This window comes from Equus asinus, chromosome 3 (assembly GCF_041296235.1).
Source record: "Equus asinus isolate D_3611 breed Donkey chromosome 3, EquAss-T2T_v2, whole genome shotgun sequence".
In the NCBI taxonomy this organism is placed as follows: domain Eukaryota; kingdom Metazoa; phylum Chordata; class Mammalia; order Perissodactyla; family Equidae; genus Equus; species Equus asinus.
In genome coordinates, this window is record NC_091792.1 from 70,440,091 (window position 1) to 70,584,269 (window position 144,179).

Genomic DNA, 144,179 nt, shown 5'->3' on the forward strand with positions numbered 1-144,179 from the left:
TGGGAGAAAGGGATATTATTAGCTGATTCTCTTCAACCCCAATATTTGATTGTTATTATTAAGAGCCATCCCAGAGTTCTTTGATTTGTGAATCGCTGGGAGTGAAATTCACTAGTTCCCAATGCTGAGCAATAGGACTTGAATTAAGGCCTCTAGAAACTGAAGACTGAGTGCAGACAGCCGCTTGGTGCAGGGGGAAAGGGGCTGGACTGGCCCAGCTCTCTGTTCTCCCTTCCTCCGTGTCCAGTTCATCCCTTCATCCCCTTCCATCACCTGTGTATACCTGTGTCCCATCTGGAAGTTTAACCACTGTCTCCTCTCTCATTCTAATGCTGCCCCTCCTTCCTCCTGCCCCCTCCAGCCCAGACCTTCAGCAGTCTAAGGCTCCTTTAAATCTCCCCCGAGGAACTTTCCCTTTCTCTTGGCAACTGGTGATTGACTCTCTCGGTAAAGCGAGCAGTGCTGATGTGTATGAAGGGCGCGCGGGGGAAATAAATTGTGCAGAGGATGAGCGAAGGCTTGGAGAAGAAATGCTGGCTCTGGCAAAAGACACAGGAACCCTGGGGGCTGCGCCACCCCTCCATGAGTGATGGACCTGTTCAGTCTGAGTTACTGCCACACGCCAGATTATTGTTTTGAGTAGTTCAATATGGCTGCAGGAGGAGCAGGCAGAGCTTGCGGCAGCCATTTTATTAATCACCGAGGTTCAATTTTGACATGGGGTGCTTGCTGCCATATTGATACCAGGAGGCAATTTTTTGACCTGGGTGCCGGAAGTCCACAAAGATTAGTGAAATTAGTCATCTGTTGAGCATGTTTGAGATCTTGTCAATTGAGAAGCCAGGGAGTGGACCAGGAAGCTGGTCCCCAGAAGTCCCTCTTAGGTCCTCAGACTTGGTAACCATTGTTTGTAGAAAGCTATTGGATGCTAGATTTACAGGATGTGTGCTACATTTACTTTGCTACCGAAAAGACACATTCAGAGGCAGGATGATGTGGTAGTTAGATCACTCAACTAAGGGTCAGAAGACTGATTTGAAATCCTGAATTAGCCCCTGACTAACTGGTTGACTCAAAGTAAGTTACCAGACCTCACTGAGCCTAGGTTCCCTCACCTATTAAATTAAGAAAAATTATACTTGTTCTCTCTAACCCATAGTAGGGGCATGGGGATCAAAAGAGAGAATGCGTTTCAGATGATTTTATAAGCTGTAAAACCATTTTACAAAAAGGAGACGCTGTCAGCTCTGTGGCAGTTTCTTACCTCCCTTTCCTTGTTCCCCTTTGTCCTTTTGGCCTCCACTTCTTAGAGCCTTCGTCCTAAGTTGCTCCCAGGGCGCCTTATGGAAGAGTTCTCTTACTTGCTTGTATCTTCTGCACCTAAACTCAAATAGTTGTATTCTGATTATTTCCCTAGGGGCTGAGAGGTCCTTGGCCATTTTAGGTAAAGACTGTTTCAGGGTTTGGCAGTCATGACATAATCGTCACCCTTAGGGTATGTGCTACTTTGTAGTATGTAATACTATGAGGGAAAGGATCTATAGGGTGGGCATTTTGGGCAAGGGGCCTAAGGTCATTTCTCCTCCAGCTCTCCAAGGCTGCAGGTCAGGTTAGATGGGAAGGAGCAGCAAGGTGAAGAATCCACGAAGCTCATCCGTGCTGGAGCCTGTCTCCCAGCACCTGCCCGCTGTGGAGTGCCAAGCGAGCTGCCATGTGCATGAAGCACTTTGGCCCAGGAGCATGGTCTTAGAACGGCCCTCTATGCACTGCATTCAGGTTTTATCTGCCTTTGAACTTGCTAGTGTTTCCTCATACCTGGGATGTCAAACTGAAGGCTCAGAGCACAGTGCCAAAGCCCGACCTGCAGCTGCTCTTACATGCCCTGAGCGGAACAGCCTGCAACAAAAACTAGTGAAATCCTGGATTTAACTGGTGCATCATTCATACTTGAGTAGGTGTTGTGGATCGATTGGAACAGACAGGCTCTGGGGAGGTTCAGCTTGGACAAGAAGAAATGGCTTGGAATGCAAGAGAACACCTCAAAGAAGGCAAGAATTTCATCTTTTATTAATCTCTATTCATTGATTGATTGAATCATTCACTTGCTCACCCCAATGTCTTGTGTTTTTTGTGTTCTAGGAGCATTCTAGCCAGGGGCCCAGCATTGTTTCAAGGAGGAGGATGCGATGTTTGAACTGAGCCTGAAAGGAAAAGCAATCTCTCGGTAGGGAGAGAGATGGAAGAGTGCAGGCACACACTTTGTAGCTGCAGGAACACCACTAGAAAAGGCTGAAGAAGTAGTTGAAGCAGTAAGTTAGTTGTTAGGGCGAATGCAGGGAAGGAATGAGAGATGAGGCCAAGGCTGCAGACAGAGTCAGGATTCAGAGGACCTGAAGCAGCATCCCGAGGAAGCTAGACATTTTGCTGCAGGCAGTGGGGATCCACGTGGGCTTTTTAAGCAAGGACATTACATGGTAACACGCCGCATTAGAAAGCCGACCCTAACCACAGTGTCAAAAAAGTGGTAAAGGCAGTAGAGGATGAATGCAGGGAGAACAGTTAAAAGACAGCTGTCATAGCGGTAACGAGGGACTGAAATGGGCAATGACAAGGGGAGTGAAAAAGATGGGGTGGAATCAAGAGACACTCTGGATGTGGAATTACCATAATGAAGCTGGCAGCCACCTGGACTTGGGACTTTAGGGAGAGAAAGGTGGCCAACTTGGATAACTAGAAGGATGGTGGTGAGAAAATGTACACAAGAGTAGGAACAGATGATGCAGAAGAAGTTGGGTCCTTTTCGGCCATCATTAAACTTGATGTTTAATCCTGTGAGACATTCAAGGGAAGCTACTAAAGTAAACAGTTGGGTAGACAAGCCTGGAGCCCAGGAGAACAAGCAGGCTTCAGCACAGATGGGTGCATCTCCATAAGCCCTGTTTGACGATGCTGGAGGCTCCCGTCAACAACTGGAAGCTCTGAGGTATGGGGATAAGGTTGAGGAAAAGAGAATGGCTGATTTCTTCCCTCTTCTTTCTTCTCTTCTTTCTATTTGGCTTTTTTCTTCTGCTCTTCAGTGTCTCTTTGCTCTGATCAGCCGTGCTCATGCTGCCCACCCCACTCTGTCTCTCCCTCTATCTTGGTGGAGTAAAAGATGGGAGGGGAGAGGCTGATACAGCAGCTGTGAGATGGGTAGAGGCCCTAAGGCAGAAGGAGAAGGAAAACAAGGTGATCCTCTATAGAAAACTGCCTGTGGCTGAGCGTGGATGGAAGCTTCTCAATTAGTACATACTTCTGAATACCTACATCCTGGTGCTACGTAGGATTGTGTGCACTAGATCTCAATTTTTTTCGTGCTCTACCCAGTTCAACAACTTTTATGTTCCCCCTGCCAATCATGTGGTTCTCATCCCTGGGTCCAGAGCATGACATGCCCATGTGTACCTCCCACTTTGCTAATGGCATTTCCCTCATGGAAACGCCGTGTCTCCTTTACCCTCACATTTAAGTAAATTTGCCTTCTTTTGGGGTCCAGTGCAGGCCCCAACTTCCCCAGGCCGCCTTACCCAATTATTCCAGCCCACTGCATTGATCACCCTTTTCACTGAATGAATAGCATATGCATTTGAGGCTTGATTATATATCTCCTGTATTGTTTATTAATGATTTCGATAAACTGCAGTCTCCCTGGGGAGAGCGTGGTTCTAACTAAACTTAAAGCTCGAAGCGCCCTTGGAGATGGCTGGCCCTAGTTTCCGAGTGTTAACAGTTCCCTCCTTCCCTCTGCCCGCAGGAGCCCTTCTGTGGTGCTGACCTAGGGAACTAGTGAAAGAAGAATGACAAATCCTAGGAAGTTCCAGACGTTTTCATCAGAACAGGCGAAGTGCTACTCAGGAGAGAGGAAATCAACAGCTCCAGAAAAGGTGGAGAAACCAGAACAACCTGGGTGAACTTTGGTCAGAGGTTTCGAGAATTCGGGGAGCATGTTTGTGGGGGGCGCGGGGCAGCTGCAGTCCTGTGGTGAGAAGGACTGGAGTGAAAAATGGGGGAGGAAGACCTAAAAATTTTACTTTGTCAGAAAATGCAAAGTTTTGGGGGCATCTCAAACTCCTTAAACTGGTTTTTTTCTTTTGTTATTACAAAGGAATTCAGTTGTATTTCTACTTCAATTAATAAAATACAAAATAAATTACAAGCAACTTTGTGTCAGGAATATTCTAAAGTCTTATTGTCATCGAGAACAGTGAATATTCTCTGGGAAATTTTAGAAAAAATATATCACTAAAATTTTTAATGAATATGGATTATGTGCCTTGCTTATGCTAGGGCAATGTGAACAATTTCAAAAAACAAATCAATAAGAATATCATTTAAAGTATTGGTTACAAATTAGGGACATTTAAAAATATAGAAAGTTACAAGGCAGAACGTGACAATCATCCATACATCACCACCTAAAAGTAATGCTTTATCTGTTTGCCTTGTCTTCTTTTGTTAAGAAAAATTACTCTTTTTTGTAAAAAAAAAAAAAAAGAATGATTTAAGTGGGTTTTTTTGTTTTTGTTTTGCTGAGGAAGATTGTCCTTCAGCTAACATCTGTGCCCGTCTTCCTCTATTTTGTATGTTGGACACCGCCACAGCACGGCTTGGTGAGCAGTGTGTAGGTCCACACCTGGGGTCTGACCCACAAACCCAGGGCTGCAGAAGTGGGGCATGCAAACCTAAGCACTACACCACTGGGCTGGCCCCAATTTAAGTTTTTAAGCAAATATTGGAAAATACAAAGCTGACAGTAAAAATCCCTACCAAATCATACTAGACAGAAATAATAATCATTATATCTAGATGAACATCATTCCGGACATCTTTCTCTGCAAATATACAGATAGAAGGGGGATTAGGAGGGAGACTTTTGGGAAAACAGAGTTACCTAATAGATCCTATTTTAAAATAAATTTAATTAATATCATTTTATGAACTTAACAGGGGAAAAATCACTTGATCTTAAATTGTAAGAATCTCTGAACTTCAAATGGTCGTGTCGTCTCCACAGGGGAGAACTTTCCCTAAAAGATTCCTTTAAGTTTAAAAAGGGAGATTTAAAAACATTAGGAGGTGAAAGTTATGATTTTCGTGACATTTGCCCCTTCAATCTCTGTCTCTCCTTTAAAGTTTAACATAAGTCTTCGGTCCTTTGTGTTCACAATGATCACCTAGGCCCCTTCCCTGTGGCAATAATTTGGTTTCCAGAGGTGTCCGCCATGCGGCTTACTTTCAAATGTGTTTATTGCTAAAAATGGTCTTTCGTCCCCAGTCTGTGTCTTTTCCTTAGGGCTTCAATTTCACTTTCTTTGTCATTTTATTGCTATCTTATCCATGAGCTCTTGTTTTGCTGACAATTTCTCATTGGGTCAATCTATATCAGACGGCCAGATAGTAAATGTTCTAGGCTTTGTGGGTCGAGCTTTAAGTGCTCAGCTCTGCCACCATAGCATGAAAGCAGCCTCAGGGAATCCATCAACAAATGGGCGTGGCTGTGTTCCAATAACACTTCATTTACAAAAAAGGGGGGCAGGCAAGTTTTGTGTCTTTCCCTTGTTTGGTATCTCCCGGGTATTTTGTGTGTGGAAGGAGGGAGGATATTTTTCTTCCAAAAAATCATTTTGTTGGATTGCAGGAGAGAGAAATTCTTAGATGCATTTTTTAGTGATCATTTGAACTCAGAAATACTTAAGCATTTTTCAGTTCTTTTGGGATGTCAATCTCACGGTTGTTCTAGATACGACACCATGCTGAGACTGGTTACAAGGCAGATCGCTTTACCTGGGTTGTGTGTAGATGGAAAGACTTAGGCCCAGAGAAGTGAAGAAACTTGCTCAAAGACACATGGAAGGCTAGTCTTGGAGATGAGACTTGAACACAAGTCTCTTTAAAAAAATGTGTTTGGGGCCGGCCCCGTGGCCAAGTGGTTAAGTTCGCACGCTCCACTGCAGGCGGCCCAGTGTTTCGCTGGTTCGAATCCTGGGCGCGGACATGGCACTGCTCATCAAAACATGCTGAGGCGGCATCCCACGTGCCACAACCAGAAGGACCCACAACGAAGAACATACAACTATGTACCAGGGGACTTTGGGGAGAAAAAGGAAAAAGTTAAATCTTAAAAAAAAAGGTGTTTATTGAAGTGCAGTTCACAAAACACAAAATTAGGCATTTTAAAGTGAACAACTCAGTGGCATTTGGCACATTCACAAGGTTGTGCAACCACCAACTCTCTCTACCTCTAAAACGTCTTCATGGCCCCAAAAGGAGGCTACGTGTCTGTCGAGCAGCCGGTCCTCATTCTCCCCTCACCCCAGCCTCTGGCAACCTGCAATCGGCTTTCTGTTTCTAAGGATATATCTGTTGTAGATATTTCATATAAATGGAATCATACAATACATGACCTTTCATGTCTGGCTTCTTTCACTTCGCATAATGTTTTTAACATTCATCCACATTGTGGTATGTGTCAATACTTCATCCTTTTTTATGGATGAAAAATATTTCACTGGACATATATAAAACAGTTTATCCATTCATGTGTTGATGGACATTTGGTCTCTTTCCCCTTTTTAGCTACTGTGGATAGTGCTCTGATGAACATACATGTAGATGTATTTATTTGGGTCCCCATTTTCAATTTGTTTGGGTGTATCCTAGGTATGGAATTGTTGAATCATATAATTCTCTGTTTAACTTCTTGAAGAACCACCCAACTTTTCCCAAGCAGCTGCCGTTTTACATTCCTACCTACATATAAGGGTTCCAGTTTTTCCATGTCCTTGCCAACACTTGTCATTCTCCATATTTTTGTGAGCACAGATTTTTGACCTTCAGTGTTCTCATCTTAGGAGGTTACAGAATTTGTCTTATGTTTTTCACTTGTTTGATTTTCGTAATTACAGTACCTAGCATAATTCAAGGTACATAATCTGAGTATTTTGTCCTAAAAGTCTAAATTCCCACGGTGCGTTCACTGATCTTGATGACAGTAGAATTTCAAAATATTGTGTAAACCAAGTTCCTTGTAATGTATTTTAAAGTTTAAGGACCTCAGTAGAGACAACAACTGAATTCTTTTGTTCTCTTGCTGGAGGACAAGGAAGGCCTGAGAGCCCACCTGCTAGGGCTGCTATGGAGGTGTTTCCTTCCTTGGGTAGGATATTGGACAAGAATGGTTGCTAGCATACTTTCCAACTACTTTTTTTAAATTATAATTTGAATATTTATGAAGGCCTTTCTGAGAATGTACAGAACCATGAGAATATTGTAATGCATAATTTTAAAAAACAGATTTTGCCATCTTGCCACATTAGAGGAGAATGGGAGCTGGTATCCCAAAATACAACCAAGATGAAACATTCAAGCCAAAATGCCAAGGATCCCTGCTCCGTGGAGAGCTGGAGGAGTGGGGAGCACAATGACTCTCCCCGTAGACTCCCCCCATCTATGGCAGCCTTCCAGAGCTCCCCTGGGCTCTGGCTATGGGTAGCTGGCTCGTCTCCTTGGCATCTGCAGCCTCATAAATCTGCTGGCCAAACTGGCAGGAGCATGTTGCTTAAGACCAACATTCTCCTCAGCAAGGAGAGGCATAAATCCCTTTGCATCTGGGCCTCCAGCTCTGCTAAACTTAGACCCATCCTGAAAGTCACCCTCCGCTCCGTGAAAGGAAATACCCTTTCTCCGTGGTCTTCTGACTCTCTGACAGACAGACACCCCATGCACCTAGTGAGGACATTTCTTCTTTGAGGGTGACATCATCCCAGGAAAGGACGGCTCTGCTTTGAGGGGGTGACCACTGAAAAGCCCCCATGTAAAACGGAACTGGCACCTACCTCTCCAGATGAACAATGCTGCAAATCAAGTAGGCCTTTGCAGTATATACATACAGAATGAGGTTTATTTACGAGTGGGAAGAATCCTATAAAGAAGAGTTATTAAGTCTAGGAGGAACTGATTTATGCCATAGTAAAATTCAGACTATAGTTCAGCCAGAGGAATGACAGTCTCCGACAGGTGTCCATGAATAAATTCCCCTTCTTCTAAAGCATTTTCTTCTCTTTGCTAGCCACTGGCCAAATTCTTCAGCTGGCTTGAGAAATCTTCCTTCCTGCTCTTCTCCTCATTTCCCTCTCCTTCGTTATCGTTACCGTTGCAGGAGATGAGAGGGAGAAGGGCCACACCACCAGCCAACTTTGAGAAAGCCTTGGGTTTTCATTACCTCCTGCAGACTTTTGGAGCCTGGAAGCCGAGCTGTTTCCCTTCAGGCTGGTGCAGACCGGCTAGGAGATCTGAGAAGCCAGGGTAGGCGTCAGCACGGATATCTGGCTTCTGCCAATAAACACGTGGCATCACAGCACCCCCCGGGGCTGGAGGCCACACAGTCCTGCCTTTTAAGACTCTGTGGGTAGGAACTGTTTAATGAGCTCCTGGCCTTCAGCAGCCGTTACCTCTCAGAAGCTCAGTATACTCAGATCCTTGGCCAAGAGCTCTGCCCCCAAGGGTGCAACAGTGGCTGGCGGTCGTCTGTGGACGCAGGCGACTGGGGCTCCTTTGGACTCCAGATCTCATCTGCATTCAAGTGGGACACTGTAGCAGTTTGTGTCTGCATGTATAATTGCTCAGAAAGCACAGGCTGGCTTCTGTTCAACGGAATCGGGATACTGAATACATGAATATGGCTAGGAATCATCTATATTCTATCTATCTATCTATCTATCTATCTATCTATCTATCTATCTAATCTATCTCTCTCTCTCTCTATCATCTATATACCAATATCTATTTGTCTAACTTCATATTTATCTATTAACTTGTGTAGAAATACACAGTCGGTGACCAAAATCTCACTACAAAACCTGATCGAATGGAAACTTTATGATGAGCTACATTCTTTGCTTTCTTAAAGCAACTTGATGTAGAAGTGTTCATGGATAAAAGCAGGGATGAATATCACACAGACACTCTGTGAGGGGTTCCAGCTCAGTGTGATACTGCCATTTAGAGCGTTCCATCACAACCTCCCATGGCTCACTTGTGCCTCCAAGGCTTTTGTGGGCAAGCGTGAGAGGGGCCTCCAGGCACTGTTTCTGATCTCAGTGCTCTTAATCATCACCCGACAAGGCCCATCCTTTCCTACTTGCTTTGTGATGTGTAGGGAGAGGAGAGCTGACCCCAGGACCTTGGCCTGGCTATAGTAGGTCACTCTGAGATTCAGCCATTCTGCAGTCTCTTCTTCTCAATTCCAGGAAGCTAGCAAATCACTGCAAATTCGGTGACTGGTATCACCCAGAACTGGAGAAGGAGGCGTCTTGTTCTATGCTCAGTGATAAGCTTAGTACTGGAGCAGAAAATGCTCGTGGCTTCAGTGGGAGAGGATCGTCCTTCCGGAGCAAGTGAGAGAAGACCAGATCCCCACAGAAAACACGACGCACGAAGCCTCAGAGTGCCAGGTCACAGACACCACGTCAAGTGTATCTAGCTACTCGCTTGCCTCTTTCCCATATATGAAGTGGAGTAATATCAGCAAAATACACCTGATCTAATAAGAACATCCTAGATACCTCTTTGCCTCTCTAAATTCTACCCATATTTAATGGATCGGCTCTAGTTATCAGGCTCCCGTGAATCCCTCACTGATCCCCCAGGCAAAACGAAACTCTTTTTAAGCATCTGTATCACTCATCATCTGTTTTAGAATGTATCAAATATATTTTGTGTTTTTCTCTTAAAGTTTCGTATGTTTAAGTCATAACACCCCGGCAAAGTTGAGAGCAAACCCCTGGTCATATATGCGTATCTCAGAGTCCCCGAGGATCCTGAGTCAGCTCTGGGTGTGAAATGAATGAGACCTCTAGAAACACATGTCGACAGGCGTTGATCCTGTTACTATTCCCGGATTGTTAGATGTCTGAAATTTATCACCCAGGACTCGTCATTCTCATGAGAGCCCTAGTGCTTTGTGGTGTGAATTCTTCTGGACCAGAAGCCGTCTTGGAAGGTGGGATTAACGCTGACGTGTTTGCCCTGAGACAGACTCAGTCCAGCAAGGTCTATTTCTTGCTGGCATCAGAGTGCTATGCAGGTGTACTGCCCTTCTTGGCAGATCTCCTGCAAGCAGTGACTCGAGGGTCTAACTCCTTCACTTGTGACCTGTTGCCTCTGAGCATGCTGTGGAACAGAGAGAGAGGGCAGGGGATCATGTGGGATTTTTTAAGGGTTAGGACTATTATGTTATCTTTTAAGTTCTGTGGAACACAGTTCGCAGCCCTCTGTGGAATGCACACAAGGTTGGAAAAGGTCATCTTCCTGTGTACTCAAGAAAAGGAAGCCATGTGGAAAGCCTGCAGCATTGTCTCTGCCATAGCCTCTGAAAGAGACTCTTTGTCTAGGACCATCAGAAGCCAATGGGGCTGGAGTGCAGTGGAGGGAGGAGGTACCAGGAGCAAGGCCGTGGAGGGCTTGCGATTGCACTCCAGGTGGTTGAAAGCCGTTGGAAGATTTTGAGTAGAGGAGTGACATGATCAGACTTAGATTTTGAAGAGGACTCAGGTCCTGTTCCTTTTCTCCCCTTCCCAGCCCTCTCTGGGTGGCTCTTGCAGGGTGGCCGCCCTTTCACCCCACAGCCTCAGCCCTCTTACTCTTCTGACAGTGCGGTGGTTCCCCAGGTGCAAAAGTGATGCTCGGTGGATAAGGTCAGTCCCAGCAAAACTGGGATGCTAACTCAGTGTGTTTTCTATCTCATATTTTATTTGTTTGTTTGCATTTTTTTGTCAGCATTTACCTATCCCCTTCAAATATACAGTGTCCTTGAACAGTTTTGGATGACTTCCTTTAAAGAGGGAAGGTTTTGATAAATTTATCCACCTACATTACCAGAGACAACACATACAACCTATTAAGTAGGTGGCAGGTAGGCTGAGGTATTTAGATTGTAACAGGGGATGCCTAGGGAGGGCAGAGAGGAAGACAGAGAAGTTTCTTTTAGAAGAAGAAACTCCCCAAGCACCAGCGGTGGTGCAGCACTTTCACCTTCTGCTCCAGTCACGCCATGAGGGTGACTGAGAGCTCTGCACCCGAGCTCTTCCGGCTCCGGGAAGGTGGACCAGGAACAGACCCCCCACCAGCCCCCAGAAGTGCTTCTGCCCCCAGCGCTGCTGCCCTCTGCTCACATCACTCGACAACCTGGTGGCCTGGCAGTCTCTCCCCTTTGGCTCTGGCAGGAACAACATTCTTTAGAGGTGAAAGGACAGTTAATTTCTAGGCTTACCCAGGCTTGGGCTGGGTAGCAGAGCAGGCCGACAATGAAGTGTTGGTGGTGCATATTTGAGAAGGTGCCGAGCGGGCCTGGCACGCAGCTCAGGCCAAATGAGCGCATTCCTGTGGAGGTCTGCACCCTTGTCTGCCCGGGGCAGGGGGTGGGGGCTCAGAAAAGCCAGGGCTTTTGTGCTCTGCAGATCCTCTCAACATCCCTTTCTAGGCGAGAGATCCGCACTCAGTCCCTAGCCCCCGCCCCAGACAAATGCTGAGCAAGGGGAAGGAGAAGAGAGAAGAGAAAAGCAGCACTGCTTCTCCCCCAGCTTGCTCTGCTCTGAACTGAGGCCCTGCAGAGAACGGCATTTCTCTCACTGCGGTTTCCCAGTGACAATGAGGTCAAAGAAAGCATTTTTCAAAAAGACCTTCTTTTCTCAATTTATGGCAGCGCATCCAGTAGCAAGCAGCAAAATGAAATAGGTCTCTGTTATCTCTCCCCCAGAAAGAGACAGCCCGTACAAGGGAAGGAGATAGTTCCCCTCTGGCTTTTATATGCCTCGTAAAACGCGCTGCGCAGGCACGTGAAATATATGGGGCTGGCAGCACGCGAGGCAGGGGTGCGGCCCGGCTCCTCGAGCTCCGGGCTGGAGGACAGCAAAGCACAGAGCTTTCTTTTTCCTCTTTTTTTTCCCTCTGAGAATGAGAACAACGGCTGAGAAGCCCTCCACATGTGGCCTCTGTATCGACCTTCCATGGCGACGATGGCCTGAATGTGCAGAGTCACAATAGTGATAACGTAGTAATAATGATTAAGTGAGAAATGAGAAATTAAATGAGAAATCATGACATTATGAAGCCTGCTTTTTCCCTTTGCCCATCTGTGACTCCACTTTTGACTCGCTGGGGTACAGCTTACACCTTGTTGAGCTCTTGGGAGATGGGTAACCTCTTCCTTAGAACCTTACCATGCTTGTCAGTCCTGCCATATGTCTGCTCACAATATTTACCTCAAGTCACATATGCCCATTTGTGCGCACACGCACGTGGACAATGTCCTTCCTGTCCTAGTCCTCCAGGCACTTACAGGGGTGCTCGTGCTGGAAGGCATCCTCGTGAACATTGGCGTCAGGTCCATGTCCCAGGAGGGAGAATTTGGTGGCATGCTACAGATGTCTGGCCCCCATGTTAGACGCCCCTTCTTCAGAATGTCTCCTACCATGTCTGACTTCAACTGTTTTTGGTCAAAGGACATTAAAGAAACTTAAACGGTGACACATACCAAATTGTTCCTTGAATTAACGAAGAAACAGCTAATGGAGTGAGTTGGAGGAGGGAGAGCATGTGTTCTCAGAAGACAGGACAAATCGGCTTTGAGACTGGAATATAGTCCATTTCCGAAGTTAAAGCCCAGGCATGAGGACACATGGGTTCCTGGGTCGACGGAACAGTGGAGATGGCTGAGATGCAGGGCCGACATTCCTGCCTCCTTCTCTCTCTCCCCCTTTCTTTCCTTTCTGCTTCCTTCTAGCCCTTCCACAAATAACGAAGAAGTTTATATGCACAGAACACTCTGCTATGGTTTCAAGGCAGCATAGTCAGGGCCTCCTAGAAACCAGTGTTCATTATTTCTCCAGACCAGTGGTTCCCAAAAGTAGGAGGTTTTTAACAATACAGATTTATAGTCCCTGCCCCGGGCCAACAGAATCAGAATGTTGACGGGGCAGAGTGGGGCACTCTGTGTTTTCAAAGTTGCACAGGGACTCTCCTGGGCAGCCAGATAGGAACGACGCTCTGTTCCACTCTGCTCCCAGGAGGGAGTCGGCTGGCCCAATCCACTATAATGAAAGGGCTCAGGATGGTGTCAGGTGGAGGCTGCTTCCGCTCTGGCAGCATAATTTTCTGGTTGTGGACCGTGCCAAACCTCAGGTTCTTCACCTCTAAGACAGGAATTATGACAGCAGCCAGTTGGCAGGCTTTTCGTGGGAGCATGTGCAGCGACGTCTGCAAACACGCTCTCTAAAATACAGAGGGCTGTGCCGTGCGACCTCCCCTCTCCTTCCCCTCGCCTTTCTTCATCCTCCATCCCTGAGGCTGGGGGAGGAGCCGGCCCTCCTCTTCTGCTCCGTCTGCTATACCCCTACACTGTGCAGCACCTCCCCTCCCCTTGACTCAGTGGCTCCATGAGCCCCTTTCCCTATCCACACACGCGCTTAGACCACTTCATCCTTCAAATCGCTGTCCTCAGAACCGCGTTTCTCTTAAGCCATCATTTTACCTCCCTCCTTTCATTCTCCAACAGACTTTTGAAAGTATAGGATACCCTCTCTGCTACTGTTTTCTTTATGTCCTCCCACCCTACTCCTTAAAGATTGCAACAGAACGTGTACCCCCGTGCTACTCCATGAAAGCTGCTCCCCAAAAGGTACCCAATGGCCACCAACCGATGGCCAACCAGCAACGCCTCTGCCCCTCTCTGCACATTAAGCAGCATTATTCTGTCCTCTGAGTGGCGTTCAAGGCAGCATGTTGGCTGCCTCACCTTTCTCACCACCTGTGGCTTCAAATATCACCTCTAAACAGACGTTCTCATATCTGCTCTATCTTGAGCTCCAACTCTTCATTAATAACTGCTCACTGTGTATCCGTCCGTCAACCACGAAGCACCTCAAACTCAGGATGCCTCGCTGAACCTATTGCTCCCTTTTCCTCCTTTTGTATATCAGTTAGGATGGTTTTGGTTGCAAATAATGGAAGGTCGAGCTAAAAATAGCTGAAACAAAATGAAATTGTATTATCCTACATACCTATAAGTGTGGGGGCAAGGAAGTTCTGGGTTTGTTTGATTCAGTGGCTTCACGGGATCGTTGGTTCATTTTTCTTCATTTTTCCAACCTCGGGGTATTGACTTGGTCTTTTGGACCGGTTTCCCTTTGAGTCCCAAGATAATCACAGCAGCTCTGGGTGATGTGGATATGCAATGTCAAAGGCAGAAGAAGGGACTGCTCCTCACAGATCATCTCTTTTAAAGAGCCATAAACAATCCATTCCAGGGGCCAGCCCCGTGGCCGAGTGGTTAAGTTCTCATGCTCCACTTTAGCGGCCTGGGGTTTGTGGGTTTGGATCCTGGGCATGGACTTAGGCACTGCTTATCGAGCCATGCTGCAGCGGTGTCCCACAAACAAAACAGAGGAAGACTGGCACAGATGTTAGCTCAGCAGCAATCTTCCTTACGAAAAAAAATCCATTCCTGTAGGCCTCCAGGATAACTCATGTCTTATTGTATAGGATCACATTATATGCCCTGTCTAAACTAGTCACTGGCAAAGGGAATGGGAAAGCCAGGATTGCCTCAGCCTTGCCTAAAATGGCAGCTCTATAAGGCTAGCAAAAAAGAAATGGAGGATTGGCATGACTGTTGGATAGTCAACCAACAGGGCTGCCCATTACCGCCATACCCTTAAACAACAACTCCCAGTTTTTCCATTCCCACCATTGGTACTCCATCCAACTCTGCTCCAACCCATGTCTCCCTGCCGTCTTTCTCCCTCTCTATTCTAACCAAACTGAGCTACTTCCATTCCCTGATGGCAACACATAGTCCTTTGCCTTTGTGCCTCTTTTCTTACGCTATTATCTACACTCACTTCCTTTTGTTGTCTGCTGGCATTTTATCAGAGAGCTAACCTGGGTGGTGGAGGGCAAGCATCCTGGCTTGTTTGACCTCCTTTGTATCTCCATGCTGGAAGTCCTTCTGGAATAGCTCGCCTGCGTTCTTTACAGTTCCTACCGTGCATGGTGCTTTCTCTGAGGACAGGGAGCCTCTAGCTAACTTCTATGTGCCCAGTGCTTAGCGCAGTGTTAGCACAGAATAGGTTGAGACAGGAGTACGTTGGATCAAAGAATGAGTACCGGGTTCAGCGTAGGGAGCTCTGCCTGATTGGCAATGCTTCCGCTGACGCAGGGCCAGTTTTCTCCCCATGCCCAGCACGCATGAACAAATTCTCCAATGCTGCTTCACATGCCATTCAGAGTACTGTGCCCAGGGGACACGCCCAGCTTCTCTAAAGCCTGTCCAGGAACAACACAGGACCAGACCATATTTGGAAGGAAGCTTATAAACGAAAGATAGGCCAGAGATAGCCTAGCAAGGCCATTTTTCCCCACAAAGGTCACAGGTCACACTCACCAATCTTCTCTGAGGTCAGAATCCTTGGGAAAACCTTACCAACTGCTGCAGTCAATTGATGTAAGCCATGGAATATTCTAACAATAAGGGAACTTAGGAGAATAAATGTTTTTTTTTTCCTAAGCAACACTAACGATACAATTTTGGTACTTAAGATGAGGTGCTGCCTTGATGTGGGGCTGGATCCTGCCCACGTTTCCAGGAAAGGTGCCCTGCCGTGCGCACGCGTCTGTGGCTCATGACTGCTGGGAGGCTGGGCCGCCACCTGGAAGGAGTCCTGTGCTCCTGGCAGGGATTCCCGAGAATGTGAAGGGCAATGGAAGTACTGAGTAGCCCAGCAGGCACCCTGGGGAGTGGCCCACCTTTATTTATTCACCCAGATTGGTCAGAGTCCCTGCAGGTCAGGCTCAAGGCTCCTGGGAAGCCCCTGTCTGCCCGTGTGGCTATGTTCAGTTTCCACACCGTCCCCAGCCAGCCAGCCATGGCCACTGTGGCAGGGCTGTTTGCACTAATAAAGCGCACTGCAAAAGCCATTACAGCTCATATAGACAGGAGCTGTGGGGCCCACTTAGCCTTTGAAATCACTGTGCCTGTGGTGGGCGCTTGAGGGTTTACAGCACACGCTCCCTCTGCCAGCTTCTCCGGGCCCCTGTGCTTGGCTAATGTGGTTGAAAATCTGAGAACCAGTCAGGCGGGAACCAAACAAGTCTCCAGGCAGGGAAGTTGGCCTGCAGATGCCCTTCCCACGCCTGTCCTCTCCCCTGGAACTCTGTCTCTCCCACCCCTCCCTAGGCACGCAGTGCCCTCACCCAGCACGGTGCTTTCAGAAAAGGATCTCATCTTCGTCACTTACACCTGAGCATGAATTTAAGCCCTTTATTACATCTCCCAGGAATACTTGCCAATTAAATCTGCTACTACACTTGGAAGGAGAGCCGCTGTTCCCTGTTAAAGTCTCAAGCATCAGTGAGTAGGCATGCTGTACAAGCACACGCAGATGCACACGTCTGCGACCTTCAGACTCTGATGTCTCACAGCCTTTGATGCGCACATGAGATGGAAAAGATGTTCTTAGCATCTTCATTTTACAGAAAAAGAAATTTTAGTTTTGTAACTTGAGTGGGAATGATCCCATTGGGAAGAGAGTCCCATGCCATTGGATGGCAAGTGTCCCCAGAGCTGTGTCCTGAAGCCAGGACCCCCTGACACAGCCTTCTGTGATCTAACCCCCTCTGTGCCATGCCCTGGCGTCCAGGACACCAGGCTCTCATACCTGGTGGACCAGAGTACCCAGATATCCAGACTGCCACGAAGGGTGCTAGGAATACTGCTGGTTGCAGTCGTCAGCTATTTCTAAGGGATTTTCTCCCCAAAACCAGCCAATCTGCTACCAACATTTTAGGGCACAGGCATTTTTTTACCCCTCTATATCCGTTAGTTTCTTAACATCAGAATTTGATATTCTCACTTGCTCTCAGTTTATAAAACCCTCTTCCTATCTTTGCTCTCTTTCTGTGGCCTCCCCAGTGATCAGGTGAGAGGGCCGTGAACCAGGGCATCTCTCATCATCACTGGGCATGAGTAATTTGTGTTTGTAAATTGCTGGAGACCAACTGGGGAAGGTAAAGAAAAAGTCCTTTTGGAGACAGAGCGGACCAGAGAAATATTGTGCACCGTGAAATAGATAAGCAGAAGAGCTGTTTATTCCCTCGGTGGCGTGAGGCCCGGCTTTGAGGCATATAAATCTTTGCTGGTAATACAGTACTTAAACCAGAACTGACACCTTTTTATATCAACTGCAGAGAATTGCTTTTGTGAGGCTCTGATACAAAGGCTGCTGCAGCTCTTTCTTGCATATCAATTCCTCCGCAGCCTGTTGCTTATCTCCCACCCGCCCTGTAGGCAGCTGCGGCTGGTCTGAATGTGGCTTCAAGGTCTGAGAAGGGCAGGGAAGGAGGGATGGCCCCAAAACATAAGGGACAACTAGCAGAAGCAGGCAGGCATTGGATGGACCTGGGTTGTTTACCTGTTCCAGGGGCCCTCCTCTCTGCCCCTCCCCGGCCTGATTCCGATGCAGGAGGGCTGGAACCAGGGGGCAGACAGAGCAGATGGGTGAAATGCACCCACTGTGCACGCAGCCTTGCCAGGCCCTGTGTGGGCCCTGAGGTCAATGGGTTCATGTTATCTTTACCCTTGTTCTTTAATAGACAAGTGAAATAGACTTGCTGTAGGTCAATTGGACAATATTGCTAAGCAAAGAGAAGACTTATTTATAATATTTCATATGTATTTTATTGTGTATCCTTCCCTTGGTAAATATATATAGTGTATATATACATATGCATTTTTAAATAAAAATAAAACTGGGCTGTTATGGACTGAATGGTCCCCCCTCAAAATCCTACGTGATTTGGGGGTGGGCCTTTATGGAGGTGATTAAGGTTAGAGGAGGTCACAAGGGTGGGGCTGTAATCTGATAGGGTTGATGTTCTTACAGAAAAGGACAGGAGGGCGCTCCCTCCCTCTCTGCCAAACGAAGACACGAAGACACGGCAAGAAGGTGGACAGCTGTTTGCCAGCAGGAAACAGGCCACACCAGGAACCGGAAAGGCAGCGCTGTGATCTGGGGCTCCCCGTCTCCAGAACTGTGAGAAATGCATTTCTGTGTGTAAGCCACCCAGTGTGCGGTATTTTGTCATGGCAGCCCAAGCTGACTCATTCACGTACTCTACTAGAATTTCGCCCCCTTGGCCCCCACTTTCGGCCTCAATGTAGCATGCACATCTCCAGCACGCACTCCCGCAGCCTCCTGGGAGGAGCTGACTTTTCCCGCTGTTTCTGCGCTCAGGAATCTCTGTGGCTCTTGCTTACTTTTCTATTTCTCTGCTTGGCTACAGGCCTTTCTTCATCTTGCCCTTTCCACCTAAGTGCCCTCTTCCGGCTGGAGGGAACGTGCAGTCTGCAGACACGATTTTGGCCCAGCCAATCATTAGTTATGTGTGTTTGCCAAGTTAATGCCCCAAGACACAATTTCTCTGCCTATAAAACAGGCTAATAATTTTGACATTGTATGAGTAATATGGAAAATATTGCTCAGTTCAAATGGAATGCAAGGTCTTTGTCCTCCAGAATACCCCTCCATACCAGAGTCTCTAGTCTTCTGTGGCGCACCACTCAGCAGCCCCTGGGGTCCTGCTGGCTAAGCCTCTAGTCTGGTCTCTTTCTCTTTCCTGGATTGCTGCTGGGTTTGCGTGCACCTTTCTTTGTCCTTCCACCCTTGGTTCCCCAGAGCTGCCACCGTCCTTGCTGCCCTCAGGACTTCTTCAACTCCAAGGCTGTCTCACACAGAGGGGCTGCATCCCCGTGGACTTCTCACAGTTGCCTAGACAAACTCACAGGCCTCTTTCGACTGTGAGGGCTGCACTGCCCCTTGCTTTAGAGTAGCTGAAGTGGGTAACAATAGCGTCACGTGGTAGGGAAGTCACTTTGCTCTCAGAGTCATGGTGTGAGCTCGACTAACGGAGATCCTTCCTAAATCTATTTTCTGATGGTCCTTAGGAAAGATCTTTTTGGCTCTTGTCCTGGGAATTGATGTTACTCTTCCCCAGCCCAGCTCATGGCGCCCCTGTCATACCCCTTCCAAAGCACTAGCCCCCTCTTGGGCCAACGCATCACTTGTGGCACAGAACCTGTAGCTGTGAAACCCATGTCCTCTGCCAATCTTTAGCTTCCTTCCCAAGCAGCTGCCACCAAACAATGGAATTAGCATAAAACGCAACTCGGCAGAGGCACCCTTAATTTACGGTGATTATGCTATCTATTACACAACACAGTTTGAAGTACCACAAGCTCCCTGGAGAAAGGCAGAAAAAAAAACATGTAAAAAGGACCCAACTCTCTCCAAAATCACAAAATAACAGAAGAATCTCAGTAACAAAATATAATTCGTGGCATAATAAAGAGTGTATTTTAAAGTACTTAACATTTCTCAATTCTTTATTTCATTCCCATCAGGAACTCAGTTTATTTCTAGTGGAGGAAAAAGAGGTGTATCAACAATGTAAAATCCTGAGAGACGATTAGAACTGAATGTGGCTTCTTACAGGAGAATGTTCCAGGGCGAATGTTGGGCAGGTTTCCGACTGGCCGGAACAGCAGTGCTCTGCTGGGTTGCTGCGGTCAGCACTGGGTTCCGGCACCACACGCTGCCCCGAGAGAGCTCTGAGCCTTCCGTGCGGAGGCTGCACAGGGACGGCACCAAGAATAGGACTGTGATGTTCTCCAGTCCTGATCCACCACTCTAGCCATGTGGCCACTCTGAACCTCAGTTATCTCATCTGTAGCATGGGCTCCTATCTGTTATGAGAATTTGATGAGATTTCATAAAGTCATGAACAGGAGTGCCCGCATCTAACAGGAACTCAGTAATGGTTTATTCCCTTCTTGCTACCTTTTTGCCTTCCACTCCCTTCCCTTCTGGTGTAAATGGAGAGGTAACGCTTTTCCTAAAGGAATGGGTCATGAAAAGTCGAACGTCAGGTAGCCTGGCGAGATCTTGGAGATAAGAGGATCTCTTAAGCAAATCTGAAATGGCCTCCGAGCCTTGAAGGTGTCCATCAGCCTGGAGTGTGTGCAGGTATGGACCCTGTCTTCGAGCAGAGGACTGACTGGTGGCCTCTGGGATGAGAGTCCCATCCCGCCCCTGGAGCCACCACAGCCTAAGCAGCATTATGCATGTAAGCAGTGCAGTGTGATGGCCCTAAACTGGGAGGGAGAACAGGCCGCCGCGGCAAGGGCGCTGAGGAAGGAGAAACCAGCCGTCTGGGGGCCCGGAGGTGCTAACACGGGCACGGCGGGAGTTGCAGAAGGCCGCACCTGGCCTCAAGGCCCACCCAGTCTGCTCTGACCCACAAGCACTCCAGCTCTCAGGGGAATGGGGAGGCGGGCGACCTCTCTTCATGGCTGGCTTAGCAAACTACGGCCAAGTTGACTTCTATGTCACTCGCCACAACGCTTATGAACTGGGTCCCTGAGCTGCGCCAGACACAGGGCCAGACATGGGGTCCATCCAGAGGCGAACAAGCTCAGTCGTCTTGCTTCGCAGAGCGCAGGCTTCAGACTGCACGAGAGACCAACCCTGCGGAGCGAGGTGCGCCCGAAGAGCTGAAGCCAGCGGAGCAGGGTGTCCATGCTGCCGGCGGCACGCTCCCTGGAGGGGGACGGAGGACATTTCAGCTACACGAGGCAGGCCACTGTGGAGACTGCGACCCAGAGGTGTGCTCAGCCACAGGCCTCAAAGGTACCTCACACTGGCTTCCGTGGGGCCACACTTCTGGGGGATGTGATGTGGCCTTCAGATGACTAGAAACAGTTACTTAATGCATAATGGTTCTTTTCCATATTAAGTCAGAGAAGAGAGGCCAGTCAGTCCACACACATTTACTCTGCACACATGTGCCCAGCACCTGGAGTGCAGAGCTCTGTGGGGGGTTTCAAATTACAACCGATGTGAATCATGTTTAACAGTTTACAAAACACTTTATCATATATTTTGTGATCCTCACAACAAACCTGTACCATCTGGCAAAATATAGCTATAAATGTGAATATAGTTTTTTATGTTATTTTACTTCATTATTGCAATCTTCATCTTTCAGAGAGAATCCCGAGGCACAGAGAGGTTAAGCGTCTTGCTCAAGGTCACACAGTGAATATGTGGAAAATGTCATGAAGCCAGGTCTCTGGATTCTAAACCCTGTGCTCTTTTCACAGTTCCATTCTGCCTCTTACAAATACATGCTAGCAGAAAGATGGTGTTTGAAGATTATTGCTGAAATATCTAGGACTGCATGGAATATGAATTCCAAAAATCTTACTGACCCTTGGGTTGCATATGTAAATGAAAGGGGAAATAAATCATTCTTTCTGCTAGGAAAGCTCCACCTCCAAACGTTTACTCGTCTTAATGAAGTGCCCTCAGTGTCTCGTAGATCAACCCTGTAGTGACCGAACTTCACCCCTTTGTTGTCTTTTCCTTCTGTCTCTGTTGCTTTCCAGACTTAATACCCTTTACATAAAAGTGAAAACTAGCCCCTTCTCTCTGACTTTTTAAATTTCCATTTGACCCCTTTCTGCACCACCAATTGCTGCCCTCACACTCCTAATGAAATTCTCCTCCGGTCCTCAGGATGTGTCCGGGCACAGGTCCAAAGATGGCCCCCGTTTGTAATCCACATTGTCTCTGTTGTTGCTGTCGACTGGAATAGTCTGCATGTAAGATTATACCATTTGGCTTTGCAGAATTACAACCACATTTTTCTGAATTTTTCTTCATCGTAAGGGGAAAAAGCCCCAACTCTATCATTTAGATCACCTGCACTGGGCACAAAGAAATCTCACCCTATTAGAGTCTAGAACTCAGCCGTTGGCTTTGGCCATCAGGGCAATGCTGGGATTGGGCTCCTGGTCTCCAGGAAACTGTTGATGGAATAGAGATAGGCTTGGATGCTGGGAGTGAGGCTGGAGACGGTGTGAATACCAGGAGAATTTCAAATGGGAAAAAATATTGTAGCTGAGCTTGTTGACATTTTCCATCTAGGAAATAAGAAAGAAGAAAAAAAGGTCTCAACATGCAAAGCCCACTTGGTATGTCAGAACCATTTACCGAATGGTCTAGTTGGAAAAAGGAGCCAATTTAGCAAAGAGGTAGTAAGTCAGAGGTGAAGTCGGCCTGCTTTTGCTTCTTGACTTTCTATTTTCATACTTATATGTGCCTAGTAGATTTTAGGGATTTAGTTGAAAGGAAAATAGGAGGAAAGGAAGGAAGAAGGAAGGAGGGAGGGAGGGAAGGCAGGAAGGCAGGAAGAAAGGATCATCTCATGAAGACTTGGAGATGTCATAGAGTAAAAGCAGTAAGGCGTCTGCTAAGATGATGCCAAGAAGAAAGCAAACCCCACAGACAGGCACCATCACCCCATTCTCCTTCTGCATAAGTGCAAAAGGGAGGTGGGAGTGAAGGACCAGATGTCTGTGGCTTTCCTGAAGTGTCATCTTTACTTAAGAATTGCAAAAGAGAAGGAGGAGAAAGAAACTAAAAGAAAGAGAAGATGCAGAGGGGGAAGGATAAGAAGGGGCAGGGGGAAGGAGAAAAGAAAAAAATAGAGAAATCAAGAACAATAAAGAGAGGAATTAAAAAAGGAACGTTATTTGGAGAAGAAGGAAAAAAAGGACAGAGAGAAAATGTGGGAGAAAACCTGGTTCCGTTCCAAGAATGCTGTTGCTGTGGGAGCGGGCACATTGTTGCAGAAGAGGAGGAGGTCCAGGCCATTGTGCACCTATTGCTATGAAACTAAGTCTGATAATATTTATTCACTGGTTGAGGTCACTGCCTGCACTGTAGCTGGAATCTGCTTTGATAAGACACTTCTTGTATTCACGCTGTCTGATGGGGGCCGGGGTGGTGGGGGAGCCCAATCAGGAGAAATGAAAGGAATAGAAGGTGAGTTGACTTGTTACCCCTCTATCTTCCCTGAATAGAGGCTGCTCCAGACTCAGTCACACTCGATTATCCCCATTTATAATTCTCCCAGTCGTGGCCTTGTCTCTCCATTAATTATGGCGATTAGCTTGAACTATAGTTGATGCTAATTAAACTTTGAGAACTGTGTTTGGGCTGTCTATTGGCTGTCATTCAGAAGGGGGAGAGGCTGGAGAAGTGCGAGGGCTTAATCTGTGCAGACTCAGGCAGGCACAGCCTCGAGTGTGGCAGGAGCTCAGCCTCGGAAGGAAGAAAGGTCACGGGCACGACGGCCTTCCCCAGGCTACTCCTCTGCATCTCACCTCCGCCTACTGTCTACTCTCATTCCCTCATCTGCCCCTACAGACACTGTGCACTTTCCTGTCTCTGTCCATTTGCCCATGCTTTCTCCACCCCCTGAAATTATCTCATATCTTCCACCAAATCAAAATCAAAAGATCTTCGAGATCCAGCTGATGACCTCACCTTCTCTGAAAGCCTTCCCTGACTGTTCTAATTCCAACTCCTATCTGTCTGCTTTGACTTCCGTTGTTACTACAGTAGAGTAACTCCATTAAGAGCATAGGGTTTAGATTAAGTGAAGGCTGCCTTGAATCCTAATTCTGCTGTTGTTAACCATGTGACCCTGGACAAGTTACTTAACTTTGCAAGCCTGTTTTCTCATCTTTATGACATTGAAATAATAATAATACTTCCAAGTGAAGTTGTGAGCAGGACTTATGTCCAAGTTCTTTTCTATTCAATGTAGGTCGATGCTGAGGAGATAGATTATGCTTAATGAATCCTTGGAGATTGATGGAAGAACGGAGATTTCAGTATCTAAATGTGAGAAACTTTGGGAGAAAATAACTTTGGAGGTGTGAGGAGTTGGAAGTAGAAAAAAAAAGTAGGCAGTGAAAGATAGGAATTGCTATTTAGAAATCCTGGAATCGTGCCTCCTCCATTAATGTTATTGTCAACATCCGCCCAAGAGAAAAGAATGGTCCAGCAGTTAGAATAAGTTGTGCCAGGACCAGACAGTGTTACCCAGGGTTGGCCTCTGGCAGCCACGAAGCTGCTGGATTCTTGCTGCTTTTTGGACTTTGAGTTCATTGTTGGAAAGAGAGGAAGGGATTACGAAAGAAAGAGAAGCTTTCCCACAGGTGGTGGGGAGGAAAATGATCACTAAAAGGATGATATTTAGGAACTGTAATTCGTGGAACATCCATGTGTCTAGCGCTGTGACAGGCTTTGTGGAGGAAGAGAGAGAAGGACAGGGTGGCCTGCCCTGTGTCTTGGATTTGTTTTTGTTGTTTTCATTGAACTTATTTGACAAACAGTGGGTGTTGACTATGTGTCATTTGCTGGGCTTGAAAGGTGCAAGTCACATAAGAACTCCTCCCGGCCCTCATGGATTCAAAGCCTAGTGAAAGCTTGGGGCCCCCACTGGGGTCTGTACAGGCAGGAGGCAGGCTCTCCACCTGCTTGCTTCACTGCTCAGGCCCATGGTCAGGTGACTGCCCCTGATGCCATCAGAGGCTGACCCCAGTTCTTCAAAGGAGCTGCTGTGGGGCTAGCTGTGGGCCCATGAGGTCACCTGGTCTGCTGTGAGCCTGCCCCAGCACCTGAGCTTGACCTTCCTGCCACATTCCTGGTTTGGGTCTCAGGACACGCCTGCAGGCTTTGATTTCTTGTAATTGTCCAGTTCGGATGAATGCTCCTGATGCTAGCCCATAGTTTTGCTTCTCCTTCATAGGTTTTGGCATCCATCTCACTCTTTCCCAAGCATCTAATCTCATTAATTCATCCAGTAAGTACTCATTAAGTGCCTATTATACTCTAGTCATTGGCAGTGAAATGTAGTGGTAAAACTCACAGGCTTTGGAGTCAGACCAAATGGGTCTAAAGCCTGCCTCTGCTATTTACTGCTTGTGTGACTTTGAGCCAAGTTATGTCAACACTTTTTACCTTGGTTTCCTCATCTTTAAAATCAGGCTAATATAGTACCTACCTCATAGGCTTGTTGTGAGGATTAATTGAGTTAATGTGTGTAAAGATTAGTGTAATGTAAAAAACGGTATCTGGGACATGGTGTTTGATAAATATTTACTATTATTATCTCTATTTGTAGGGATACAAAGAAAATTAAGATGAGAGTCTTTTTTTTTTTTCCTGGTGTGGAAGATTGGCCCTGAGCTAACATCTGTTGCCAATCTTCCTCTCTCTCTTTTTTTTTCTCCTCAAAGCCCCAACACATAGTTGTAAGTCCTTCTAGTTCTCCTATGTAGGATGCTGCCACAGCATAGCTTAAGGAGTGGTGTGTAGCTCGGTGCCCACCATCTGAACTGGCGAACCCCGGGCCGCTGAAGTGGAATGCACGAACTTAACCACTACGCCACCAGGCTGGCCCCCTGTTATGAGATTCTGCAAACAAAAAATACATCATAAAATGTTTCAAGCACTATAATAGAAGTCCTCATAGCTGAGCTTTTGAAGGAGAAATGCATTCTTCATCCGGGGAGAGAGGAAATTGTTATAGTCAGGAAAGGATTCAATGGAGAGGTAACCATCAGCTGATTCTTGAAGGCGAGGAGGCGTTCCTCAGGTGGACCAGGAAGCAGTGATGGCTGGTGGGAGGATATGGCCAGCAGACAAAGAAGCAAAATAAAGGCTCAAGAGTAGAAAATAGCAAGGCATAGTTGGGGAATTGCAAACCGTTTGGCGCGACTGGAGTTTAAGATATGATATTGAGAGAGAAGGAGGGGCACCTGTGGAAATCGTGCAGCAGCCTGGAGCTGTAGTAGGGGTTTGAGTTTCTCTTAAAAGTATCAGGAAGCCACTAAAGGGTTCTAATGATTGCAACACCAGGATCATATCTATGTTCTGGCCCAATCAGTGCCGGGGGCCAGTTAGGAAGCAGGAACACAAGGTACAAATCTCTTACAACAATGAAGGCAAGATAAAGCTGAGGCCTGACGTGGGGCAAGGGTGGTGGAATGTGACAGATGGGAGGGAAGCGAAGGCTGAGAATGGGGACAAGGGGCGGGATAGTACCTTGGTTGCACTGACTCGGCTCCCTGAGTGCTGCCAATCACTCAGAGGAGAGGGAGGAGTAAAGTTTTGGGAAGAAAATTGAGATATTTTAGACATGTTGGATTTGAAATGCTTCTGGAATCTCAAGATGGTAATGTCGAGTATGGAGCCTGGACACTCAAGAAGTGGTCAGAGTTACAGATAATGATTTTGGAGTCAATGGCCTATGGGGTAGTTGAAACCATAGAAAGGATGAAATTGCCTAGCAGGAGCATGTGCCTTGATGAAAAAGACAAGAATGGAACCTGGAAGAGCCCAGTCATTAGGGGATGGGGACAGAGGAGAAGGTAGGAGAAAATAGGACGAAGAAAAATTGGTTAGAGGAGTGAAAGAAGGTCCAACAGAGAGTTTGTTTCAGAAGCCACCAGGAAGACTGAGAAAGTTGCCCATTGGCCCGACCTGGTCCCAGCCAGTGAGAGATTTGCAGACAATTCTGAAGGATTTCACTCAACTTTAGAGTCAGGTCATCACGGGACAATAGCAGAGTCAGCCCTGCTGCTTGACAACAAATTTGGGAGCACAGAAGTCATAATGCTCCTTGGTTCTTGCCCTTCTTACTCAAGGAGCACTGACTGCTCTCAACTTCTGAGATTTTCCTCTACTTCCTCTGGAAAGTGCTAGAGGAAAAGTGGTAAAATCTTGCCTTGGGTTGGGCAGAATACTGGAATAATTAGTGCACTAAGATAACAGAGTATGAGACAAGCATGAATATCAAGCTTTAGCTATTGGTGCTAGACAAAAACTGGAGTTTGGGAGAGGAAATCCTCACATTCAGTGTATAGGAAAAAGAGCTTCGTAAATGGAAAAGCATTCAGGTAGCGTTATTGCTTTTGTTGATGCTGACTGAGCCAAGACAGCCTGTCCTGCAACCGGAATCCAGGGCACCAAAGCAAGCCTAGATGTCTTTGTTTCTCAAGACTTCTTCCAATAATCAGACTTCTTCCCATCCGAAGTCTGGCTGGACCAAACCAAGGTGTGAAATGATATGCCAGTGCCGGAGGCCACACTCCCGGAGGGGTGAATAGTGCACAGGGACTGGAGGACAGAACAGACAGAGTGAAATGCAAGCAGAGTGTCTTACCTGTCTGCAATGAGCCTACCTGCTGAGCAAATCCAATATGCAAGTCTGTCTGCGTACGGCATCTTTCTTATTACTAATGTAAGCATGATGGAGGCTGCTATTGATCTTCGATACCTAAATCTTCCTTCTCTATGAATAAAAAATGTAATCAGATCTCAGAAATAAGCTAAAGACCACTGCCTGGGTCTAAATGACAGGGATACATTACAGTACACTGAAAAAGACTGAAAAATGTTAATAGATGGCAGTTCCAGTTTGCTTACTAGCTGGCTTAGAGCAGCTCAAAACGGGAGCTGCTGGTGAGCCAGTAGAAGAGATCCTGACCCCAGCCCCTCCTGGCCTGCAGGATGGCACCAGATCGGTCACTGTCAAAGGCCCTGCAGTGATAGTCACGCTCCTTCGGTTTGATAGACTTTCATGCTTACGCTTTCATTGATGTGAGTGTGTGTGTATTGAGGGGTATAGCTTCTCTGCTTTCAGTGGGATTTAAGATGTTATATAAAATTAAGTATGATATAAAATTGGAAAATTAAACAGTAAAATATCAAAGGACTGGTGAAATAGACATTGCCAAGAACCTAAGATTATTTATCTACTGTAGCTGGTAGTGAGTTTAGCTGTGTTTCATTGCATCTACAAAAACAAAAGCCAAAAATATATATTTATTATATATCTATATTCTACTGAAGGCTGTTTCCCTGTATTTTTGCCCTATTGTCACTCTGATTACTTTGGTAGAACTCCCTTTCCTCCACATGTCCCACTGTGGTCCAGTCCACAGAGCTGAGGTGCATTGCCTGGCTTGGATGCCGGGAGAGGGGTTTTCAGGATATACGCCACATGCAACGGAAGGATGCAATGAATATAATAAAGACACTGTGTCAGCTTAGCTCTGGTTGGAAACTTTCAGTGGCACCTCTGCTTCCATAGATAAGGGCACAGATTTAAAGTATTAAGTGGACTTTTTCAGACACAGCCTGTTTTCATCTTCCTTTCCTGCCTTCAAGTCCTAGCAAAGCAATTGTGTTAGCCTCCTTTTGACCCTGGACGACTGAGGTCCTTTGGAGTTGTCTTTTTTTTTTTTTTTTGCCTCTGATCTAAAGTCTACAAGACATGTTCAGCTTCCCAGACATTCCTCTCTCTCACTGCAGCCTCACCTGCCTCCTTCAGAGAGTGCCGTCTGTTGGAGTCACGTTTTCCACTGCTCCGCCACTGCATCCTCCTCTGCCTCTTCTCCGTCGGCTTCATTCCTTCACTTCAGGTCTTGTCATAGACAAAAAGGGCACTGAAGCAGGAGTCAGGACCCTGGTGTCTGTCAATAATCTTGGACAAGTCCCTTCCCTGACCTCCTAGATATTAACATGAAGACTTGAGACCAGACGATCTCTAAGTCTCTTCCCCGGGCCCAGAAACAGGCTTCCCCCTCCGTCATTTTCCTGAAATTACTCTTCAAAGGTTACAACTACTTTCTAATCGCAAATCCAATAACTGTTCTCAGTGATCCACTCGCTTGACCTTTGGGGCAACATTTGACTATTGACTTAGCTCCTTCTGGAGGCTCCTAGCTTCCTTTCCTCTCAGGGCACTCAGTTCTCTTGTTTACTTAAGAATTCTCATCTGACACTCTTCCCATGTCCTTAGCATTTTCTTCCATATCACCAAATATAAAAATCAAAGAACACCTACAGAATATTAGAACCTAGAACAAAATGAAAGAGAAAATAGAGACCTAAGAAGTGCATATCCCCAAGAGTTAGCATTCATACGTGAGAGTCAGAAAAAGCTATTTTTAGACACTATTCAGAAATTTAGCCACCAATTTATCTCATGTGAATAAAAATTACTCAGAGAATTGAGAAAATAATGAATAATAATGATGAAAATGAAATTATTAAAAATAATGATAGCTGTTTAAAATAGAGTTACCAATGATCAATAAAACTAAGTAAATATAGAATTATCTAATTAATTATAGTTGTAAAGAGTAACACAATTGTCACAAAGTACATTCTTACAAGAGAAGAAACATAACATCAATAATAATTTTGTAAGGAAAAAATTAAGAACACTCTAAATTTATATAGAACAAAGTTATCTGATTTAGTTTCATTACTAGTAGTGATAATTAGAAAAATTCAGTGAATTATTTTAAATATTGAAATAATAGCCTAAGTGTAATATGTGTATCAGCAAAATCATAGGAGAAAAAAGAAAAGAAAAAAAATCGAAAGAAATCTTAAGGAAGTCAACACAGTAAAGCATAAAGCAAGATGACAGAAGGCAGGGAAAACATGTCAGTCTTCAAAATAAATATCAGCAATCACAAATTCACATGTAAGACAGAAAACCATAGAACTATTAGAATAAAACAGAGGAGAGAATCTTCAAGACCTAAGACCAGGTGAAGAATTCTTAAATATTACACCAAAAAAGTAAACCATAAAAAAAATTGACATATTAGACTTCTTCACATTAAAACTTGCTGCATGAAATGCCCTGTTAAGAGGATAAAAATACAAACTACAGACTGGGAGAAAATATTACCAAACAATTCATCTGACGATGGGCTTATATCTAGAATATATACTGAACACTCAAAATTCAACAGTGAAGAAATAACAGTTAAAAAAAAAAACCACTAAAGAAGATATATGGATGGCAAAGAAACACATGAAAAGATGTTCGGCATCATTGGCCACTAGAGAAATACAAATAAAAACCACAATAATATATCACTATATACCCATTAGAATGACCAAAAAATTTGCTTTTTTCAAAGATAAGATCAAATGTTGAAAAGGGTGTGGAAAAGGTAGATCTGGTGGGAATTGCTGATGGAAATGTAAAATAATGCAATCACTTTGGAATGTAGTTTGGTACTTGCTTATGAAACCAAACATGCATTTACAGTATGACTCAGCAATTGCCCCATTGGGCATTTATCCTAGAGAAATGAAAATGCATGAGCACAAAAGCCTGTTCGTGAATGTGCACAGCAGCTTTGTTTGTAATAGCCCCAAACTGGAAAGAACCCGATGTCCTCTAGTGGGTGAATGGTAAAACAAACCCTGGTTCACCTGTGCCATGGAATACGACTCAGCAATAAACAGAAACAAACTAATGAGATACACAACTTAGATCTTCAAAGTATTATGCTTAGTGAACAAAGCCAATCTCAAAAGGTTATATAGTATGATTCTAAATATAACATCCCCAAATGACAAAACCATAGAAATGAACAGATCAGTGGTTGCCAGGGGACCAGGTTGGGGTTGGGGGTGTGGGTGTGACTATAATGGGGCTATACGTGGGCATTCCTCTGGGTGATGGAGCAGGTCTGCATGCTGATTGTGGTGGTGGTCCCACAAATCTACATATGGTATCAAATTGCATAGAATTGTATACAAGCACACACATGCAAATGAGCACATGTAAAACACCAGAAAAATCTGAAGGTGGTTTGTGGTCTAGTTAATAGTATTTTTAATAGTAATGTCAATTTCCCTGGTTTGTTTGTACCACAGTTATAGAAGTTGACAGCTACAAGAGTTGAAGCAAGCTGGGTAAAGAATTAAAGGGACCCTATCTACTATTTTTGCAACCTGCTGTGAATCTATAACCATTTCAGAATTTTAAGGAAGTTAAAATAAATAAGTCACATTTATTTCCTTGCCTGTCAGCTCAGAGGGTCTAGAAGCCATGACGTACCAGCATCAATAGCAGACCCAGTGCCCACATCTTGGATTCCAAAGCCATTCTCCAGTGAAAGGAGCTGGGTTCCTTGAGAAATGGTTGATTTTAGGACTGGGGCGGAAATATACAAGATGAGGCTGGGGCATCTTTTTTTAAGCAAGACTTAGAAATTTAATTTTTCTTAAAAGATTAAACGTTGACTACAAAACTAATTAAATCCATCTTAAGAATTTAAATGATGATTGTATATAAATATATGACTGACACGTAAACACTTCACACATATAAGATAATAAAAGATAGACAGAGTAAACATATATTAAGATACTTTCACTACAGTTTTGAACAGTATGGTACAATTGGCTTATTTTATTTCTTTATTTGCTCTAAACTTATTTTATATTTTCTTAAAGCTACGATAATTCTTATTTTTGACCAACCAGTAATCGTATCAGACTGAAAATAAAATAGAATATTATCATGATAAAATAGATGAAAAGGTCTGGGTTTTTGGCCAATGACTTTTGATTAGAGCATTTTAATTAGCTGCATCTTATGAAATGATTCAAACTTGAGCTGGAGATGACCAGGCTAATTCCATTTTTGTTGACGCAGGCGGTTGTTAGACCAACGGATTTTTAAGTTCACACTTTTTATATAGGAACCAAGTGAGTGAGGGGAAGAATTTCAGAAGAAGTCAGGGAGGCAAAACACTATGAGGGATTTCTAGAAAGTAAACGATGGCATCTGATTTCTGTTTTAGGACCATCTGAGAGTGCCAGAAAGTAAGCAAATACTAAACCAAGAAACAAAGAAAGCAATGATGGAAGTTTGTCAAAGAGACACCTGAGCCAACTGGAAGAGCTCTAACAGACAAAGCTGCAGAATTACAGCCACAAAATAAATACAGTGATATTGGATTTAACCTGAATTATAAAAGAAACAAGCCATGGGTCTGTACTGATACAAAGAAATGATTGAAGAAATAAATGAATGAGTAAGAACAGGTAATCACCCGTGCAGAATTCCAGATAATTGGTGTACCACACCCCCCAGCGGATGAAGCATACCTCTTCAGCCCTCAAGTGGGGGCTGCATACAGTGACTCCTCCCCGAGAGCAGAGTCTGGAAAGGAGGTAAAAGAGGAACTTTACAGTGGACAAGGCTGACGGATGCAACCTCAGCCCGGTGATCAGTCGACCTCAACACTGAGGACTCTGTGGATAGTATGAACCCTTGATACGATGTGATGAGATGGGCATTTTACTTCTGTGGTCTTCTTCCCCAAAATCCATAATCTAAGTTTAAGAAAAACAAAAAGCAAATCCCAATTGAGGGATACTCTACAGTATACTTGACCGGGACGGCTCAAAACTGCCAATGCCACTAAAAACAAGAAAAATCTGAAACGCTGTCACATCCAAGAAGAGACTACAGAGGCATGACAAGTTAATGTAATGTGGTGTCCTGGATGAGACCTGGAACAGAAAGAGAGTGATTGGATAAAACTAAGGAAATCTCAGAAAAATACGGCCTTTAGTAACAATCACGTGCCAATATTGACACGATAGTTATGAGAACCGTGCCATACTGATGCAAGATGGTAATACGGGGCACTGAGCACAGGGAAAAGGGTGTCTGTATTGTCGTCATGACGTTTCCGTATGCCTAACACTATTTTAAAATCAAAAGGTTATTTCTAAAGAAATGTGACAAGGTTAAATGTCCACCTTAAAATACGAAGATTCTTAAATTGTGTTAAAGCATCACAAAGTACAAAACCATAGAGTCCAACTATATAGTATTAATTAGATGTAACTACAACAAAATTCACATAAAATTTAAAAATAAAAGGATGTGTAATGATACACCAAGTAAATACAGATGAGGGGAAAAGATATTATTAATATAGACAAAGAGAATTCAAGGCAAAAAGCAGCTAAGAGTTAACGAGGTCATTCTTCATAATGAAGAGATAATAGTCATTAATGTTTATTTTGTAAATATCATAGCACTGAAAATTTTAAAAAGGACTTTGGAATACGTGAACATTTACATTACACAATCAGGGAGACTTTACAGCGCGCTCTCAGTCCTGGACACACCAAACTGACTAGAATAAACAAGGTAGAGATGACTGAGTAATATGACAAGTAAGGCTAATTCTATGGAGGTATATCAAAATGTGTAACGTAAGACGGGACATTTTCTTCGAGTAAGCATGATGCATTTATAAAAAATGATCATAACTTAGGTCACAGAAAAACTACAATGAGTTCCTAAAAGTAGACATTTCATGAGCATATTTTCCAACTGCCAAGTAAAAAAGGTAAGTGTAAATCTCATTGCTTTTATTAAATAAGGAGGAGTAAAAATTTTTAAAAAACTAAGAATTAAGAAATTAGAAGAAAATAACAAAAATAAAAAACAAGAGGAAATTGGAAACAACGACAGACTAGGAATTAATGAATTAGAAAATGAAAAAGCAGTCGTAATTGGAAATAAAAATGCAAGAGCCGTTTTAAAACATGCGATAAATATCTGGCAATTATACTACGCAACTAGAAAAAGTGAGACTAAACACAAACACACTCAAGATAGAGCATGAAATCCTAAGATATTTCTTGAAACTCAAAAAGCTACAGTTTTGAAATCTGTTATTTAGTTGGAAAATCTTATGGAAATGCATGACTTTCTAGTAAAGTGCACTGGACAAAATGAACTCAGAAAGAAAAGTCAACTTCATAGTCTGATTACAACAAATGAATAAGACTTAAATTACTTATAATCTTGTTATATATGGACCAAATTCTCTTTGATTCTGTTTCTTATTATTTATCTCATTCCTGGCCATCAGGAACGCGGTCAGGATGGGCCCATTCTCCAGCAGCTGAAGCCCAGGCAGCCTTCTGGAACTAAGATAGCTCTTTCAGCATTTCCAAAACTGTATTATTACAAAAGAGAGACTTGAATGTGCCCCAATGGCCCCAAAGTTTAGAGTCATTATAACATAAAATTAAATTCCGGAGCATTTAAATACACAAGTGGAAAGTGATCTTGAACACTATCAGAGGCCAAAACCATGTTTTTATCCAATGGGTAAGTCTGATTCCCAAACTGGAAGTTCGTCTGCCTAAGCTTCTAAGACTCTATCCCTGATGCATGGAGCTGGGTGCATTGTGCAAGGGTAGAGACCAGAAGAAACAGGCAGAAGAAATAAATATGGAAAGCTAGAAAACCATATGAGCAGAAGATGAAGTCAATATTGGGTAATCAGAAAAGCTAAATGAAATGAAATAATCCACAGCATCTTCATATAGCTTATCCCAAACACATAATTGCACTCTATAATTTAATATCCAAGCCTTGAGCAATTAAGGACACAGGCTAAAAGATATCTGAATTTAGCAAAAAGGAACTGATAAAAATAATTAACACAGAGGCTCAGACCACGGTAAGTCAGCAACAGGTAGATCCCAGAAATAACAGGAGGGATGGCAAGAATAAAAAGTTTTACAGGGTAGAAATTTCCTCTCAGGTACATATTGATAAAAAAATTTGTATAATTTCATAGGGATAAAAAATTAAAAGTATGTATCAGAACCTCTCCAACATCAGAATATACAGAAATCTTCTGTAGAACATATGTAGTTTGCTTTATGTAATTTTATTAAATAAATGGGGGTAATATACACATAGTTCTTATTGCAGAGTATGGATTTAATCATTTTCTTATCATCACTTTATCAACTTTTTAAGATCCAGGGCATAAAACGAAGCCATCCAGATAGCGTTAGGATTATGATCCTGGCCAGGGTTCTCCCCTCTGAGAAGTGCAGCTGTAACGTAGACTCATTCTAGGACGGGACCTAAATCAAGGATAAGCTGTCTGGCAGTGCCACAAACTCAAATGCAGTCTGACTTGGTCTCTTCTGTGTCAGAGACAATACTATGTCCTTTTATTTTCCTTTTCCTGAGCACACAGAACGACTGTTTCTCAGCATCCCTTGCAGTTAGGTTGGGACACAGGACTGTTCTCGCCAATGAGCTTCAGCAGAAGTGACGTGAGGCACTTCAGGGCCAAAGAATACAACAGCAGGGGGAGTTTCCCATGTGCTCTCTCTTCCCTGCTCTGCTCATCGTGGAAGCTCCATATCAAGATGGCAGAGCCATGCAGGGAAATGGCCTGGATCCCTGAGCCTTTATTTGAAGAGGCATATCCTGGAGAGATGGAAGCATCTCCTTTGCATGAAGAAGAAACTGTATTTTTGCATTAAGCTAATGAGCTTTCAGGGTTGTTTGTTATTGCAGCCTTCCCTAGCCTATTCTGACCGAGACAGTTTCCTTCCAAGCTGGATATCAAAACAATCTTATTCTTCATTGAAAATATACACTTCCACATTTTAAACGACTCATTGTTATTACTGAGAATGTGGGAATTTGTATTACTCCACATTTATCTTTGTGTGCCTTGCAGCTCTGTCTAAACTGTTATTCCTAACACTAATTCCAATAAATTACAATTATTTGGGGGTTAGGTCCTCTTCAGTGAATATATTTCCTGTCTTAGAGCCTCAGTTCTTTACTCTGCCTAAAATGTTCTCTCCCCAGGTACCTGCTTGGCTCACTTCCTTATTCTCTTTAACTCTTTGTTTGTCTCGTCTTCTCAATGGGGTCCAGCCCGACAATTAATACTACCAACTGCACCTACACACACACACACACACACACACACACACACACTCCAAATCCCTCTTGCTCTACTCTATTATTCATTTTTTTCTATGGCAAATTCTATCTTTTTACATATTATACAATTTGCTTATTTATTGCAGTTCTTGTCCGCATCGTGTCAATCTCTGCCCTCATCATAAATTCCACTGAGAGTGAGGAATTTTGTCTGTTTTGTTCATTACTAAAAAAAGTGCCTAGCACTTAGTAGGAAAGCAACAAACATCTGTTGAATGAAAAAATATTTATTTGGAGCAAGACATGGTGCCAGATGCTGTCAGAGATACAAAGATATGCAAGATGCCATTTTGTACTTGGCCTTGATGAACTTAAAATCCAGCAAGAGAAATCAGTGAAGTGCAGACATCACTACAGTGTGAAATATGAAATGCAGTGTGTGCGGGAGCTGACCGCATTATCTCCAGCTTGGTCTAAGACTGCGCGTGTGTATGTGAGATGAGTGTTTATACCCCGTACGTTCTAAGAGTAGTTCCCTGCTTAAATATGTCCCTCTCCCTTTTCCTTGCTAAGTTTACAGATCCAGAATGTATGCGCCGTCCCATGACCTCCAAGTTTAACACTATAGGAATGCTCCCAGACGGCTGAAAAGATGTGTGGCATTAGCAGTGCTGTGCAACCCACGCTGAGTCGACATTAGGGAGCTCCTGAGACACTGTTCATTGCAGGCTAGCATGTCTGCTCCCTGCGAATCTAGGGAGAAACGCACGCAAGGCTTAAGCAGCTGGGTTAGTTTAGTATCTGCTGAACAACTGGTGTGTTTTTGTCGTAAGGACAGTGTGAATTGCATAATTAATCAGGTTTTCCTTTTTAAATAGTCTGAAAACTTGGAACCAAATCTGTGGTTCTGTTGCAGAGTCAGTCCTTTATGGCTTGTCTTTTAAGAGTATTTTCCTCACTCCTTGGTCCACATCATGTCTCTCCCTTTGTTTTGTTTTCTCTTTGTTGCCTTCTTTTCATGCTTGTTTATTTATTTATTTTATATCCCTACAAGCCACCTTAAATCCTTTTTGAAAGAAGTGAAGGAAAATACAAAGAAAGCAGCTGTTGCATATCTATTGTGGCACATCCCTGTGCTGGGTCTACGGAAGGGAAGATAAAGAAAGGAGACAGGCAAGCAGACAAGCAAGGAAAAAAGAAAGAGAAACAGAAAGAAAATAAAAAGATGATATAGCCCCTGCCCTCCAGAACCTGAGGAGTGATGGCCCCAAGCTCTACACAGCTTCTGTGCACATTGATTTCTCCCCTCTCTGACTCTGCCGGCACTTACACTCAATAACACCAATTTAGCACTTGATGATATACTGCCTGGTATTATCTGCTTATTGTTTTATGTGGCTAAGTGTTGCCTTTTGGGCAGGGACCTTGTGTTAACTTCTCCTGTCTTCCCATAGTGAGTAGTGCAGTTGCTGCATAGAATGAATGATCGAGAAGCCATCCTTACCAGGAGGATGGTCCAGGCCCTTCTAATATGTAGGCTGGTGCAGCTGCCCTGCTCAGGCCTGTTAATCACACAGCAGCGTTGACTAGCTGATCTACCCTCGCTGCATGCCAGGATCTTCAAGGAAATGGACTCTTCCACAGTGTTCTATGTGCCAGGTTTGCGTCTAAGTGTGTTACTGTGAGGGGAACTGAGATTGGTTAATAGGAAGTAATTCCTGCATTCAGCAGAGATTTTCTGAGAGCTTACTCTGAGCCAGGCACTGCTCTATGTTTTTGTGATATATCAGTAAACAAAACAAAGGCCCCGCCTGATGGTGTCTGCACGCAAGCCGGTGAGGAGGGCAGGGAGGAACGCCCACATCAAACGCTAGATACAAGAACAGGTAAATCACACAGCGTGTTAGAAATAGGTGAGTGCTGTACAAAATAGAAAGCTGGAGATGAGTGAGGGGGATTGGAAGTGCTGCACGGAAGTAGGGCGTTGCAGTGGTACACAGGGCGCTGGGGAGGGTCTCACTGAGAAGGAACATTTGAGCAAAGGCTGAAAGGAACCGAGGGAGTCAGATATGCCCACTTCTGTTCTCGGCAGAGTCAGTGCTAACGTCCCGAAGCAGAAATGTACCGGGAGGACTGGAGGGGCAGCAAGAAGGCCATGTGATGGGCACAGAGAGAGGAGGGGGAGAATGGTAAGAAATGAGAGGGGCATGCTGACAGGGACCCAGGTCACTTATGCCTCTGTGCAACGTTGCGGGACTTCAGGTTTACTCCTAGGAGCATGGGAAGCCACTGGAGGAAACTGAGCAGAAAAGTGACATGGCCTCATTTGCTTTTGAGAGATTTACGCCACTGCTTTGCTGGGATTAGACAGAAGGGGCCATGGGGGAAGCTGGACCAGCCGGGAGCGTGTGGCAGTCTCCAGGTGAGAGGTAATGGTGGCTCAGACCAGGGGCAAGAGCTACAAAAATGGTGACCAGATTCTAGAAATATTTTTAAAGGTAGACCGTACAGTATTTTCTGATGGTTTGGGTATAGGATGTGCAAGAGTGAAGTCAACAATGACCCCAAGGTTTTGGCCTGAGTAATTAAAGGGCGTGCTGCCAGTTATTGAGCTGCAGAAGACTTCGGGAGGCACAGACCAGGGAGGGAAGATAAGGGGCCTAGTTTTGGACGTGACGCTTTTTACATTTCTATTAGATATCCGAGTGGAACTCAGATATGCTTGTCTGTGAGTGGAACGCTCGTTTACCGGAGAGATCTGGAATGGAAATGAAACTTGAGAGCCACTGGGGTACAGAGGCTGCGGAAGTCAGGCTCGGAGCATGCTTTCCTGGTTAGACCATTCAGCATAAGTAGCTTCCAGAGGGGCAGAGAACATTTCTTTCTATAAACTTATAACCTCGTGAGGTGGCTGCAAGAGCAGATGCAGGCAACAGCCACGGGGCTGTGCTTTACAGAGCACCAGGCACGGGTGCTTCCTGTCCTGATGAAGCAGAGACAGGCCGGATTCGGTGTAGGCTCTGACACTTCCTCTGTGCTCTGTAACTTGGACCCCTAGGTTTCCTTCCTGCACAGAGGTCTGCTCTGCCATGATTCTCCTAGCAAAGCATGTCTGGTAGGGAGCGGGCCAAACAGTCCCCCAACCCCATCCCTCTCCCCACGTCCCCCTGACTTATCTTGAGCAGTCCTTGCTTGTAACAACCCATCCTCGAGGGAGCCCTGACTTTATCACCTATCAAAGCGAGCACATAGCTTGACAGAGAAGATGTCAAGTCGGAAATGCCATCTTTCACACAGAAAGAAGGAAATCTGTGAGATGCCAGGGGCAATGGCAGTGAACGGTGCAGATGTGACTTGTGCTATTCCTGCCTTGTCGCAGAGTGGAGAAGGGAAAGCCATTCTATAAAGCTCCCCAGATGTGGGTACCACCCTGAGCCCAAGTGTCCCTGGGAGAACACTTTGTGCACCGAGGTGAAAAAGGACCACATTTTCTCTCCCTTTTTTTCTGTAATTTCTAAACTGCCTCTAACCACTATATTTTTTCCTTCTAGGGACAGCTCTCTGAATAAGCCATGAATTAACAGGACATTCTGTTCAAGGCCCGTTCAGTGTGGGCATGGAGCCCTGCCCCCAAGGGACACAGGGTATGGAATGAAATTCAAGAGTCCTGCCCAGCTACCTGCCCTCCTGCCTGCTCCCCCAGCCCCATGCCAGACTCTGCAGCAGAGAAGCAAGCACAACGGGGGGAGGACCTGAGAAGTGAGAGGTAGCTTGGCTGCCAGTGGCTAAAGGATGGTCAATCTCCTTCTAGAAAGTAGAGGAATAGGTCAGATGGGTGGACATGGGGAAGGGCCAAGGGCATTTTCTTTAGGGCCCACTCTGTGCTATAATCAATTAAAACATTTCTAGGCTGGTGAAACCTTCCGTCGTTCTGAAAAGATTTAGGTACTTATTTGTCACCCTTCACCCTCCCACACAGGGGCATGAGATAGTCACCTATGGTGTATGGAGCTATTTCCTTGGTGCTCTCTGCTGAGTGACCAGTCACAAGGAAGAAAACAAAAGATGTAATAAATACCAACCATAGCCCAGATGTCACTTTCACATGTGCTAACCTGCACACTTAACCCCCCACTCTGTCGGAAGCAAGATGCCATCAAATCTTTCAGATATGGAAACTGAGGCTCAGAAATGTTGTATACCTTAGTACAGGACTGAGCTCTGGTTGATTTGAGGCTTATTACACAACATCCTAGATTAAACCATGAAACGTTGTCCCCATGTACATCAATCCCACTATGATCGTTCTAGAGAACTATCTTGATTCTCCTTTGGATTTTGAGTGAAACGTACATTGTTTGAAATAAGAGGGCCTTGAATTGTTTTCTGGTTAGTAGGGACCTGGTACCTATCATTGGTTTTAGGAGTTATAGAACGTTTTCCTGCAGTCAGTGCCAACTTCTGGAGAGTATGTGGAGAAGGTGCCAATAAACGCTGGCTTGAGAGAAAAAGTAGACCCAAACTTTGCTTACAATTCAATGGAATGGGGATGTGTTAGGCACAGGTCGTGGTTAGTTCTCTGTTGGGCTTTATGGGAGACCAATGAGAAGATATGTTCTCTTTCCTTAGGAAGTTTATCAATTGCTTGAAAAGATGCAGGATACGATTGCACATGGTTAGTGAGCAGGTGAGTGGTAACAAAGGCTCAAAGGAGCAGTGAGGACAATAAGAGCTCCAGGAGGTCAGAGGCCAGAGGAGGGAGGGATGGAGCAGCTGCAGCTACAGGTAACATTGAGGGCAGGAGGGAAGCTCGTTCTGGGCTTGAAAGAACTAGTGTTTGCCTGGGAAGAAAGGGATGGAGAAGAACGTCCAAATGGGAGGAGGAGGAAGTACTTCGTGTGGAGGTGAGAATGCTAACAGTGTTGGGGGGTGTTGCGGTGTCGTGTTGATTGGAAGAATATAGGAAGATTTGATAAGAAGGGTAATGGTGTCTCGAATGCCAATCTGGAGCATAGAGATCCAGGGTAGGTTCTTGAGCAAAGAAAGGCTCTAAGAAAAGAGTTTTCAGAAACTGACTCTAAGAGTGCTATGCAGGGGAAGTGGTGGAGCAGATCCTAGAGGAGTGGAGACCACATGGGAAGCCACGGCCAAGGAGTGAGGTCATGAGCACTCAACCAAGGCGGAGGCGGGACAGCAGAGGGAGGGCTGAGCGGGCCCAATGGAGGAGAAGGTTTGGAGTGTACGTGGAGGGCAGGGGGTGAAGGGAGGAATCAAGGAGGACTCCACGGTTTACACCTGGGTAGAATCAAGGTCTCATCCTCATTGTGGAACAGGCTCCAGGCTTTCCTATTTGGGAAGAGGCAGTGATCCAGGGATCCAGAAATCTTGGGCTGTTTGTTTCTATATTAGTTTTAGCCAAATTGCCCCTGCCCCACTCCCAGGCTTGAGGGCTGATAGATGTGCTTTGAGGTCCCTTCTAGCACCTTCATGCAGAACTCTATATAATGAAGGGCTGGGAAATGTTCATCTCTCTGCTCCCCTCCTTGCCCCCATGCCTAGCATGGATTTCTCTCCAAAAGGTCAGAGCCTCCAATGGCCCCACTTTCGTATGCAAGAGCCACTGTACATCATTCCACACCATCACGGGCCTGCTGAGCTTGTAAACGTTGGAGGTAACTAATATTCAGAGGGTAGACTGAGCTGGGTGTGCCAGGCCTCATTAGCTGTGTGGTCGGGCCACAGTGCCCACCCATGAAGATGTTACATGGCAGCATTGTCAGGATGAGACAATGCAACTGTCCCACTGCATCAAGAGCCCATCAATCCCCACAGCCACATGCACAGCCCCTCTCAGCTGCAGGCTCCTCGCGAGATGGAGTGTGGAGGCCGCAGCTGACTGTGCAGGAGGGACTGCGCATGTGCTGTCCCAGGCTTCCGCTGGTCAAAGGAATGGCGCAGTCTGAAGCATGCTGAGGCCTTGGGCTTCACCCCACGACAGGATCTGGCACTGTTCATGTCCTGAGCATAAATAAACAAACAACAAAAGCGACTCCAGGTGGAACCTAATTTCCGCAACCCTAAGCAACCCCTTTTGTCCTCTTAAGAGATGGAGTCACTGCAGGGAGGCAACAGGCAAGGCAGATGGAGATGACTGGCTGAAATCTCCTTGCTAAGATTTCAAGGCAACAATAAGCATCCGGCCTGCCAAAACATAAATCCTCTATGTTTTGAAGTGGAGCCTAAAATCCCCACTATCGCACATAAATTGCATTTTTGGTCACCAGATGACCACTTTTCAAGTTCCTCCTGGTGGGATAACACATTAAATCACTTAAAGTATCCTGTATATATATTTTTTTCTTGTCTGTTATTAGTTAATAATGTCATTTAATACACTACCGTTTGTGTATATATATGATAATTTTTTAATATTAAAACATCCCAAGAGACATCAATAAGTCTCAATTTGTAAGACAGAAAAGATCAAACTTGTTAAATACCATATTTCACTCCCTCAAATCAAAAACTGTTCTGTGGGCATATAGATTCATAAAGCACATTAAAGACTCATAAATCAGATGTGTCCTACAAGTTGTGTATGTTACATATAATATAGTTTCTCTCCTGTCTTAAAGAAAAATGGTTATTAAATAGATAACCACGTAATACCATATTAGTAGGTTAGTCCACTGGCAACGCCTTGAGAGTATGCACTTTGACCAGGTAAGCATTGATGGAATGGAAAAAAAGAAAGGTTCAGAGTGCGGCATGCTATGGAGAGGAGGTATCCTCAGACCAGGGACCAGAGCGGGTGACCCAGGCTAACAGTCCGAGGATTCTCGGCCCCTTGAGAGTGGGGATAGAGAATGCAAAAGGAATCTGAGTTTGCCAACAGTAAAATCCTACATGGTTTTGAGGTTGGACCCTTTCTGTATATTACATGAGTATTTTGTGAAGCATTTTATCCATGCTTCTATGACGCCACACCCTCTGTCATCTATGCAGTCATCTCTTTTACTGATTCCATGACACAATAGCTTATATCAACATTTCTCAAACATGTTTGACCATCGTGCCCTTATAAAAATGTACTTTGATGCAACATCAACAGGAGCTCAAGATATAATTTGTACATTTTCTCTAAATTTGCCTTCCGTGACAGACCTCTCGTGAGGCGCTCTGGCACGGAGTGCAAGCTCTGGAGTCAGACTGCCAGGGTCAGTCAGGCCTGATTCTACCAATCACAGTCCGTGTGATTCTGGCTAAGTTATGTTAACTAACATCCATGGTTCAGTTCTCTTGCCCTAACCAAAATTTGGCTGACTTTTTTCAAATTGAGGTCTTTTTTTTCTCAGACTCCTTGTATCTCAGAGCTGGGGGTTTTCGTAACTGTTCTCTTTGCCTCTCATTGCCACTTCCAGACCATTTCTCCCTCCCTTTTGTGAAAGCCCTTACCATTAAGGCTCAGACCAAATGACCATATCACTTTCTCCCCCTCCCCTAATAATAATTTGAGGAGCTCCTTAACATGCACCTTTATTCATTAAAACTTAACCCCTGATTCACCATCTTCCACGTTTCAACTCCTGTCCTCGTGCTCAGCAAAGTCAGCCTTCACACGGACCGCACATGAGATGCCTGGTCTCTTGATTCCTAGAATATCTCATGTCCAATGGCCTTCTCCACTTCAGTGAGCCACTTGCTCTATGATCAAATGCTGGACCACAGCATCACTAGAATGACCGCCTCCAAACTCACGAACTTGAACTTTCACTCTCGTACTAGAACTTGCTATCCTTCCACCTCAGTTCCCAAATACTTCCACTACATGAGTATTCTGACCTCAAAACTTTCAAGCCATTGAGCCTCAATTTCTATCCATTAGCCCCCTCCTGTCCTTACTTCCCACGTTATCCAGTTTAGTTTTCTTATTACATCAATTTAATCGATCTATTTTCAAATAACTTTAAATAAATTGTTCCTTACTTTTCCCATTTCACTTACCTTGAGAAACCTTCATCTAGAAAGAAACAACCCATCTTCTCTGTGCCCACCCCTTAGCAGCTGAGCACAGTGGGAGAAAACCACAGAAGTGGGCAGGTTGATCTTACCATGAAATCATGGGCACTCTCTGAGGTCAAGTTCCCTGGAAACTGATTCTGAGACGGAGATTTGTTTTCTCCAAGACTGGCAGTTCTTGTTTCCTCAGGAAACTTACTGTCTCCCTACTTTATATCTATTTTAGATTTCCCTCACCCTGAGCTAGCACCTCTGCTGGTCCATGTGACGCACTAAGCGAAGTGACCCATGCACTTATCTTCTGGTCACCAAACTCTTCTTGGACTGTGGCCGGTGCAATGTCCATTTACAGTCAAATGGGTAGGAAAGTACCAAGAAAAAGTCCCGTGGATCACTGGAGTGACAAATGAACTTCTCCCTGCCCACATCGTGTAGAGTGGCCCCATCTCCTCTTGATCACTAAGGTTAATTAATCTGCCAAGATGGTGGTCACTTTCTTTGCCTGCTGCTTTCATGGTACAATGAGCCCAAAGTGGGCACAAGGCAGTGACAGAATAAGTTTTCATGAAATCTTGCTCTGTCCCTAGTGGAAACCTTCAAACTGGGAAGCACAAATGTTCCCTGGGAGTTATGGTAAGTGAGGCCCCTCCAACCACTGGTTTCAACCAGAAACCAATCAGTTTCTGGACTCGTTTCTACAGGAATATACAGAAATCATACACATATATATGATGGTCATTGATTTAGGCAGCATAGAAGTGTATTGTGCCATGGAAAATGGGTCCCCATTCTTTCAGAGTATTATATCAAAGCTGGCACCTCACCTGTGTCCTCAGAAGGCCATACTGTTGCTCTATCAGGTTGGCAGTTTCTGGAGTATAATAAGTAATAGAATGAGTAAATCTCATGGTCTTGTGTCCTTGCATCCCCTCCTTTGCTGTAAAGTGAATCTCCTGGTCTGCTGAGCTGTTATGCAGGATCCCATGTCAGTGGATTAGACACTCAGTCAGACTTTAGATAGTGTGCTGGCTGAGGTGAGGAAAGGCAAGCCATACCTGGAATATACGTTAAGGCCATCAAGATAAATCTCTGCTCCTTGCAGGGTGGAAGGAGCTCAATGGAACCTATTTGCCCCCAAGGTCAGGCTTGTCTCCTCTAGGGATGATGCCATATTGGAGACTCAGTGATCGCCTCTGCTGTGAGCAGGTTGGATATTTGGCAGCTTCAAGAATTCAATCAGCCATGGTAGGTGGGAACCCATGCTGTCGAGCCTATGCATAGCATCCATTCCTTCCACTGTGATTACTCCATTTATGAACCCACTGTGCAGGTTGGGGTGCTGTTAACAAGGTCTGGCTGACATCAGCTGACTTAGCTATCCTGGTGCTCTCCGGAGGACAGTAACGCATGATTTAAAGGTCTTCACACTTTGAGCCAATCCCATAGGTCAGGTCACAAGCCTCTTTTCCATGCTTTTTTGTCCCAAACTTCCAATCTGTATGTTTTTTTGACAAACCCTTGACCAGTTGGTCAAGCCATTCATCCCTGTCCCTGAGGCCACAGACAGTCTTACTTCAGACCACTTCTATTTCCACTCAGCGCAGATAACCAGTTGTATTGCTGGAAACTCTTCCCCACTGGTAGGAGTTGTCCTCATTGCTATCTTTCAGGACTTGAGTGGGGCTACAGTGCAGCAACATTTCATTTTCAGTTTCCAGCCACTCACCAAACTCACCTATCCATGACCAAGCTCAGTCTTTCTTCTCCACACATTGTGCAGGTGTGAGTTGAAAGAGAGGTACCATGAGTATGAGCTGAGAGATGCTAGTGTAACAGTGGTAGAAAACAGGGATGTGGTCCACCTGCTCCTGCAGCTTAATTGTACCCTCTGGCCCTGGTTGTTCCTGATCCTGGAGTTACTTTAACCACACAGGTGGTTGTTGCTGGGCCTGCCTGAACTTGTTACTTGGTGGATCTGATAGAACTCAGCTTAGGAAGGGCAGCTTCAGCTGTATGGCCACTTGATGTCCCACAGTCAGAAGTTCTTTTTCTACTAGTGTCTTTAAACATGCTAGTAGCTGTCCTTTGATTGGTGTATTTGTCTCTGCTATAGACGGCATGGCTTTGCTACAGAATCCTAAAGGTTTACATTTTGATTTTCCTATGAGGACTTGCTATGAACTCTCCCTGGTGTCTTTTCTCTCCACAGACACCTCTAGCACCGTAGGGTCTGCCAGGTCTATGGCACAAGCTGCAAGGCTGCTTGTACACCAGCCTGGCCTGCTGCAGAGCCTTCTCTTGCTCTGGGCCCCATTCAAAGCAGGAAGCCTTTCATTTCAGCCATCAAACGGACTGGCACAGCATCCTCAGGTGTGGCATATGCTTCCTTTGGCACCAGAAGAGGGCTATTAAACATTGTGCTTCTTTCTTATCATTGGAATATGGACAAAACAGTAATTTGCTCTTTACTTTGGAGGGGATGTCCTGGCGTGCCCCAGACACTGGACTCCTAAAATTTTCAGTGATGTGACAAGTCCCTTACTCTTCATAGCTCTCTGCAGGTCAGATCTCCACCTGGCTGAAACACTGACTTTGTCGATCATTCTGACATGGCATCCACCTTTCTTTGGAAGGTTACATGCCACCCCCTGGCCTCTATGATTTAATGACTCTGTCATCCCTGTCACTGCTGGGGAATTCAGTTCCATGACAGCCTCTCCTATTACAAGCTCTAGCCTGTAGAGCACAGCCAGGCTTAAACCTGCTGAGGACAGGCACCTTAAACTTTTCAAATATTTTGTATTAGTCAGCTCCAGGCTGCCGTAACAAAATACCATTAAGCGTGGCTTAAACAGAAACTTATTTTTTCACAGTTCTGGAGGCTAGAAGTCCAAGATCAAAGTTCTGTCCAGTTCAATTTCTGGTGAAATCTCTCTTCCCGGCTTGCAGATGACCATTTTGTTGCTCTGTTCCCAAGGCATGCCTGTGGAGAGAGAAAGAGAGAGAGATGGAGAGAGATTGAGCTCTGACGTCTCTTGTTGTAGAGACAACAATCCTATCTAATTAGAGCGCCATGCTTATGACCTCATCTAACCTTAATTACCTCCCTAAGGACCCTCTCTCCAAAGATAGGCACACGAGTGTTTAGGGTTGGACAGGTGAATTCTGGAGGGGCACAGTGCAGCCTCCAGCACACTCTCCCCTGGGCATTCCTTGCTGCTTTGATAGATGGAGCAGCCTCCAGGCCTTGCCACAGAACAAGTTAGCCGCTGGGTTTTTCTGGCTTTACAAAGTGTGTCCATCCTAGCACGGCCACTTTTCTGAGCTGCTTCTGTCACCTGCTGCTACAGCTTGGGCATTTCTACATCATTGAGTGTGGGCTGTCCCATTTTCTCAGCTTCCAAGAGACCTTCTGTTAGCATATTAGCACTGTTTCCCAAGAAACTTGCCAGGCTATTAAATCCTGTGTCCTGGAAGTGAGCTCCCATATCACTAAACTCTCTCTCATGCAACTTTATACTCTGCCACCCCTGAGCCAGCACTCTCGAGAGACAGTGCTGTCCACGCTCTCTCAGCTTCTGCTGCTACCCACAGGTGAGATCCCACAGCCCCTTGGACATATAGACCCTTTCTCCCTGAGCGGTCCCAGCACTTCCCTAGCTGGCTTATGCCGAGATGTGACCCTAACTCTGGAGCTTGTACTGCATGGGCGAGGTGGGGAAATATCCTGAGGGCAGCATGTGTTTGGCAAATAAGAGGCTTCTGCAACACTTTTAAGCAAGAAGAAGTGGGGCGTGAGCTTCTCACAGGGAGGGGTGAGCCACTTCTGTAGAGTTCGGGGGAAACTGGGCTTTTGAGATTCTTGAGCTTTTCCACACAGATGTTCTCATCCCCATACTCAGGTTCCCACTGCTTCCCAGGTCCCTGATCTTGGTATGGCGGACTCGCTGAGGCTGAGGATTCAAGATTCTCTGAGGCTTTGCTGTCCCTATAAGTAAGCTTTGGCTGATCCTCAGCCTGCTCTGCCTCCTGCCGCAGGAAGGGGGGTCTCTTTACATGCTGCTAAGGAGGCCCTCTGACTTTCACTCTGCCTTAAATTGGCGATTAATCACCCTCAGCCTTTGCTGTCTTTCTCCAGTGCAGCAATAGCACTCAGCAACTGCCATTCAATTCCATAAGCTCCAAACTCACTGTCTCCGGATACTCCTCAAACGCCTGAGCTGTTTCACCCTCGGCGCTTCCCCTTGCACTGGTACCTCATCCCAGGCCACCTCTGGGAAAACTGCAAGTACCTGTCCCGCCACCGCACGCTGAGGGCATCAGGACTTCAGGACCAGGGGCAGGCCTCATCTACGGCTGGCTCTGTGCAGTGACACGGCTCCAAAACCCCATGTTGAAGTTCAGTTCTTGATACCTACTGTCTCTGCCAGGATCCCTGGAGGCAGACTGGGGATGGAGGTTCGACCTCCTGGCTGACTCAGGAACCGCCCCTGGGAGACAGCAGGGATGCACGGCTGGGGGAAGTGAAGTCGCAGGGACTGGCGGCTGCAGCGAAACCTCGCGGAGCCGGGCCACAGTGGCCCTTCGGAGTGGCCCAGTGTCTGCTTCCTTTGGATGTGATAATGTTACCAGTTTTCACCTTCTGGTTTTAGTGCCTTTGAGATTACAATTAAGAGGTTACTTCAAATCCAAGGTAACAGATTTATTTTCTAACATTTTCTTCTATTTGTGTATGTATTTGCCTTTCTCAGGCCCTGATGGGTAAATTCATTATAAATAAATAAATTATGACAAAATTGTGACTGATCTAAACATATTTAATCCTGTTGGACTCAGCACTTCACAATTGTTTACCTTGCATTTCCTTAGTTTGCTGTGATCTTTGAGGCATCTTGAAGAACAGAGAATTGTCAGACAACCAGAGGACCAATGTCAGACCAATTTCTGCACAGTGAATAAGAAATAAGATAAGATTCCAAAGTAGATTACAGAAAAAGACAGTTGGAGAATGTCCAGCAGAGGAAGCAGAGAATCCTAAGACCCAGAGTGAGTTCCCAGAAGAGCATGCCATATCATATTTGTCTAAATTTTTTTTCTTTTTTAAGTAATGATTTTAGATGAATAGATCAGGAAAATGTATGTCTATATTTCCTTAAGATATTCTGAAAAAATTGTCATATCATATCGATCCTATCCTATCCTAAGAAGTCCTAAGAAAGGATCAAAAGATCTTGGGCAGATAATAACTTAGTGAAGGAGCCAAAGGTCGGGATCAGTGATGAACTGAAGAGAGGTTTCTAGTGACCTTCCCTGGGGTCTGAGTTCAGCTTAGTGTTAGTTAAAATACTAATCAATGAGGGGCTCGCCTGGTTGTGCAGTGGTTAAATTTGAGCACTCCACTTCAAAGCCCGGGATTTGCCGGTTCAGATCCTGGGTGCAGACCTACCCACCACTTATCAAGCCATGCTGTGGAAGGTGTCTCACATATAAAGTAGAGGAAGATGGGCACAGATGTCAGCTCAGGGCTAATCTTCCTTAAAAAAAGAAAAAACTAATCAATGACTTCTCTGTGAAGACAGAAGCTACAGTCATCAATTTGTGCATGACATAAATTTGAGATGGTTAGCAAATATACTGGATGACAGAATCAGGGCCCCAAAAGTTCTTGACAAGCTGAAAACATGGAACAAATCGAAAATGATGAAATTTAACCAAGGATAATGTAACATCTTATATGGGGTTTAGAAAAACAACTCCACAATCATAGGATAGTATAATTGTAAGGTAGTAGTTGTAAAGAAAAAAATTATCAATACTAGGTTTAGTTGAGAGTAAATTCATTGTGGTCACCTAGGAGCAAAGGCACTCTTGGCCACATGAACAAAACTGAAGTGTCTAAAGTGACAGAGGTAAGGTGAAATCACATGGAGAAGAATGTGTTCTAGACACTGCACGTTGCTAGACCAAGTTCAGAGAAGAGGAACAAGAAATGTGAAGATCCACAAAGGCTTAAATGTGGGTAATTATCTTGAAAATTGGTGCAATTTCACCTGGAGAAGATAAAGCTGACAAAAATACAGAGTCTGGGCTGCAGGTGTTTGAAAGAATGCCACGAGGGAAAGGATGAGCCTTTTCTTTTCCCTCCAAGTGTTAGAAATAGACTTAGGTTCCCCAAGAAAGATAGACTTAGGTTTCTTTTAAGGAAGACTTTCTATCCAGAGTTACTATTTGAGGGTCCTGCCATGGCATGAATTGTCATAGGAGGTAAGAGTTCCTGGTCATTTTAGATGGTCAGGTATAGACTAGAGGGTGACATAGTGCGACTGTTTTGGGAAAGATTCAACATCTATCATGTTAGAGGTTGGAGTGGATGAAGATTAAGTTTCCTTTCAACTCTCAGATTCTGTTCCCCTGAACTGAAGGCCAGAGGTTCTGATAATTTTAAGCAGGTCATTATTGGTATGTGGTCTCCTGTTCACAGCATGGCAAAGTTAGACTGGTCAAGGCTGATCTTTTAAAGAAGGTCTTTTAAGGAACTACTCGTGCTGTGCCTCTGGGTCTGTAAATATTTCTGAAATGGAAGCAACAGAGCAGAACCCTCCACTTCAACCCATGCCCTTTTTTCCCCTCTAAGGTATTAAAATCGGCCCTTACGTCTTTTCCTCAAACTCAAGCATACAAGACTAAAACCAATTTAAAGTGTTGCCCCTCCAAGGAATAAGGTTGTGCAGGGGTTATAATGATTCTGTTTGTTAAACGTATTCCAAACACTATGCTAAGCACTTGATTATGTTTATTCATTTAGTCTTCAAAACAATCTATAAGTGGGTGTTGTCATTATTATCAATTTTCAGATGGGGAACCAATGCTCAGAAAGTCAATAGTTGATTAACACTTATTGAGGGTTGGTGTCAAGATGGCGGCATAGGCAGACTCTGAACTCACCTCCTCCCACAGACACAACCAATTTACAACTACTCTTGGAACAGTTACCCCTGAGAGAGAACTGAAAACTGGATAAAAAGAAACACTGCAACAAGGGGCAGTCCTGACTGAGGTGGAAGTTAGAGAAATTTCTGTCTGGAGAGAAAAAAGCTAGCTTTGTGAGCCACGGCACACCACGGTCAGCCAGGAGCAATCCTGAGGTATGCAGCCTTCTCTGGAGGAGTGGGGGACTTGAGTGGGGGAGTGTTTCTGCTTTAAGCATCCTTTAGACTCAGCATAATTGAGACAAGTGTCATAATATCTGTGTTTACTGGCTACTAACAACAACAGGGAATACTCCCAGAAAAGCTATCAGACATAATGGAAAAAAACTCAGCTCTTAAAGGGCCCATGCACAAATTCACCTGTTTCAGAAAGCAACCTAAAATCACCAGAAAGAAAGGTGCACAGTCCTTTTCTGAGAAGAGACTCACCTGGCAGGCTCTGGGTGCATCTTAGTGAGAAATGAGACCTATCCAGGGACTGGGACATTGACTGCAGGCATTATTGTGACCTAGTGTAGGCGTGCTGACACAGATGCTGGCAGACACCATTGGAGTTCTTCCTCTGGCCTGTAAACCAGGGTCTGCCACACTTGCAAGAGTGCCAATTTAATCCAGCTCAGTCAAGGCAGGCAGCCCCCCCTACTGACTGGCCTCACCTAACAGCAAGCACTCAGGCAACTTGTGGGCCTTCATAGGCTGGGCACCTGGACCTCTGCAGCCAGGCAGGTGTGTCTGCCTCTGCTGGGCAGGGCATGTGCAAGGACCAGGTGGAGTGTGTGGGGTGTTGGTGGAGTGTGTGGGGCCTTTGCAACAGAGCGACTGGGTCTGCTTCAGGGGTTGGGGTGCATGCATAGGGCAGGACTATACTGACAGTGTATGTGGCCCTGTGGGTGGTGGGGTTTGTCAGTTGTAGAAGACTTGTGTTTCTCAAACAGCCAAATAGGGGATTGGCCCCACCTTCCAAAGCCTGAAATAATTGAGCGCCCCCATGCCTGGGACCAGCCCCACTCAGCTGAAAACCTGAGAGAGCTGACAATAGCCTTGTAGGCCAGCGGCCTACGGCAATTGTAAGCCACTGAGACTAGCAACCAGCCATACTGAGGATGTACTCACTTAACAGAAATATTTCAACATGAATGTGCTATTAGACATTGCAGCCAACTGTACTGGGGCTCCCCATGTCCAATAAAGTGACTGAAGGGTCCATAGCAGCTAGACACAGCTGAGCACTACAACCAGCCAGCCAGGGGGACAGCCTAGCCTCCCCGGGCACCTGCAGCAAGAGCAACCCTGCCACAATAGAAGGACACACATAGCCCACACAGGGCACACCCCTGGAATATTTGGCACTGGTGACAAGAGGGAAGCACACAACGGGGCCTTATAGGGTATCTTTTACATAAGGCCACCTCTCCAAGATCAGGAGATGTAGCTGACCTACCTCATACAGAGATGTAAGCACAGAGAAAGAGGCAAAATGAGGAGGCAAAGGAATATCATCCAAACAAGGGAATAGGACAAAACCCCAGAAAAAGAACTAACCAAAACATAAGTAGACAATCTACCTGACAAAGAGTTCAAACAAAAAGTCATAAAGCTGCTCACTGATCTTGGGAGAAGAATGAATGAACTCACTGAAAATTTCAACAAAGAATTGGAAAATATAAAAAAGAACCAGTCAGAAATGAAGAATACAATACTGGAAATGAAAAACTCACTAGAGCAACTCAGTAGCAGAGTAGATGATACAGAAGAACGCATCAGCGAGCTGGATGAAAGACTAGAGGAAATCACCCAAGCTGAACAAATAAAAGAAAAAAGAATTAAAAAGAACGAGGACAGTCTAAGGGACCTCTAGGGCAATGTGAAGTGCACTAGCATCTGTATTATAGGTGTCCCAGAAGGAGAAGAGAGAAACAAAGAGGCAGAGAATCTATTTGAAGAAATAATATCGGAAAACTTTCATAACTTAAGGAAGGAAACAGACATCTAGGTACAGGATGCACAGAGAGCACCAAACAAGGTAAACCCAAAGAGGCCCACACCAAGACATATTATAATTAAAATGTCAAGAAGTAAATATACAGAGAGGGTCCTAAAAGCTGCAAGAGAAAGGCAACCAGTTACATACAAAGGAAACCCCATAAGGCTATCATCTGACTTCTCAGCAGAAACCTTACAGGCTAGAAGTAAGTGCATGATATATTTAAAGTGCTGAAAGGAAAAAACCTACAGCCAAGAATACTGTACCTGGCAAGGTTATCAGTCAGAATGGAAGGAGAGATAAAGAGTTTCACAGGCAAGCAAAAGTTAAAGGAGTTTATCACCAAGAAACAAGTTCTACAAGAAATGCTAAAGAAATTTGTTTAAGTGGGAAAGAGAAGACTGCAAATAAGAATAAGAAAACTATTACACACACAAAAAAAGCAATAAAATCACTGGTAAAAGCAAAAGTACAATAAAGTTGGCAGATCAACCACCTATGAAGCTAACATGAAGGTCAAAAGACAAAAGTACTAAAATTACCTATTTCCACAATAAGAGGGTAATGGATTTGCACAAAAAAAAGAGGTTAGAAACGCTATCAAAAACATAAAATGTGGGAGGAGGGGAGTAAAAGAATAAAGCTTTTAGCAAGAGGTCAAACTAAAGAGACCATCAACCTAATATAGATTGTTATATACGTAGGTTACTTGTATGAACCTCATGGTAATCAAGCCAGAAACCTATAATAAATACAGAAATAAAATTTAGACAAAGGAACCCAAACATAAAACTAAAGAAACCATCAAACCACAAGGGATGAAAGCAAGAAAAGAAGAAAGGAACAGAGAAGAACTACTAAAACACCCAGAAAAAAAATAACAAAATGGCAATAAGTACATACTTATTAATAACTACTTTAAATGCCAATGGAATAAAATGCTCCAATCGAAAGGTATAGGGTAGCCAACTGGGTGAAAAAAATAAGACCCATATATATGCTGCATATACGAGACACTTCAGAAGTAAAGACACTCACAAACTGCAAGAGAAGGGACAGAAAAAGATACTCCATGCAAATGGCAGTGAGAAGAAAGCTGAGGTAGCTTATGTCAGACAAAATAGACTTTAAAAGAAAAATTGTAACAGGGGACAAAGAAGGGCACTGCATAATGATAAAGGGAACAATCCAGCAGAGGCTATAACACTTGTAAATGTCTATGCACCCAACACAGGAGCACCTAAATATATAAAGCAATTATTGGCAGGCATAAAAGAAGAAATAGACAGTAATGCAATAATAGTAGGGGACTTTAACACTCCACTTACACCAATGGATAGATCATCCAAACAGAAGATCAGTAAGGAAACATGGGCCTTAAGTGACACATTAGACCAGATGAACTTAGTAGATATATACATCCCAAAACCACAGAATACACATCCTTTTCAAATGCACATGGAACATTCTCTAGTATTGATCACATATTATGCTACAAAACAAGTCTCAATAAATTTGAGAAGATTGAAATAATACCAATAAACTGTTCTGACCACAACGGTATGAAACTAGAAATCTACTACAGGAAGAAAATCAGAAAATCCACAAATGGGTAGAGATTAAACAAAATGCTACTGAACAACAATTGGACCAATGAAGAAATCAAAGGAGAAATAAAAAAATACCTGGAGACAAATGAAAATGAAAATACGACCTGCCAAAATTTATGGGATGTAGCAAACATGGTTCTAAGAGGGAAGTTTATAGGGATACAGGCCTACCTCAACAAATAAGCAAAATCTCAAATAAACAATCCAACAGTGCACCTAAACGAACTAGAAAAAGAAGAACAAAGCCCAAAATCACTAGAAGGAATGAAATAATAAAAATCAGAGCAGAAATAAATGAAATAGAGAGAGAAGAAAAGAATAGGAAATATTCAATGAAACCAAGAGCTGGTTCTTTGAAAAGACCAACAAAATTGACAAACCTTTGGCTAGACTCACCAAGAAAAAAAGAGAGAAGGCTCAAATAAATAAAATCGGAATGGAAAGAGGAGAAATTACAATGGACACCTCATAAATACAAAAGATTCTAAGAGAATACTATGAAAAGTTATATGCCAACAAATTGTTTAATCTAGAAGAAATGGATAAATTCTTAAAATCATACAACCTTACAAAACTGAATCAAGAAGAAACAGAGAATTTGGATAGACCAAGCATCAGTAAGGAGATCAAAAGAGAAACCAAAAACTTCCCCCAAAAAAGCCTAGGATCAGATGGCTTCCCTGGTGAATTCTACCAAACATTCAAAGAAGACTTAATACCTATCCTTCTGAAACTCTTTCAAAAAACTGAAGAGGAGGGGAGACTTCCTAACTCATTCTACGAAGCCATCATTACCCTGATACCAAAACTAGGCAAGGACAACACAAAAAAAGAAAATTACAGGCCAGTGTTATGGATGAACTTCGATGCCAAAATCCTCAACAAAATACTAGCAAATCAAATACAAAGATACATTAGAAAGATCATACCCCATGTTCAAGTGGGATTTATTCCACGGATGCAGGGATGATTCAACAACCGCAAATCAATCAACATGATACAGCACATTAACAAAATGAAGAATAAAAATCCCATGATCATCTCAATAGATGCAGAGAAAGCATTTGACAAGATACAGCATCCACTATAATAAAAACTCTGAATAAAATGGGTATAGAAGGAAAGTATCCCAATGTAATAAAGGCCATATATGACAAACCCACAGCTAATATCATTCTCAATCGAGAAAAACAGAAAGCTATACCTCTAAGAACAGGAACCAGACAAGGATGCCCACTTTCACTATTCTTATTTAACATAGTATTGGAAGTCCTAGCCAGAGCAATCAGGCAAGAAAAAGAAATACGAGGGATACAAATTGGAAAGGAAGAAGTGAAACTTTCACTATTTGCAGATGACGTGATCTTATATATAGAAACCCCTAAAGAATCCACTAAAAAAGGTTTAGAAATGATAAATGAATATGGTAGAGTTGCAGGATACAAAATCAACGTACAAATCAGTTGTGTTTCTATACAATAAAAACAAAGTAGCAGAAAGAGAATGGAAGAATACAATCTTATTTGCAATTGCAACAAAAAGAATAAAATACCTAGGAATAAACTTAACCAAAGAGGTGAAAGATCTGTATGCTGAAAAGTATAAAATATTGTTAAAAATAATTGAGGAAGACACAAAGAAATGGAAAGATATTTCATGCTCTTGGATTGGAAAAATTAACAGAGTTAAATGTCCTGAAGCAATACTTCCTGAAGCAATATACAGATTCAATGCAACCCCTATTAAAGTTCTAAGAACACTTTTCACAGAAATCGAACAAAGAGTCCTGAAATTTATATGGAACAACAAAAGACCCCAAATAGCCAAAGGACCACTGAGAAAAGGAACAAAGCTGGAGGCATCACAATCCCTGGTTTCAAAATATACTACAAAGCCATAGTAACCAAAAGAGTGGTACTGGCACAAAAATAGACACACAGATCAATGGAACAGAATCAAGAGCCCAAAAATAAGCCCACACATCTATGGACAGATCATTTTCAACAAGAGAGCCAAGAGCATAGCATGGAGAAAGGAAAGTCTCTTCAACAAATGTTGTTGGGAAAACTGGACAGCCACATGCAAAAGAATGAAAGTAGACCATTATCTTACACCATACCCCAAAATTAACTCCAAATGGATTAAAGACTTGAACATAAAACCTGAAAGCATGAAACTTCTAGAAGAAAACATAGGCAGTACGCTCTTTGACATTGGTCTTAGCAGCATATTTTCAAGTACCCGTGTCTGACAGGGAAAGGGAAACAATAGAAAAAATAAACAAATGGGACTACATCAAACTAAAAAGCTTCTGCACAGCAAAGGAAACCATCAACAAAACGAAAAGACAACCTAACAATTGGGAGAAGATATTTTCAAACCATATATCTGATAAGGGGTTAATATCCAATATATATAAATAACATATATTTCAACAACAATAAAACTAACAACCCAATTGTAAAATGGGTAAAAGATCTGAACAGACATTTCTCCAAGGAAGATATACAGATGGACAACAGGCACATAAAAAGAAGTTCAGCATCATTAACTATCAAGGAAATGCAAGTCAAAACTACAATGAGATATCACCTTGCGCCTGTCAGAATGGCTATAATTAATAAGACAGGAAACAACAAGTGTTGGAGAGGATGTGGAGAGAATGGAACCCTCATACACTGCTGGTGGGAGTGCAAACTGTTACAGCCACTATGGAAAGCAGTATGGGGTATCCTCAGAAAATTAAGAATAGAACTACCATACTATCCAGCTATTCCACTGCTGGGTATTTATCCAAAGAACATGAAAACGCAAAGGCATAAAGATACATGCACGCCTATGTTCACTGCAACATTATTCACAACAGCCAAGACTTGGAAGCAACCTAGGTGCCCATGAAGGGATGAATGGATCAAGAAGATGTGGCATATATACACAATGGAATACTACTCAGCCATTAGAAATGATGAAATCCGACCATCTGTCACAACATGGATGGACCTGGAGTGTATTACGCTAAGTGAAATAAGTCAGAGGGAGAAAGTCAAATACTGTATGATCTCACTCATAAGTAAAAGATAAAAACAACAAACATTCACAGAGAGACCGAGATTGGATCGGAGGTTACCAGAGGGGAAGGGGGCAGGGAGGAGGGCAAAACGGATGACTGGGCAAGGGGATGGATGGTAATGAGTCTTTGTGTGGTGAACATGATGTAATCTGCACAGAAATCGAGATGTGATGATGTACACCTGAAGTTTACATAGTGTTGTAAACCAAGGTTATCACAATAAAAAATAAATATATGATACCGAATAAATGCATACACTGTACCATATGAAAACCAACCAACAAAAAAAGAAACCTCAATAGTCGTAGTCAATCAGTGGCAGAGATAAAACTCAAACCCAAGTTGTCAGTCTAGGAATAAAAGAATCAACCCTGGTAACCCGTATAAATGCTGCCTGGCTGAGGCAAAGAGGGGATTCCAGTTGTATGTAACAATTTTGGTGGCAACATTGTCTGTCATGCCTTCAGGAACAGCTGAGCAGACCCAAGTGCAGAGCAAGCCAGACTGGAGAAGACGGTGCCTTTCAGACCATTGAAGGAACGTGACTTGGTATTGACACCATTTTCTGGACTGCCAACTGCTGCAGTCTGTTCACACAAATTGAGTATTATTTCAGTTGGCTCATTTGCTGAGAATAACATGTTCACATGCCAGTGTGGATAAAAACAGAAAGGCCACAGCAGAGACAGGGGGTGGAAAGGCATTTTACTGGTATCTCAAGGAAAACCTCCACATGTATTTACTATGTTATTTCTTGTTACAAAAGCACTATTTCCTCATTGTAAAACCAGCTAGAAAATCCAGAAAAGCACAAAGAAGCACATTTGTAACCATCACACTGCCCAGATGCCCAGATGCCTGCTGTGAACATTTAGGCGCACACACTTTAGTCATGGACGCATAAATTCACACATCTTTTACAGAAACTCGAGAGCTCTGTACACACTGCTTTGTAGCCTCTTCTTTTCACTGAATGTATTGTTTGAACATTTTTCCACCTCATTAAATTTGCTTCTACCCCATCATTTGAAATGGCTACATAGCATTCAGCTGTCTGGATGAGCCATAATTGGAACACCGTTTCTCACAAATAAATAAATAAAGCGCGGGAAGCTCTCGGCAGGTGGAGCACAAATGCTGTCAGAGGTGCGGGGTCGCGGCTAAGACCAGGAGGGAGGAGGAAGGAGCAGAGGGAGCCGACCTTGGTCAGGTGGGTTTTGAGTTGGGGACCTGCCTGGGGCTTTGGAAAATAGCAGGAGTAACAGATATTGAAGGCTGGTGACAGACATTTAATAGGAAACAGTCGCCCTAGAGGGAGTAAGACGGAAGAAGAGAAGGCCTTTTGAGACTCTTCCAGAGAGAGAAAAGCTTTGTGGGGAGGTGAGCAAGAGTCCTGCTCTTAGTGAAGGGCAGGCTTAGGGTTCAGTGGGGATCCTGACCAAGAGCGAGGAGCTTTAAGGCACAACTCTGGATCTAATCTGCCATGTCCAACCCAAAGCCCGTGCTGTTCCCAGGGGCGCCGTTAAGATGACCTTGGCCCCCAGGAAGCCTGGACTTTGGGTGTGATGTCAATGCACTCCTTATCCCAGAGAACAACTGCAGAGATTGTGGAAAGATGCGACGCTGAGGTTACCTCTCCGGGAGATTCGCCAGTAGGTATTCCTCAGACGTGACTGGGGATGGCCAGCGGAAGAAACAAGGAGGAGAGCTCCTCTGACTCCCTCAAAGTGCCCAGAAGCCACTGGCTGTCCTCTGCCTTTCCTGATGCCCCTCTGCCGTGGTTGAGAACCAGTCCGCGTGCTGTTGTCCTCACTGGGCTCCAGGTCCATAGGCGATGAGTGCTGAGGCCCTCGGAGGAGCTGATAGACCCCCACGGCATGCCTCCTGGCCCACAGCAGGAGAAACCCAACTGCCAAGGGTCTGTGGAGTGAAGCTGAGGGCCTAGAAAGGAGGCCGGTGGCCAGAGCAGCCAGGACGTGGCGCACGGGGGACAGGGCTATTGCACTGCCTCCTCTGGACCTCTGTGTTCACCGAGAAGCCTGACTGAGCAAGCTCCTCCATCTGCTCAGCCCTTTTAAATAGGACTGTGGGGACCATTACCGTAGGTTTTAAAAAGAGACCGGTAGGGATCTTTGGAGAACATTTGTGGCTCTTTCTATGATGTGAAGGCCTGTCCAAGACATCTTCAGGGTTGTGTAGAGTCCAAGCAGCACGTGCTATGTGGCCTTGAGCCATTCTGAGCTTAGCTCCTCCCTGATGAGTGGGACAGGTAATAATGCAGCCTCTGTCATCTGCGTGGGGATTAGACGCTGACTGCTGCCTCTCTCAGGAAGAAGTCACGCCACACCTGTCTTGCCCTGGGAGTGCGCTCTGGGAAAGCTGCCATTTTCCTTGGCAAGTTTCCCCCTTTCTGGGTCCTGGGCCTCCTCGGCCCCATTCTGTCAACTGAACTCGGGGCAACTGGTTCACGTGAACAGAAGTCTCAAGGGGCGCTCACAGAAACGGTTCTGTGAGACGCAGGGGTTAAAGTGCCGCCACCTCTCCAGCCCCTTCTTTCTCTGCAGGTGAGCTCTCTGGGCAAAAACCAAAAAAGAGTCAGAAGGATGTCTGAGGTTCCTGGAATCAGAACTAGAGAAAATAGTTCCATGCCTCAAATGTTTGCTGGCTTGCACGCCTGTCGCATCTATCTCCACAGCAGGCATTTGCCTGTCAGGTGGCCGGCCACGCATCCCAGCCTGACAGGGCAGCCTTTGAAGAGGTCTTTCTCCTAGGAAGGCACAATACAACTGGTTAGATTTCTTCCTACCAAAGGACAATCTCACTTGAGTTTTCTGTCCCTGAGATGGCTCCCAGATCCCCTCGACTGGAGCTGGGTGTCCCCAGCACCGCAGTCCTACAATTACAGATCAGCTCTGCACGTGCTTGCACAGTTACCCAATCACTCCATTGTGTGGACTTTACGAGGTTTAACTCTCAGAGGACAACTGTATTCCCTCATCGTCAGGTTCTTGGGGCTCTCAACTTCTTACCGTCACCCCCAAATAGACTGCAAATGCAGATGAAAAGACTGCCGGAGCCACCAAGGTTACTCAAACATTGGGGTACGTCATAATTATGTGCTATTGAGAACAAAGCCAGACCTCAGATCTCAGCTTGCAGACTGGAGCCTTCCCCCCGTTGAAGCCTACTCTGTCCTCCCTGGGGTGAAAGCGCAGTAAACTGTTTAGGGAAGCGCAGGGACGCTTACTGGGTCATCAGTGTCCGATACTGTCTGTCCAAATTCTGTCTGGGCTCACACGGGCTCCGTATGTCACTGCTCTCTCACCATCTGTTACCTGATAGCTGCCTCAGTGTTACGGCGGCGGGTTTCCTTTGGCGGTCTTCTCCTCATTTGCTTCAAAACACCATATTTATGCAATGCCTGCTGATTAACCAGGTAGCAGAGAAGGCCGCAGACTGGAGGCCATGCTCCTTGAAGGGAAAGCGCCTGAGCATGCGGTCAGCAGGAATCACTAGTGATGGTAGGCCACAAAATCTTTCTGCGTGGCTGTGGGGGAGGTTGTTTGATTGTTAGGGAGCTGCCTTCATCTCTGCTGGCAGGCCTCTGGTTTCCAATAACAGATTATCACTGGCAAAGCTCCCAAGGCACACTCTCCAAGGTGACAGGCCGTTGAGGTGGGGCATTGACTACAAGGCCCAAAGCAGGTCCTGTGGATGCTGCTGGCCCTGTTTGTTGTCCTCTGAACCGCCCTGGCCATGGTGGATCTCCCAGCTGGTGGGTGTCTGTGGACTTCCAGGAGATGCGGCGTTAGCTCTTCCTTTCCAAATCCCCACGGGACACTGGGGCCCCTTCCCCAGTCCTTCCCACCCTTGGAACTCCATTCCAACAGCCCGTGTTCCATGACTCAGCATTTGCCCTGTACCAGCAGGCTCCCGGGAGTACCCCTCCATCCAGTGCCAGACCACCCCCTGCCACCTCCTGCTGAATGCTTTCGCCTGGACACTTAACAAAATGGGCCTTGTTTTCCGCTGAGCAGTGTCCGGGTGCGGGCCGTGTGGTGGGAGAGCTCGGCGTTGTTTCCCGCGCACACGTTAAAATCAATGGTATTTGCTCATCTGGCGGAATGACAACTCCTTCCTCCGGACAGGCTGGCTTCACAATTGTTCATTCAAGAGGAAATCTGATAAGAAACAAGAGTCTGGTCTTTGGGAGTGTTAAACTGTTGTATTCTAATTTAAACTTCAGGCCCAGTGGCTATCTGGTTTGTCTTCTCTTTTGGTATTTTTTGGGTTTTTTTGCATTATTGATTTTTGATTCTTTCTTTTTATATGGCTGTTGTAAAAAGAAAGAGATCCTCAAAACCAACAGGCCAGATTAGAAAATTCAGTGAGGTCTTCACAGACCATCATAAAGGGCAAGGTCTGATCCACTCAGTTTAGGCAATATTTAGATACCAGCAAAAGAAGGCGTGGTCACAAATTTCTGAAGGCCCCTCTGAGAAGGGTGGAAAGGAGAGGGTGGACTCGTAGGTGCCCCACTGCAGAGCCACTGTGGATTCACCGGCAGCCGTGGGCAAGGCCAGCCTTTCAGCTGGACAAGGAAGGCTGTCTTTCTCTGAGGGCGAGCTGGCGGGAAAGACCATCTGGAACAATCACAGTGACGTTAAACATACTCCTTATGTTGGCTGAAGTGCGACTGTTTTCCACGTTCTTTCAGTGCATTACCTTATTTAGAATCTCAGAATTATAGACTATTGTGCAGGAAAGAATGGTAGACAGCATCTAGTTTAGACTATGCTTTTTACAGATGAGGTAATTGAAGCCGAGAGGCATGAAGTAGCTTGCTGAAAGACTCTCAGTCCCTGTCACAGCCCGGTGATGGCGGCTGGACAAGTAGGTCTATCTGTGTATCATCTGCACTTTCTACGTGCCAGCCGCTCACCCAGGGTCTGAGCACACGATGTTGAACAAGGCAGGTGTGTTCCTGGCCCTCACAGAGCTGAGAGTTGGGTGGATGAGACTGATAGACACTTACATCCCAGTCTGGTGGCTAGGCTAGGATGCTGCGTGACCTCTTCAGGAGGTCAGGCTGGGTGTGGCCAGAGAAGTTTCCAAGAGTAAGTGACATGTCTAGTAGCGATGCGGGGTCGGTGAGCCAAGGAGTCAAAAGAAAGATTTCTTGGACTCTCAAGGTCTGGCAGTAGCGCTCTTTTATTTAGAGAATAGTGTGGAATAGCATGGGGACAGGACCCACGGGCAGGAGGAGCTGCTGCTGCTGCCGCAAAGATGGGTGGAGAGTAAGGCTAAATTTAAGGCATAGGTATGTGAGTTATCTCTTTACAAGACAAAGGAAAGAATATGTAAAAAGAGTTGTTAAAATGGTATCAGTGCCGGTAGGTTCTGGTTATTGGGTGGGCCTATAACTTTTAGATAAGAATCAAACCAGACTGAGTAAATGGCAGAAGCCACCTTAAATATTATCTTCAGCTCAAGACAAAGGAGGATGTGGGGGGGTGGGGTGAGGGGGGTGGGGGGGGTCAGTTACATGAGGTTGCCAGATAGTAAACAACTTAAGTTCTTGCCTTTGGCATTGATTAAGAGTTTCTGGAGATAAGGTCATCCCCCTTCTTCCTGGCACAGCAAGGGAGGCATCTTTACAGATGGAGACTTCTCTTACAAATGTAAATGTTTCCCAACAAAGGGCAAGCCAACTCCGCTCCTCAGAGTTGCTTTTATTAAAAGTAACCAGCCCCCTTCTCATCTGCAGTTTTAAAAGTAACCAGCCTAAAAATCCTCATTAGTGGGACCAGGATGTGAGGAGCATGACTTAGCCAGGGAAAGCATGGGGCTCGGCTGCGGGGAAGGGCGTGGCAAACGGAGAAGGGGCGTTTTAAGTGGGGTCCACCGGGTTTCTCCTCAGGACGTAGCTCTTGAGGAACAGAGAAGAGTCTAATCCGAGTGCCTCTCAGCACAGCGACTCTAGAGGCATGGATGATGAGGCTCACTATGTGGCATTTTTAATATCATTGTCACGACAGGCATGGGAAGAACATATGGCAGTTATCATCGAGAGTACACTGAAGCTCAGAGAGAGCTCAGCGACACGCCCAAAGTCAGGCAGTGCATGGTGGCAGGGTGAAGAAGAGCTTGCTCTCTGTCTGGGGAGCCCTGACACACAAGCAGGGTACAGAGAGCTCTGAAATCTGGGTCGGGAGAAAACTGTGGGGCAGGTGGAAGGCTGAGTTCTGGGTTTTGTCCTGAGCAGTAAGTAGGTGTGGTTTGGGCCTCTCTGCCGCTCACAAAGTCCACAAGAGGAGAGTGGGAGCTGACAGGATAAAGCATTTCAGAGTTAGAAACAAGAAACTTTATGACAACCTACAGGAATTGTATGGTGCTCAATACAGGATTCCAAGTCTGTTTCCAACACATAGAGAGGCTGCAGTTATCCTGAGAGGCATTGTAAAACCTTTAAAATAAAAGTAAATTTAAATAGAATCAATTTAAATCAATACTACTTTAAAAAATTCATGTGTGGTACTTTCAGCCATGGAGAGAATGCAGAAATGAGCCATCTGTAGCTTTCCAGAGAGGCCATGCCTCTTGGTTGCTCCCTGCGCCGTCGGTGTAGGGTCCAGGCAGAGTGGCAGAAGGGCAGGTAAGAGAGGGCTTCAGCTGGTCTGGGGACGGTGTAAGGGGGTCTGTCTTTCCATCACCTTTATTTGCAGAAGTGCAGGATGAGGGGAGGACTACCTCCCTCTGCCTCCTGAGCATCGTCTGCCTTGACATGTGGAGAGGGGCCCTGAGAACAGCGCTTCACAAGCCCAATTCCCAATGCTGGGCTCCTTCTGATGGTGAGAGTCTCTGTTTTTACAGCATCTCACTTTTTTGAAAGAATGTGCAAATGAATATTTAAAGCATGTTAGGATATATTCTCTTACTTGACATTACGATGTCGTGGGAAGAGCTACGGTTTGCACGCCAGCTCTCCACTGCTTTGCTGTGTGGTGAGCCCTCCGTCAAGCTCCCCAGGTGTCTATTTCATGGTTAAGCAGGGAAAATGCCTGCTTCATAGGAGTGCTGCGAACTGCGGATGAGCTGAGGGTGCAGAATGCCTCGGACAGTGTGTGGTGCATATTAGAAGTGTGGTATATGACAAGTGTTGTTTTTACTTATCCTCTCACTAATCTTGTAACTTAACATGGAAAGTAGTATGACCTCCAGTTCATAGATGGAAAAAACGTGATTCAAAGAGGCGGAGTGCCTCATGTGTCGTCACACTGCCACGTGACCAGAGCTGGGACTCGAAAGCAAGGTCTTTGGCCACTCAGGCCTGTGGCCTGCAACTCTACCTGCTAACCATCATCACACATCACACATGGCTTTGCTTCTCTAGAAACCCTTCCTGGTCTGCCTCGGAGGCAGGCGTGTAGGCATTTCCTGACACTCAGCTTTATTCTAAGTTTTGGTTGTAAAATTGTTTTTTAAGATAACATCATCAACTATTTCTGGACGCCTGAGAGAGAGGTCATTTTCCAGATAATCTCTCTAAGCAAATGCCGCTATTGCCCTTGCGGGAGGCCTGCAGTGTGTGCAGGCTAACGGGCTCCAGCAGTGTTCGCTGGTGACAGTGAGGAGCCAGAAGACCAAGGCTCAGCCCAGGCCTCAGACTCTGTCTTGTCATGCCCAGCGTGGCTGGGCTTGCTGGCCTGGGAAGGACGGGGCAGCAGGCAGGAGACCCTTCTGTGCGGTAATGATTACCCTCACCCTTATCCAGGAAGAGGACGCTGGGCTCCTCAGAGACCCCCTAAGGGGTTGTCGGGGGGAACAGCAGAGGCGCTGTGGCGTCCCACTTACATACTGCAGACAGGCTAGGATAAAGGATGCGGAATCGGCCTCCTGCTCAGGAAGACTGGGGTTCTGCCACTTACAAACTATGCAAGCAACTTAACCTGTTTATGCTTCCATTGACTTATATGTAAAACATGCCTAATAATAATACCTTCTCTGTCAACATTATCGTAGAAAGGAACCAGCAGATAAAATGTCTTTTACAAACTGCAAACATGATACAAAGCCCTATAGGGCATGGAGGTGGAGGTAGGGAACAGAATGATCCTGAAAGAGAAACAGTTGGAAGCATCAAGAAGTTGAACAAAGAAAAACATAGACTAGATATTTATAGTTTTAGAAAATTAGTGATTAATTAATAAATTAGACAAAAATTTATTTACAGCCTACTTCTCGCATCACATAGTTTGCTAGGCACTATAGATCTAGGAAGGAAAGACATATGGCCCTGTTCACAAAGACGCTGACAGACTGGACAGAGATGCCTGTAAAATGATCCATTTTAGTTCAATAGGGCAAAAGCCGTTTGTTATCTAATACTGAGTAATAAAGTGCCCCAAACCTAGTGGCTTATAATACCAATGAACATTTATCATCACAGTTTCTGTGGTCAGGAACAGTAGTGGCTAACCTGGGCGGTTCTGGTTCGGGTCTCTCGTGAGGCTGTAGTCAAGATGTTGCCTGGGGTCGAGTCATATGAAGGTTTGACTGGGACTGAAAGAATCACTTGAGAGAATGGATCGCACAGCTGTCAAGTTGTTGTGGTTGTCGCCTGAAGCCTCTATTCTTACCCTCTGGGGCCTCTCCACAGGCTGCCCGCGGGTCTCATGACCTGACTGCTAGCTTCGCCAGGGTGAGCAATCCAAGAGCAGGCAAGCGAAAGTTGTTGTCTTTTATAACCTAGACTGGGAAGTCACATTGTCACCTCGCATCCTGCAGGCTACACAGGTCAGCCTATCCAGTGTGGATGGGGTCATACAAGAGCACGAGCCCCAGGACATGAGGATGACTGTGGAATGACTTGGAGGGTGGCTACCACCACCGTGACGGAAGTGTGAACAACAAGCTCAGGACAGCAGGCTTTGAGCTTATTACACACAGGCTTTGAACTAGGCTTTGAGGATAAATAGGAGTTTGTTGGTTGATAAAGATGGGTGGCAGCACTTCAAGTTTTGGGGAAAGTGCACTCACAGGCACACATGGACTCGCATGTCTGGGAAATTGTGAGAAGTTTATCATGGTGGCAGAGGTCAGGAGGAAGCTATGTTGGGGCCACACTATAAAAGACCCTGAATTCATCTGAAGCTAAATAGTATAGATTGTATCCTAGAGGCACTGGGGAGTCAGGATGACATGATTAGCAGGATTTTGAGGAAGATAACACAGAAGCGTGGATGTGGGCTCAATGGAGAAGAAACTAGAGCGTATTGAAGAGCAAGGGTAAGGAGACCAAGCCGATCTTTAGAAAATGGCAATGAGGATGGAGATGCGAACAACCTGCTGTGGAACCAACAGGATTTGGGGGTTCTAGAAATCACTGAGTTGGATTCTCTTCTTTCTACAGATGGCGACATTGAGGCAGAGGGACATGGTTCATTCAAAGCTAATGAAGATTTTCACTGAATGTTTAGATTGCCAATTGCAGGCAATAGGGACATACTCACAGAAAGAAGTATGTGTGTCAAGACTCAGACAAAGAATGAGACTTTGGGATGTAGTGGGTTCTCCTTAACTTGAGATAATCAATTACTACACTTGATCTTAGCCAAAAGGCCGAGAAGCAATGAGATAATCAATTACTAAAGGATTGCAGTAACTCTTTGCTGAGACCCTTGGTTGAGTTGGGGTCCTCTTTTGGTAGCCCCTTCATACCTGTTTTAAACTTGCCACGTTGCACTGTAGTTAGTGTCTCTACCTCCTACATTAGATGTGAGCTCCTTCCAGGCAAGGCCTATTCCTCTGTCATCCCACATCCCCAGCACCTGGCCCTGGGCCTGGGCACAGGAAGAGCTCAAGGAATGCTGGACAGAAAGCTGAAGGAGTACTCAAGCCATAGCTTGGTGGTTGGGCTAGAGGACCTCTGAGGTTTGTTTTAAAGAGCTGATGATGCTGAGCTCCTGTGAGGAGGGCAGCTTGGCTGAGACCGTGTGGGGAGGATAAAATGCGTTTCGCATCTGATGGCTGTGGTAAGGGAAGGGGTGCTCAGAATAGGACCTCAGAGGCCATTTTTAGAACTTCTAATTGTATTCTTGTCCTGATTTCTCATTAAGGGAGAAATTATAGTTCTAGAATATCAATCAATATTATGTTGCCAGAAGAAAGAAAGAGCAACTTGAGAGGATGTGGAGAAGCCCAGGGAAGAGCTCTGACCAGCTGGCCAGACTCGGGTCCCCTCTGTGTGTTGGGGTGTGGAGGCGGAGGTGAGGAATGGGCACAAATCACTCAGCTCTAGACTGCAGCACCCCCATACTATCCTGGTGGGATGAGAGGGAAGCAGCAGAAACTGCGGTGCCCGGTGGCCCTGGGATCCAGACTGAGGATGAAAGAGCCGGTGACAGCTATGGGACAAGACAGGAGGCAGCTAATATGTATGTTAAACATATGGAAATGAGAGCAAATAGCAGAGCTGGGAGACAAATATTGAACAGGGTCTGGGCCTGCGACTAAACCAACACAGGGAAATGAGAGGCTGCTGAAAGCAAATGAGCTGCCAGCGGAAGAGGGGGAGGCAAGGGTGGGAGAGAGGCTGAGCATGGAGCCTCGAGGAGCACCCTACTGGTTCTGGCTGCAAGCTGGCCATTCTTGAGGGGTGGTGCCACAGAGAGACACATTCGCCAAGATGGGGCCCAGGCGAGCTTCGAGGGCTTGTTTGTCATCTTTGCGGAAGCTTCCATGTTCCGTTTCTTTGTACATTTCATTCCTCCTTAGCACCTTCTCCTCAATTTCTGGCAACCCTCTCTGTCCTCTATTGCAGTCTCCACCCCCACCCGTGAGCCTGTCTCAGATTAGCAATCTCCACCTCACTCATTCTCTTAGGTCAGAGCCCTGGGGATGGCTAGCTCCTGAGTGCTAGATTTACAGATGACAGAGGCTTGAGGCAACAGTCTGCTTGGACAGATGGGGAAGAAGTGAATAAGAGACTTGTCTTGAAGTTGAGTTTACATAGCAAATACACCCTTTTTACTTAGAGGGTATTATTCAGGTGGTTATTGTCAGAGGAAAGGAGGATGGGATTCAAACCAAATTTCATCTTTTCTCGAAAAGACATAAGATAGATAGTAGTTGAAATGGCAGATCTGTCCAAACCACGGGAGACTAGCCAGGGGAGGAAATGTGCATTCTGTCTGAGAGCACCAGGCTCTGCTCCAGCTCCTGGCTTGGACTCTGGGGGCAGAGCAGTCTGTGTCACAGACAGGAAGGGCAAAGCCCTGAAATGGACAAGTGAGGGGAATGTGGAGTGGGGGAGCTCTGCCCTTCAAATGCAGGCATTGACCCCTCTTCTTCTCCCAGTCTAGCAGTTACAGTGGCCCCTTGGGGAGATCTTGGAGGTGAGGGGAAATCATTGGAGGGACTAAGTTCCCTCCAAGGCTTTTCTTGCATACCCCCATGAGAAAGAGTATTACATAGAGACTGTAGCTGCCAATTGATTGGCCGCATTTGTCAGATCCAGTTCCATACAAAATAAAGCTCTCAGGAGATGCAACTCAGGGTAAGCAAGTTTTCAGTAGGTTTTAGTATCGGAGCAGATGGCAAGTTTCAGAGCTTCGGGCACTGCTCAGGAAGCCTTGTGAGAAGGGGCATTTGGAGAGCAGGGGGTGGTTACGGGGGTCGTGGAGTCAGGAAAATGGACCTAGAAAGGAAAGTGATAAGTCTTGATGATAAGTCCACTTCATTGCCCAAAGCCAACCTGGACTGCAGCATCCTTGGTCTTTGCTGACTAGAAGAGACAGTGGACTTGCAAGGGCTCTCATCTCCTTTAGGAAGCCGAGGCCATCCTGGGCTCTGCCCCTCCAGCCCCAGGACCTTCGAAAATGGTCTCTTCCTCCACCTCCAAGGCTGTGCTGCATGTGAGGAGACGCGGAGGCTGATCTCAGTCTAACTCACTGCAGTTTCACACACATTTACTGTATCTTCTTCTAGGTTCCACTCTTAGAGATGAGGGCAGGATGAGAGGAGGAATAGGACACTATTTGCTCCGTCCACGGGATGAGGGTCACTGGGGGTGCGCAGATTCACCCACAAATGGCTGAGATAAGACAAAATTTGGTAAGGACCAAAAGAGAAGTATAAAATAGGTGAAGAGAGCAGGAGAGGAAGGGGTGACTGGGTTCTGGCCAAGAGCATCCGGGACGGCTCCGTGAAAAACCTGATTCAAACACGGCCTTGACTATTGAGGATGATTTCCAGGTGGAGAAAGGGAAGGGTCAACAGAAACAGAGTGGTGAAGATGGGGCAAGGCAGTGTCTGCTCATTCCTGGAGCCTGGTGGGAGCTAGGAATGAAAAGTCAAGCCAAACCAGGTCACAGTGGTCTTTGTGTAGCAGGGTGAGGGCCTTGGGTACGTGTTCAAGGCCCAGTACAGTTGCCAGTGATTTCTGAAAGTCAGAATAAGAACATAGCCCTGCTGGACCATCTCATGTGGCCTCATGGAATAGCATCAGATGTGCAGGCCAGCCCCTTAGGGACTGTCCACGGCCTTGAGGACATGAGGCCTGCAATTGTGCAGCTATTACCCGGTGGGCCCAGGTGCCATTTCTGGCCCTTCTCAGGCGAAGAAAACCAAGGGGACTGAAAGGAAGCCTCCAGTCCATTTAGACAGGATAATTTACATAAGTCACTTAGCACAGTACCTGCAACATAGTAAGTGCCCAATAAGTGTTGTTATTTTTGTTGTAAATCTTTACTAAAATTCTATGAAACAGGTTTTGTTATTCCCATTACATAAATTAATGTCCTGAAGCTCAGAGAGATTATGTAAGTATTCCAAGGGTTTACAACTAATTGGTGGAGAGCCAACATTAGAATGGCAGTCTGACTCTAAAGCCTACGTTTTTTCCATGTGTCTGTTGCCAGAATAGCTCAGCTGCCAGGTGAGGCAAGGGTTCTTGGATCTTGACCAAGGGACAGTGGAATGGTCAAGGTGCCAGGGCTAGAGAGGGCAGCAAGGAGCTGCTCATCCACTCATCACACAGTCCTGTAACTGGAACCTGATTGTCTTTGTAACACCTTCATTAGAAATTCATCACCATGTTGGCTGGGCGGCCCACTATGGGTTGGGAAGCTCCCTGAGAAGGCCGAACAAAATCATGCCTGTGAGCATCACCCTGCCCCCAGCTCACAATTCTCTGCCCCTCTGCAGCGGGCGCCTCCTGAGCCAGCCTGGCCTGCGCTCCCCAGTTTGACCTGAGGAATTGGTATCTGCAGCCTCTCTGGGGCTTTTATACTTGTTGTATGTCTCTTTGGGGAGAGAAATCCTGTGTCTTCTGGAAAGATTTCACATCATGGAGCATCACTGGGATTGGCACCTTTGTCAAGCTTTCTTGACAGACCAGCTCCAGCCATGGGGTGGTCATAATGACCCACAAAAGGACTGCACTGGATTCCACTTCCCTGTGGAAGGACAATGACTTCCTTTTCTTTTACTTTCTTCCTCTTGTTCCTACTTCTTTCCTCTCCCTGGAGCTGGGGCCACAGGATCACCACCACTGGGAACCAGTTTAACACCCGCTATGGAGTAAAGTGTGTCCCGCACACATCCATCTGTTGAACTCTTAACCCCTGATGTGATCATCTTTGGAGATGGGGCCTCTGAGAGGTAATTAGGTTAGAGGACATAATGAGGGTGGGATCAATGGCTTTATAAGAAGAGGAAGTCACTATCTCTCCACCTCATGAGGACACAGCAAAAAGGAGGCTGCCTGCAAACCAGAGAGCTCTCACCTAGAACCAAATCCTTGGCACCTTGACCTTGGACTTCCCAGCCTCCAGAACTGTGAGAAATAAGTGTCTGTTGCTTCAGCCACTCTGTCTGTGGTATTTTTTTACAGCAGCCCAAGCAGACTAAGAAATTGCCCAACCTGAGTTCAGGACAATCCTGTTCTTAGAGTCAACTAAGAGAATTCAGCATCAAGGTAACCTTGACCCTTTCCCCTGGTTTAGAACCATTTTTTGTTCTCATTTCCAAGGCCAAGGCTTCCCTGGGACACATGAGCTCCAAGGTCTGGGCTGGAGCCGTTGCCTAGATTACTTGTCCCACACTCCATTGCCTCGAGGCTGGGTCCCTACCTTGCTTTCTTCGCCAATCTTTGGAATTTCTGTGTCTAAACCCCAGGGGCCCCATTGTCTCCAGTCAGGCCTCTCTGTTGGGGATCAGCTATTTGCATCCTCACCTCCACATATCCCACCCTCTGAATCACCATTGCAGGCTTGCCTACCTTCCCTCCAGGTCACCGCCAGTTGACTCGGGCAGCTCCTTCCTTATACCAAACACTGTGCATCTCCTTCTACCATACCCTTCATAATCAAACCCTTTCCTCCTGCCTGCTTAACACTGCAGCCTTGCAGTATATCTACAGATCCCTGATTCTGCATTTCTCAATTTCAGCTGACCGCAGAGGCCTTTATACCAATGCTGGAGGGGGCTCCCTGGACTGGTGGGCATTGGCTGACTTGCAGCCCTATTAAGAATTTCAATTTCAAATCCCAGGTGATCCAAACACACATTTTAGAGAAACTTGAGCAAACTTCATATTCCACCAATATTTGCAAAGTAAGAGAGAAAGTCAAGTCATTATGAAATGATAACCTATTAGCTCACGTTAATGACAGCGGCACAGCACCAAGCCGTTCCTCTTGGTCCAGACATTGCCCCTGCCTGCGCAGCAGGGCTGCCTGGTACCTGAGGACATCTCCAGCTCCTAATCTGTGATGGGCCCGCAGAGACAGGGAAGGAATGTCTTCTGAGAGGAGACCTCGCACAGGTTATATGCAGCACCAGTCAAAGAGCCTGAGCAGGCTGAAGGCTGGAGGAGGTGGGAGGCAGAAGGTGGGCTATCTTGCTGCGATGCTCGGTCACCAAGCTTCTAGCAGTGACTTGGGATGCAGCCTGGGGTGGAGGATGTAGTGCCAAACACATCAAGACTCTTAGATTCCTAACCAACCCCCAACATCCTCATTGTCACAATGCAAGGCAGGCAGAAGCATCTTCTCCTTCTATGCTTCCTTGCTACACCCTTAAACTGCCTTTGGTATTAATTTACGACGACTTCCCTCTTCTTTCTTGTCAGAGATAATCATAGTCACTATTTTAAGCTGATCTGATCTTAGAGCAGATGTGCCGGCAATAAGAGCCCCCGGGGTGAGGAGGAGTAGGATGTACCTCACTCTCACGCAGCGTGGCGTGGGATTTGGGTCCCCTGAGGAGGCGTGGGCCAGGGTTCCGGCACTTGACAACTTCTGCAGAGGACTCTGCAGATATCTTTGGCAATCCAGCTGGAGAAAACCCTGGCTTGGTCCAGGTGAGACTGACAGGGCATTGAAATGGCATTTTGCCGACATGATCAGCTGGATGCTGCTCCCAGCAGGATGAGTTGGGTGTGCCTTCATTTGCCAGAATCTCCTGTGAGCAAACCTTTTCTTTGTTATTTTAGTCACACAAACCTGTGTAAGAAAACCCGCCATTGGGTGAGAAGCAGGGAGGCTCAGAGATGCTGGCCATCACGCGAGGCCTTGCTCTGTCCACAGGGGGACTGCTGCTCAGCTAAATGGCATGGTTTGGTGTTCCTGGAAAGCCCTTCCTTGGTCCTCAGATATCTCTTCTGCCATAGTCCTGAAATTCCATTAGACAGTCACTCATCTATCTCAGAGTGTCAGAGCCGGAAGCAACTTGAAGGTCGTCTCATATAGTCGTTCTCAAACCTTGTCTGTTCACAGATCCCTTCAGGAACCTGATGGAATTACCGACTATTTTCCTGGGCACATGTGTGTAGTACTCATACACATGAATCCACTCCTACAGTTTGTAGGGAATTTGTGGATCCCCCTCAAACCCATCCATGGACCTCAGGTGAAGGCTTCTTGGTCTGGTCCTAACTCTACACTTTGTAGATTTGCAAAAGAGGTAGAGATGATAAGCGATTTGCCCAGGGTCACTTCTTTGCCATCATTCCAATGTCTTTCCAATGCTTCCTTGTGTCTTTGGGTCATGAAGCTTTCATAGGCCTCCTGAGTTCGCTCCGAAATTGAGAATGTCCCTGCAGGATAACAGCTTTGCCATAAGCTCCAACTAGCCGGCTTCACAGACAGCGGCTGAGGGCAGCGTGGCCCCGAGGTCAGGCGGGAAGCTCACCTGTGAGGAGGCAGCACAGGTCAGCCAGTTCTAGATCAAATGTGTTCTCTGCCACGTGACTTTTGGCTGGTTAGTTAGCTTTCAGACTCAATTTTCTTGTCTTCAAATGGTTACAGTAGCACTGCCCATGTCCGTGGTGGAAGAAAGAAGACAATGTGCATGCTGAGCTACAGAGTGGCAGCTAGGCCCAATTTTCCAGGGAGGCCAGTAGCCCAGGCCTTGCACCTGTAACCTGACACTGTGTCCCAGAGATCATGTTAATTTTGTGCTTCCCTTTCAATGGTTTTCAACCAGCTCAGCTTCTTCCTGGCTGACCCTGCGTCTCAGGGCTCCTTCTCAGGAAATACAATGCCAGCAGCACAGAAGTTTAGGTCTTCAATAACTGCCTCCCCACAGGAGGTTAGCCTATGCTACTCCCTTGCCTGTCCCTGCTGTGTCACTGGCTCTGGGCTGCCAGCTGCGAGGCCAGCTTGCCCCCTGCTGGCAGCCCAGCCCTGGAAAGTGGGCTGCCTCCAGACTGTAGGGCTGCAGAGTCAGAGGTCAGCCTTCAGCCAGGGCTGAACTGGGACAAACCTAGGATGCGGTGGCCAGGCAGAGTGGCAGCCACTTTCCCGAGGCAAGAGGCAATGCTTTAGGGGTAAAGCAGAGTTTGGTGGCCAAGATGCAAGTCCTCCCCAACAGGAACACTATCCAGCTGAAAACGAACCCCAAGGGCAGCTTGATGCACTGATAAATGAGAAAGGGCAGGGGTGAAGGAGGAGGGGCTTATGAAGGGAAAATGTGCAACAGAGCCCCAGGCTCACAGGCTTGTGTGTGTGTGAGAGGGAGACAGAGACAGAGGTGGAGACAGAGAGATACAGACAGAGATAGAGATGGAGACAGAGGGACAGGGACAGAGAGACAGAGATGGAGGGGCAGAGAGTGAGAGAGGGAAGGAGACAGAGAGAGATGGGGGATGTGCGCGTATTTGTTTAGCACAGCTCAGCCCTGTGCCTTTTGGATCCACAGGTCCACATCTGAGGTACTGGCCTGAGGCCTTGGAAATCCCTCTCCGCTGCCAGCCGCAGCACACAAAGGCCAGCCTGGCGCAGGCGGGAAGCTGAAGCAGGTAGACTGTGGAGGCCGTGGGGACTGCAGGGGGCAGGCGCCAGCAGCCCCTCCCAGTGGGCACTCCGATGAAGGGAGTGGAGAAAGTGCATCTCTTATCTTCTGGTAACAGCTCAGCCCCCATGTCAAGCACAAACAGAATGCATTTCTGCCAGGCTGCACCGCCCCTTCCCATTTAGAGCCGCTGCTCCTTTTCAATTTAGCCTTAAGATGCGATGGAGACAAATTGCGAAGGTTTGGTCAGCTTTTGAGTGGAAAGCAAATTTTACAGCAGGGAAGGGGAGCGAGGAAGAAGGGGGAGGTGGCGAAGTCGCGGGAGGAGGGGAAAAAGCTGAAATAGAAAAGTCGCTGAAGCCCCCTGCAGCCTGCCAGGAGTATTAGCTGAGGATGATGGCGGAGAAAAGGCTAAGCGGTTTTCATGTCAGCTACGCTGAATCAAACTTGTTCAAACACATGCGCGTGAGTGCGCACCCAGCACGCGGAGCCCACCTCCGGAATGGAAACAGCCTCTTCCTTTTGAGGGATTTTTATGTTTTGCAAATATGAGAGATGCTATGCATAAATTCTTTTAGAAGGGGAGAGAGCAAGGGGCAGCGCTGCCTGGGCCTTCTGCTGGGGGCTGGGCTGAGGCCAGGCCCCGGCCTCCTTGGAAGAAAAGGGCCGGTGGGGCTGGGGTGGGCCGGTGGGCGCCGGCCTGGAGGGAAGCAGGGTTGCCCGCCCAACAGCGACAGTGGCCAGAGGGGAGGCCGGCGCCACTGGGTCCAGAGTCCTCCCCTCGTTCTCCTTGCTCCCCTTGCTCCTGGGAGAGGGCAGCTCAGAGACAGAACACCTGCTGGGCCCAGGGGCGCTGGCTGCCCAGGTCTTGTTCCTTTCCTGAGTGCTGCTGCATGACGGATATTTAAAAAATTAATTTATTTTTAGAACATTTAATAAACACATGTGATACATACTATGGACCGGGCCTATCTTAGTGCTTTGTAGATGTTAACTCATTTAGCTGCGGTCCCTGCCTTATGGGCATCATTTTACAAAGAGGGAAAATGAGGCCCAGGAAATTTGCCTTGCCAACAGACATACCCCAGGGTGACAGCTAAGAGTCCTGTCCTTGTATAGTCTCCCCTCTCTGAATGCAGGGGGACTTGTGAGTTACTTCTAGGCAATAAGAGGTGGCAGAGGTGCTGGGATGTCACTCGGTGATTATGTTGTGTTATGTAAGACTCTGACTTAGGCATCTGGAAAGGGATGCTATCCTGCATGCCCACCGTGTATGGGAGGGCCACGTGGCAGGCCACTGTGGGTGGCCTCCAGGAGCTGAGAGCCTCAGTCCAGTTCCACAAGGAATTGACTTCTGCCAACACCTGGCGAGCCTAGAAGAGGGTCCCCACCTCCAATGAGATTGTAGCCTGGCCGGCATAGTGAGTGCAGCCTGGGGAGACCATGAGCAGAGGACCCAGCTAAGAGTGCCAGGACTTCTGACCTACAACCACTGTGAGCTAATGAATGTGTGTTGTTTCAACCCACTAAGTGTGTGACCATTTGTTAGGTGGCCCTGGAACCCTAAAGCAATGCCTGACTGACTCGAGGGCTATTCTGTGCTGTCCCTTACACAGACAGGATTTCTTACCATCCTCACAGCAGCCCTGAGAACTGGGTTCTTCGGTTTCTGTCTTCTGGCCAAGGACACAGGTGCAGGAGGTTAGTGGACAAGGCCCACAGCTGCTCAGGGGCTCCATGGGCATTCCAGCTGCTTTGGGCTGTGGCACCTCCTCCATTGGATTAAAGGCGAGGCCAGTTCATCTCCGAAGTCCTGCCTAGCTCACTGACTGATCCTTCACTCCCTCCACAATGCCTCCCCTGCTCTTCCTTCAACTTTTCACCACCTCCTTCCTTCTCTCCTGTGTCTGCCTTCTGCCCGCTCCTCTCGTGGTGCCCTGCGTTTCACCTCCTCCGGTCTCCCTGGTATTCCATCTCACCGCTTTCCTTCTGGCCCTCCCTCAGTGCCCGGGACCTACCAGGAAAGCTGATGGTGTGGGAGGCCCAAGGCGCCTCCTCATATGCCACATGTGTTCCCTCGCTTCTCTCCTCATCCTGCAACTCTAGTCCTCTTCTGGGATTTCCTTTTTGTGTCCTCACTGCTGGTCCTAATGATCAGCAATCTGATGGTCCCATCCCTTCCTAGGAATGATGTGGGAGATTTCTGATTGCAGTGTGGCCAGGAACAAGTGGGACACTTGGCTGAGGATCAAGTGTCATTCTCTCTGTCAGCTTGCCTCCCAGAGATGCTCCCTCCAACCCTCCGCCCTGCCCCTCCTCCTACCTTCACATGGCAGCCAGCACTGCTCCCTCAGGAGGGGACAGGCCCCACAACCCCTTCTCCATTGGTCCTCTCCTTGTTCACTGTCCCAGCCCAGCATGTGATATCACCTTCGCTAAACTGCTTCCTATGTGCTGACCATTTAGGGCTGAGAACCTGGAGGACAGCCGAGGGAATGGCTGCCCCTCCATGGACCTCCTCTATCTGGCCTCTGTTGGACGGAAACTGGGAAGATGGTCAGTGAAGAAACAGCTCCTGGCACCTTCACAGAAGGTAGGTAAACCATGCCAGGATTGCTTGTCCTCTGGCCAGAGGATGGGTGGCACCGTGCCCAGGAGCTTTCTAAGGCTCTTGTTCTAATACGAAACAACGAAACCACTCTCAGCCTGGAGCCTCCACAGTTTACCTGCTCCGTCCCAGCCTGGACCTCCAAGAGAGCATTTCAGCCAGTCCTGAGTGCTTCCGCTTGTACACACGCAAAGATGCATACACACACACACACACGTACGTGTGCTCACGCCCATCTGGCCATTCCAGCTCCCATCTGGGAACTGTCTTTGCACCTGAAGCTTAAGCCTCCCTAATTTGAGACTCTTTTCTACGCTCTGAGTGATATACACAGGATAAAAACACTGACCCCAACACAAAGTTCTTAGAAGGATCAATTGAGATAAGATATGTGAACATGTTTCCTGGGGTGTAAAGAGCTTAACGAATTAGCTGCAGCCCAGCATCCTGGCAGAGCCCCAGCTCATTTGCTCTTTGTGCAAGTAGTAAGATTAGGGTCCAGGGAGGCTGCCATGTGCATATTTGGTCTGTGTTAGGATACTTTTTATTTTTTTTGAGGAAGATTAGCTCTGAGCTAACATCTGCTGCCAATCCTCCTCTTTTTGCTGAGGAAGACTGGCCCAGAGCTAACATCCGTGCCCGTCTTCCTCTACTTTATATGTGGGACGCCTGCCACAGCATGGCTTGTCAAGTGGTGCGTAGGTCCACACCCAGGATCCGAAGCGGCAAACCCCTGGCTGCTAAAGCAAAATGTGTGAACTTAACCCCGGGGCTACCGGGCTGGCCCCATATTAGGATTCTTTATAAAATACGTTGATGCCAAGAGGTTTGTTGGTTGAAATCTCTTATTTATTGTTATTATGGTGGGTGGGGGCACCAGAGGAAACGGGGCAGCCGTGGTGAGGAGAATGGTGGGGATAGCTGGCCCTTTCCTCCTGCCAGGCTGAGAGACTGGTTTCCAGCGGGGAGTGGGGAGCAGTTAGATTGAACTTTGTCTATCTGGACCCAGATAGTTCTGCTTAGGAGCCTGAGGTTCAGGTGTGGGTCATCCCTCCCCAACCGGCCCACCTGGTCCCCTCAGACCAAGCCCGAGTGCAGCATCAGCACCCTGCAGGCTCAGGCAGAGATGGTGCCTCCCACCGGCTGCACACGGACGTGGGGCCCCTCCTGAAAGGAGCTCCTGTGCACAGGGAGGGTCTCGCCCTGGGGATTCTCTGGTATGGTAGGGAAGAGTTTCTGGGGCACTAAGACGGGTTGGCAGCCTGCAGTCAGTGTCCAATCACCACGGCCATTTGGGGCTTATCGTTGACAGGACCCCCCACTATAGCCACAGGTGGTGAAGCCTAGACGTTCAGTTACCAACTGTTATTTCATTCACAGTGATCATCCCCAAAGGAAGACGTCCTGGCTTCCCAATCTGAAGGTTTGGGTTCTGTTCACTCCCAGATATCTCATGAGGTTCTGGCCTATTAAAGCCTTCGTTTCTCATGATGCCAAGGGAACCCAAAACCCCGACTCAGAACCAATGGACTCATAAATACTTATGAGGCACCACTAGTGTTCCAAACACTGTCCACACTGTGGAGGAAGCACAGGAGGTTATTATTATTGATATGTAGGATGTTTGGTACAAATTAGAAGAAGGTGCCCCCTTGGGCCAGAAAAATGGCAAAATGGTGCTCCCAATTACAAAAAGTGACCACTTCTTTGGACTGACCAATTAGGAAAAGAGCTCATGATTTGGGGATGTCAGTCCCTACTATGCGTAGCATAGGTGAAAATTCTATTCCTTCCCTAGGGAGCTCACAACAAAGTGCAGGGACAAGACAGACACGAAGGAAAATGTACCGTATTACATAGGGCTTTGAAAGGCTTTGTACATGATGGGGTGGAGGTCAGCCTGTAAGTCTTCCCGGAGGAGGCTGGAGGTTGTGGAGGCCCTGGAAGGTTGGGAAAGATGGGACTAAGGATACCTCTTGCCTGACATTTCTCCTTTGCATCAGAGGGAAAGCACCATCACTCATAATTTCAGAAATGCCAAATTGATTCAAATCTATGGTTCAAAGAGCCCAGGATTCTATCTTCTATAGATACCTGTTTAGAAAGCATGTGAAATATCAAGGAAGTTGAAATCCAAGAAACTGACATCAACAGATTAGGGTTGTATCTTGAACTCCCCCTTGGAATGGTGGTGCGATGTCCTCACAACTACACTGAGGAGATAGCAATGGGAATAACTGCCATTCATGGGTGCTTGCTATCTCCTAGGCACTGTGCTCTGTGCTTTGCATGTAATATCTCATTTAATGCTTATGACACTCTTACAAGACGTGCATTAGTTTTCCAATTTGTAAATAAATGAACAGGCTCAGAGTAAATAATGATAAGAACAAGACCCCTTATGTTGTGCTTACTATGTTCCAGGCACCGTTATAAACACTTTATACATATTACTTACTTAATCCTCATAGTAACTGTATGAAGTAGTTGTAGTATTTCCAACCCCCCGCCCCATTTTATCAATGAAGGAAATGAAGCCTAGAGAGGTTAAATCACTTGCCTAAGATTAAAGAAGAAAAGCTCAAATTCCCATGGCTGGCAAATGAGAACCAGAATTCGAACCCAGGCTGCTGGGTGTCTGAAGCCCGGTTCCTCTGGACCTAACGTCAGGCAGCAGAGCTACCAGTTTTCCACTGAAGGAGCCCTAACAGCAGAGGCAAGAACACATATCCCCAGGAGTCTGGGAGTGTTGCCTAAGGCAGCTAGCTGTCAATATGAAATTTCTTTGAAGCCATGTGTTTTATCTTAGAAATTTTTTTGTGAATTCTGCATTCTACTCCATAATGTATATTTTTAGCATAAAAAGTAATGTTTTGATTTTTTTGCTCTTGTTCTCAAAACTTTGAGGAAAAAAGAAGCTCCAGGAAGCTGTACTATGCTTACCCCTGGCTGTGCCTGCTTCCCGGCTCATGGCGTGGCGCTCCTGGGTTACACGAACTTCACTGCAAGAGGAAAGGCTGAAGTGTGAACAGTGTAGGCTTGGAACCAGCCAGATCAGGGCGCAGATCCTGGCTCCACGGTGCCACCAAGTGCTGTGACCTTGGGCAAGTCACTTCATTGCTCTGAGCGAGGGTTCTCGTCATCTATAAATCAGAGATAATGATATATGCCTGTCAGGGTGGCCTTACAAGGAAGGAGGTGAAGCATCCAGCGCTTGGTAGGGACTCGATAAGTGGCATCATTTCAATTGGCTACTATGACTTGTCCTGCCTTTATCACCCAGAGACTGCCAGGAGTACCACTGTGCTGAGCACGTCCATGCCCCTCCGCAGCCAGCTTTTGGTTTCGGTGGTGGCAGACGTGTTGCTCATTCTCCTGGGGGAGGAACTCTGTATGTATTTTATGCCCCCATAAGCCTAACACACCCATGGGGCTTGGTGGGAACCGGGAGCTGGCTGTTTCTTTTTCGCCCACACTCAGATCACCTGCTGGCTGAGAAAAGGAGTTGCTCTTGTTGATTGGTGGCTTTGCTAAGAAGAAAGGCCAGCTTGCAATGTATGGATAATATACATATTATGTTCATATTATATTCAAACCTCTCCTTTAAACGCTTCCTAGGACCCTCTAAATCTCTAACAAGCTTAAGCAGACAGGAGGATCAACAAGTCGGGTGTAGTCCCCTAGGGTCCACAAGAGCTCCTGTTATTGTTTTGGCAACTTTATGTTTGCAGGAAAATCACTTAACCTTGCTGAGCCTTAGTCTTCTCATTTGTAAAGTAAAGCCAACATGGTGAAGTATGACCATTAAGAATGCTTTATTACACCGATTATGATGACTTTTATTAAACAAACGAACAGAAAATAACATGTTGGCCAGGATACGGAGAAACTAGAACCCTTGTGCACTGTTGGTGGGATTGTAAAATGGTACAATGGTGCAGCTGCTGTGGAAAACAGTGTGGCAGCTCCTTGAAAAGTTAAATATAGAGTTCCCATATGATCCCCCAACTCCATGTCCAGGTGTATACCCGAAAGGATTGAAGCAGGGGCTCAAACAGATGTTGATACACCAATGTCAACAGCAGCATCATTCAAACAGTTGAAGGGTGGGGACAAGCCACATTAACAGATGAATGCATAGACAAAATGTGATATGTACCTACAATGGAATACTATTGAGTCTTAAAAAGAACACAATTGTGATAGATGATGCTGCAACATGAATGAACCTTCAAGACATAGTGCTAAGTGAAACAAGCCAGTCACAAAAGGACAAACATTGTATAATTCCACTTACATAAGGTACATAGAATAACTAAATCCGTCCATAGAGACAGAGAGTAGAGTAGAGGTGCCAAGGGCTGGGAGTGGGGTGGGGAGTGGAGAGTTATGGTTTACAATGAATACAGAGTTTCAGTCTGGGATGATGAGAAAGTTCTAGAGATGGACCATGAGGATAGCTACAGAGCAATGTGAATGTACTTAATGTCGCTGAACAGTATACACTTAAAAGTGGTTAGAAGGTTAAATTTTATGTTATGTATATTTTACCACCACAACAAAAAATTTTAAGATGCCATTTTAAAGTTAAAACAAATGTTTTGCATTTTTTCCCTTTTCTGTTCTTCACCAGAAGATTGCAAGTTAAATCTCCACTTGCTTTTGAAGAAACAGGAAAAACAGCTATGAGCTTAGTAGGGCCTTGGGCTTCCTAAGCCACAGGGGATGTGGGGTTAGGGTTCGGGCAAGCCTGCTGGGTAGGGATGGCACTCAGAAGTTGACCTCAGAAAACTGGCCTTTGACCTACGTGTGCTGGGGTTGTGTCTAGTTACTCGCCCTGGTGAGCAGTCAGGTGAGAAGCACAGCTTCCAGAAGCACCAGGGAGGTGAGCAGGGGACAAACAGCTCTGAAGAGAGGGCAAAGGAAGCTCCCTCCAGGCGTTGCTGGAATCTTCTCGTGGTGGAGTTGGTATGGAGCACCAGTGTGACTGTGGGAATCTGAAGGCTAGGGATGTGGACCTCTCCACCAATGAGTGTCACTGCCAAGCCTGGCCCTGAGAAGCCCTCTCACTTGTCACGTGTAGACTTTCAAGTACTCTGGCCTCCATTTTTCGATGCCTTTCCTCAATCACCATCATCATTATGACAATCCAGCAAAGGTCTGTAGAGGGCGAATGAGAAGGGAAAAGGAGGGTTTAACAGAGGAGGTGACCAGGATGGGGTTGGTGGCTTCAGACCAATGTCCTGGAGAAATGGTGGGGAGAGTAGACCTTCCTTCTGGACTTTCCCAGGCTTCGGGGAGAAAGCAAGAGGATGAAGAGGGCTGTGGTAAGACTCTGGAGTCTGAGGGCTGTGTGGTCCTCACTAGGCAGTGGAGGGAGCCTGGAGGATTGCCCTGCTCCAAGCCACCAGCAACACCCAGAGACAGCAGGGTCCCATAAGCTACCCAGAGACTGTAAGCCAGATTTCCTGCAGAGACTGGCTGTCCTTTTTCTTGAAGTCCTGAGTGGACAGCCATCCTTGGCACTAGAGCCCCTCCACGGTCACAGGGGAGTGACTGTGGTCTGAGCTTGGCCTGAGACTTTGCTCATTCCTGAATGAATGACCCCATATGGATGTCTTCCTTTTGCCTCACGATGCTGCAGGACACAATATCAGCCCAAGCCAAAGGTCAGTGGGGCTACGGACTTCAAATTGAGTGAGGAAGTGCCTGAATCAAACCCACTGGAGACCCTCTCAGGGAGAAAACAGTTAAGGATGTCCCCAAGATAATCACAGTGAGAATGGTGAGAACAATAATAACAAGAGCCAGCTCAGAGTTATTGAGGGGATTAAATAGAAGTATGTAGTTATTCAGTCCATGCTAATTCATTCTCTTTCTTTCCCTCTGGGAGGCGACACGCTAATCAAAACCTCTCCCCTTCCTTGAGCCAGCTGGCCCTCCTTTCTGGCCTCCTCCCTTTCCCTTACGTCTGTTTCCCTCCCCTCCCTTCTCTCTCTGCCACCACATGCAAAGCCTGCAAAGGTGAACTGTGCTTGTCTGTCATTCCCCCGCCAAGTCCCACGAACTGCCCGCACAACCACATGGCCCACCCGGGCTCTCACATTCAAGCAGCTCGCACTCGTTCGCAAAGGTGAGAGTGGTGTTCATTATCCCATTCATCGTCGTGGGTTTTCTCTTTGTTATTAGAAAGATGTTTCTGTGTGGCACAAGAAAAATCATAAAGAAAAAACATCCCGACCCTGGAAACATGCTCTCCCGCTCCCTCCGCCCTCACACATTTCCATCTGGATTGATTGCCTGCTAGAGCTGGTGAGCTTTTGAACATCAGATTTCAAAACAGCCACATAAAAGAGTGAACATGAAATGAGCAGCTCGATTCTGCCCTCCATGCTGGGGGACATGTGTTCTTGAAGTGCAGGAGAGAGAGGCGAGTCTTGTCTTTCCCGCCCACACCATCTCCCGAGGCTTCTGATGCCAGCCCTTCCTGGGGCCCTGACAACAAGGCGGGGGCTTAGAAAGCATTTGCTAAGAGCTGTGCACTGTGCTAGGCATGGCGGGGTACCTGGAAGGAAAGGACTTGGGGCTTAAACAGATGGTAAGCTCGCCAGGATTCAAGAAGGATATATATATGGGACCAAAACCATGTGAAAGGCAAATATAGATAGATAGATCGATAGATCAATCTCTATATATCACATCTAAATGCTGTGGAATAGAGCTAATGATGGTCACCAGAGTGTGGCCTTCAGGTGACAGTCAGGGACTATGCAATGAGAGGTAGGAAGGCTTACAGTCAGGGAAAAGCACCTGAAGTTTAATATGGACAAATCTGAACTCAATCTCTTCCACTGAAACTTTCTCCTTATTCTTTGACAATCCTTGTCTCCTGAAGGCAGTTACTGCTTATGCAGTCACTTAGCCGGGAACCTGATTTCTCCTTGTACCTCACCCCAAGGCTACTGGTCACCATGTCCTATTGGTTCTCTCTCTTTCATGCCCTAAAAGTGGATCCCCTGTGTCATTCCCTGATCCTGTCTCTGGCCAGGCTTTTATCACTTTCACCTGGGTAACTGAAAAGTCTCCTAGTTGTTTTCTTTGCCTCCACCTCACCCCTCAGATTCCTTCCTCAAGGGTGTCCTTTCCTCTAAGTTAATAACCAAACTCTTTAAAATGACATTCAGAGGCCTTCCTGATCTGGCCCCTGCCTACCTCTTGAACGTCATCTCTTGCCATGTGTGTTACACCTCAACCTCTCTTCAAACGGAGTTCCCGTAAGCGGTCCATATTCTTTGGTGCCTATCTGCAGTCTCCGCTCTGTGGAACAACTGCCATTCCATGCTCCCTTACTTAGTGCTCTCCTGTATAGTCTCCAAGATACAGCTCATGCATCATCAGAGAAGTTGGCCCAAACACCTTCTGCTCCTTCCTTCCCATAACTGGCATTCCCATGCTCTCATAGCACTCATTGCAGCATGTTGTATCCGGCTGATTGGTGTGATGAGCTGTCTTGGAGCAAGCCTTGTGTCCTATACATCTTTATCCATCCAGGATCTGACACAGTGCCTAGTGCAGAGAAAAGGCTTCATAAAGATTGACTGAGGAGTGAATGACAGAAAGCAGTGTGAGTACAGCCATGAAAGTGCAAGTTAGACATAAAGTCTAAGAAGGCACAGGCCAGAAGAGATTTTGAACCTTTTCAAGTCCAACACTCTCATTCACTGATGAAGAATATGGAACCCAGGGAGAGGAAATGGCCTGCCCAAGTTTACACAGGTAGAGTTAATTTTAAGAGGTAGCTTCCAAAAGCATGAACTTGAAAGCAAGAAAGGTCAAAATGGGTCATGGAAATGGAAATAAAGACCAAAATATTGAATTGGTTAAGGGAGTCAGGATTAGAAAGGATTACAGGAGATAAGATGCTCTCACTGAGAATGGGAAGAAGACAGATCGTAATGTAGATCCAGTCCTAGCCGAGGAGCCAAGAGTGCTAAAGCTGGACGACTCTAGAACTAGGTCAGTCCTTCATGGACCGGGGAACAAGAGGCAGCAGGGCATATAGTGGATGCAGTTGGAGAGTAGATAGACTCAGAGAAAAACTGGAGCCCACATCAAATTTTGACATAAGATTCCCCCTATGGGAGTCTTTCTTGATGGTCCAGTCTTTGCCCCCTATGTCTAAGCTCAATTCTATCTTTAAATGATCATGCTTCCTGATTGGCATTGGGTTGGCCCTCAGAGCGACTAGAGATAGAATGGGCTTAGTATGGGAGAAAGGGAGCTTGGTGGTGGGGAGTCAGGAAAATGAGGTGGCATAGACACGAGGTTCTGGAAGACACGAGAAGCTGTGTTGAACAATTGAGATTTGTTGCTAGAGAGATTAGGGTGTCATTATAGGCTCTTGACCTGGAGAATGGCTGATCTCAGTGCTGAGTCTTGTCCTGTAGGTTCGTGCCTCAGAACTTGCTCTTCCCTCTGCTTGAGTGTTCTCTCTCCTCGATATCCTATGACCTGTTCTCTTCCATCCGCCCATCCCTGCTCCAAAGTCATGTTATGAGGAAAGCCTACCTTACCACTCTATTTAAATTTGCCACGCTCTCTGCTCCCCATCTACCAGCTCCATGATGCGCTTCTCTCCAGCACTTATCCCCTGCTCATCTGCAGGAAGTCTTCTCCTTGTTCATTTGTTCATTGTCTATCAGCACCCACTCTAGCGTAAGCTCCATGAGGGCGGGTGTTTCTGTCTGTTTTGCTCACTCCTGTATTTCCAGCTCCTAGAATATTACTTGGCACAGTGTAGGTGTTCAAGAAACACGTGCTGAGTAAACACAGGACCATACGCTTAGGAATTACTGGAACCAAGAAAGGGTTTGCAGTGTTCTCCTGACCTGCTCTCTGATGAGGTTGCAGGAGCAGGACTCAGGGTACAACTGTGAGATTGCCACTTTGTGCAAGTGGACAAGACCTGCTTCATCTCGACTTCAATGCCTCCCGTCCTGGGGCTACCCTGACATTCAGGGCCTGTCCCTTCCAAGTCCGATGCCCTATATTGGTCCTGACCAAGCAGAAATCGTCACTAAACAGTTCTTCCGCACAAATCGTACTTCCTCAGACTCTCATACTCTGTTCCACTAATGGGTAGGGCACCAGTAAGGGGAGAGAGGTGACTCTCCTCCATCCCCGCTTTTTCTGTAATGGTCTCCTGATGATACAGCATCCTCCTTTTTTTCCTAATGTAGAGGGATTCTGGCCAGGTAAGGGGGTTTGTAAGCATTGAAAAGCAGGGGCCACCCCTTCCTCTTTGTGTCCATGCTGTGTCTCCCAGGGCTGGCGCCCACGTGGGCACTTCATAAATATGTTAAAGGGGAGAGCAGTGGACATGACCTGGGGGGAGGGGATATGTGCAGCAAGCAGCGTCTCTCAGATAATGCTGCCTGCTGGCACTTGCTGTCTCGTCTGAGCCCTGGAAAAATGAACCAGACTGTCTCCCTTTCTAGAACATCTTCGTGAAGCTTTGGGTGAGATAAATATAGGTGGGACAAGAGTTTTTAGGTGAACTTTTCAGCAATAATTATGTGTTATGGTACATCTACTTAACAATAGTTTCCCAAATCTTTGGTAACTTTCACCCTTAGAATTTTGCCAAGTTAAACTGGATCATGGGAATTCATTGACTGTCTAGATAATTTCCAAATAAGACAAAATACGGAAACATTAATTACCAAACAAGTCTAAGTTTACCTACTTTTGACCTCTTAGTGCACCTGCCTGCCAAGAAATTTGGGTAGAGATTCCCTGGCTCTGGTCCTTTCTTTTTTTCAGACCATCATATCTTTTTCCTTTTAGTTGCTGTTACCCTCCTTGACAGGTTTGATAATGCCTGAGCAGGAGTGTGCCAGGTGTGAAACACAGCCTACCAAGCTTTCCTGCATCCAAAGCCTTTTTCCAAACACACCTGTCAGTTTGGAAGCTGCCTTTCCTCTCCCTGCCTCACCTGTTTGCACGGCCCTCTGCTATTTTCTTGGCTATAGTAGCCTTGGTTATTCACTGGGGTCACTGCCTGAATTCCTTGCATCAATGTAACACACGTTTATGGAATGCCTCCGATGGGCTGAGCCCTGGGGATGGAAAGACAAATTCACCTTGGCCTCTATCCTGGAGGCTCTTACAGTCTGGTGGGCAGGTAGACCTGGGGTCAGATATTCATAAACAGGTGTGCTGGGTGCTCTGGTACAGGCAGGGGAGAAGCACCCTGGGAGCGTATGAGTTCTGGGGTGACAGTAGCATACTCTGCCTGGCCTCCTAGAAGGTGTCACAGAGGAGACAACTTTTGAATAGGACTCCAGTAATCTAAGTTTCCCTTCCATAGCTGACTCCTGAGCATGCTTTGGCCCTGAGAATCTCTAAATATATTTCACAACCCCTGGGTTTTCAACAGGCTCTCCCGCAAGACAAGTCTGTCTCTTTCTGTCGATTTCAGGGACTTAACACACCTCAGTCCCTCTTCTACTTCATTTCTCTCTCTGATGCATCACTCCTCTCTGGACACATTCAGCCTGGCATTCAAAAGCCTATTTATTTTCTCCCGGGTATTCACTCACCGGCTGGGACGTGGCCATCTCCTCTACACTTCATTGTCTAAGATTGCCCTCCCTCTGAGGAGGGGAGCTACAAAGTAGATGTGAAGTGTGTTTCACCATCTACAGATGGACCAGATAGAGGTCCAAGAGGTTCACTCACTCTCCCAGGCTTCTGGTTCATTAAGGCATTTGGGACTCTGGCCCTGGTTCCTCCTGGAGGATGTCCTGCCCGCTGATGGACTTGGGTCCTTCTTTTTACTTATCCTCACAAAGCAGTCTCTGCTAGTTAGGAGGGGACAGGATAACTTCTTCAGTCTAGTCCTGAATGGTAATTTTTAATGGTGGAAGAGGTAATGCCTGGTATGAGAAGGCTCTAGGTTAGGCTTCTGCTCCTCCAAGGCTTCTGTGGGAGGAATTCTTGGTAAACGGACTCTCCAGGGTGTTCATCTTCACCTTGGGAACTCTACCGGGAAGGACAGCAGTCAGCATGCCAGAGCCTGCTGTCCCAGCCAGCAGGGAAGGAGTAGTCCTGGAAGGTGAGACCTGGTACAGTGAGTGTTGGCAGCATACAATCAGGGTCATTTTGGGAATTGAAATAGGACACACCAGAATGGAGCTACTTAGAATTTAAATAGTTCTAGCTAGAGGTTCCAGCTCATGAGGAGCTCCTTGGAGCTTGCTGAGAAGTTAGTAAGTCCCAGCTGCTTCTTGCCTTTGGCAGGTGGAAAGACCAGAGGCATTGCCTGTATTCTTTTCAGAGTATCCAGATGTCCAAGGAGCCAGGCAAAAGTTTAGGTCCTTGATGGGGAAGGGCGTGGAATTCTGGCTGCCTGGTCAGCTATGGCAGGCTGGTGACCTGCAGACCACAGCCACACACAGATCAGAATCTCAGTGCACGCGTGGAGGTGATCTGGTTTATTCCTCTACTTGATGCTAGGTCGGGGGGCTTAGGAGTAAGACAGGGTGTGTTGGTGGAAGAAAAAGGAAAGCACTGCAATTCTGAGAGGATTCCTGGGCCCTGAGGCGTGATGTTGGGCTGCCCTGGTGTCCTGGGGCCATTTGTGATACGTAATCCTTGCAGAGAACAGCTCAGAACTGTGCCCTGCTGCTCAATGACTGTAGAAAGGAAATTAAAAGCAGAACTTTTAACAGCAAAGGAAACTATGTCTGGCAGAAAAAACAGAGATCTGGGAGTCAGGAGATGTGAAACCCAGCCCAGGTCTGACCCCCACGGGCTCCGTGGCCTTGAACATGCTCCTCAGTGCCTCTGAGGTCTGGTTTTCTCTTTCAATGGGGACGGAGAGTACCATTCCATCCCAATCACAGGTGGTCACATGGATGAATGGGCTGACCCAGGGATACCAGCTTGCCCTGGGGAGATCAGATGACTGATTTCTCAGCGATTGGGTGGAGGGGCCTAGAGCATTGCTGTCAATAGAAATATAACGTCAGCTACAAATGCAAGCCATGCATGTACTTTCTAATTTTTGAATAGCTAAATTTTAAAAAGTAAAAAAGAAACTGGTGAAATTAATTTTAATAATAAACTTAATTCAATACAATATATCCAGAATTTCAGTGCAATAGGTAATCAATATAAAAAATTTCTGGTGAGATATTTCGCCTCCTGTGTTTTCACACTGTCCTTGAAATCTAGTATGTCTTTCACACTTGCAGCACGTCTCAATTCAGACATTTCAGAGCCACATGCGGCTGCTGTGTTGGCTGGCACGGGCCTGGAGGACTGGTTCGAGGCTGTTTAGGTAGCTGCCCAGCTGGCTGACCCTGATGACTCCTCTCCCAGGTCCACTGAAGCAGGCTTCTTGTGAGGGTGAGCTTTGATGTCAAAAGGCAAAGGTCGGTGAAGGGAGCCAGGGAGGACAACTCCAGTAGAAAGAATGGTCGGGATGAGGGTAGAGAGGTGGTGGAGAGCGTGGAGCCCTCCCTGCTCCTACAGTCTCAGCTCCGCCTGTGCTCCCACTCAGGACTCACATGCCAACGTGCACTGTGCGCCTCCTGTCTTTGTTTCTTTTCCTCTCCCAGGCCGCATCATGCCAGCCTGCCGCAGACCGGCCCACTGAGGCCCTGTTTTCTGCTCTAGCCCTGGACTGTGTACCACAGTCAGCTCACCGGGAGCCCTCTGCTTCCCCAGTCTGCGCCTCACTCTCTCCCTCTGTTAAATGGAGCTACTCATGTTCCTTCTTGACCTACCCTGGCTCCGAGGACGAGTGCAGAAATGAATGGGAACTAACGTGTGTGAAAAGCGCCTGGAGCATCGAGGAGCTTCCGTACAATGTGTTTAATTATTCATTTGGTTTTTCAAATCTACACAGTACCTTGAAAAGGTCTCTGACATGAGCACTTCTGCAGGCCCTATTGAACCGACCTTACAAATGATTTGCCAGGCTCTTATTCCGTATGCATCTGTCCTCTCAAGGGACACGCCAGAGGCGTGCATAGCGCAGAGCCGGGCCTGAGTGAGATTCTGTGCTCATCCCACCTCCAGCATCCCGGGGCCCCACTGGGCATGCATTTGGCTATAACATCCGAGTGCTTTCCACACCCATGACGGAAACAACTTTGTGACCTTTAAGATTTCAGCCTCCTGGAAGAATAGCGCCTGTTGCCCTCGAAAGCCTTGGCGAGCAGAGCCCCCGCACGAAGCCCAGAGCCGTTGCCTTTGTAAAAATAGCATTTCTTAGAGTTGACATGCTTTGTTCGTGAACAGCTACATTTCTCACCCAGCAGCTTAATTGGATTTTTGTTTAGTAACTTGTACAGGTCTTTTCACTTAAGGACACCGCCAGCACGCGGGAAAGAGCCAGCAAGACCTCCAGTGATGAAAACAGAGACATATAAGGGATGGAAATCCTGTTGTGGAAAAAAGGAATGGTTTGGGTTCTTGGGAATGGGAAAATGTACCCCATATTTTTGATTTCCAGAAAACTGCTGCACACCTCCCTTTCACACGCCCTCCTTTTCCTACAGAAATACTTCATTCTCCTCCATTAGTTTCTTTGCTGGGAGAGGTGGCCCTTTTGGGTACAATTGAGGGGGAAGGACCTTTTTGGCTCGGTAATGGGAAGCAGGATCCCTGGCCCCTGATAAGAGGTCACTAGCTTCAGAAGATGTCAATTCCGTGATCTAAAAGGTTCATGGAGACTAAGCGCCCTGCAGACTGATGCTCCCTCGAGTAGCTGATGTTGCAACTGTAACCTGCAGACATTAGGGAGGAATCGTGGGCCTCCTAGGAAGATCCATGTGAGCACAGATGCAGGCATCAGGCGTCTGTGATTTAGAACCAACAAACACATCTATGTCCGTTTATTCACCACTACAGCCCTGTGTCATAAATACACTCAGCCCCACTTTACAGAGGACACAGGAGTTACAAAAATGTAGGGAAATGGCCCATGCCACATGGTTACCGGGTAGTTCCACTAGAATGAAAGGTACTTTCTGAAAACCTGAAGGAGATACCTGAGGGGTAAAAACAAGGGCAAGCTAACTTTACAAGGTGGAAAGCGAGCACAGGCAATCATTTGAACAGCACATAGATCTCAAATGCCACTCTTCTCCTTCAGAAGCCAGTGTCTTCTCATACACACTCAGGCCTGCACACACATGGTTTGCCCCTGAATGAAAATGCACGTGCGACACCCCGGTGCTGTTGCTGTTCAGGACGTCCATACACAAAGCTGGGTGTAGAAGGACCCAGTCCTATGAAACAGATGGAGGTGGTTCTTAAGCATCTTAGGCTGTGCTTTGAGGGTCTTCCCGCAGGTGTGTCAGGAGCTGTCCGAAGACCTCTGAGGGAAGCCCCTTTCGGCATACAGAGTCAGGCTGAAAGTAGGCATGGTCTGAGCTTGCCGAATGGTCAGGGCATGAGCTGTGTAGACTTGGTCTCTGCCTGCGATTCCCACTAGAGTGCAGGACACCTCTTGGACACCTGAAGGCAGGATCTTCAGCTCAGTGAAAGAAGCATTAGGAAGGGGGCCTAAGGAGGTAGTCACCCTAAGGAGGACCATGCAGAGGTGTGTGAGGGATTTAAACAGAGACCAGATGAACGACTGGAAGGCAGATTTTGGAAGGCATCTAAGGGTGCATCCCCAGCCCTCTGACCATGGTACTGACGCTGGAGCCGCACCAGTCCCTGAGCGTCTGAGGTAGGTGCTGTGGCTGGGTTTCTGGGGACCTTGGGATTCTTATGTCTCTTATGTTTTCCTTTGAGATTGTGGTATTAAAAATGGCTTCCGGTTTTCCTTCTGCTTATTTCTTATACCTGCAGGCAAGTTTCAGGATCTCAGGGAGCCCATTTGCTGGACTCATGCTAAAGAGCTGAAAGATGGCCTCATTGCTCCAGTCCCCTGGGAGCAAGCTCATTGGTGGAATGGGGGACCTGGGTGCAGAAGTCAGCCCTTGAGAACCAATTACTTTATTCACCCTCACGAGATCCTGGAAGGTACCCCCGAAGCAGACAACAAACGTCCTCACTTTTTAACACTGCTGATAATGAAAAATTGAGAGGCCGAGGGATTCTCTCTCAACACGTAATTCAGTAAATGGGAAGGCAGCCCTGGGCCTACCTATGCGCTGGCCAAGGGAGGAGGAGACATGGCGACTGCCACAGGACACGGATTCTCAGCCCTAGAAACCTAACCTGACTGCGCAGCAGCGGCCCGGGGACCTTCGCGCCCTGGAACACTGTGTCTCCACCACGAGCAGGCTTGGACTGAGGGCAAAGCTGGGGCACATGAGAGTCTTCTGGGAGACCCAGAAGCCATGGTCCATCACACCACACACCGTGGTGCCTCTTGACCCTGATTTATCTAGCACTCAATTCACATCTACAGAACAAAATTGTCTTGTCTTTTCAACCACCGCAGAAATGGCAGTAAGGTTTACACCTGAGCCTCTGGTCCATTTTCCTTCCTGTTCTTAAGTGAGGAGGGGTGCATATGAGGGTTTGTTTAACAGATAACCATTGCATGTGCCACATAAATATAAACTGCGGAAAGCGCTGCTGACAGATCTAGACAAGTTTGAGTAACATCCTAGTTACACACGATTTTGCCAGTGTGTCATATATTACCTCTACTCCTCCCGCTCTCATTCCTATTACTAGCATGAAGAAGGAGGGATGGGAAAGAAAGAGAGAGGGAGACTTTGTTACTTCCCTCTGTCACTGGAACGGCTGTCGCTCTGCTGTCCCCATGTGTCCAGGCTGCCCCACTTCCCCTTCGGAGCGTCACAACCAGTCCTCTCTTGAATGATCTCTGGACTCTGGAGCCAGATTACTAGGTTTTGCTTCCAGGCAGTACCACTTACTACCTGTGTGACTTTGGGCAAGCTACGTAACATCTCTGTGCTTAAGCTTCCTCCCTTGTAACTGGAGACAGAGATGGAACAAAGGTGGCAGGACTGCTATTGCTCACGTGATGGTGTGGAGTCCTCAGTGCCATGTGGTACGCAGCACAGGCCCCCAAAGCAATGGGCATGGAAACATCTTAGTCCCTGGTGTCCCTGGTCCGTTGCTTCCTTACTCTGAGACTTTGTGGCAGGAGGATGGCAAAGTTAGTTAACAACCTCTCAATAATGGTGTCTAACTATGCTTTAGAAAAAGAGACATGCCATGTCCTGCTCTATCTGCAAAGGACAACTTGCTTAGTATCAAAGGGACTGGAAGGGGTGTCCCCAGGACATCCTGCAAAAGTCCTGGGATTCCTCCTCTCCCGTGGGTGCCTCTGAGCGCCTCATGCACAGTGAGAGCAGAGCGCAGCGCTTCAGGCAGCCTTTCCTGAGGGGTCTCACAGAGCCCAGTGTGTGAGCACGCGAGTGTTTCTGTGTGGGCGCCTGTGTGTGTGAGTGCAGGTGCATGAGAATGGGCGTATGTGAATGTGTGTGCGTGTCTGTGTGTGAGGGTACGTATGTCTGTGTGTGTTGTTGAAGGTGGGGTCTGATGGATCCAGAAGGGAACCTCAGAGCTAGAGGTTTCCATGGCAGCTGAGATACCCGCTAGTCCTTAAATAATTAACCAGCCAGAGCTTTTAAATACATTTCAAAACAAATACTCATCTTCCTTTACTGCGCGCAGATCTCTCCTTTCACGCACTGCCCGAGGCATCGCGAGCGACTGCGACTGTGGCTCTGATGCCTGGCAGCTTCATGTGTTGCCATGGAAAGCATCTCCTGCTGTCAGGGGCCAGCCCAGGACGTCACCTTGTCCAGAGGAAGAAGACGGTGAGCAGAGGGAGCTCTGCTTGTGCTCCGCCTCTGAAGGTGGCACCAGGGACTTCAGAGGGGTTAGCGGCAGCCTCACCCCTGTGCTTGTGTTCATTTGCTGGCTGTCCAAAAGGCGGGTTTCTCCAAGTGATTTTCTCCTGCCGACACTCCCTAAAAGAGGTCTTTCCCAGCACACAGCCTTTTGGTTTATTTCATTTTCTGACGACAGCGTCCCCTAACCAGGGCAGGTGGACGTGGCCTTCCCCTCCCTCTCTGGTCTTGTCCATGTCTGCACTCACCTCGGGGTGCATGAGCTGCCTTGCTGCAGCCTCCACCTGAAACCTGTGCCCCCTTTGCCTCCCCATGAGGCCTAAAGCCCCACAGCTGGGTGTCTGTGTGTCTGGGGCCGGCGGGGGGTAGGTCAAGTGAGGAGCTAAATATTGTGAGCTTTGCTTGGTCTGGGCCTTCTGACCTCGTCGTAAGTTACGTCAGTGAGCAACATTTGGGGACTCTCAAAACCACAGCATCAGTGGGGAGGCCATGAGCCTGGCTGTCATGCCGCCTCCTAGGGGACGGCTGGGTCATCAATCACCATCCCCACCAGGATGTCCAATCAAGGGAGGTGATAATGATAGTTCCGGGCTATACATCAACGATAACAAGAAAAATAATGCCGTCAAGATCTGCCGAATGCTGTGTCCAAAGCTCAGGGGTCCCCTACCTGCATTGCCTGGGGCAATAGTCACATCTCCCCTATAGGGAGGTGCTGTGCCCAGCCCCCTGTGACGGGAGGAAGCTGGCCCAGAGAAGTAATAGAATGTGCCTGTGGTCACAAGGATGCCAGTGCTGGAGTCAGGATTTGAACCAGGACTGTGTAGCCACTGCCTTCAGCACTGTGCTCTCCTGTGGGAACAGACTCCCAGCTTGGAGGAAAGGGGCCCCATCTGGTCCCTAAAGAATAAGCTCCAAGGAGGTAGCTGAGGCCCCAAAGTCCCTGCTGGGGACCATGAACCTCAGGCTTGGAGAGAGGCCTGAGCTGACAGTCATAGGGCACCGAAGGATGATACCCGAGAGGGGGCCAGGCTGGAGGGCAGACCCACACAGGCAGGGAGGGCACAGGACTCTGGGGTTACCTCGCAGCCAATGGCACTTGGGAGGAGGGGGTGGGCACGCAGGTCCCAGACTAGCCCCAAGTGTGAGGAGTCGATGGCGGTCACTGCTGACTATGCTGTCAGCTTGTGCCGTTAGATGGCCGTCCGTTCCACTCACTCACCCCGGGCCTGCGGGTGAGGAACACCGCTGACCTGAGCTGGAGAGGGAGCAACACGGGAGAGAGGAGGAGCTGACGGAGCCCACGGCCCGTCTACTCTGTGCAGTTGCCAGCTCTCTCTGCCCCGCCCCTTTGCTCTCCTTGTTTCTCTTTCCTCCCCATCTTTTCCATTGTTTACTCATTGACACACTCCTCAATAGGCATTCGCTGAGTACCAGCTATGTTCCAGGCAAGAGGAATGCAGATGTGGAAGCTATAGCCTCTGCCCTCAGGGCGTTACAGAGTGAGGCCTGAAGGTAAGAGCCACCCAGAGCAGTAAGTCCTGTGACCTGGGAGAGCAGCCAGGAGGGAGGGGGAGGGGAAAGCAGGGGGGCCTTGGAGGCACAGGAGTGGGCTTCGCCTCCGTGGAGGGAGGGCCAGGAGGAGGTGCCAGAGACTCAGACTCAAAGCCTTGCTTGTCCTCACTGCTCTGTCCAGGGCACTGCCAGGCCTTCCACCAAAGAACAGTTCCCCAAGTACCTCTCTGAGCTCACCCTCTCTTTCCTGAGAGCGTCTCATTCTTCCTGGCTTGCCCACTGTCCCTGCGCCTTGAGCACAGCATTCTTAGTTCACTTGGGGAGGTCCCGAGGCCATGGCGATGAGCGCCGACTTCTCACAAGCTGGCCCGGGATCCCTTTGTAACCTCTAATCTCGGCTTGGAGGAGGATGTGCTTTGCCATAATTGTTCCAAAGCAGAAGCCATGGCTTTGTCCCTCTGGAGCACACACTGTAGTCAGGGAAGCAAGCATATGGTGACCAAGAAATAGTACCAAGTTAGCAAGTACAGTCCAGACTATCTGTGCATTCTGAGGGAATTAGAGCTAAAGAGCTTGTGTGCAGAGTCACGGGAAAGGTCTCACCAAAATCAGGCCGCGTCCACACTCTCACAGCACACAGCCGTTCATGAAGGCCTTTCTCTCACCTTCTCGCTAGTCTCTCAAGGCAATGCCATATGATAGTTGCACAATAACCCTCACTTGGCGGATGAGGAAAAGGGGCTCTCAGAGACCAGGGCCTTGCCCAAGTCTGGACTCAGCGATGAGGCGTGGTCTGCAGTCCCCGCCTTTGGGCTCTAAATCCTGAGGGCCTTCCGTGATATGCACATGGACTGCTGAAAAGAGAAGGCAAGCCAAGCCAAGAAAGAAGCAATTATGAGGACACCAACAGATGGGAGAGGTCATGGCCCTGTAAGGTCCCCAGGCAGTCTCCCTCCAGCTTGCGCCGCTTAGGTCGTGGGGCCCCCGCCCAGGCTGAGGCACCTTGAGGTTTAGTGTACGGTCAAGGAGAATTTTAGAGTGGAGGCCTAAAATGACCGAGGTGCTGGGGTAAATGCACAAACTCCAGGCTAAATGTCTCATGCACTGTCTACAGAACCTAACGGAAGGGGAGACCAGGAACAGAAATACATAGAGGAGCAGAATTTATGCTAATTTTCCACCAACTTTTCAAAGGTTTTACTGTGGAAAATTTCAAAGATATACAAAAGCAAAAAGTATTCCATTCATTTTCTTAGCTTTTAATTTTGAGACACACACACAGCTATAAGAAATAATACACAGAGATCCTGTTTATCTTTCATCCAGTTTCTCCCAATTGTAACATCTTGGAAAGCTATAGAATATCTTGACTAAGGAGTTAACATGGATGCAACCCACCAAACTTACTCAGATTTCACTACTTTCATATGCATGCATTTGGGTGTATGTGTGTCTATTTAGTTCAATGCCATTTATAGTGTGTATAAATTCTACACACATAGATTTATGTGACTGCCAGAGTCAGGATACAGGCCAGTTCTGTCACAAGGATCACTCATCTTTTTATAGCCGCAGCCACCTCCTTTCGTCCTCCTTCTCCCTGACCTCTGGCAATGATAGTCTATTAGCCATCTCTATAATTATATCACTGTCATTTCAAAAATGTTATATATGTTGATATGTTAACAGGTTATATAAATATATATGTTATATAAATATGTCAGTATATTATATAAATTTGTTTATTATTATCAGATAAAGTAGACTTCAGAGCAAAGAAAATTGCTGGACAAAGAGGTACATTATATAAAGATAAAAAGATCAATCCACCAGAAAGACATAAAACTTCTAAATGTATATGCACCAAACAACAGAGCCTCATGATATGTGGAGCAAAAACTTGATAGAAAGGAAAGGAGAAATAGACAATCTGCAATTATAGTTGGAGACTTTACCACCCCACTCTCAGCAATTGTTAGAACTACTAAACAGCATGTCAGCAAGGATGTAGAAGAAATTAACAACACAACCAATACACAAGATCTAGTCAGTATATGTGGAACAAAATCTGACAGTAGCAGAACAAAACTTGTTTCAAGCACCGATGGAACATTGAACATGATACGTTATATCCTAGACCACTAATAAACAAAGCAAAACAAAACAACTCAACAAACTTCAAAGAATGAAAATCAAAAGATCTTTAACATGATTAGCCATTAGGAAAATGCAAATTACAATCACATGAGCTATCACTAGATACTTATCAGAAAGACTAAAGTGAAAAACAGTGACAACACCAAATGCTGGTGATGATGCAGAAAAACCGAGTTACTCACACAGCCATGGTGAGAATACAAAGTTGTACAGCCATTCTGGAAAAAAGTTTGGTAGTTTCTGACAAAGCTAAACACGTACTTATCATATGACCCAGAAATTGCATTCCTGCGCATTTATCCCCCAATGCAAAACTTATGTTTACACAAACACCTATATACAAATATTCATAGCGGCTTTATTCATAAAAGCCAAAAACTGGAACTTCTCTAAATGTTTCCCAATGGGTGAATGGTTAAACAAATTGTGTATGTCCCTGCCATGGAATGTTACTCAGCGATAGAAGGAACTGATGCTGATACAGGCAACAACTTAGATGGGTCTCAAGGAAATTATGCTGAGTGAAGGAAACCAGCCTCAAAGCTTACAGACTGTATGATTCTGTTTATATAAAATCCCATCCACTGTCAAGAGAAAATACTGGAAAATATTGCTCTAGGTGTGCCAACGACCACGTCCAGCTTTTTACGTGGACCATGGTCCTGAAACAGATGGCATGCGTCGTTTCAGCATGTGGCTTCATGGCTCGCCTTTCTGCTTCTATTGTTATTTTGGGGACATTTCCCCTTAAGGTATGAATGGCTCTGGATCAAAGTCAATAAATTTCAAGCAATTATAAAGCAAATTATAGAGTCACAGAATGGCAAATGAGGACAAACCTTAGAGATCATCATGTTCAGCAGTTCACAGCCCTGGAGGAACAGCAGAATTACCTGGGGAGTTCTAACATAGACCGACGTCTGGGACCCTCCCCAGGACTCTACTTTATTTGGCCTGAGGAGGCGTCCAGACATCAGTCCTTCTTAAAATATCCCCAAGTGATTCTAAAGTGCAGCCAGGTTCAAGAACCATTGATGAACCCAAGCTCCTCATTTTACAGATGAGGAAACTTTAGACCATTACAGGTGAAATCAATGGCCCAAGGAAGGTCACATGGCTGGATTTTGCTAGAGCCATCTCCTGAATCCTAGGATCTTTCCCCTGTTTATATGATCCTCCACATTCATTATCACGTCATCTTTCTCACAAACGTTTAGGGTAGGAAGCATGGTTTCATTACTCCCACTGTAGAGACAGCAAAACTGAGGCACAGAGAGGAAACCATGTTCTTAATCAAGACTCTGCAGATTGCAACAATGAAAACCACAAATGAAGCCTCTTAACTTCTAGTCCAATGAGAGCTCCTGAAAGGAAGGTTGAGCATTCATTTACCAAGCCCACGTTATTGAGAGACGCACTACACACCCGAGCATAGGAGGGCTATCCGAGGTCTCCCTCCCAGGCAGTTCTCTTACCTCTGCTCAACATAAGTCCCTAAAGTATCCCCAGTTTTCACAGACCTTCATCTGTTACTGCCAGCACCTACTGGATCTCGATTTACACCCAATTTATCTCTGCCTCTGACTAGGAATGAGAACAAACAGCTCCTGCCCTCCTCGCTTCTGAGGTTGCTTATTTACAGTTGCCTTTTAGTGCAAATTGGCCCATTTATCCATTAGTTTTAATATGTCCCTTTCAATGTCTAGTTACCATCAGAGATGTTATCATCACTCACTACGGCATTTGGGGGTGTCCAAATTTTATTAAATATGGATTGTAACAGAGTGGGAGTAGGAGTATGGATGTCGAGGGAAGGGGAGACACCAGGAATGTCAGAAAAAGAAGCTGCACCAGCGCCAGAGACTTCGGGACCCTGGCCTTTAGGAAGTTCCCAGGTAGGGAGGGGTCGAGGGCGTGAGTGAGTAAAAAGACTGTGTTCCGGTGGCTGTCACAGGGGCAGAGGGAGAAGCCCCAGACATCCACATAGGAATAAAAACAACCTTCTTCATGCTGAGAGACTGTGCCGTCTGTCCTGGTGTCATCGCTGCTCGGAACACAAATGCCTTCATTTCTCTTTCTCTGCCACATCATTTTAAAACAAGGCTCTGTGAATCTTAACAGATGTGTTTCAGAAAATATTAGTGGCATAATTTTCAGGTTATGTGTTGCCATTGTTTTGCTTTTTTCTTCTCTTTTTAAATTGAAACTAGTTCTTGTCTTTAAGCCAAATGAAATGGTGTGTAATATGAAGAGAAGAAAACTTTAGGAGACAATGTCTGCCCAAAGACAGCCTACAGTTCTGGAAAGACACGGATCTGAGCCAGAAGCCCTGGGTCTGGATCTGGCACTTACTAGTCTTGGGGCCAATTCTCTCCATTTGAGTTGCCATTATACACACAACGCAGTTAAATGGCTGAATGTGACTTGTAGAGATGCTCGCTTTAAATACCAAACTCAGAGTAAAATTTTTAAAAAGCAGCTCCAAGTCTTGGTTAAGAGGATGGAGTGAGATGCATGGGAACAATTCCAGCTGAGTCTTGGCACACGAGGTCGCCTCTCCCTCTGAATTTGCGGGTCGCTAAATCTCGACTTCTGGTCCTGACAACCGCTTCACCTGTGCGCCTTCATAAATGTTTCCCGGCCCCTTCACCAGTCCATTCTCTCGTCCGTTCATTCCCTCATTCGTTCGTTTGTTCCTTCCACAGCCTCCATGCCACTTCCATTGTCAGGAAGCGAGGAATTGAGGACTTCAGTCATTCCTGCAGCTGGCCACTCTGCTCATCACAGCACAGCTCAGAGCTCCAGCCCCGAGAGGACAGGAGCTCAGCGCCACACTGACCTTCATGGGCCCTGGACATTAGGCGCCATGGACCCCATCCTCCATCAACAATAATAATAATAATAATAATACATGTGAATATAATTTATATGTTATATTAAATATATATTTAAGTATATATTATATATATATAATTATATTTTACAATTGTGCTGATATAAAGACAAGTATAATCCAGGCTGGATTATATTCATTTTTTCTTATTTAAAAAAAAATAAAACATTTTTGTGGGCCCTTATAAATATTGTGGACCCCAGACACTACACCTACAGCCTGGCAACTAAAAGGACAGACCTGAAGCTGATCGCTGCCGTGCTCTCACCATGGCGTCCTCCAGAAGTGCTGCCTTTGTCTGGCCAGGAAAACCTCTGAACTCAAAGGTAACTTCAGCTTGAAAACACAGGCCAACATATTCTGGGCAAGTGGAGGGATGTCTAGCCTAGGAAAATCACAGTGGGAGCAAGAAGCCCAGTAAAATATCCATAGAGTGAATGAATGAATGAGTGGCTGCTTCAAATAGGAGGGCACATCTCACCTGTGCTCCAAGAGAAGAGAATCTGGAAATTATAATCAAAGGGTGTGTTTACTTGAAAAATGCCGGCTGACCCCTGCCGAATCGAACAAGCGCAGGAAACACCTGGATATTTGCATCCAGAGAAAAGGTGGATAAGCACCTAAGGCCAAATATCCGATGTTTTTATGGATACCCAGAGCAACTTTGTTAGGTTAAAAACAATAATGAGCTAGTGCCACAATTTAATGGATCACCTACAAAATTTAAGGCACTTTAAATGTATTATCTATCACTCTCACCAATGTAGGTATTTTAGCTCCATTTTAGAGTTGAGGAAACCAAGGGAGAGTGATTAGATGACCCTCTCAAGACAGGGGCCCTGTGATTCTGTTGCCATGTGGCCTTGGCTCACTTGCCTAACCTTGCAGGGGTCCAGTTTCCCAAATTGTTAAGTGGAGCAGAGGCTACATACGAGGCATGAGGCAAATGCAAAGGGTCTTAATGCTATTTTAATTTTTATTTTAGGAAGAAAGTGATAAGAGTAATTCTGTTCTTGAAACTCTACTACTCAAAGCTTCGTGAAATTTCCAAGCAAGTCATGGCACATAAGAGAGTGGAACTTCCCCTGCTTGCCTGTGAGTGCCGGGAGGAGACACTGGGGCAACCGACGCCTTCCAGATTTCCTGGGACTCCCAAAGGTTTAGCACTGCAAGTCTGGAGTCTCCAGAAACCCCTCAGTCCTGGGCAGACCGGGACAGCTGGTCACACAAGACATACCTGCCTAACCAGCCCGTGGCTCCCTTACTGAAAGCAGAAGGGAATGTCTTAGGAGGCAGGCACTTCTTCCTCACAACGTCCTGCAAGGTGTTTATAATTGTCCTTCTATTACAGGTGAAGAAACTGAGACTCAGAGAGGCTCAGGCAGCTGCCCAGGGTGCCCTAGCTAGGGAGTGAGGATCTGAAGTGTGTCTCAGGCTCAGGTGGTTGATCTTCCCTGTGCATCATGCTTCTGGAAACGCCTCCTGGCCTGATTGACCTCTGTGCTGAAGTAGCATCTGTCATGCCAGTCCCTGGAGCGGGGCTTGTGCGGTGAATTCCTCCTCCGAGGGGGTCCCCAGCTGCAATATGGAAGAGACAGGCTAGGGCTGCTTTGGTGCAGACAGGACATGGGTAGCGTGGTGAAGGGTTTCCAGCTGCAGGATGAGACCATCATGGACTTTTCTTTGGGGGGAGGAGGGTGAGAAGCTTGCCTGGAAGTGGGTGGGAGGAGAAGATTGTTGGGGAGCCTGCCTGCCCTGCTTTATTATTAGGGTAATTGAAGCCATAAAAGCAAACTCAGATTTGCATTAAAGCCCCGTATAGCAGATGGCGACAAGTTCCAAGCATCATAAAAAGAGGATTGAAAGTTATAAAGCGTCTTGGGCTCATCTGTGCCAGAGTGCTGAGGGAAAGGCACTGTGGGAGGCAGTGGCCTGCACCGACTGCTCTCCCTTGAGAGTCAGCTTCTGGGACTGTGTCACCCCAGCCCTGCACCCCTGCATCCCCCTCCCTGCCTCTCGTAACTTCTCCAGCTCAGGTGGGTTGTTGTCACAGGGGTCACACGCCCTAGAAATGGTCATGGCATCTTTCCCTTTGCTCTCTCATAAAGCATGTTTTCACATCAACTTTCTTTGGGGAAATGGAGGTTTGCCTGTAGCCGTTCTCCATATTCATGCCACCTTTCTTCTTTCCACCAGGCACTGTCCTGCTGCCCACCACACTGCCCACCTTGTCACTCTCCCCAAGCCACCTTTATGGGGAGGTCCCAGGCTCCAAACATACCTCTTCCTTCTTCCCTGTCCACTGAAACTGCCACTTCTCAGGGTGCTTCTCACTACTCTCTGCCCCAGGGGAGTGTGGGACCTGATGACCTGTTTGCTTCTGTCCCAGAATACCTCCCTTCCATAGCCCCGCCCATCTGCACTTCCAGCAGGTCACCCTGCCTCCCACACAGCTGAGAAGACAGACTCCTTCAGACACCAGTACCATCAGCGATCTTTTCAGCAGTCTCACAGAACAGGGCGTCCTGCTTGCTGCCCCTTGTCCTTCATCCCATTTGGTCACACCCACTTCTGAACTTTGCTCCATCAATTATCTCCTCTCTCCCGAGTCTTTGATTTTTCTCTCTCCTCTGGCCTTTTCTCTGTACACACAGGCCCAAGCAGTCCCCCGTCCCATCCCACCTCCCCTCCTAGTGGGTCCTCACGGCAGCCTCAGCCCCTCCAGGGAGCGTTGTTTCCCGCCACCTCTCCGTTCTCATCTCCCCATCCCTGAGTCTCACTCAGATGCTGCCCACTCTACCCACTCTCAGGCACCAAGGGGCTCTTTGGGCATCTCCTCTCTGCTTGTTCCTGCAAAAAACTTTCTCCATAACTCCTACCGTTCCCTCTTCCCTTCTGCTTCCCAAGTGCACCAGTGAAGTCTGCACGCGTGTGACTGGCCATCTCCCAGGACTTTGCATGTGCCCCGTAGCCTGGGGGAGGAACTGATGTACTGATGACTGAAGTGTGAGGCTACCTTCTAAGACTTCTCATTCTCTGATGCCAAGGGACTGTACCCCGGGCACAGTGGTATTCAGTTCTGGCAGAAAATGTGTTGTTACTTAATGAATGGAAGCAAAAGAGAATGACATTCCCATGATAATTTCTGTGATGATGCGTACATAGATGTCTGAACAAAACTTTTGTGCCTAACCCTTGCCCTCATGTTATTGTAAGGTCACTCCACTAAGCTGTCATCTGAAATGCCTGACATGGGTCACTGCTTTAGGCCAAGTCACTGCAGGTGCTCGTGCAAGCACAGTTATCTAAGAGTGAAAGGGAGAAAAGGCAGGAGTAGACAGTCACTGCTCCTCCTGTGGGGGGCCTGCCAGAGTAGTCATCTCACACGCGTTAACTCAGGTGTTACTTTAGAAAAGAAGAAATTAGAGCCGAGGAAGGGTAAACAATTTGCCCATTGGGGACAGAGATAAAACAAGATTGGCTGTGTGTGAATAATTATTGAAACTGGGTGATGCTGTATGGGGCTTTAGTATACTATTCCCTTTTAAAAATATATTTGAAGTTTTTCTATAACTAAATGAGAAAACAAAAATGTCCTGCTAGCATGTTAGCTATCTATTGCTGCGTAACAAATTAGCCCAAATCTCAGCAGACTACCACAACATGTGTTGATTCTCTCTCAGGTTTTGGGTCAGGATCTGGGCACAGCTTAGCTGGGCACCCCTGGCTCAGGTCTCCCACAGGCTGCATTGTATTTCCCGTGGCTGCCGTCTCTCAGGCTCAGCTAGAGTGGTGAAAGCTCAGGCATGTCAGGCCCTCTCTCTCTGACTGTCGGCGGAAAGACCACTTCTCTGCCACGTGGGCCTCATCATGGTGCCACTCAGAGCATGGCAGCTTCCTTACTCCAAAGTGAGGGCTCTGAGAGAGAAGGAAAGAGAGTTCCCAAGGTGGAAGTCACAGCCTTTTTATAACCTAATCTTGGGAGCGACATCCGTCACTTGGACGGTATTCTGTTCACTAAAGCAAGTCAGTAAGCCTGGCCCACATCCCAGGGGAGGGGAGAGCACAAGGGCGTGAATACCACAAGGTGGGGATCAGTGGCGGCCTCATGGAGTGCACACCACAGCTAATAAGGAACCTCACTAGACCTTAGACTAAACCTTTTTCTTTTTGATGTCAAATCCTGTGTCTTTCATGAGGTTGCTCCTAGCAACCTCATGAGTTCACCATTGACAGATAAAACTTTAGTTCCAATTATCTTACTAGATTGATTCACAAGAAGGCAGGCCTATAAGGTGAGTGTGACTCAGAGTTATTAACATTTGGTGCTGGTTGGGAATAGGGCCCCAGAATTGCATGGCTCCACAGGTCCGCTGTTCCCCTTGGGGGAATGGAAAGCACCAGATGAGAAGCATGAAGGCCTCCACCGAGAAGCAGTCCAGTGGGAGCCCTGAGAGATGCAGCTTGGAAGAGAAGCAGCATAAGGATAATGGGAACCTCCGCAGGAGCATCGACTGAGGGCAGAGAGCTGAGTCACCTCTTCACTATCGGACCCTGGCACAGCGCCTCGTAGGTGGTAGATGGTCCCTCAGTGTTGACGGAGGGAGCGCATCAGATGAGAAAGGGGGGCGGTGGAGGAGGCACAGGAAGCAGATAGAGTCCCCTAGGAGCGGGCCAGAGTCGGATCGATCCTGAGGATGTGGCCTGTGATGTACAGGGACAGACCATGGGAGGAGGTAGGAGACGTCCCCAGGGAGGTCTCTGCGGGTGCTGGTGCAAGTCAAGCAACTTTCCCAGGATCCCTGACCAGCCACTCGTGGTTTCTGGGGGTGAGCAGCCCCCCTGCGTGCCTCTTCCACCCTGCTCTCAGAAGAACAGTGAGTGACCCGGGACTCAGCTGCTGCGGGTGACACCACCAGCAGAGGGCTTTCTAGAGGGGAGTGCAAAGTGTGTTTCTCAGGGTGACTCAGCGGCTGTCTGAGAGGGAGGTCGAAGGACAGCCCCCTATTTCCCCTTCCACAGGGGCATATTGCGTCGGTTAAAAACATGGTGCCTGGGTTCAAATCTCGTCTCCATTACTAACCAGCTATGTGACTTTGGCCAAGTGACCTAACCCCCGCGCCTTAGTTCCTAGTCTATAGAACAGGGATGATAACGGGATATATTGCTTAGGCTTTTGTGCATGTGAAATAATTCATGAAATAAAACACAGAACTATGCCTGGCACACAGTAAGCCCTCAACCAATGTTAGCCATAACAATAATGACATTATTATTATTATCTAGGCAATCACTGTCTCAGGGTGTGTCTTACCTGCAGGCTGTCGTGACTGCTTCCCGTGCCTCTCTGAGCAGCGTCAAGAAACCCTCCCCACCAAGAGTGCAGGGAAGGGGGACCTGCCACTTTTGTCTGAGAGGAGAGGCTGGCACAGCGCCAGCCCCAGGAGGCACTGGGAAGAGAGGAGGATGGATTTCTTCTGTTTTTTGTTGTTTTAATTTCTAAATGCACTTCTCCCAGGGTTGGGGAGGCTGCGGCGCGGGGAAGGCTGAGCCCCCAGGAGCCTGCGCGGCTGTGATTAGATGGCCTGGGCCCAGCAGCGCAGCTGTTAATCCTGACTATTAATTAGAAGATTTGGGGAGAGGATACCCGCCTGCGAGCTCTGTTAAGCCTGAGCAGCAGCTCTCCGCCTTCCTCTGCAGCGTAATCCCCTTGAGACTGGAGCCAGCGTGGCCAGGAGAAGCAGTAGGAGGGCCCCATCAGCCGACACCTGCCATCAAAGCCTAAGCGTCTTTGCTCCAAGAAGAGGCCACCGTTTCCATTGGGCCAGCACTTTACAGTTTCCCAAGTCCATTCCAACACGTCGCACTGCAGAAGCCCGTATTTTTATACTTATTTGGAAGACCAGCACGGGGCTTTGGAGGGCCTGGGGGCTTTGTGACAATGGGTGTAGGGCCAGGGCTCCACCCACGCTTTGACGTCCATCCAGGGCAGGGCTGTGCCTTGTATGTCATGATGACTGGGCAGAAGCACTGCAGGGGCTCAGCTTGCTCTGAAATCAAAGCCCACAGGACCCACCGATGACCTTGTGGGGCGTGGTGTTTGACTGGATACTGTGGTCCCTGCTGGCAGGAATTGAGCTGGCCACTCCCAGAGGAAGCCTTTTCCTCTCCCAGTTCCTACAGGTTCCTGTCCAGAATCCACAGCCTGGTTGTTAAGATTCCTCAACCTCACTTCCGGTAGGTGCCAACCGCTGACAGCAATCCTTTACTTGGGTCCGTCTCTTCACAGTTTTTAAAGATCGCCCCAGTTCTTACCTCATTCTCTCTTCACAACAGCCCTGAGAGCAGGCAGGCTGGGAATGTTAATCTTTCATTCTGAAAATGGGGAAATTCACAGAGGTGAGATCTGTTCAGGTTAGAGAATCAGAATGACAGGGAGGGAACAGGCTCCAGGACCGTGTCTGTTGATTTTTCATCTGAACATGCTCAACTCCACGTCATTCCTTTCTTAAGTTGCTCTTTCGCCTGTGCTGTCTCCCGGCCTTTTTTCACCTGAAGAACTCCTCTGTTCACTCAGGACCCAACTCACGTCTTCCCCAGTTACAGCGGTGTCTGCTTGTTTCCCTCCTCCTTGAACTCCCGTGTACATCGTTGATACCAGAAGGCACATCCTGCACCAGAAGAGGGTCGCCAGCACACCATTTCCTGGGAGAAGCAGGGGACAGAGAAGAGGAACGATGTCTGGGGCTCTAGCCCTGTGCCTAGTTTCTAACCAGCTTCATAACCTTGATCAGGCCCCTCCTCTTCACTGGTCCTCTGCTTTTCCTTCTATGAAATAAGAGCATGCATCTGTGGCGGGATGAGGTTCGGGGATGCAGGTGAGGGAGGTATGGGGAAGCTGTGCGGAACCGCATGCCTCACCATTTGTAGGGTGAGTTGGAACAGCTGGTGAGAACTGTGACGCATGGAGCTGGGGCATTCTTTTCTTTCTTCTCCTGTTCCTGCTTTCCAGGAAGGGCTTCCCGGGGCTGCAGAGGGGGAACTCAGCTGTCAGGAATGGAGTTCCAGAACGTGAACATTGAGATCAGAACAGCCCAGGCTGGAACTCTGGCTCTGCCACTTGTTAGGTGAGATGATGATGATGATGATGATCTTGATACATTTTGAATGCTCATCACATACCAGATTTTATGTGAAGTCTTTACACACTTAATCTCAATTAAACTTCATAGGAAGATCGGAACTGTTTTTTATGTCTGTTTTACAAATAGGGAAACAGAGGATAATAGAAATTAGGTAACTAACTATCCAGCTGGCAAGTGGCACATTGGGTTTTCAATTCGTACTTTGTAATTACCAACACACACACTCACGGCAAAGTTACACAACCTCTTTAAGACTCAGTTTGCCTACAGGAAGATGGAAATAAGATTATTAGTATGTTTGTTATCACTGTTTGAGCTAAGTGATGGCACCTATGTGGCTTGCCTACCGAAGCACCTGGTCCGCCTCAGGGCTCAGTCAGCGGGAGTTTCCTTCCTTGGTCTCCGAGGCATTTGTGGCTTCACCAGGGGAGTGGTACAGATGCTGTAAGCACTCTGCACTCCCACTCACTTTGGATTCAACCTCTACCAGCCCTTAGCTATCCCATCTGTATGGCTCTAATGAAACAGGAAAGCATCTAGAGATGCTGTAGCTCAAATATCTCTTTCAACAGATGAGGAAACTGAGGTGCGGAAAAGTCAGGGGTCTGCTTCAAACGACACCACCTGTTATAGGCAAATCAGGAATTTATACCCACGTCTCTTGCCCTCCAGCTGGGTTCTTTCAATGACATCACATTAGATATATTACATATCAGCTTTGACCTATCTCTTTTATTATTTTAAGTTAAACTTTTTATTTTGAAATAATTGTAGAGTCAAATGCAACTGCAAGAAATGAGAGACATTCCCTTGTACCTCTTGCCCACTTTCCTTGAATGGTGACATCGTGCGTAACTCTAGTCCAATATCACAACCAGGATATCGGGAGTGTGCAGTCAAGACACAACCTTTACAGCACCACAAGGAGCCCCATACTGCCTTTATAGCCACGCTCGCTTCCTCGTAGTGCTCCTCTCTTAACCCCTCACAACTACTAATCTCTTCTCCATTTCTATTTTTTTTTTCTTTTCAAGAATGTTCTGTAAATGGAATAATTCAGTACGTAACCCAAGGTTGGCTTTTGTCATTAAGCATAATTCTTTAGAGATTTTCCAAGTTGTTGTTGCACTCGTAGTTTATTCCTTTTTATGACTGAGTAGTAGTCCACGATATGGATATACCACGGTTTGTTTAACCATTCACCTATTGAAAGAATCTGGATTGTTTCCAGTTTTTGGCTGTTACGAATAAACCTGCTGTGAACATCCATATACAGGTTTTTATGTCCACATAAGTCTTCATTTCTCTGGGATAAATGTCTAGGAGTGTGGCAGTTGCATGTATACTTTTATTTTAAGAAACTAACAGACTGTTTTCCAGCGTGCTCTACCATTTATTTTACATTCTCATCAGCAAGTTTCTCTGAATAATCGTCAACACTTGGTGCTGTCACTAGTTTTCATTTTAGCCATTCTTATAGCTGTATAGTGATAGCTCATTGTGGTTTTAATTTACATTTCCTAATGGCTAACAATGTGGAACATCTTTTCATGTACTTATCTACCAGCTGCCTCTTAAGTAAAATATCTTCATATATTTTGCCAATTTTTTTAATTGGACTGTTTCCTTTTTTTACTGTTGAATTTTGGGAGTTCTTTAACTGGATAATAATCTGGGTACTAATCCACTGTTGGACATGGAGTTTGCAAATATTTTTGCCTGCCCTGTTGCCTCTCTTTCCCTTCTCCTAACAGGATCTATTACACAGGAATTAGTTTTCATTTTGATGAGATCCAATTTATTAATTTTCACTTTTATGCCTTGTGCATTTCTTCTCACCTAAGAACTTTTTGCCTAGCCTTAGATGCCAAAGATTTTACTTTTTTTCTAAAAATGTTATTGTTTTAGTTTTACATTTAAGTCTTTGATATATTTTGAGTTATTTTTTTCCAATTCATTTATTGTGGTAAAACACACATAAAATTTACTCTCTTAAACATTTTTCAGTGTACAATTCAGTGGTATTAAGCACATTCACGTTGTTGTGCAGCTGTCACCACCATCCAGCTCCAGAACTCTTTATCTCGCAGAACTGGAACTCTGTCCTCACTGAACACTAGCTTCCCTCTCCCTGCCCCCAGCCTCTGGCAGCCACCATTCCACTCTGTCTCGATGATTTTGACTATCTAAACACCTCATAGAAGTGGACCCGTACACTAGTTGTCTTTTTGTGACTGGCTTATTTCACTCAGCATAATGTCCTCAAGCTTTATCCATGTTGTAGCATGTGTCAGAGTTTCCTTCCTTTTTAAGGCTGAATAGCATTCCATCTTCTGTGTATGTCATATTTTGCTTACTCATTCATCTGTGAATGGCCCTGCTTTTAGCCACTGTGAATATTGCTGCTATATAACACGGGGGTTTCAATTCTTTTGGGTACAGACCCAGAAGTGGAATTGCTGGATTACACGGTAATTCTATTTTTAATTTTTTGAGGAGCTGCTATACTGCTTTCTGTAGCAGCTGTGTCATTTTATATTCCCAGTAAAAGTGCCCAAGGGGTCCAGTTTCTCCACATGCTCGCCAACACTTGTTAATTTCTGTTTTTTGGGTTTTTTTTAAAGATTTTATTGTTTCCTTTTTCTCCCCAAAGCCCCCCAGTACATAGTTGTGTATTCTTCGTTGTCGGTCCTTCTAGTTGTGGCATGTGGGATGCTGCCTCAGCGTGGTTTGATGAGCAGTGCCATGTCCGCGCCCAGGATTTGAACTGACGAAACACTGGGCCGCCTGCATAACAGCGCACAAACTTAACCACTCGGCCACGGGGCCAGCCCCACTTTCTGTTTTTTTTAATAGCAGTCATCCTGTTAGGTGTGAGTTGGTATCTTATTATAGTTTTGATTTGCATTTCCCTAATAATTGCAATGTTGTGCATCTTTTCATGTGCTTACTGGCCATTTATATATCTTCTTTGGAGAAATGTCTGTTCAAGTCCTTTGCCCACTTTTGAGTTGGGTTGCTTTTGTTGTTGTTGTCAGATTTTAAGAGTTCTCTATATATTCTGTATATTAAATCCTTATCAGATATACGATTTGCAAATATCTTCTCCCATTCCATAGGTTGCTTTGTTACTCTGTTGATAGTGTCTTTTGATGCACAAAATTTTTACGTTTTATGAAATCCAATTTGTCTATTTTTCCTTTTGTTCTCTGTTCCTTTGGTGCCGTATCCAAGAAATCATTAACAAGTCCAATGTTGTGAAGTTTCGCCCTACATTTTCTTCCACGAGTTTTATAGTTTTAGATCTTGTATTTAAGTCTGGGTCCATTTTGAGTTAATTTTTGTTTATGATGTTAGGTAAGGGTTGAGCTTCATTCTTCTGCAGGTGGGTATCTAGTTTTCTCAGCACCATTTGTTGAAGACTCTTTTCCCCTGTTGAATGGTCTTGGCACCCATGTTGAAAATCATTTAACCATATATGCAACGCTTTATTTCTGGCCTCTATTCTATTCCGTTGGTCCACATGTCTGTCTTTATGCCAGTACCACACTGTTTTGATGACCTTAGCTTATAGTAAGTTTTGAAATCAGAAAGTGTGAGTCCTCCAGCTTTGTTCTTCTTTTTCAGGATTGTTTTGACTATTCAGGGTCCCTTGACATTCCATGTGAATTTTAAGATGGGCTTTCCCTACTTCAGTAAAAAAAGACATCTTTGGGATTTTGATAGGGATTGTGTTAAATCTGTAGATAACTTTGAGTAGTCTTGATAAATTTGACGGAAATTACCTTTGCATTCTCTTAACAGGATCTCTTGCAGAGAAAAAGTTTTTCATCTTGATGATGTCCAATTTATTAACCTTTCCTTTTATGCACTGTGCATTGGTGTCAAGCCTAAGAAATTTTGCCTAGCCTTAGATCTCAGAGATTTTTAAATTTTTATTTCTGAATGTTTTATACTTTTAGTTTTAACATTTAAGTCTAGGATCCATTTTGAGTTAATTTTTGTATAAGATATGAAACTCTGGCCAAGGTTAAGTTTTTGCAAGTAGAAGTCCAGTTGCTCCAGCACCGTTTTCTGAAAAGGTAATCATGCCTCCATCGGATTGCTTTTGTGCCTTTGTTAAAGATCAGTTGGCTATATTTATGCAGATCTATTTTCACATTTTCCGTTCTGTTTCTTTTATTTATGTGTCTATTCCACCACTGTCTTGATTTCTATAGCTGTATGATTAACTCTTTAAATTGAGTAGACTGATTCCTTTCAATGTATTCTTCTTTTTCAAATTGTTTTAACTATTGTAGCTCTTTTGCCTTCCCATAGGAATTTTTGAATAATCCTACCTGTAACTATAAAAATTCTTGCTCGGGTTTTGATAGGCATTGTGTTAAACCTTTATATCAACTTGGAGAGAATTGACATCTTTTCTATGTGGAATCTTCCAGTCATAAACACTATATGTCTTTCTATTTATTTAGGGCTTTTTAATTTATTTTATCAGCATTTTGTAGTTTTTACCTATAAGTCTTATACATATTTTTCTAGATTTACACCTAAGTATTTCACGTTTTTTGACTGATTGTATGTGGTATTATATTTTTAATTTTGGTGTCCATGTGTTTGTTGCTAGCACATAGAAATACAATTAATTTTTGTATGTTTATCTTGCATCCTGAAACCTGTCTCACTTACTAGTTCTATGCAGGTTTATTGTAGGACTTTTTTTTTCAGTTTTGGGATTTTCTGTGTAGAAGATCATGTCATATGCAAATAGGGCCAGTTTTCTTTCTTTCTTTCTGAACCATGTGTCTTTTATTTCCTTTTATTGCACTGGCTAGAACATCCAGTGTTAAGGTGAATAAGAGTAGACATCCTTGCCTTGTTCCCAAATTTAGGGAGAAAGAATTCAGTCTGTCACCATTAAATATAAGGTTACTTATAGATTTTTATAGATACTTTTTATGAAAATTCAGAAAGTTTTCTTCTATTCCTATTTTTGTGAGATGTTTTATCATAAATGGGCTTTTAATTTTGTTAAATGCTTTTTTGATATCAAGTTGTGTGATTTTTTCTTCTTTAGCTGGTTAATAAGGTATGTTACATTACTTTTAAATATTGAACAGTCTTGCATTTCTGGAATAAACTCTACTTGGTAATGATGTATAATTCTTTTTTATATATTGCTGAAACCTATATGCTAATATTTTGTTAAGGATTTTTGCATTTATATTATTAAAGATATTGATCTGTATCTTCCTTTCTTTATTTCTTTCATACCATCTTTGTCTGGTTTTGATCTCAAGGTAATACTAGCTTAATAAAATGAATTAGGAAGTCTCCCCTCCCTTCTTTTTTTCTGGGAGAAATTGTGTAGAACTCATGTTAATTCTTCCTTAAACGTTTGGTAGAATTTTCTAGTAAAATCATCTAGGTCTGGAGATGTCTTTTTCAGGAGTTTTAAAATTGTGAATTCAATTTCCCTAATAGTTATAGGCTATTTAAATTTCCTATTTCATATTGGCTGTGCTTTGGGGGGGAATCAGTCCATTTCATCTAAATTATCAAATTGATGTGTGCAGAGTTGTTCCTTGTATTCTCTTATTGTTATTACTTTTGTGTGTGCCTACAGGGTCTGTAGTGATAGCCCCTATTTAGTTCCTGATATTAGTACTTTGAGTCTTCTGTCTTTTTCTTTGTCATCTTGCTAGAGATTTGTCACTTTTACTCAATTTAAAGAATCAACTGTCTGTTTCATTGATTTTTAAAATTTTTTTGTTTTAACTTTCATTTTAATTTCATTCTGCAATTAATTTCATTAATTTAATTTATACTCTTTGTTATTTTCTTCCTTTTGCTTGCTTTGGGCTTATTTTTCTTTTCTTTTTCTAAGTTCTTCATATGAAAGCTTAGATTATTGATTTGAGACTTTTCCTCTTTTCTAATATCTGTGTTTAGTGCTATAGGTTTCTCTCTCAGCAGTGTTTTAGCTGTGTCACACAAATTTTGATTTTTATTTAGTTGAATGCATTTTCTTGTTTCATTTGACATTTTCTGTTTGACCCATGGGTTACTTAGAGGTGTATTATTGTTTCCAAGTGTTTGGAGGTTTCCAGTTATCTTTTTGCTACTGATTTCTAGTCTGATTATATTGTGGTACGAGAACATACTCTTTATGATCCCAATTCTTTTCAATTTGTCGAAGGTTGTTTCATGGCCCAGGATACGGTTTGTGTTGGTGTGTGTGCCACGGGAACTTGGAAAGAGTGTGTGTCCTGCTGTTCTTGGGCGCCATGATCTGTGTCAACATTGATCAGATCTTGTTGGTTGATGGCATTGGCAAGGTCTTCTTTATCCTTGCTGACTTTCTATCTCGTTTTTCTGCCCATTGTTGAGAAAGGAGCATTGAAGTCTCAAACTAAATTGTGGATTTGTCTATTTCTCCCTTCGGTTTTATAGTGTTTGCTTCACATGCTTTGCAGCTCTGTTCTTGATACATACTTACGTAGAATTGGGATGTCTTTGCTATTGTCTGAATGTTTTTTGTCCCCTAAAATTTACGTGTTGGAATCCTAATGCTTAACATGATGGCATTAGGAAGTGAAGCCTTTGAGAAGTGATTAGGTCATGAAGGTGGAGCCGTCATTAACGAAATTAGCGCTTTTATAAAATAGACCCCACAGAGCTACCCAACCCCTTTTCCACTTGAGGATACAGTGAGAAGTATGCAACCCAGAAAAGAACCGTCACTCGACCTGCTGGCACCCAGGCCTCAGACTTCTAGCCTCCAGAACTGTGAGAAATAAATTTCTGTTATTTACAAGCTAGTCACTCTGTGGTATTTTGTTATAACAGGCCAGATGAACTAAAACGGTCTTCTTAGAGGATTGATCCTTTTATCACTGCATAATGTCCTCTCTGGCTCTAGGAATTTTCTTTGCTCTGAATTCTACTTTATTGGATCTTAATATAACCACCCCTTCCCTATTTTGATTAATATTTGTACACTATATCTCTTCCCATTCGTTTCTATTCTACCTACCTATGTAGTTATATTTGAGGTGAGTTTTTATAGATAATATATAGCTCAGTCATATTTTTAATACATTTTGCCAATCTCTGCCTTTTAATTGGTAGATTTAGACCATTTACATTTAATGTAAGTACTGACATGCTAGAGCTTAAGCATGAAATTTTACTGTTTGTGTTCTCTGTTTGCATTTCTCCATTTTGTTCTTCCTGACTTCTTGTTTGTTAGTTGAGCATTTTTTTATAATTCCATTTTGATTTACCTGTGGTGTTTTGAAAGAATCTATTTGCATAGCCTTTTTAATGGTTGTCCTAGGTATTATGTTACGTAGACATAACATCACAGTCTATTGGCATGGCCATTTTACCAGTTCAGATGAAGAAACCTTAACTCTCTTTACATCCCCATACCTCCTTTTAAAATACTATAATTGTTTTAAATATTTTATCGACATACATTTAGGATTATATCAGATAGTGCTATATTTTTTATTCAAACATCAAACATAATTTAGAAAACTCAAGAAGAGAAGGAAGGTCTATTGAATTTACCCATATTTTGGATCACCATGTCATTTCTTCCTGGTGTTCCAAGTTTCCTTATTTTGTTTCTGCTTAGAGAATTTTTTGTAGCTGCTCTTTTAGGAAAGGTCTGCTGGCATCAAATTTTCTTAGTTTTACATCATCAGAAACTGTCTTGATTTGCCCTTCATTCCTGAAGGGTATTTTTGCTGAATAAGGGATTCTAGGTTGACAGTCCCCCCGACACCCCCAGCACTTAAAAATGTGCCACTTCCTTTTGGCTACTTCCTCATGAGAAATCTGACATCATTTACTTAGTTTTCCGTGTCTGGGTAAGGTGTTGTTCCCCTCTCACTGCTGCCAAGGTTCGTCTTTAGTTTTCAGAGTGTGACTGTGAGGTATGGCAGCACAGATTCTTACGGGGCTTCTTTTCTCTAGGGTTCAAGTGACTGGTTGAATTTGTAGGTTTATGTCTTAATGCAACATATGGGACACTTTGAGCCGCTATTATTTTGAGCACATTTTTAGCTCCACCTTCTTTCTCTTCTCCTTCCAGTATTCCAATGACATAAATTGACATAATTCACATAAATGACAAAAATGTTGCTACAGTTCCACAAGTTCCTTAGTGTTTTTTCTTTTTTCCCCAGTATATTTTTCTCTATGTTGTTCAGATTGGGTGATTTCTATTTTTCTATCTTCCAATTCATAGATTCTTTCCCCTGACCATTCTATTCTTTTCTGGCCCATTCATTGAGTTTATTTCAATTATTAAATTTCTCAGTTGTAAAAGTGCAATTTGATTTTTCTTTATAGCTCTTTGCTGAGACTTTCTATTTTTCGCTTGTTTCAAGTGCGCTCATAATTGCTTATTGAAGAAATTTTATGATGGCCACTTTAACACTTTTGTCAGATAACTAACATCTCTGTCTTATGTGGTGTTGGCGTCTATTGACTGTCTTTTTTCATTCAATTTGAGATCTTCCTAGTTCTTTGTATGAAGAGCAATTTTCTACTGAACCTTGACATTTGGGTACGATGAGACACTGGACTTAATTTAAGCCTTCTGCATTAGCTAACTTCCTCTAGTACCACTGAGGCAGGGGAAGGGGAGTATGCTGCCTGTTACTGCCAGCTGGAGTAGAAGTTCAGGCTCCCCACTTGGGCTCTGTTGTTGGCATGCAAGGGTGGTGCTCCTTGTTACAGTTGAGTCGGGGTGCAAGTTCTGCTCCTGGCCAGGCCTCCACTACTAGCTGGGAGGGGTTGGAGTACCTCATTACTGTTCCCTCCATGGTCTACACTGTCACTAAGTGTGGGAAGTAGAGTGGAGCTTATTCCCTCTTGGCAGATGGTGCTGGGATGAAGCTCCAGCTCCCTACTTGGACTTCTCTGCACTAACTACCCCAGCAGGGGAGTTGGGGCACCTCAATATACCCTAGCAAGGTGAGACATAGAGTCTCCGTCCTCTGCTTTTGCTGGCATGGGTGGGGGTGGGGCCTCAGACTTTTCTGTCGTCTTTTGCTGGAGTAGAGCCATTATTGTCTAAAGGCTTTCTGTCTTTCTAGGTTATTCCTTTCCTGATTGTTTGGTCAAAGAGAACAGATTTTTGTTTGAGAGGTTTTGTTTTTGTTTTCGTTTTTGTACCAATTGGCATTTCTAGGTTGCTGGTTTCTTCAGCTCCAAGTTGGGGATGTATGAGACAAAAAGACAATCCAGAGAACCCACAACCATATCATTCCTTGGGTCCTGAGATCCCTAGCCAGTTTATCTTCTCCTTGCCATCTTTCAGAATTTTCTTATGTTTGTTCTATGTATAACGTCCAGGATTTTTAGTTGTACTTAGTAGGAGGAATAGGGGAAAAGTATATTTAGTCCATGGAAATCCCAGAAATATCATTTTGTTTGTTTGTTTTTCCAGAGGGCAATCCCATTTAGGCAGCAAAATTCCCAAAGGAAGATGGTATGAAGAGTATATGAAATCGTGGCAAGAAATATGGAACTAAGTCTCTGAATCCAGCACCATTTCATACGGCCTTCCTGGCATCATCTTCACTGCAGGCAGAGCAAGGAGTCCTTATTTTTCAGTACCTCTTAACTCATGGTGCATGGAGTGTGATTGTCTGTAAGCCCCCTCTAAAATTATATATCAAGTTTTGTAGTTCCTGCATGTATGCGTTTATCTATGGAGGGCACGAATTTTCAATCAGTTCCTAAATGGTGCATGACTCCTCAGATTTAAGACTCTTTGCTCTAGAAAGTCTAAATGTTACCTTTTGCTCAGAACACCATCAAAATGCTTCAAATCCACACTATTTTGCCTTTCTTGTACTGTGCTTTGGCATTATGCCATTGAGAGGCTCAGATTAATAGTCCAACAAATGTCATTGTGGAGATATTGTCAGGAACGTTTCCCTCTATAGCACAGTGTTTTCTTCATGAAGACCCATGGGAAAAATTCCTCTCGGGCTTCATCATCAGGAAAAGCTGTGCTGCTTTTCTGCTTACAACTGGCATTCTTTAAAATAACTTTTTCCCATTATAGACTGTTTGCTTCTTATAACTGTGTTTTAATCCATCTTGGTTTGGGCTGTTGGGAAGCCCGAGTCACCCTCTGGAGCTGTCTGTTGCAACAGTACCATATCTTATGGGCTACATCTGCTGGTCTGTGAGTTTACTTTTACTTTTCCTCCCACAATGTCCCTTCACAGTCTCCTTAACCCAAGAACCCCCTTGACTATTTACCTCATCCTTTTATACTGCAGGCATTTCACAAGCAGTCTCAAATACTTATGGTAAGAGGCAAGGATAGATATATATACGGATAGACACATAGAAAGACAAATAGACTTATTCCTTCAGCAGAGCTGGGGTCCACCCTGCCTAAATGCCACAGCTTCAGCACAGCGACCAGGCTGCTCATGCCCAGCCATCACTCTCCAGCCTTACTGCTGCACATAGATGCAAAGGAAGAACGTTCGTCTCCAGGCTGAAGTCCTGCCTTCCCCGACGAGACCAAGTGGGCTGCCGTGAGGTTGGTGGGGGAAGAGGGGACCTCCTTAATGGGATAGAATGAGAGGTGAATCCTGGAGTCCCCTCCCTATCTTTTTCCATCAGGACCACCTGCTCGCTGGTCTCCTCTTTGCCATAAAAGCCAGAGACCCTCCTTTGAAAGTGGATCCTAAAGATACAAATTGAAGTAAGAAAGGCCCCCCTTTCCTGGGTTCCCTCTAGCCTCGGGCTCTCTAAGGGAACAATTTTCTGTGACTCCTTCGCTATTCCCCCTGCTCCCCGTCAGCCCACGGACAGTGCAGGCACAGAGCGTGGTGCTCCTCGGGCACGTGGCTTCCTGTGCTGTGGCAGGAGGTGAGGTGTTTGGACTTCTTGATCGCCCAAGAAAGCCAGGGAGACCTTGACCACTTGCACACGTCTTTCTAGTATCTAGACTTCATATTTTCCCTTGTGGATTGGAGAAAATAAAATATTAACTTCCTCATGGGGTGATAGGTGACCTGTAACAGCCCCCGAGGTCCTCACAGGTGAGGATTAAATTAGATAATGAAAGTGAAATTGCTGAGTAAGCTATAAAGTGTTATATAGATGCTGGCTGAGATTATTATTACTATCATTGTTATTCCAGACACACCTATTTCTTTGCCACCTTGGGGTCTTAGCTCGCCTGTTCTTCTGGAGGACCTCACTCTCCTGGTGTCATCTCAGTTGTACCCCTGCCCCCAGTACTCTCTCTCCCCAGCCTGTCAGTGGAGTGTTTACCTTGCTTCCATTTCATGTTTGTTCTGTAAGACCCGACAGAACTAAACTAGTGGTTCTCAAACTATAGCGCACACAAGAATCACCAGAGGAGCTTGTAAAACTACAAAGTCTTAAATCTCATCCTTTTTTTCGGTGTTTTTTTTTTTTTTTTGAGGAAGATTAGCCCTGAGCTAACTGCTGCCAATCCTCCTCTTTTTGCTGAGGAAGCCTGGCCCTGAGCTCACATCCCTGCCCATCTTCCTCTACTTTATATGTGGGATGCCACCACAGCACGGCTTGAGCAGTGCATAGGTCTGTGCCTAGGATTCGAATCTGAAAACTCCAGGCTGCCAAACTGGAGCATGTGAACTTAACCACTGTGCCACAGGGCTGGCCCCTCTCCTTAGCTTTTAGATGGCCAGTTTCTCCCTGTGTCTTCGTGTCATCTTCCGTCTTTGCATATGTCCGTATCTAAATTTCCCCATTTTTATAGGGACACCAATCATCTTGGATTAGGGCCCACCCTAATGAGCTCATTTTAATTTAATTATCTCTTTAAAGACTCTGTCTCCAAATATGGTCACATTCTGACTTATTGGGGGTTAGGATGTTAATATATGAATTTTAGGAGGGACAAAATTCAGCCCATAATAGTTAGACACCTAAGCCAATGTTTCTGTGAGACGTGGGAAGAAAGGGCTAGGACTTCTGTATCTATTAGGATTAAGCACAGCTGAAAGTAACCAAAAAACAACAGCAGTAGCCTAACAAAATAGAGACTATTTTTCACCTGACAAGAAATCTAGGCTGGCAGTCCAGGGCTGGCTCAGCAGCTCTGCACTGCCATGCAGGAGCCTGGCTCCTTCTGTCTTTCTGTCCTGCCATCCTTTGCATGTGTCTTCCTTCAAATGCCACATGAATGCTGCATCCCTAGGCATCTCTTGTCCTTTCTGATGAGGAAAAAAGGGTAAGAGTGAAAAGAAATGTGTGTGTGAGCTGAGCCAGCTATTGTAACACGTGCACGTGTGCATATTTGTGTATATGTACCTGTACAGTACAACAACCTTCCTGGAGATGCAGCTGGGAGATCCTCACTTCCATCTTGTTGGCTAAGACTAATGCACATGTCTGTGCCAGGTGGGTGAGAAGAAATATGTCAGGAAAGTCAGTAAGGAAGGGAGATGCATGAGATAACACAGACAAAGTCAAATGTTAGAAATTGGGAAAAACAAAATGGAACCAGGAGAAAGGAGAAAGAGCATAGGGCTCCAGACAAGAGGCGAAGGCAGTCAGTGTTCTTCATAAAGACCTGGCAGAGAGGACGCAACTTGGCATTGTGGGGTGACCATCTCTGTAGAATCTAGTCCAAGACCAGGATTCTCCTGAGTATGGGGCTGGATTTGTGTTCCCAGGTAGAAGCAATGAACACCCTTGGCCAGGATATAGTTGACAATACCAACTTTACCTCCACCACGAGTTGTCCTATAGTTTACCCTGTCTGGGCCTACAGATGGACGCCCACCCCTGTGGGGTGGGAGACACACCCAGCAGTGCCAAAATGGTCCTGGTATTAGTCTCTGGAATTGCTGCTCCTGATGAGATGGTGCCAGAAAGGAAGAGGCAGGGATGCCCACTCAAAGCACCAACTCTTTCTCACAATGCTCCAGGCTAAGACAAGTGAGAAATTATACCTTGACAGGTTTCTTTCTTGAAATATCCTATGATACCTCTGTGTGGCGCACATGATTCTTCAGGAATCATAGCAGCTGTACTGGCATCAGCCATGACGTTTGGGTGGGAACAGAAGGAGAACACAGCAAGGAGGTGACTCAGCCCAGAGGCTCCTCTCTGAGGTGACAGGAGCTGAGACTCCCTGTCCTTCCAGGACATCACTTCTCTCTGGGTTGCAGCCCCAGAATCTCTGCCATCCAGAGGAAGGCTGTCACCCAGGTCTAAATTGCACCCTCGGTTCAGCCACCAGCTCCTTGAAAGATGCAAAGAAAGGTGCATGACGCGGGTCAGCGCGCCAGTCCCTCATGAGGCTCCTGAGTCTGGTGAGCCGCGGCCCCGCCCTGGATGCCAGCGTTGCTGCACAAGAGGCTCATCTACCAGAGGGCCCTGGGAAGTGAGGGCCAAGGGCAGCATGTCATCTTGCTAGAAATGGTTATGCACGAACATTGTTTGTGTGAACAAAAAACGATACCAGGTAGTAGAGAAAGCCAGGAAGGCTGAACTTTTTGCCCACCTGTAAGAGGCCCCATGCCAGTTACTTCTCCTTTCTGGGTTGAACTAGATGCTTCCTTCAAGCTCCGAGGCACTGTGCCTTCTTTTCCTCACTGGATTTGAGCCCTATATTCTTTTCTCTTGGCAATGCCTGATAAAAGCGGGGCAGGGCAGGGATGCAGAGTGGGTTAAGACAGGCTAAGAGGTTGGACTTGCTTTGGAAGCTCAGGAATGATCCAGGGGACAGGTACGCAGAAGTCTCCAATAGGAGGTGTCACTAAGGAAATGGGAGGTGCCAGAGCAGGCTGGGAGCGGCCTGGGTCTGAAGGGCGTCTGACACCAAGCGCCGCCAGAAGGGCAGCCGAGTCAGGTTGAAAAGGGCTACTGCATGCCAGGGGTGTCCTAAAACCTCAAAGGCCGAGATGTGAGTCCGGGGTCTCAAATTTAAATGGCCCCAGGGTCAGGGCAAGTAACAAAAATGAGTAAAGCAGTCCTGGTTTAAGGAAAATCTGTAAGAGCATTCTCATTGGGAAATGCCAGAAACATAGTTTTACTGGCTTCAAGAAATATGTTCTTCCCCTTTACTGAAATATTAGGGCTCCAGGTCTATTTTCGTTTTCTCACTTTGAATAGACTTCGTGATATATAGATATATTTCTCTCCCATCAGAAAAACAAGAGTATACGTGCGATTTTAAAAAATCACAGAGCATGTTGGGCCTCCATCCAGAAGCAGTGAGAATTGTGAAAAATTGCAAAGTGTGCCCCCTGACCTGTTCAGAGTGTGCTGACTGCCACTTCTCAACACCCCTAAATTGCTATCAGGTTGGATGTCAGCTCAGTGCTGTCAGACCTTCAGATTTTTTCAAAGAAGTCGAAATCTGGCTTTTGTATTATGAAATCTCCAAAGAGTTAAATGTTGGCTTAAAAAAAAAATGAAACCCAAACAAAATGGATGAGGAGGCTGTCGGTCTGACTTCCGTCACTTGTGGAAACAGTGGCACTGGTTTGGAGGAACTGGGGAAGGGCCAGGGTGGGCACTGATGCTGATGATTGATTTTCCCTAAAATAATAGTTTACATAAAATATCCGGATCCTATGGCATCCATCACTTAATGCATTTAAAAGGTGTGATTTCTGCAGGCGCCCCAAACACTCCGCTTCACCAGGCAGTGTTGGCAGGGGCCTGCACACGTCAGCTGCCTGGAGTCCACTAGAATTTCCCAAGTCTGTGCAAGCCTTGGGTGGGAGAAAGTAAAACATTTTGATGTTAGGCTGAGCTTCCCTATTTTCCAGTATACTGTGCATTCTATTCCCCCTAGGACTCAACACTCACGAATTCATTAAGTCCTGAGACTGTGATATTTCCCAGAATACAAAAACAATCAGCTCCAACCAGACATAAATTGCAACATAGAGAAACTTTTGTAATTTAATTTCCCAGTGAATATAAAGAGGGTCTGTGTGACTATAGCTTCAAGGCACTAATAATCGGATGCAAATCAGATAGGAACGTATTCATACTCGGGGGTGGGGGGTGGGAGACAGCTTCCTGGCTGGAGGAACAGACAGCCCTGTCCATTCCGTAGCTATGGCAGAGCCAATAAAAGTGAAGTGAACTAAGTGCCTTGGCTATTAATTACTGATTTAATATTAAAATGCAGATTTCCCACAGCTGAGATGTGGCTTGGTTAATTTAAAGGTAAGAGACTCTGTGTGTGTGTGTGTGTGTGTGTGTGTTTGCGTGCACGCGCGCATGCTTACGCATGCACGTGCTGGGAGTTGTGGAGGCATCCAGCTGCCTTTGCAGACAGCTGAGCAAACTCTCCTTTGCCAGCTCAGCGTGTGTCTACATGGGCAACCCAGCTTGTTCATGTATATTGAAGACTCATTAGATCAATCAAACAACTCTGGATTTTTTTTTCCTAAGCAATTGGACTGAGCAGATAAATTAAATCTTTATTTTGACTCAGGGTAAGATTAGCCATCCCTCTCTTAAGGACAATCTTTGAATTTGACCCCCGGGGGACACAATGCCGTGAGGTCCTTTGAGGAACTGCTGGGTGTTCCGTGTCCTGGCAGGTGGTGCTAAGGAGCCACTGCCCAGGAACATCAGCATGGACACGGTGCTGCCCGCCTGGCCCTCCCTTGGACGGCTCCATCACCTGGGCATCAGGCTTCTGTGGGGTGGCGGTGAAGATCCAAGTCACAGGAACTCAAGCTTGCCAAAGGCCTTGAAGGCCATATTCTCATTTTATGATTAAAAAACTGAGGTCCAGAGAGAATGCCTGCCCAACAGCACCTCCTCACCCCAGGGCTTCTGATTTCAAGTCAGTACTATTTTCCATGCTCTCTCTTAAAGATTCTGTCCCTGCTTTGCTCCATCTTGGCTCTCTGGGCCCCAGGCCTCTCTAGGTTGAAATGTGTGGACTGTTGGCCCTTTTTGGTCTCCCTTAGTCTTTGGAGAACCTGAGCTTATAAATTCTATTACCAACAGTTGTTCCTGTGGCCTGCCTTCCCAACAGCTGCAGTGAGAACACAGAGCCATCTGGAATGTGTGAGGGGCAGCTCCATCCCACCTCAGGACGCAGTGAGGTGACGAGGGAGCCCTCCCAGAGTCTTTTTGAGGAGGTGGGGTTGGCAGGCTCCTGCTGGGGAAAGCGACAGCTCTGCGCCTCTGTCCAGCAGCTGCTTTGCACCCTCTCAGCTCCACTCACCCTCTCCCTGGCCGCTGCGCTCCCCTTCCTTCTGGAGGAGCTGAGTGCTTTCTTCTCTGCAGAGAAACCCATTTAATTAGTACATCAGGAACCTAGCAGGAAGGCAGACAGATAGACCTCCCCACCCCAGAGGGACGTTAATCCACCTGACCATATCAGAACTTTTAACGACAGATAGAGAGTAAGATACAGGTACTAGCATCAGACTTGGTTCAAGTCCTAGCTCCAGGACTTACTAGTTATATGACTTTAGGTAAATTACTTAGTATCTCTGTGTCTGTTTTCTTATACGTGAGATTAGAAATGATAATATTCTTGGTTGCAGTGAGGATGCAATAAGATAAGGCATGTAAAATATTTAGAATAGCACCTGGCATATAATAAGCAATCTGTAAACATTTATTACTAAAACATTAGTGTATTGTCCCTTCCAGAGGCACCTGCCTTTTAAAAGTGCCTTCGTTGTGAGAGAACACTGCTTAACCCAACAGACTGCTTATTCTGCTAATGAACGCTTGGGCCTCAGGCATCACGAGGTAGTTATTTTTTAGGACAGACTTATTGGAGCCCCTCCAACATCCTCCCTCACTGAACCCCGGCCACTTCACCCCTGCATAAAGCCAAGCCAATGCCAAGGCAGCGGATGACCAGAAGGGGCCAGATTTGGCCATCTTTGTGAACCATAGGAAAAGGGGCCAAGACAGCAGCCACACAGCAGACAGCTGGGCTGGGACTTGGGGTGAAGCTTGAGGCAGCCAAGGTTTTCATGCTTGTGGAGTTTCCCCTCTCTCTGGACTTCCTCCAAGCCCTAAGCAGTTCTGTTTTTTAGCTTTGCTCTTGCCTGACATTTGAAGGATGAGCTATTAACGATACTAAATTAATAACAGTTATAGAGTATATTTGAGAAGATCATAAAAAAATCAGTAATGTCATAATGTCAAGCAAAGTTTCTGATGGTTTTTTTAAATTATGCATGTCTTTTATTTTTTTCTCTTCCAACATTGATCCAGAGCTTTCAGAGGGACATTAATCTACCTGACCACATCAGAATTCTTAATTATTCACATCCAGCAATATATCTCATTCTACAGAAATTCCCTGTGGGTTTGCTGTTGTTGAAGTGGAATTCAGCAGCTCAGCTCTGCTGCCCAGCCCAGCCCAGCTCTGCACACCCCTCAATGGCGTGCAGCCATGTCCCCGACCTCCACTTTGCCCTGAGACACCCAGACACCCAGACGTGTAATTCAGGGAAGTACAATGTCTCTCGGTGCGACAGGTGAGTGGAAAGTGCCACTTTCCTAGGTGACAACTGCAGAGCAGCTGCCTCCTGGGGAAGGCCAAGAAGGGGCTGAGGAAAGTATAGGCTCTTTAGTGGGTGTGTGACCTCATCTGCAGGACCCTGGAGCTGGGTGACTCTGAGCAAGTCATTCCAACTTGGTTTCTGCTTGTGCTTTGGTGACTTGAGCTCTCTGACTGTGTCAGTGAGCTATGCACTGAGGATGGCCAATTAAAGTAGTGAAGAAACCCGTTACAGACCAGCAGAGCTGGGGAAACACAAAGCGCCCAAGAGAGTCCTCATGCGGGAATGTCAGTCATGGTAACAGGAGCCTGTGTGGTGAAATGAGGGTACGTGCTCCCAGGGGCAGAGAGAGGCTGGCCCCATTGCTGAGTTTCACCACGTGAGCATCAGGGGTTTTTAGTGGAGAAAAAAGCAAAGATATTGTTGCTTTGAATAAAGCCTTCATGGAGCAAAGCTTCTGAATGCTCTCAAATGGATAGGGAGGCAGGCTGGGGCAGAACAGTGTGAGTCAGCTCCGTCACCCTCCTTGCCTGTCACCTTGTCTTCCCTTCTGTTCCAGAGTCAGAAAAGGCAAGAGCTCAGGCTGTTCCACTGTGTCTCTTTGTCTGTCTGCCCTGTCCTGCTTCCTACCCATCTCTGACCTCAGTAAGCAGGCCTGTGAGCCTTGGCGGGCGCCTCACATGGCTACAGAAGCAGCCCGGGCCTCCCGGCTGTGAGAACGCCCTGGGCTGGGGTCCAGAGGCTGCTGTTCAAGCTCGTCTTGGCCATTCACTTGCGATGTGGTTTGAGTCCTTGAGTAAAGGCCTTAGCCTGTCAAAAAAGAAAATAACAAGTTGGACTAGAAATTCTAGATTATCTCTGGACAGTTGTATTGTAAGCCTATCATTCTAGAAGGCTACGAGGCAATATTTCTGCACCATGTCAGAAACCGTCCATGGAAGCAAGTTTCTGAAAATGTCACTCCGAGACCTTAAGTGAGGACCTCAAGCGGCCACGGAGTTCTGGCCGGGCCGCAGCTTCCTCGGAGGCCCTCCCCCAGCCCAGAGCGGGTCTGCAGCCACGCTCCTCCCCTTGCTGGCTTGTTGGGAGCAGTCTTCTGATTACTTCTCCTTGCCATGCTGCAGTTTGCCTTCCTCACTGGAGCCAGGGAGGAGGAACCCCGTGTGCCTTCCTCACCCGGGTACCCCCACTGCCCGCCGTAACGCCTGGCTTACAGTAGTTGTCCACTGAGCTGATGTGGAGAGGAACGATGAAAATGAATGAATACATGAATGAATAAGTGAATGATGATATAGCTCCAAGCACTGGGCAAGTAGGAAGAAAAGCCATGTGGTGGTGCAGAAGCCTCTGTTGAGGTCACAAATGACGCTATAGCAGTGGCCACAAAGGTAAAGCTAATGGGACTGCATTTCTAACAAATGTTCAATTCTTGTCCCCCATCGCTGACTGTCGAGACTGCAGCACCTTGTGAGTGGAGGACAGCACTCTCCTGTCCCCATGGGAGCCAGTCTGACACCCCTTCAAGCAGCAGGTGGCTTTGAGGGCCAGGGTCAGCGCGAGGCCACACAGGAGCCTGGGACACAGGTATGAAGGAGGCACCGAGTCTCAGTGCGGACCTGCCCTCACTCCTCCTCTCCTCTTTAAATCTTGCCCCCAGCGCCTCTCTCGCCTCACCTCAGGCAGGCCCTGCTGTGAGCTCATACAGAGCACACTGGACTTGTGCAAGTAGAGGTTTCCCCTGTCAGCAGCCAAGTGACCTTGAACTGGTCGCTTCATCTCTCTGGGCCTCCTTTACCTCATCTGTCAAATGAGGACTCTACCCCAAAGGGTTATTAAGGAAAATAAGTGAGCAATGTTTTAAAAACGATGGTACAAATGAGCGAGCCTAGAGCAGGGCCTGGCACGCGCCGTGCTATCAGTAAATGCTATTTGAATGGGTTTATCTGGGACATCATGTGCACTGTGTCCCTCTCCCCCAGCTATACAAGAGGAGCAGAACTGAGCTGGGAGACCAGGTGAGGGGAGGGGTGACAGGGCCACTGTTCAAGGTGGTGGCCAGGCAGGGCGTTTCAGCAGCTCTCTATGCCCGGCCAGGATCGTTGCTGGGGGCCAACACTTTGTGCCGGAAGACCTGCACCTTTCTTGCTCCCAGCCCATGTGTATCTCTGTCTGTCTGCTTGCAGGAACCCACCCACTGAGCCACGTCTCCATTACAGCATGGGGCCCCACCCCTCCCCCATCATCAGCAGAAGGGGCCACAGCTGTGGGGTGGCACTTCCTGTTCCGTTCCACCGTGAGCTGTGGGCCTGGACCTCTAGGTCTGCCAGGAAGAACAGGTAGCCGGAGGTAACCGTGAACACCTCTGACCTGTAAATACACACTGTGTCAGACTACACCTCTTCACCTTGGGTTTCCAGACAGTGACCACAGGTTCCCTGGGACGGGGCTCTCTCCTCTCCCCTGCCATTGCTTATGCTGTCCCTTCATCCTGCAGTGCCCCGGCTCCTCTCTCCCAAAGCCAGCAGGTGCTGTTGGCATCCCACCCATATCCCCTCGGCCCACCTGCCCACCAGTCTTCTTAGCTTTCTGTGTCTCTGCCTGAGAAGTTTCTCTGGCCAAGGGAACACACTTGGCTCAGAAGTGGGAAGTGTGTGGGGAGTTAACATCTAGAGCGATGCCTAATTTGTGGGGATGGGAATTGGTGGGTACGCACCACAACTTCCTGACCCTGGGTTTCCCTCCTGGGTTTCCCAGGAGGCCCCAGCAGGGTGGAGCCCCAGTTTTGCCTGATGGTGACCTGCACAGTAATTCACCCTTTGTTGGCCTTGCTGCCGTCCCTGTCTCCCATTCCCACTCCCTCCATTGTTCTTCCTGGGAACGTCTCCCAAGCAAACTACTTTCTCCCAATCCTTGTCTGCTTTGGGAGGCATTCAGGCCAGGACACCCAACCTGCCCGTCAAAGACTCAGGTCCACCATGCAGCCCTCCCACTGGTCTTGTCCTTTCCCATATCTCATACCTTCTCCTCACCCTAACCTGCCACCAAGAGCAAGAGCGTATAGTCTCAAACTGCCAGCATATCCTGTTACCGTCACCTTGGGGCTACTCTAGGGTCAGGCAGGGCTCACATCTTCCGCTCCTTTGTACCCTCCCAGTGAGTGCGGGCACTGGTGGGACAGGCTGGAGCCCAGGAGAACCTTGATTGCAGGTATTCACCGAAGCACAATGCCCCCTTAGGACAGAGGCAACCTTTCTGTCTGAATAAGACTTAGTGCTTTAACAGCATGGTAAGTTTTACACGTTATTGACTTTCATTCAGACGAGGCACACGCTTGTCACTTTTCTCCTCTGGAAAGTGAGGGAGATGAGGCTCTGGAGGAGTGGTGAAATTCTGGTGGTCACGTAGTTAAGAGTTTAGAAGCCTGAGAGCAGAGGTCCTTTCATCCTAATCCTCCCTTACTCCAGGCTGCTCCTGTCTGTCACATGTGGTCCATTTCCTTGGGTTCTCACAACGACTCTGCAAGGCTGGTATTACACTCATTTTGCAGATGAGAAAATTGTGGCTCAAAGAATAATTTGCCCCAAAACACGCAATCAGGAAGTGGCAGATTAAACTCTGGGACCATGCTCCTGTGTGGGAGCGAGTGTGAGGGAAGCGTTACCTCTGATTCCGTCGTAGCTCTGCCTGCTGCTTTCCTAACAATTTTCCTCACGTGTGCATGCACACGCGTGCGCGCACACACACACACACACAGAGGAGTGGTGGAAAAGGAGAGAGTGAATGTGACAACATAGTCACCCTTAATCCCCAAAGTCAGTTTCTCTGGCTGGCTTTCTGACATGACTGTGTTCAAAATCTTTCACTTTCTCCCTCTTCCAACACGCCAATGGCATACGGGATATGCATTTCTCCCCTCCCTGCGCATTTCCGCCCTGTCTAAGACTGAACAGGTGCTTTCCATGAGAGCTAACTTTGCAAAAACAGACCTCCCTGTGGGCCCAGTAATGGTATGGTTTCAGCCCCAGCCCTGCAGGACTGGCTTACAATTCTGTCAATGGATGGGGTAGCATTTTAAGCTATTTTTTGGTCACTTATATCTCCGTGTAAGTAAGCATTAGAGACTTTCTTGGAAAGGGAGACAGGAGTAAGTGTTGAAGAAAAGACAAATGCCTTAACACTTTTGTTTTGTTTGGTGTTTGGTTTAAGCAGCCTGGATAGGAAAGGAATGAAATTTGCTGATGAATTCTGTGAGGTAATCACTCAGCCGCTGTTTGCTTTCACGCCCAGGATTTATTCTTTCCTTATACGTGCTCCCAAGTAGAACAACCCAAAGCCTTCGAGTCATGGCAGAAAAAGTATTTGGTTTAAAGGCAGGTTGGCTGACTTGAGATCTACCATTTGCTCATTTACTCAACATGTGACCCAAGGAAGGTCACTTACTTTTCTCAGGCTCAATTTCCTCATTCATAAAATGAGAATAGCGTAATAAAGCTTATGCTTGGGATATTGTTGGTTCTTGATACATATTTCTTGAGTGAATAAGTGAATGACTTCCAGGATTGTTGAGAGGATTAAATGAGACAAATGTAAGTGAAATGCTATAGACACGTGGCTTGCAATGTTTCTCTTTCAGTCTAGTTTAGAAGTGGAAAGATAAGTGGGTCCCACTGAGGGAGGGGTTTGTGTGGAGAGAGGGTGGGTGTGGGTTGCTGGGGGTACACGGCTGCGAGTGCTAAATTGTGGAGGAAGCTGCCTGGTGAGAAATACCTCTCGTGGCTTTTCATGACCTCTCCAGCCATTGTCCCCAGCTCTGGCTGCCACTTCCTGCCAGTCCAAGCAATCCCAGGGGAAAAGGTGGTTTCCATGACAATGCTCCATCCTGAGTAAGAGATCTAGGAAGTCACGTTCTCTCTTTCCCTCCCCCATAAAACACAGACTGGGGAGACAACGGCTTTCTGTGCTCTCTCTCCCAGGAGGCAGCTGGGTGATATGGGAAAGAGAGAGAAAGGACTCAGAGACCTTGAGCGAAGGTGCTGCTTTGTGCTCTGATGTCCTGATTCTGCCTCAGAGGAGGCACAGCCCCTCTTCAGTCCCAGCAGGCCTTGGTCTGAATGTAGCCACGGAGACTCTGTCTTCCCCATCTTCCACTCAAATGCCAGCTGCTGTGGGGGATAAAAATGTCACCTTCATCTCATCTATTTGGTCTCATCCCAAATGTCGCTTCCTCAAGGAAGCTTTTCCTGATAGCCCCTCCTCTGCAGATGGGGTGAGGGGCTCTGGCTATGTGCTCCAATGCTCCTGGCAGCACCCCTTCAATGATGCATAAGGGCCCGTCACTCTCTTTGTGCCTTTAGACTCTAAGCAGAAACCTGTACGCCTAATTCACAACCATAAAACTGGTGTCCGGCATGGGTGCCTGGTACCCAATAGGTTCCTAATATGTATTTGCAGAATGGTGGGACGCATGAACAAACGCCCGCCATTTCCTCCCTGGGCCCTCCCACCGTACAGGCCTGGGAGGGGAGGGATCCGGCGTAGGAGCTGACAAGAGTCCACATGAGCTTACTGCTCACTCACTTGCACAAGTTACTTCAGTTCTTGACTACCTCACAAGAACATTATTCTGAGATTAAAATGGCACAATGTTTAAACCGTGAACGTGGAAGGTATTACCAGGACAAAATGAAAGTTTCTGCGTAGTGTCTTTCTCAAGCCGCTCCTTAAGATCAATCAGTAGCTAAAATCGATGGACATTTATGGAGCATTTCTAATGGACCAGGCAGTGTACTCAACGCTTCGTGTGAGTCATCCTCGTGGCCTCCTCACAGCGACCACGAGAGGCAGGCGCTACATCTTCCCCCCTCACAGAGAAGGCAGCTGCGGCTCAGAGAGGTGAAGCAGCTCGCCCACGTTCAAATGTTTGGGAAGCAGTGGAACCGGGACTGGACTCAGACGCCGGCACTCTCAGCGGCTCTGAGACCTGCCGGAGTCAGGATGGGACAACTCTCCAGCCCTCTCCCCACAGGTGTGACTGTCACAGAGCTTCACTGCCCAGAGTCACAGTGACCCAGCCTGCCTTTTGAGTATCTTCATGGCTCTGCCTCTGTTCAAAGCAAGATTTATTGGTGGAGCTAATCAATTAAGCAATCGTTGTTTATTGAGTTCCTCTTCAATTATTCAATATTTATTGAGCACTTCCCATGTAGCCAATGCTTGTGCAATGAGCCGTGGAGAGTACAAGGGAGATAGAAGATTCAGCCTTCATCTTCAAGGGGCTGGAAGTCCGGTGGGGGGTTGGCGAGAGGGAGGATGGTGATGCGAAACCACATGAGGAAACAAGCACTCAAATCTTCACTTGATCATCACAAACAGCATATAAAAGGTCAGAGAAGGGACAGAGGATCTCTGTTACTCAATACAGAGTAAGATTCATGGAGAAGATGGGGCTTAACACCCTTCAGAAGCAGGTGGGTGGAGGCTGGAAGAGGGTGGAGAAAGTATTCCAGACGGGAAAACAGCAAAGGCAAAACCACAGAGTGAACATGGGATGTTTCAGCACCCAGGAGAGACCGGTCCAGCTAGAACAAAGAGTGCTGGCCAGAGAGTTGTTCTTGTCTAAACACCAAATACAAGAACTTCATGCTGGCTCCCTAGTACCCAGCACAAAGCATAGCACAGAGTAAGCATTCATTATGCGTTTGCTGAACTGCACTCATGCGAAGCCAAATAACGTGGTCCCTGACTGCAAGGAACTCAACATCCAGTGGGATGGAAACACATCTATGTATCTGCTTATAGCACAAAATCAAATGTGCTAAGTACTGTGGATACTATGACAAAGAATGCTGTTTCCAGCAATATGGCAAGCTGGATAACATAACCACCCTCATATAAAACACCTAGAAGTGCTGATAAAATTGAGAAAACAAGCCGTATTTTTAAATGCATGCACTGAGTTATCAAGAAAGTAAGCAAAGTCCTCAGAACTGAAAATATGAAGTGAAAACCCAAATCTGGAGACTTGAGCTATGCTGAAGCCAGGGACTCTCTTTGGCTTCAATGCCCGGTGACTCGGGGCTTCTATTTCCACAGTTGTGCTGGTGAAAGAGACACAATGTGGACCTGTACAAAGGGCCGGGGGAAGCTGAGTTAGAAATCCTCACAGAAGCAAAGACCCTGAAGGAGCTCACCTCGATTAAAGATGTGGGGCGGTGGCAGGCCCTCTGATCTCAGGAGTCCTCGCCCTAACTGGTGGGCCATAGTGATGTTTGGAGCTTTCTAGGGTTGGTCTCTGCCCTTAGAGAATATCTGGTGATCTCTGCAGTCTGGACAGTTCCCTTTCCTCTGCGCACAGGCACCTGGAACTGACTATAGGTCTCTGAGAGAAGGTTAAGCAAAAAGATTTGCAATGCTGCCTACTCGTACCAGGGGTACAGAATCCTTCCTTCGGGACGCCTGCTCTCGCCTTTAATGCAGAGACTCTGAGTCTGTGAACTGTGACAGACCTTGGGACTGGGTGAAAAGCCACAATCTTTAGCACCCGAATTTGGTTTATAAGGCTTGGAAATTTTTTATTTGTCCATATCACGTAAATCATTCCTTTCAATCCTAAAGAAATGATAATGAATTAGTTTCCACCAAAGACCCCCATGGGTCTAGCATGTGATGACCATTCTGACCATGTTACACTTTTTCAGTAAATGTGCCCATTGTGTCTTCATTAGTTAAGAGCTGCCACTCAGCCTCTACCGCTCCAGAATATCATCATCTCCCTTGAAATTAGGGAGGCATCTACCACCATCAGACCTTTCCACAGAGGACAGCTACTACAGAGCTCGCCAAGGACGCTGGCGTCCCCTTCACCAATCTTTTTCTCAGGTTTCTTTTGTGAAGGAAGCATCCTCTGAGCCTCCACAAGACAGAATAGGGAGGATGAGTTAAAGTCACATGTGATAAATCCATCACAATTTCCCTATGTTTTTAAGAGCCTAGATTTCTGCCTCTACCTTATACCAAAGAAGTCCTGTCTTTCCACTGCGGTGGTTCTGCGGATTTCAGTTTGCACTCACCCTCCCCAGCACACTGTTAGAACAGTACTCAGCTGTTCCAGTTAACACAGCAAATCCAGACTCTCTGCTAAGTACGTCCATGCTAATAAATTTGACCCAACCTTACACTGTGATTTTTTCTTTTACCTGATTTAGCACTCTTAGAAATTATTCCTATACATGTTCTGGTTTCTTTTGATGTGAATTGCCCCAATCTCGAAATTCTTTCAGCATGTAGAATAACAATATATGCTCATGCCCTGAGTTCTATAAGCAAGGAGGAGTGGTGGGGGTAAGTCTTGAGGAAAATCAATATCCCCAGGTAAGGTAACTACTTCAGGTGAGATCTTTACCTGGTTTTTAAGCAAGGATGGATAGTGTTTTTTGGGCTAGAGAAAGATGGGCTGCTTCTGATGGAAAGTGAAATTTTTTAAGGCAGAAAGCATCATTGTACTTAAATTTATCCAAATTGACCAAAATGTCCCCTTTCCAATTCTCAGGTTTGATTCTTTCTCAATCAGTTCCCTCCCTTTTACATAAGAGATATTAGAAAGCCATGAATTCAATTTCTACTGTAATTCTACACCCTACAAGGTCAAGTTTCACAGCTAATTTTCAGGTGCATTTGTTATACAGCTAGGATTGATGAGATATTATTTTAGTGCAATTACAGAAACGTCTGGTTTCCCGATATTAGCTTAAGTGAGAATTTAAAGGAACAAGCTTGTCATTTTCTTTCTCTAAGCTTTTCAGGGCAGTCATATGTATTCAGCCAACCCCACTGTCCTTGACGTGCTCATTTACTATCAATGTCTGTTACAGTAGCCAGCTATTTGGTCTTTCATAGTGTTAGTTTAAATAGTAATTTATTTCAAGAATTACAGGTGATAAATTTCATAATCCCTTTGCCACTTCAGGCTGTGAAGTACCAGCATCCCATTTTCCACCAGTAGAGGAGTTATCAGTGTCTGTGAATAAAACCAGATCACGAAATAAATCTAAGATTTCTCTCATTCAAGATCTGTTTCCTGGAACCATTTCTGATACAAAATGATGTAACCAGTCAGAATTTGATCAATAAAAACCATTCTGTGTGTTGCAAGCAAGAAGGAATTTAGGTGCTAAAATACAGAAGGGGCTAGAGGAATGAAGGTCAAGGAAGGCTGTCAGTGGTAGGTAGGTAGCTCTCAGGGAGTCAGGAAGTTACAGAAAATCCAGAAAGTTACTGACTGCTCACACTGCCGCTGGCCCTCGGGGAGCACCTCGTCGGAGGCCCGTACAGAACCTCACCTACCAAAGCTCACACGCAAGCCTGCTGCTGTCGGGAGAATATCGATTTGGCTTTGGTCTCTCTTACATCTTCTAAACTTTACATATTGCCTCTCAGTGGTGGAAACTAGTTGAAAAGTCTGCTGGTAGACGTTCCGATAAATGTACTTTCTAGGCTTCTGACTCCTATGATACAGGCAAGAGGGCAGAAGAGGGAAAATGATCTACGTTGCTGAAAGACTATCTAAAACATGAAGGAGAGAAGCTATCTTTGTTCAAAGACAATATTATCTACATAGAACACCAAAAAGGATCTACAAATCAATTTCTATAAAAAGAGAATTTAGCAGGGTTGCTGGATAAAAGATCAATATACAAATTAAATTTTATTTCTATATATTAGCAAAAAGGAGTTAGAAAAGCTAAAACATTTATACTGTCACATTATTTTTATTTCTTTAGTTATAAATCTACCAAAAGACTTCTGAGTCTTTATGGAAAAAATTTAACAATAGTATTAAATGACATTCAATTAGACCAAAATAAATAAATATACTATGTTAATAAATAGGAAAATTAAATTTCAAAATGATTCTAGTGTCCTCAAATTGATCTATGGGTTTAATGCAATTTTAATAAAAATATCTATAGATTTCTAACTGGAACTTGACAGTAAGCAAGGAAGAGCAAAAGGCCAAGATTGAAAACACACTCCTAAAAAAAAAAAAAGGGCAAGGATTTTCTCTACCAGATACAGAAACTTGCTATTAAATCTCTAGTAATTAATTTGAGGAATTAATTAATACAGTAATTAATTAAAGCTGGTACAGACTAACATATTGGTGTACAGAATAGAGTACTAGACAGATCCACGTGTACATGGAAAGTCAACTTTTTACAGAGATGACTTTGCAGATCAGTGGGAGAAAGATTACATTGTTTTAATAAGATGTGCTGAGGCATTTGGTTATCCATTAAAAAAATTAAATTGTAAACTTACCTTACACCACACACAAAAATTAAATCCAGACAGGTTAAGCTCCTAAATGTAAAAGGTAAAATTTTATATGTTTTGAAGAAAATGTCAGAGAATATCTTCTTGACCTCAGGGTAAGGAGGATTTTCTTAAACATGTTATAGAAAGCATAAGTTATTACATTGACTGCATTATAATTAAGATATTCTGTTCATCAAAAAGACCATAAAAATAAGCCCAAAACTATGAGAAGATATTTGACACACAAACTGACAGAGGGTTAGCATTCATGATATATAAAGAACTTTTATGAAGCAATAAGAAAAAGACCAAAAGAAGTTAGAAATAGAAAGTTGGATAAAGCATTTCACCTGAAAGAAAACTAGTACAGTCACAAGAAAAAGCATGATAAAGATACTTAATCACATTAGTCAAAGAAACACAGATCAAAATAACCCACCCTTTGTGCCATCAAATGGCACAAAGAAGCACTTGAGTCTGACAATATCAAGGATGGGCTGGGCAAAGGGAATTTTCTTATACTGGTGATCAGAGTGTATATTAGTACAAACTCTTCAAAGATAATTTGGCTTTCTGCCCAATAAGGCAGCAGTTCCACTTCTGGAGAAACTCTTGCATATCTGCAAGTATGTTTATAGCAGAAATATTTATAATAGCAAAGAATTGGGGAAAAAACCCAAGATCAACCAACAGAAGCATGTATAAATAAAGTGTGGTCATGTCTTGTAAGTGAAAATAGATTCACCAGAGCTCCATTTATCAACACAAAGGACCGATACAAACACACTTTTGAGTGATAAAGAATACATAAGGTCTGACTCAACTTATGAAATATTCATAGTTATGCAAAACCAAACAGCACATACTTTTTCAGTAAATACCTGTGTAGCTCAGATCCAGATGACTGTAGAGCCAGGCACCTCCGCCCCTAGCATCTGTATAATCCCCCATTGGAGTGATAGCGATACCCACCAAGGGAGGTTCCCATCCTGAATTTTACACATGAGAGATGCTAACAACTCTCCCAAGAGTGTGCAGTAGTTGGCAGTTAGGACTGAAACCCAGGTCATCTGGCTTCAAGGCCATGGTTTTCCCCTTCCACGGCAGCCAACACACGTGGTCTTCCGATAACCCACAGCTCATTCATCTCTCCTTTTCTGATAGGCAACTTGCCTGCATCTCACCAACTGACTTTTGTGCTGTCTGTTACTCTGCAACTCATGCTATGTCTTGTCCCTAAGCCCGGATCTTAAAGTCTATGAGCTGAGATTATATCCTAAGTATTTTATATATTTATTGTGATGTACTGGTTTAGATGCCAAAGAGGTTTTCTGTCAATCAATTAATCATTCAAATAATCAATTAATTGGAGATCACCTGGGAGAGTAGCCTGTGGAAAACCCTCCAGGAGTAGAAGGGATTGGGCAGCACATTAAATGTCAGAATCAAAGGGGCCAGGGCAGGGAGCTGAGGCAGGCAGTGAAGGCAGTTCAGGTGCTTAGGTGGGAAAGAACAAGAATCCCTCGGAGAATCTGATAAAAATCTATGAACTGTCTGCCCCAAAGAACACACATCTGCAAACACACAGAAACAAAACTACGTGTGCACGTGAACCTCAGGATAAGAATCTTCGGATGATGAATGGCCTGGATTTAGAGTCAAAGTGTCCAGTGACATCCTGTTTCTTTAAGAACCAGCCCCATCCCAACAAGAGGGCATCAGGGTGAATTCAGCCTTAAGCTCCCCACTGGCTTCTGACAGTCCTAGATCTTTTCAGTCTCTGCTTGTCTCATTGCCTTCTTGCTTTAGCTTTTCAAACTCACCTTCTCTTCCAACCAGGCCTTCTTGTATGCCCCTCCAACTTTGGTTAGCCCTTCTGACTCTGCTTTCCGGTCACAACTTCTCAGAATTGGCACCCTCTGGGCAGTCACTCTTTGTAGCTGGGCACTTGACCGGGCCCAGCCTGGCATCCCAGGTTTGGGCTTCCTTCTCTGACGCCAGCCTGGCCCTGCTCCCATGGGATCGTGACCGCGGTGGGTGTTTCAGCATCAGCACTTTCTCATTCTCTGATCATTTCAGTAATTTCTTTAATCTCCCTGGGACTCAGTTGCCTGGCAAGAGAATGAGGAAAATGACAACAATTTCACAGTGTTGTTGAGAAGATTAAATGTAGAAATTGTGCTTTGTAAAGTTTAACTTTAGGCAAATGTGAACTATTACCGTGAAGCAAGAGCACTGCGTATGGGGGAGCAGTGGGTCGTAGTGCGTATGGGGTGTGGTGTATGTGTATGGGGTGGGGGTGGGGCTCTGAGAGAAGAGAGGGCAGGACATACTTGCTGGTTGAATCCACTATTTCCTCTTTGCAGCTTATGCTGATAAAAGTGCTGTGAAATTATTATTATCGTTATCATTATTATTATCATTATCATTATTATTATTATTACCACCATCATTAATAATAAAAATGACTGTGGGTGCCAGCATTTCCCTCAGCCTGTGGCAATGGATAAGCTTTATTAGTGTGACTGATGCTAGAGAGATGCAGAGATTCTCAGGAGACCTGAGCTTGTGCCTCCTTCTTTGCCAGCTGGTTCAGCCTAGAGGAAACAGTCAGCTCCTAAGCACATCCCCCCCGGGAAGTTCTGAGGGATCAAAGAGAAAGAACAAGTCCCAGGAGGCTTGGCCAGTCCAGCCCTAGGTCACCCTTACACTGCTCAACATCCCATCTGGCAGGCGTGACAATTCCAATGCTTAGAAGGACCAAGGCGTTGGCAGCGCCCAACATGGCCTGCCTTTGAGCCATCTCACTCTGTCAGGCTTCAACAAAGGCAGGCACCGTGCACTGGCCTGGATGGCATATTTTCAGGATAGTTGCAAGGATGCCTTCTCTGAAGTTCTTGGATCAAAGATGTGGGGATGAAGGTGAAAATGGAAGCCTGTCTCCCCTCTACACCCCATGCTTGCCCCTCCACAGAGATACTCCAGCAACATCCTAGTTTTGTCCTCAGCCAACCAGCTCTGGGAATGATGGACTCCAATCTCCATCACTGGCCTTATCACAGGCCATCCCCTGGTTTCCCCAAAGGTCTTCCCCGCCTCCTGACTTTGGAGGTGGAGGCTGTCCCCTCTATCTGATTACCTTTTCCACTACTAACCCCTTCTTGGCCTAACTTACTCCTTCCTCTCTCTCCCCCTGCCCAGTTATGCTACATGTTTCTTCTCTAGGTTCTAATCCTTTAGGTTATTGTTGCTAACAATTTGATCGTAGCTATTATTAATGAACTAATACTGACCACTGTTTGTAGAGCGCACACTAAATGTGAAGCCGTCTGCTAAGCATTTTACACGCATGACCTAAACCATGCAACTTTCCTGTGAGTTAGATCTGCTACCTTTATTTTATAGATGCTGAAACTGTGGCTCAAAAGTCTTGTCTAAAGTAAATTGCAGCACCAGAACACCAGTTCAAGATGGCCTGACTTCAAAATCTGCACCTCTTACCAGTGTTTCTCATCATGAGAAATACGCAGCCTCTTTTAAGGAAACGAAATTTACTGTGGATCCCCTCCCGTGATAACTCACAGTTTTTAGATAGCTACAAACATAAAACTAGGTACTAATTTATTATACTTAATCTCTTGAATAATCATAAAAACCGTTTCAGTCAGGATAGCTATAATAACAAAAATTCCCAAACCTTAGTGTCTATAAACAACAGAGATTTATGTTTTCTCACACTGTGTGACATCACGGATCGGCGGGGAGCTGACTGCATTCCGCAGCCGCCATCACTGCGTCAGTCAAGTACTGGCAAGGAACAAAGAGCATGCCCTCACTGACGAAGCTGTGGAGCATTGTAGCTACTATTTGTTTGTACGATTTACAAAGGTGTAGGCAGACGTTGAGGAAACCACTAAGTTACAGTGTGGTATGGAGGGCCAGTGATGACTAGCCACACATACCCCGCAGGGACAAGGTGGGCAAGCAGCTCCCAGAACCTAGAGAGTCTCTTACAGGAGGGGTGCAGCCAACCCAGCATGACCTGGCGGAGAATAAGCTAGGGGACTCACAAGTCTGACCTCATTCTCCTCTTGCCCTGGGCTCCCCCGCCAGAACTTCCCATTGACAAAACTCAACCAGAAGTTAGAGTATGAGGGAGACCGTGATCCAGTCCCTACAGATTTGCCTCCCAGAGAAGGCACAGAGAAAGCTGGAGAGAAACTGGGGCCGCAACAGGAGATTCTTAGTCCAATCCCAAATGTGGCTAGAGGCAAAGAGAGCCCTGGAGGGAATCATAGTGCGATGAAATGCTTTGGCTCCATCACTTCACACTTACAACTCACTGGCCAGAACTAATCATGTGTCCTACTCAACAGAAGGGCCCCCAAAGTGCCATCCTGCCATGTGTCCATGAAGAAAGAAGAACTGGATATCTGTGAGCAGCCCTGAGGGCTGCCACAAAACCGAAAGGAATTCGCAAATTAAATACAAAGAAAATTACAGAATCCAAACAATTCAAATTTACAAAATTAATTCAATGTTACAGTTGATATTTCTTGCTAAAACTGAGTCACCCCCCCAAAGACATGAAGACATCCAAGAAGTCCTTTGTGTTTGGCCTGCTTCTGCTTCCACGTGCCGTGTGACGATTCAATTCTCCCACTAATACACCAAAGTCCATGAGGTCGTTTGGTTTCCACTTGGCAGGAGTGAGCCATTTAGATTGTAATTTCCCTCTGTTCTTGTCTCACTAGACCACATCAATTATTGTAGTGCTAATTGTTACTGACACAATCACAGAGCAAAGGCAAATGTGTGCAATGAAATCAGCAGTTGGTTATAAGGTGGTTATCCTTATGATCTGGAAAATGCTTATATTATCATTGATTTGAAAATAAAGTTAAACAATTCTTGTGGAGAAGCCAAAGATCCCTCAGAAACACAGCTTCTAGTCATCCTTTTTATTCCTACTTTCTTACCCCAGGACAGGTGACAGGACAGGTAGAGGTGGGAATGCTCTCATCTCCCTGGAGGGTGTATCTCTTGCTTCTCCACTTCTTGCTCTCTGCTTTCTCATCTTCTCCTCTTCCTGGTGCTGTCATGGGCCTTCCTCCATTCAGCCTCCTTGGCTGTTCGGTGTTCTTTCCAGCTGCTTCCCGGTTTAGGCTAATCCAGAAGGCTCTGTCTTCATGCCGGCCTGCCAGCCCCGCAGCTTTGGATGCTCTCTCCACTCTTTCCAGCCCCAAGTCTTTGGAGTGAGTCCTGGGTCACATTCTGAAAAGTTTTTCTGTCATATAAAGACAAGCTGAGGTTTTCTAAAAATATTTTCTTCTTCTGTATGACTCTGCCACCTGATGTCACTCTCTCACACTTACGTGACCCAGAAGTCCAGGTCACTCAGCCTCATGTAGTATATTCCTAACCCGGGACCTCTGGATTGGCCTCAAGGGATCTCTTATTCTCCTAATGTTGTATGCAAAATTTTACATGTAGGTATTCAAGTACACCTTTCTCCTGAGTGAAGAGTGTCCAGAATTTTAAGAGATTCTCAAAGAGGCCTGGGACTTAACAAATGCTATGTCTACTATCCTACACTACCCAATTATAACTTTATAATACTCATTTCTACTTTATAGGCAACTTATCTCTACTTCCAGTAAAACTTAAAATGCCATATATAAGATCCTACATTTATTTTTATGTTTTCTCCAGAGACTTTTGCAACATGTGGCTTTGCCACCAAATGGTCTAACCCCTTTTTGTAGAATGTAGTCCATGCAATCACTGTCCATGGTGTGTAGACTTTCCAGGAAGGGCCTGGTTTTGATTGGGCCCTTATTCTTGAGGGGGTCAGATAACTTGACTTCCTTCTACTTCCAGTGGTTAACTGTGATTGATCTAAGCTGGATCAATATTCTATCGCTGCACTACAAATTACTACAAACTTAGTGGCTTCAAATAACACGTGTTTATTATATCATAGTTTCTGTGGATCGGGATTCCTGGCATGAATGGCTTAGCTGGGTCCTCTGCTCTGACTCTCACAAGGCTGCAATTAAGAAGTCAGCCTGGCTGCACTCTCATCTGGAAGCTTGGCTCGAGAAGAATCTGCTCCCAAGCTCGCTCAGGTTGTAGGCAGAAGTCATTTCCTTGCAACTGCAGAATAAAGCGCGTCAGTTCCTTATTGGCTATCGGCTCAAGGCTGCTCTTGGCTCCTAGAGGCTCCCCACAGATTCTTGCCTTTTGACTTCCTTAACACGGCAGCTTACTTCATCAAACCAGCAAAGAGAAGCTCTAGAGACAGAGTATTATATAACGTGATATAATATAATTATAAAAGTAACGTTCTATCACCTTTGCCATAAAGCAGTGACATCGCATACCTTTGCCATATTCTATTGGTTGGAAGAAAGTCACACATCTCATCCATACTCAAGGGGAGGGGATTATACAAAGGCATGAAGACCAGAAGGTGGGGATTGTTGGGGGTCACCTGAAGCTCTGTGCACCACATAAGCCAATCTGATAATTCTCATTCCCCTCAGCAGCGGATGGTTTGGTCATGAGTATGTGACTCACTCCTGGCCAATGGGAACCGAGAGGACGTCTGATGGGTCGTGTGGCAGGGACTGATGGTGCTCACCAACACCCACATTCCCCTCTTCTTCCAGGCACAGAATTAGACTGCATTCCCCAGCCTTTGCATCTGGGTGAGGTCATACAGCTAGTTTTCACTAATGTAATGTGAGCAGAAGTGAGGTATGTCACTTTCTGTGTCTTCTCCATGCCATCTCTCCTGCTATCCACAGGCCAGATGCAGAGGATCCAGCAGATTATTCTGCAGCCCTGGAGGATACTGGAACCACTAGATAGAAGGCGACAGGGCCCTTGAGCATCTGTATGGAGTAGAGCATTCGCCCCACCCCAGTCAACTTGAATCAGACTATGACATGAGCAAGAAATAAACCTTCATGGTGTTTGGCCATTGAAATTTTGGTGGTACTTGTTATGGCAGTGAGCCCATGTTGATGCTACAGAGGGCTTCTGTAAAGGTTTCTCCCCACTGAGAAAGATGCATGGGGAGAGAGAAGAGCGCTGCTTCCTCCAATTTCGTTAATGACTGTCATATTTGCACATTACATAGAACAGCTACAGCCACCTTTCAATCATATGGGCACATCTCCAGATGCTGAATTAACCAAACTCTGGAATTCTTGAGCCAGCGCTGATGGCCTAGTAGTTAAGGTTTGCTGTGTTCCACTTAGGCAGCCTGGGTTCAGTTCCTGGGCACAGAACCACACCACTCACCTGTCAGTAGCCATGCTGTGGTGGCAGCTCACATAGAAGAACTACAAGGACCTACAACTGGAATATACAACCGTGTAGGAGAGGAAAAAAAGGAAAAAAGAGAGATATTGGCAACAGATGTTAGCTCAGGGCGAACCTTTCCCAGAAAAAAATCTACTAATATTTTTTTTAAAATCCTCTGGAATTCTTGTTACATAATATAATAAAATCCCTCAATCTTTCAGTCACATTCAGTCATGTAATCTATTATTTTCAGTTAAAAACATCCCATTTGATATGGAATCCAAGTTCAATTCTTAATAACCTGAATTCCCTTTATATTTACCACATCCCACATCATCTAATACTTAATCACATGGTTTCTTTGATCCACTGACATCATATTCATGTTCAGAAAATTGAGCCAGAGTCCACTTCCTTCCCTTCACTCTATAATATTGGAAGTCGGCTTCAGAAAGTAACACGCTAAGGGGTTATCAGGCCCTAATACCTTGGTATTCGTGAGTTTATCAGATCCTCTATTAAAGCCCCTTTTGAATCCTTGTCCAGTTCTTGACATTTCATGAATTAGCATAGCCGGTCCTGGAGATGTTACCTTCAGGATGTAGTCAGGTGTGGAGAAGATAACTCTTGGCTCCTAAGACTGAGGATCTCTTTTGGGGGTAAATACACATGGAAAGGGAGAGCAGACTCTACAGACAGTAAAATTATTCCCTCACCAACATATTTATAATCAGTTTCGTTGGAATTATAGGCCAATCTCTTTCAGAAAGCTGAGCCAAGAGGGGACGGGTGACCGTGCCAGATCCCACTGGGTGCCTGACGTGATCAGTCTCCAGGACCTGGTGGAAGTGACCACTGAGATGGAGGCAGCCAGTGGGAGAGTGTGACTGACAGACTGCAGTGCTCAGGGCAGTGAGCTGAGAGGCTCCCGCTGTTGAAGGCCTTGTGCAGAGTTCATCCAGAGGTAGGGAGTCTTTCCTGTTATACAACCTGGAACACCAGAGGAGGGCCACACCAAACACACCTCCTTTGGTGGGAGGGGAAGGTAGTTGGTGGGGGAGGGATGAGAGAGAGACAGAGAGAGAGAGAGATCCATCTGCCTCCCAACCTCCTTCCCTCCCTTCCCTTCCTTCTTCTTATCTCTCTGCCGTCTCCTGGAAGTCCTCTTGGAAAACCTGGGGCTGAAATGAGCCTGCATCTGCAGCTGGGCCCCAGCTCTGCAGCTGATAAGCTATGTAACGAAGTCACTTCCTTGCTCTCTCTCTCTTGATCATCAAGTGTTTGGGGGTTCTCACTATGACAGGACAGGCATTGTGCCAGCCTCTGGAGATA

General features: G+C 46.0%; 1 non-coding gene across 1 annotated transcript; it reads right to left on the reverse strand.

The window, feature by feature from the left end:
• Nucleotides 1-66,656: 66,656 nt before the first annotated feature.
• Nucleotides 66,657-66,855, reverse strand: LOC123284853 (U2 spliceosomal RNA). Its single transcript, XR_006526300.1, has one exon. It is a non-coding gene; the product is annotated as a U2 spliceosomal RNA (small nuclear RNA).
• Nucleotides 66,856-144,179: the final 77,324 nt, after the last annotated feature.